The sequence below is a fragment of the Archocentrus centrarchus genome, chromosome 2, assembly GCF_007364275.1.
Source record: "Archocentrus centrarchus isolate MPI-CPG fArcCen1 chromosome 2, fArcCen1, whole genome shotgun sequence".
Lineage (NCBI taxonomy): Eukaryota > Metazoa > Chordata > Actinopteri > Cichliformes > Cichlidae > Archocentrus > Archocentrus centrarchus.
In genome coordinates this window covers 15,494,596-15,607,682 of record NC_044347.1, presented here as the reverse complement: position 1 = coordinate 15,607,682, position 113,087 = coordinate 15,494,596, and the positions used below count along the sequence as shown (strand labels likewise).

At 40.1% G+C, this 113,087-nt stretch overlaps 1 protein-coding gene across 1 annotated transcript; it reads right to left on the bottom strand.

Moving 5' to 3' along the window:
- Positions 1-27,228: 27,228 nt before the first annotated feature.
- tns1a (tensin 1a) lies at positions 27,229-95,624 on the bottom strand. The gene is made up of 33 exons (XM_030747051.1): positions 95,605-95,624; positions 83,217-83,255; positions 79,723-79,764; positions 73,139-73,188; positions 70,950-71,121; positions 70,738-70,788; positions 70,514-70,636; positions 69,463-69,527; positions 68,839-68,922; positions 59,457-59,569; positions 59,265-59,325; positions 59,079-59,154; positions 58,819-58,948; positions 58,192-58,257; positions 55,506-55,631; positions 39,976-41,637; positions 38,783-38,863; positions 38,194-38,357; positions 36,708-36,861; positions 34,428-34,502; positions 33,935-33,970; positions 33,542-33,623; positions 32,340-32,896; positions 32,164-32,250; positions 31,839-31,967; positions 31,643-31,738; positions 31,451-31,528; positions 31,256-31,327; positions 30,151-30,177; positions 29,641-29,809; positions 29,243-29,311; positions 29,123-29,152; positions 27,229-28,548 (listed from the first exon to the last, which is right to left on the bottom strand). Exons 5-33 carry the CDS (start codon positions 71,097-71,099, stop codon positions 28,419-28,421), a joined length of 4,743 nt encoding a protein of 1,580 aa, XP_030602911.1. The 5' UTR covers positions 71,100-71,121; positions 73,139-73,188; positions 79,723-79,764; positions 83,217-83,255; positions 95,605-95,624; the 3' UTR covers positions 27,229-28,418.
- Positions 95,625-113,087: the final 17,463 nt, after the last annotated feature.

Sequence of the window (113,087 nt, the reverse complement as noted above, 5' to 3'; positions counted from 1 at the left end):
TGAAACACATGAAGAAAGGAAAACTGTGATGAATCTTCATGTGCAATTACATCCAGCACATAAATAGTGCTCCTGTTTACATACAAAGAAGAAACAAGGATTTTTGGAATCTGTGCATTTGAAGAGATTAATAGAATCAGAACCATGAAGAGAAACTAGATGGAAGGACAATTAATAGTTTACAGTTGTAAAAAAATACTGAGCAGCCACAAAAATATTACTTCCCACTGTCCTGCATGAGCCAGTGAATGGTGATTTCAAACTTTTTAATTTGTGTTATAAACTGACACATGACATGATCTGTTACTGAAATATTTTAAATCAACTTGGTCATATTTGACAGAGATGGCCACATACCAATACATCAGCTGATTTTGCTCCATTTTAAAAGGTGAAAGTTCAAAGGCCTTAAGAAGCACAAAACTAAAGAGAATGATATGTTCTGGCTGCATTTAAGACAATAAAGATTTTTGTGGAGCATTCGTCACAATGTAAAATATTAAGTGCATTTATGTATATATTTGTATATATTGGAACCTGTATATATATTTTTGACCCTGTGTGAAAATCCAAATGTTTGAATGACTATCGTGCCATTGCACTCACTTCACTTGTAATGAAGTGCTTTGAGAGGATGGTCATGTCCCATATTAAAGGATCCGTTCCGGACACATTAGATCCCCTGCAATTTGTATACCATCAGAACTGTTCAACTGATGATGCTGTTAATGCAGCCATCCATACAGCCCTCTCACACCTCAAAAATAAGGACACTTATGTTCGAATGCTGTTTATAAACTACAGTTCAGCATTCAACACTGTCATCCCAAGCAGGCTGGTTGAAAAGCTCTTCACGCTTGGACTATCACCCTCCCTCTGCTGCTGGATCTTGGACTTCCTTACAGGCATTTGGCTGCAGTGCTACCTCCTTTTAGATGATTGCTTTTTATGGTATTTGTTTTAAATGTTTTTATTTATTTTATGTTATTTATTGTCTTTTAATGTTTTTATTTATTTATTTATTTTTATTTTTTGAGTATAGTCCATGGGGTTATAGATCTTGTACAGCACTTTGGTCAACATTGTTGTTTTAAATGGGCTATATAAATAAATTTGACTTGACTTGGAATGGAGGGTCCGCCTGTTAGTTGAACCTCGGATCGTGTAACACTGGACCAGCTCTTTATCCTCTCGAGGATATTTGAGTGTGCATGGGAGTTTGCCCAACCAGTCTACATGTGCTTTGTGGACTTGGAGAAGGCATTCGACCGTGTCCCCCGGGGGTATCCTGTGGGAGGTCCTGCGGGACTGTTCATATTGTCCAAAAATGAGTTTTTGTGATCAGCTTTGTTTCTTGAAGATAAAGGATGAACCCTTATTATAGAGCTTTTATAGAGAATTTACCTTTGTAGTTATTACAATTGCTGCTGTACAAATTAAATTTAATGAAATGGCACGACATAAAAAATTTTAGTAAGGAGATTCTCATTCAGGAAGGCAAAAACGCAAACATGCCATGTTTTCCACTGTGCCAGGCCTCGGAGAAAACAACTACATTTCCCGGCAAGAACCTGAGTGGTTCACGTTAATATGACCTCACTTCCAGTTCTTGCAGGTAGTGGCTCACATGAAACCATGTGATAGTTCATGCTGACAACATGATGACAAATATTTCCAATGTAGGAAGTGCTGCTAGCAGCCAATGAAAATGATAAAACACATGGATAATAATATTTTGTTGTTTGCATTTTTTACACGATTTCTGTGAACCAGTTAGAGGAAGGATAAGCAGTCTGGACATGTTGAATGCATGATATGTAAGTCTCAGTTTTTTTTATGCAAAAAGAATTATTGCTACATTGTATGTGGTTGAGGTTTTACTGGCATTTAGAAACAGTTGCACAATTGGTGGCGGTAGTGACCTCGTCCGGGATTAATGGTTAAAGATCACAGCAGCAGCATCTGTATGTTGTAGCTTAACCAAATTCAACCAATACAAACACATTACACCTACATTTCTTTTTTCTCAGAAAGTATACATCACTTTCTATAGCAGCTGCCTCTCATTTTCAAATTTGTCTTATCTGTGTTTATCTTACACTCAGCAGCAAAAGCCAGTGGGGGTTTGAAAAGGATGTGCCAGAAACCAGGCATTCTCTCCAGGTAGACTGAGCCTCGACCGCCCGCTCAGCTGACAGCTGCCTGCCGCTAGACCAGCGGGAAAGCACATCTCCAAAAATGGAGCACTTTTGCAATTAAGCAATATCTTGATAAATCAAGCAGATATTTGAGGTTTACATATGCTCATACTCATCTGAAAACATCTTAAGTTTATTTGTGTGACAGAAACAGTAATATTTCAAACTTTTTGGTTGTTCTCCTCCTCCACTGAGTTTGAGGTTTGCTGCGCAATAAATTATGGGATATGGTGGGCCACGAAGGACAAACTGGACCCATCCTTCAAATCCGAGGAAAAGGAAGCCGCATTTGGAGGAGCCTTTGATTTTGGACAGCCTTTATCAACTCACTGTGATGTAATCAGCCTACAAATGTGTCCTTCCAAGGATGCAGCCCCTGAATTTGGACACAGCCATTGTCCTGAAGGTTGATTGGATCAGGTCAGAGAGGGGAGGGACTGTGGAGCTTGAGGGTCCCTCTGAGAGTCCCGCTCCCCGCTCAGTCCGATCGTCCGGTGTCCGAGCGTCCAGTGTCCGAGCGTCCGGAGCTGGAGTGTTCCACTCAGTCCATATGTGTCTGAGGGTCCGGCTCGGTCCGAGCCTTGTCCAGTGCCGCGTCCGGAGGGTCCCACTCAGCCTGAGCGTCCGGAGCCCGAAGGTCTGGCTCAGTCCGAGCCTCATCCAGTGCCTCGTCTGGAAGGCCCAGCTCAGTCTAAGCCTTGTCCCATGCCAGAGGGGTCCACTATGTATGAGTGTCCTGAAGCTCCTGCTCAGTCCGAGCATCCCAAGCCAGAGGTGTTCCATCGCTTCCTTCTTTGGCCACTTGCCAAGCATCCTGGGGGTCAAAGGATCATGGCTGGCCTCCTGTCTCGCCTCGTGCTGCTGCTGGGATCGCAGCTGACCTCCTGTTCTGCCTCGTTGCCACTGCTGCCACTGCTGCCACTGCTGCTTCCATGGTGCTCCCCAGCCCTTAGGTCTGGTCCCTTGGCCTGGGCGGCCTCCTGACCTGTCAGGACTCTGTTGTCTGGGCCCTTGGCATGGGTGTCCCCCTGAACTGTTTGGACTTTGCTGTTTGGCCCTTAAGCACGGGAGGCCCCCTCTGAACTGTTCTGCCTCGTTCTGACTCCCAGCTTTTTTTTTTTTTTTTTGTTTTGTTTTGTTTTGGTGTTGTCTCGGGCCCTCCTTCCTGGCCCACCTCTGCCCGCCCTGGTCTGGTTGTGTTTTGTTTGGCCTGTACTCCTCCTGGGTTTTTGTTTTTTCTTTTTTTGTCTGTTTTGTTCCTGTCTCTCCTGTCTCTGTGCGCCAGTGTTTGTTCATCCCTCTGTGTCTACATTCCTTCCCTTATGTGTTTTGGTGTTCAGTTTATTCCCAGTGTTGTGTTACATCTGTGTTGTGTTATGTTTTTTGACTTCCTGATTTATTTTGACATTCTTTTTTCCCATGTGCTTTGTGTTTAGTTTTGCTTCCCCTTATCTCATCTGTGTAATTATGTTCAGCTGTTCCCCTCACCTGTTTCCCGTTCCTCATTATCCCTTTGTGTATATATTGTCTTTGTCCAGTTCTGTTCCTTGTCGCGTTGTCATCAGTGTTTCCCTGCTGTGTGTCACCCTGCCTGCAAGTTTTTGTATTGAGTTTTTGTCCAGCCCAGTATAGCTGTGTTTACTGTTTCACTTCACTTCATTAATAAATCACCTTCTAAGTTCAGTCCTGTCTCAGAGTCTGCATCTTGGGGTCCAACCTTGTCTGCCACACAGCAACACCATGACAGTGAGAATGGTTAAAGCTACAATGTTAATAAACCAAGGATAGATAAACAATGTTTAATTTAATTTGTATGACACTAGAAAATTTGTCTGAAACAAGAGATTCAGACCTAGAGTCAATTTTTATAGTGCTCAGAACAATGTAAATATGTATAGTGTGGATGTCTTTTCCATATTATGCATATGACACACAGATCCACCCACCCACATCTATGTCTCTTTCAGGAGCAGAAATTTTCCATTCAGCCCTGTATTTGCATGCTCCTTTTTGTTTGTTTCTTGTTTAGTTTATACTTCACAACACTTTGCATCTCACTGTGCTCACATGGCTACATTTATACCACTCACACATTTAACAACCTTGTTTGCTTTACTTTATCACTTTATTACTGAGGTGGCTGTAGGTAGAGCAGGTCACCAACTGATCGGAAGGTTGGCGGTTTGATTCCAGGCTGCATGCCAATGTGTTCTTGGGCAAGATACTTAACCCCAAGTTGCTCTCCGACGCAAGTGTTAGAGTGTGAATGTTAGACAATAAAAGCACTTAGCTCAGTTAGTCATAGAAGCACTTGTATGAATTGGTGTGAATAGGGTAAATGTGTTGTATAAGCGCTTTGAGTGCTCAAACAGAGTAGAAAAGCACTATATAAGATCTAGTCCATTTATCATAATAAATGGCCTACAGCTGTATCTTTTTCTTGTTACAGTTTCATGAAATATACCTCTTGGTATCTCTTTAAAAGGAAACACAAGAGTCATTGCAGTTCCTTCTTCTGACTGCAAACAGGACCATTGCTACACACTGACTGCTACGTAAACTCCATAAAAGAGAGTGAATGGAAAGTGTCCATGAAGTAAGGCATGACCCAGCCAAGAAACCCTGAATTCTCTGGGTGGGAATGTGTGCCAGTTGTCAATGCGATGTGGTGACGGAAATGGGGAATATGTCATGCATGCTTGTGAGTTTGAACACCCTCTGCAGCCATGAGAACCTCAGAGTTCCGATCATGTTTGGTCATTGGCTGCCTCCATTTCTCATGCCTCTAAGCTTTACTTATCTGAGGCTGGAACTCAAACTCAAACAAAATCACTGGCCTACTGCTGCCTTGTTCATCCTGTAGCACTCTAATCTTTAGATGGACTTTTGCGTGTTACCGTTTTGTTTTAATAGAACTTTAAGAAATTATGCCATCACACAGACATGGATACCTTAGTGCTATAATTAATGCTTATGTATCTCTTCTTTATAAAAACCAGAGTAGCTGCTCCCTGGTGACCAATAGAAAGTAGGAAAGCTTAAGGCCCTTCAGTAATATCTTTACTTTTCAGAGCAGAAGCTCTTTTTATATATTTTTTCTGAGATGAATTCCCTGCTGTGAAGTAGACAATCGAAGTATTCATGTTCTTTAGACCCCATTACTACAAGACTGACGTTTCAAAGAAGTTTTACATCTCTACTAACAGGATCTATACCACAGGCTTCAAAGATACAAATCAAACAACTTCTTAAAAAGCCTCCATGTGATCCAACTTTATTAGGTATTTATAGACGAATCTCCAACCTTCCTCTTATTTGAAAAATTCCTAAAATAGCTGTCAAACAGCTAACTGATCATTTGCAGAGGAATGGTTTATTTGAAAAGTTTCATTAGGTTTCAGCATTCATCATAGCACTGAAACAGTACTACTGATAGTGTCATGTACTGCTGTGGCAGGCAGGTTGAGGACCCCAATGCAGGAACATTTTAAGTTAAGGCTTTATTTACAGGAGTACAAAAAAGAACAGGCTGGACAGGAGCCAGCAGCACAAACTTCAGCTCCAAAATTAAATGTGGGATAACCATGGACATAAAACATGAGGTGCACAGCAGGAACAGTGGACATCAAAACAACGACCTGGCAAGGAACTAACAAGAACACGTGTTCCTGTATCCATGTCTTGTCTTTTCTTGGATCATGCTCCTTGCCTGGCTCCCAAGGGGATTTTGTATATTTGTTTTGTGACTCAATAAATACCTTTTAAGTTACGTCTGCCTGCAGAGTCCTGTATTTGGGTCCAACTCTGCCAACTCTGTAACTCTGACCATCAACACAGCCTCTGTGCACCAATACAAAGCTTTACTGTAAATACAGTACAACAAGCTGACCTGTACTAAACTGCAATATTTTCATGCAATCTTTGAATTACACAAAGTCAGCATACTTCAGTTTGTTTTGCAGTCCTTACCTTTAAATCTAGCCTCTCTTCTTCCTCTCCTGTCCTCTTTCTCCATCTCTGAGTGAACGTCTCTCTCTTTGCTCTCGCTGAAATACAGCAGCTCTTCTTTTAGCTAGCAGAAAAACTGTGTGACAAACTGCACACACTTTGTGTGTTTGCTGATATTTGTTCAGCATTTAGAAACGCTGCATTTACCTGCCACACGTTACTCCCTTCATGCTCGCTCCTCTTCAGTAGCGCTGTTTATGTCCCGCAAGCACAACTTACAGACTCAGTCTGGCCCACTGTAACCCCTGATTATAACGCTATAAATGATAAATTAATTATATGTGTTTGTGTATTTAACCCCTTTGTACCTGATAAGCCCCGGTGATGGAGGATACACCAGTACGATCGTCTCTTATATGTTATTATTCCTCCGTTTACGCTCAGATTGTTTGATGTTTGATGGAAATGCAAACTTTTCTCAGACGTGTTAAAGCTAAAGTAACGAGTCTGTTTTGAAAATGCAAGAAGTAGAAAGTACAGATACTTGTGTAAAAATGTAGGGAGTAAAAGTAAAAAGTAGTCAGAAAAATAAATACTCAGGCAAAGTACAGACACCTGAAAAATCTACTTAAATACAGTAACGAAGTATTTGTACTTCGTTACTTCCCACCTCTGGAAACAAAATATATAGAAATGAAGAATGACTCAATATTTTCATATCTGCAAAAAACATTTCATGTGAATAAGAAACTAATTTATGAAATGATGTCTTCTATTCCTCTCATATTTGTTCCCTTGACCTCTTCATTTGTTTTCAGTATGATGAAATGACTTTGCCTTCACACACAAAATGATTTGCTTGGTTGCCGACCAACACCCGTGTTTTGCCTTAAACAAATTCACAGATTTGTTTGGTGTTTCCTTTTCAAAGAACCTTGTGATTTCTGTGAGTGTATATAATGGTATATATATATATATATATATATATATATATATATATATATAAAAAAAAAATATATATATATATATATATATATATTTCTGAAGCTTTTCAATTGCATTTAATTATTTCATTCAAGCCTTCATAAATGCATAAACCTATTTTCATTTCTTAACTCTAGGGCCACTGAAAGAAAACTATTTGTGTGGTTAAATATAATTACTATGAAAAAGTTACTTCACATAAAGTCTTTTTATACAACCATAGGTAAAGGGTTCCAGGCCCTGCAAGCATCAGTTTTATAAGCAATAAAAAACAAACAAACAAACAAAAAAAACAGATGGCTAAAGCAGCTGTGCTTTCTCACTTGGTTTGTGATTACTGTGTGGTTCAGAGAGTGAAAGGGCAAGTGCATGTCTGAAGCTCATGAAAGGTGACCGTTCATAATAGATTTCTTCCAAAGCTGTTTATATCCAAGAGAGCAGTGGATCAAATCTTTTTTTTTTTTTTTTTAGACCACAAACATATTTGGTCCCTCTGTTTTTTCGCACTTTGTTCATGCCCTCACGTCAATTCCGATAGCTTCAGCAGTTTTCCTCCAGGAATTTGCTGACATTTCTATTGATGCTTTGATTATTATTCCCGATTGTTATTCTCTCACTGATAAATTTAAACAAAAAAAAACAAGAAACAAAAGAAGCCGGAATGTATGCATGTATGCTAAAATAAGGAGTGTAGGAGCCTAAATGCAGTTGTGATATTTAGTTAAAAAAGGGTTACCAATAAATACTTAGTTATGTTTTAAAGGACAGTTTAAGTTCACAGTAGTATAATTGATTAAGAAAGGATTAAGATCCTTATTTACAGGTACTTTATATTATTTGTCTGTTGTAATAAGTTCATCTCTTAAAAGGCCTTTGTAATTTAATTGATGTGGTATTTCTAATGTATGGGAGCGTGTAAGAGGTGGTGGTATTTGTTACTGCAAGCATGGAATTAAATTGATGTCAAAAGTCACGCATGAGAAACAAAATAATCTGAGCAAACAATTTCATTTCATGAGTGCAGGTAATTTTTTCTATATTCAGCAGCCTGCCAGCATACAACTCAGCAGCCACTCGCAAAAAGAGGCCAGTGGGCTGGTGTGCATGCAGGGCACGCACACCAGCCCACTGGCTTCCCATTGGAAACTCTCTGCATGTGAAACCTGCTGGCTAGGAGCCTAATGTGATAGGTCACTTTGATGGATTCAGGTTACTGTGTTAAACCGAGTTACATTGTGGCAGCAACATAAATGCTGGTTTAAACCTTATTTGTTTACAATTTGGAAAATAAAATTTGCAGAATTAACTGTCAACAGGTATTGTTTTCTGTGTAGCAGTGGAAATACTGTCGTTTATTTATTTATTTTTTTTAGACCACAAACATATTTGGTCCCTCTGGTTTTTCCCACTTTGTTCATGCCCTCATGTCAATTCCGATAGCTTCAGCAGTTTTCCTCCAGGAATTTGCTGACATTTCTATTGATGCTTTGATTATTATTCCCGATTGTTATTCTCTCACTGATAAATTTAAACAAAAAAAACAAAAAACAAAAGAAGCCAGAAATTCATGAGAGGACAAGGCAGTGCTGAACAGGCCGATCACAATCATTGTGACTGGCTGCGTGGACTTGATGTGTAGTTACATTTCTCGAGAGGTGATGGTGGTGAGGGTGGGGGTACCTACTGGCCAGCTTCACTGCCCTGTTTAGCTCATGAGTCTTGCAGTTCTTAAAGCTGCCAAACCAGGAGGTGAGGCTGTAGGTCATAATACTCTCAATTGTGGTTAAGAGGACGATGGGAGACTTTATGAGAAAGTAAAAGGTGTTTTTACATGTACAGACGAGCATTTAAAATAAAATATTGGTATACCAACTTGTTTGGCTATATGTAACGAGAGTTAAGAATCTGTTCATTTTTGCATTTGTGTATGGCTTGTGTTGTCATTATGGTTAGTATTGTGTCTCATATAGGCAAAAATCTTTCCATTTGTATTCTGTAGCTCATGCTCTTCCTCTTGTTACATACCGTACCAATTAAAAGATTCATATGAACGGCTGAGTGTGTCCATACTATACACCCCTCTTGCACACAATATAAGGATGACATATTTTTTTTCAGTCCTCTTTCACGTCTTGACTTCATTTGTTTTCCAAATATGATGACATGCTAATATGAAAAACCACTTTGCCTTAACAATGTGATTTGTTTCTCGTGTCATGTTGTTTGTTGTGAAGCCAGTGACACATCAAATTTTGCCTTAAGCACATTAAAAAAAAACTGTTTAGCTTGCTCCAGCAAACATAAGCTTTTTATCAGCTTCTGTATGTTTTCAAAATGTTTTTAAAACTATTTAACAAAATGACCCCCAGCAACCCTCATTTGTGTGATTATGTACAAATATCATGAAATAAAGTAAATAACTTGAATTTGAATTGACATTTAGCTGTCTGATAGCAACTAATTTAAACTCTAATAACGTCCTTATACTTACCTAAAGGTTCATCTTAACATATTTAATTTAATTTAAGCTGGCATAATGTTTAATAGTAACATGAGTAGAATTTTCATACTATTATAAATGTTTAGTATGTATTCAGACTTTGTGAGGAAAAATATATTTACCTCTGATTTTAGGAGCTGAAAGCTAAATTCAAAAGCAAAATGGTTTTTAGTCAGTTGGAAAAATCAATACTTTCAGTTCATTTCTTTAATCGCCTTCTATACTATTTTTTCTGCCTTTGGGACTCGTATGAAATTCTGATGATGTTTTAGGTCAACCATATGTAAACTCTTCATATTCTAAAGTGTTCATACATTTTGAGTTTTTAAGCTTCGCATCAGATAATAATTTCATTCAATTTTGATACATTTTAAAATTCTAAATTGTTCCCTGTTGAGTTTTTGGTGATTAATAAAATGACTCATCAGCTACTTGAACAAGTACAAGTGAGTATCTATTGTCTGTTCCTGCTGCTGAATACTGAAAGGTTCAGAGGATAAAGGGCCGCCCTGATATGCAAAAACTTTTTGACAGTCAAAGCTCACAGCTCCATCATATATCTTCCAGACCTCTTTGGATCCTCACTGCCCTGCAGAACCCTTTGAGAAGCAACAATGGATGAAATCTTCACCTGTATCCTGCTCCTGCTGAGCTTGTCTGGAACTTTTACAAAGTATGTTTACGTGAAGGAGGAAAAGAATTGGCCTGATGCTCAGAAGTACTGTCGGCAGACCTACACAGACCTGGCTCCTGTCAGTAACCAGAATGATCTCGACAAACTTCAGCAGCTCTCTGGCAATGTCAACAAGTATATGTGGATAGGACTGGAAAGAAATTCCTCAAACAGAACGCAATGGTTGTGGTCAGGAGGTGGAGCAGTGTCCTGGCTTTTGTGGGAACAAGGTGAACCTAATGACCTTAATAATAACGAAGATTATGGCGGTATATGGAATGAGAGAGGGTATGATTTCAGCATATGGTATGAACATACCTTCTTCTGCTACAGTGCATTTGTGGTGAGGGAGAACAGGACTTGGGAGGAAGCGTTGGAGTACTGCAGGGAGCAGCATGATGACCTGGCCAGTGTGGCATCAGAGACTGAGATACTGCTGATGCAGACAGAGCTGAAGAAATATAACACCACTGAACACGTCTGGATTGGTCTGCGTTTCTTATCTGGGGACTGGCTGTGGGTGGACGGGCAGGAACTGGACTATGAGGTTTGGGGTCAAGGGGGAAAACCATCATGTCCAGATGCCAAGATGAAGTGCGGAGCCTTACAGGTGACAGGAGGGAGTCAGGGAGTTTGGGAGGCTCGTGACTGTGAAAAGAGACTAAATTTTATTTGTTACTGAGCTGTTTGAATGACGTGTGTGAATATTTAAAAGTCTTTTGTAAAGATTTGTCAACACATCCAGTGTTTAACAAATCTGTCAATCACCTGTCATAAAAACAAGAAAACAAATATTTTAGAAATCTGTCAAAAACATGTTTAAAAAAAAATAATATTGTCATTTATTTGGAAAATAAACTGATTTAGTTTTTATCTCCAAATTTGAGCCGTCACACTGGACTTCTCTGAGAAGTCAGAAATTCATCAAGCATAAAATTCAACCACTAAAACGAATCTTTCTGTTCAGGAATGTAAGTAAATGACTTTTTGCATCTTAACCAAAAATAACAATTTCCTTTATTATTTATTTTTGTTTTGTTGTAAAACAGTGAGTTTGAAAATTCATGGATAAGAACGGTAATTATATTTTAGCATTTAAAATATACTTTCCATTGAAGATTCTGCAAATACTGGTGGATTAGCTGTTACAGAAACATAAATAGTGCTCCTGTTTACATGCAAAGAAGAAACAAGGAGTTTTGGATGTTAATGCATATTTTGAAGAGATTAACAGAATCAGAACCATGAAGTGAAACTAGATAGGAGGACAATTAATAGCTCACAGTTGTACAAACCACTGAGCCTCCACAAATATTTTGTTTTCCACTGTCCTGCATGAGCCAGTAACCAGTGAAATCAAATGTTCAGGGTTTGGGTGGACGGGCAGGAGCTGGGCTATGAGGTCTGTGGTGCGAACACCAACATGTCCAGATGGCTAGATGGACTGTGCAGGCTTACAGGTGACAGGAGGAAAAAGAGTGTTTGGAGAGCTCATGACTGTGAGGAGACATTTTAGTTGCTAATGAGCTACTTTACTTTACTTTGCAAACTTAATCTGAATAAGTCTTTATTTATTGTGGTATTGGTATTGCATTTGTTTATTGGTGTTTTGTTCTTTGATGCGTTTCGGTTTTATTTCTATCTCATCTCAATGTAAAAGTTTTCCTTTTCATTTTGAAAGCATTGTGTTTTCATCATTTTTTTTCTGTTTAAACAATGTAATAGTACAAAAATAATAAACTGTGGCTCATTAAAAATAATTATTTAAAAAAATCACTTGAATTAAACTTATACAGTTTTACCAGGTTGTTCTTGCACATATTTATTTATTTGTTTTAACAAAAAAAAAAAGTATTTCAGATTCAAATTCAGTGTTAAGTTTGAAAGTGCTGGGAATACCTCCCTCTGCAGGCAGAGTGAAGCTGCACATGTAGAAGTACGGAGGGCTTCATGTTCTCCAGACTTGATCATAATTTAGGCATGTGTCACTTTTTAGATTTGACAATAGGTATATATTTCCATGGGAAAGATTTTTGCTTTTTTTTTTTACTTTTCAGTGACAAAAATATGGCTTTATATTTATCTTTCAACCAAATATTTTGTTTGAAGAAAGCAGACCTGCTTAAACTTTCTAAAGCTGTAGCTCAGGTAAGTGTGAGGGTCCCCCTCAGTGTGGAAGCAAAGTCTGAGAAAAGCAGCAGACGGTGAAGGTGGAGAGTTTCACTAGTCGCTGTGTCAGCGTACCTGCTAATGTTTCCGATGTTCACCATTTGTTGCAAATGACTTTTCTCCCAGGTCAATCACGCCCCAAATGTCATCACCCTGCACCCCATCAGTGGGGAGCAGCCCACAGTTTGAGAACCACTGGGAAGGAAGGAACTTGTATTAGATATCCTTCAGTTCCAGTTTCTGACGGGAAATGATGAATAATATATTTCCATTGGCCTGAGCTTGGAAGTAAATATGAAGTATTGAGTAACAATAAGAGTGTGTTCTTGTCTTTATGAAAGGACTGGTGATTTGTGCCACAGCCCTCATGGCTTGGCGAAGTGTGCTAGGCTGAAATATGGGACAAGCAGAAAACAAGTCCCCTAGAGGTGTTCAAGTATGTACCATCGCCCACCTGTGGTACCATGCGCACAGAAGCAGGTTGAAAAACGAAGAAGCTAGAAGAGAGGGTAATGAGCAGCTCCAATATGAAAATATTTTACTACAAAGCAAAAGCAAAAAAAAAAAAAAAAAAAAAAGCGAGTTCCTTCATTCATGTTTTTCATTTTCAAATCATTGCCCGTTAAGGTTAACGGAATACTCGACTCCACAGAGCACCTCCTCTTTGCTCTCCACAACCAGATAAAATCTAGTTAAATTAAAAAAAAAATCACAAAAAACAATCAGGTGGTCAAGTCCCACAATTTGTACCACAAAATAAAATTTCAAAATATTTATCACCATGTGGGATGGGTGTTTGCTCAAAGCAAGTTATAGCAAATGGAAGACCTACATTTTGATAGCAAGCTTATTTTCTAGTTTTTATTTCTCCTGTGTCAATATTATTCTCTAATATGGTAATATTTAATAATCTCCAAATATTAAGTGATTCTATTTACTCAAGGAATTAATGAGACTGCTGTAGAGAAGAGTCCAAACCAGTGGCTCCATCTTGTGGAGAAACAGCATCTCTCACAAATAAGCCAGGAAGAAAGAGCAATAAATCAGGTTGGACATGGAGGCTGAGGGGAGCTGAGTGCGTCAGTAAGCTCAATACTGCACTTTTGCTCTTCCTTTAAGTGGTAGAGACTCTCTCTCTCGCTCTGTGTGTGTGTGTGTGTGTGTGTGTGTGCACTTTGTTAGGTACACCTGTACCACTGCTCATTAACACAAATTTTGGTCCCTATTGGGCTATTTGGCTCTTGTAAGACCATGAAAAGATCATAGGCAGCAATACAGGCGTGCCCTTTGAGATTGAATCAATTCATAAATTTTAAGGACATAAAGAGGGATGAGAATTAGGACCTCCAAATTTTAGGGCATGGTTTTAAGCTGGAAAAAGGTGGAGTGCCTACTTTGCATTCTGGACTAGTTGCTGACCCAAGTAGAGAAATACATGTAATTTAGGGTCTTGTACCCAAATGGGGAAAGTGTTGTGGCAGATTATCAGATGGATTGGTACAGTGTTTGCAGTGATGCAAAGAGAGCGAGTGGAACCTGAAGGTGAAATGAGAACTGAGCATGAAAGTGAAGCTGCAAATTTACTGGTTGATCTTTGTTTCCGCCCTCAGCTATGGCCACAAGCTGTGAGTAGTGACCTGCAAAATATGATCATGCATACATCTGATGGAAATGGGCTTCCTTTGTACTGAGCCCAGCCTTAAACTCGCCATTTTCTCCCTCAAGATTTTCTATCCTTCTGCGTGCAGAAGACACAAGTTTCGTGTCAGTTTTTACTCCAATTTAAATGATATCAGAGCATAAGCACGCAGATTATAGAGAGGGAGATGCTGCAACAGCAGGAAGACCGGGGTGGTGGTCCCCATCTTCAAGAAGGAAGACCGGAGGGTGTGCTCAAACTATCTGGGATCCCACTCCTCAGCATTCCCGGTAAGGTCCGTGCCAGGGTGCTGGAAAGTGACATGAACAATAAAGGAGTGGTTCTGCAGGTGGGGACCACAGACCACTTCTCAGTACCTATGCTTTCTGGCTGATGTTTTGGTCACTTTTGAATGTTGGTGGTGTTTTCACACTCGTGGTAGCATGACATGGACTCTACAACCCACACAAGTGGCTCAGGTAGTGCAGCTCATCCAGGATGGCACATCAATGTGAGCTGTGGCAAGAAGGTTTGCTGTGTCTGTCAGTGTAGTGTCCAGAGGCTGGAGGCACTACCAGGAGACAGGCCAGTACACCAGGACACATGGAGGAGGCTGTAAGAGGGCAACAATCCAGCAGCAGGGCCGCTACCTCGACCTTTGTGCAAGGAGGAACAGGAGGAGCACTGCCAGAGCCCTGCAAAATGACCTCCAGCAGGCCACAAATGTGCATGTGTCTGCACAAACGGTTAGAAACCGACTCCATGAGGATGGTATGAGGGCCTATTGTCCACAGATGGGGGTTGTGCTCAGAGCCCAACACCATGCAGGATGCTTGGCATTTGCCAGAGAACACCAGGATTGGCAAATTTGCCACTGGCACCCTGTGCTCAGATGGTGGATTTCCATGTTTGAGGAACTCTTGGTTTATGCTGCTTAAACCTCTTATTGCAAGCAGTCAAAAAAAGTATACAAGTGTGTTTCTTTCAGGTGTACTGATAGATGAACTTCCAGAAAAATATTTAGAGTGCATTAGCTGTTCATATTACTGCAGACAAGAAATAATTTCAAGGACCAAATTACTGCAAATTTTTGTATTAAATATTTCTCTAAACCTGAAAAACATCTGAAACAAAGCTCAAGATACTTAAACGTGGCAGTGGAAACTTCAAATATATTTATCATCTATATATCCATAGACATGTCTTTCTTTTGAACATATATTTATGGGAATTTCCATGTCAGTATGCAAAAAGTGGAAGTTTTGTTTGCTACCCAAGCAAATTATAATTTTACATGTTTAACATTTCTTGCTGAAGTCAGGGCACTTCAGCACTGGAGAAGTGCAGAGGCAAGCTTTCAGGGTGGCAAAGGCCTTTTCACATTCCTCCGTCCATGTTACCGGGTTTCTTTGGTCTTTATTGGTTAATGCGGTAAGCGGAGCGGTAATTTTTGCAAACTGTGGCACAAATCTTTTGTACCAGCCAACCAGTCCTAGGAAGGATCGAACCTCCTTCTTGGTGTGAGGCTGAGGTTCTGGATAGCCTCGATCTTGTCCACCTGGAGTCGGACCTCTCCTTGTCCTATTTGGTAGCCAAGGTAGCGTGCCTCCTGACGTGCCCACTCACATTTAGAGGGGTTGAGTGTCAATCCTGCTTTTTGGATCCTTCCAAGAACATCGGTCAAGTGTTGCAGGTGCTTTTCCCAGGTGTTGCTAAAGATCACCACATCATCCAGGTAGGCGGCGCTGCAATGGTCACACTCCTGCAATACACGGTCCATCAGCCTCTGGAAGGTAGCTGGTGCCCCATGTAGCCCAAAGGGCATCACTGTGAAATGGAACAGTCCAGTAAGTGTTCAGAAGGCCATGCATGGTCGAGAGGACTTCTCCAGGGGTACCTGCCAGTATCCTTTACACAAATCCAGGGTGGTGACGTACCGGGCAGCTCCAATTTTCTCCAACAGATCCTCGATTCGTGGCATGGGGTAAGCGTCAAACTCGGAAATGGAATTGAGTTTCCGGAAATCGATGCAGATGCGCAGGGAACCATCCTTCTTGAAGATGATGACCACTGGACTACACCACTCTGAGCAGGACGGCTCAATCACCCCAAGCTCCAACATCTTCTCCACTTCCTGTCGCAGCTTCCCCACCAGCTGTTGTGGAACCTGGTAAGGACGCTGGCGTATGGGTCATCCATCTTTTAGGCGTATGACGTGTTCAACAAGGGTGGTTCGGCCAGGGTTGGCTGAGAACAACGATGGAACCTCCTGGAACACAAGGAATAGCCGGGCCACCTGTTGTGGTGCCAGATGTGCCAGCACAGGGAGTAGCTGGGGTGTTTCCTGCTCTGGCTCTACTTCGGGCTTTAGGGTCACCTCCCTTACTAGTAACGCTTTCCCTACAGTCGGGCTTGGACGCTCCTTCCACTCTTTAAGCAGGTTCACATGATAGGTCTGCTTCGGTTTCTTCTTTTCGGGGTGATGGATCTCATAGGTCACTGGCCCCATCCTGCGGATAACTGTGTATGGCCCTTGCCATTTCGCCAGCAGTTTGTTGTTTGCTGAAGGGAGTAGCAACAGGACCTTCTGGCCTGGTTGCAACTCACGATGTTGAGCCTGCTGGTCATACCAGGTCTTCTGGCTTTTCTGAGCCTCACGCAGGTTAACCTCAGCCTCCCCAAGGTATTCCGCCAGCCAATCCCTCATCTCAAGAACAAACTGCACAACTCCTTGACTGTTGGGCATGGGGGAAGGAGTCTCCCAGCGTCTCCGGAGCAGATCCAAAGGACCCTGTACATCCCAGCCATAGAGCAACTCAAAAGGGGAGAAGCCAGTGGAGGCTTGAGGAACTTCTCTATAGGCAAACAGCAGGAAGGGCAGCCACCGATCCCAGTCTTTGCCTGTGTCTGCTACAAATTTCTTCAACATCCTCTTCAGAGTCTGGTTAAACCTTTCCACCAAGCCATCTGTCTGGGGGTGGTAAGGTGACGTCTTGATTGCCGAGATGCCTAGTTGGTTGTGGAAGAGCTGCATCAACTTGGAGGTAAAGTTTGTTCCTTGGTCTGTGAGAATCTCATCTGGTATTCCCACCCTGGAGAACAACTGAATCAGTGCACGCAGAACATTAGGTGCAGTGATGGTCCGCAGCGGGAAAGCTTCTGGGAAGCGAGTTGCATAATCACACACCACCAAGATGTACTGATGACCCCTGCTGCTCTTCACCAGAGGTCCCACAATGTCCATAGCTATCCGACGGAATGGAGTGGAGATGACGGGGAGTGGTTGCAGAAGGCCACGGTCTGACTTACGGGCAGGGCATGTTTTCTGATATGTTGGACAGGTACTACAATATTTTTGTATGTCTGTGTACATAGATGGCCAAAAAAAACGTGAACTAACCCGCATGTAGGTTTTTTGCTGGCTGAGGTGCCCGGCCCAGGGGAGTGTGTGAGCTACGTGTATGATGAGGTTTCTACAGCTAGTTGGGATCACGAGGCGTTGGTGGTCACCGTCAACTGCATACAACACATCTTTATGAACAATGAACTTTTCATTTCCCAGGACACCTCCCACTCCCACATCATTAACCTTAGCAAACAGGTTTTTTTTAACGTATCATCCTCCCTTTGTAACACTGCAATATTATTAGGTACCTCCCACATGGAACTTGTCCTGTCTGGTCCCGTCATCCATAGCTGCTTTTCAAAGCGGCGTTGGTGACGGGACTTTCTTGGCCACTTGGTGCCACCCTCACACAGACTACTGTCAAGATCTGGAAGGGGCTGACCACAGGCTTTTGTCTGGGCTCGAGTCATCACTGGACCAGAGACAGTCACTCCATCATTCTCCCCTTTCCCCAAATCAGTTTCTTTTTGCTGTTCCTGTTCTCGCAGCAAGCCTGGGAGTACAGGCAAGTCCATTTCCAGGATGACATCTACTGGCAAGTTCTGAACTACCCCAACTGACAAAATGTAGGGTTGTTCATCAATAGTCACTGTTAACTCAGCTTTGGGGTACACATGCTTATCACCATGAACACACAAGATGTCCTCCTGTCTACCATAGTCCACACTGCTCACTGGTACCAGACTTTGCTTGACTAAGGACATAAAGCTACTAGAGTCCAACAAAGCAGCTACTTGCTGACCATTGACAGTTACAGTTTTATAGCGCTGCCGTCCCAATCTCTGTTGCCCGGTGGGCTCCATCTCTAGTCGAGGTGCATAGCAAGCCCCGGTGACTTTAGCTTTGCATATGGGGCACACCGAAGCTTTATGGTCTATCTGCTGGCAGTAATAATAAACAATATCCTTACCAGAAGCTCGTAGGTTTGGTGCCGGTCTGGTGTTTTCTGACGAGCTCGGGTTAATCTCTCTCCTTGTCAGGCCTGGCTGAGCCATCTGGTGCGATGCTCGAGGTGTGGCCCCCATGGAACGTGCCGCTGGAACTCCTCTATGTGCGTTGAGGTACTGTAGTGCCAACTTAGCAGCCGTTAGTCCATCCGCTGGCTCATGCTCCTTCACCCAGGTCCTCAATTCTCCTGGAAGCACTCGAAGTAGTTGCTCCAAGATGATCGCCTCTCCAATCTCCTTGGTGTGCTGCTCTGGCCGCATCCAGCGTCTGTAGAGTCCCTTAAGGTGGTAGTACGTCTCCGTGGGGTTCTCACCTGGTGGGATCTGGTGGGCCCAGAATCTCTGTCGGTAGGTCTCAGGTGAAATGTCAAACTTTGTTAGCAGTGCCCCTTTTAAGTCATTATAGCAATGAGCTCCTTCTTCATCCATGGCAGTGTAGGCCTCCAGCGCCTTCCCAGAAAGCAATGGAACTAGTCGACAAGCCCACTCACTCTCTGGCCATCTCCAGGTTTTGGCCATACGTTCAAAACGTAGCACATAGTTCTCAATGTCTTCCCCTGTTTGGTAGGGGGGAATCTTTGGGCCCGCATAGTGCCTACCTTCTGATACCGGTTGGTCCAGTCGGTTGCTCAGCTCTTGGGATTGACGAGAGGGGGCCTCCTCTGCAGCACCCCGGGGTGGCCATTGGCGTGCAGGTTTAGGCAGGACCAGTTTTCCAAAAATTATTTTGAATCAGCTGTTATTTATTGTGGTATAGTATAGTATAGTTTATTATTAACCTCATTTACTTGTATTTTGTGTTTGTTTAATTTATATTATGTGGAAATAATATAAATTGTACATATATGGAATCAGAGGAGTGGCACATGAATGGGTTAGAAGTTACTTGAAGGACAGAAAACAGTTTGTAGAAGTTAATAATAGAAAATCTGCTATTTGCAATATAAGTTGTGGAGTACCACAGGGATCGGTCCTGGGACCCATACTTTTCCTTATGTATATTAATGATATTACTACGGTTTCAAAATCACTGAAGTGTATTTTATTTGCGGACGATACGACTTCATTTTATTCAGGAGAAAATATTAAACAAGTGTTGGATGTGGTTGGAAATGAATTTATAAAAATTAAAAGCTGGTTTGATAGTAATAAATTATCTTTAAATATTGATAAAACAAAGTTTATGATATTTTGTAGTAGTAAAAAAAGTATTGATGTTCAATTATATGTTGAAGGAGTAGAAATACAAATAACAAAAGAAATTAAATTTTGGGGTATTTTTATAGATGAACATTTGTCATGGAAAGCTTATATAAACTATATTAAAGTTAAAATATCCAAAACTATTGCTGTCTTAAATAAGGTAAAGGAATTATTAAATAAAAAAGCTTTGTATGTTTTGTATAACTCACTGATTGTTCCATATCTGACATATTGTGTGGAAGTGTGGGGTAGCACCTGTAAAACTCATACAGATTCGATTCTTCTTCTACAGAAGAGAGCTGTTAGAATTATAAATGGAAGTGGATATAGAGACCAAAACAATCCAATATTTATACAACTAAATTTATTGAAATTTAATGAATTGATAGAATACAATATTTTAAAAATAATGTACAAAGTGCATAAACAAATATTACCAGTCAATATTCAACATAGATTTGTTAAAAGAGAAAGTAAATATAATCTAAAAGGAACTGACATTTAAAAAAAACCAAGATTTCGAACAATGACTATGGAAAGATGTATTTCAGTTAAAGGTGTCAATTTATGGAACAACCTTGACAGTGAGATAAAGCAATCTCAGTCTCTTTCTATATTTAAAAGAAAATTGAAAATTATTATGATGAAGCGATATGGCACTGAATAAGTTGATGTTTTGTATTTTTTGTTGTGTATACTGTAACTGTATATTTGAAGTAAGCCACTAACAGTCTTCCAAGCTGAATAGCGAAAACTTATTTTTATTATGTTTTTTTTTTTTTGTTTTTTTGGTGTCTGTGTATTTGTGTGAATGAGGGGCAGATATTATAAGTTTATACTTCTTTCTGCTCCTTTTCATTCATGATTTTTTTCTCTTTGGTTATAAAAATTATTTATATGTTGATTGAATGAAATAAAAATGAAAATGAAATGAAAATGAAATAATGAGATCAGTCTTCCCTTTAATTTGAAAGCAATGTTTTATTATCCTGAATCAATGCTAAAAATAAATCAAACACTAAAAAAAATTACAAAATTTGTTAAGAATAATAAAAATAACATTTATATTGAATTAAACTTTGTTTTCTCCAGAGACCCTGTTTTATTAGCTACAGAGCTACTGTTACTTTGCAAGATTAATTTGAATAACCCCTCTATTTATTGTGATTTAATTATAGTTTGGTAGTTTATCTCAGTTGTTTGTTTAAACTTGGGTCTGTTGTATATTTGTTTCATCTTGATCTTGTCAGAGTACCGTGGCTTAAACTTTGTAAAACTATGATGGCAAACTTGTTAAAAAATAAAATGATAAAAAAACAATTTACATTTATTTTACTCACAATTCAACTTGTCTTACAGTACAGGTTGTCAGTTAGCTGTTAGCAGTGGATGCATTTACAGGAAAAATTAAAAATACTAGGATGGCAGAGATTAAACTATTAAAACCATTTCTGTTTACTGTCTGAAATCTTCTGTCTATTCTATATCCAAACATAGAATAAATGAAGCTGATGAGGCTTCAGCCCTGATGCTGATAGAGGAGTCTAAGGATACAGAGATTTTTAGCAAAGCCTTCACAGCAATGATGACAGTACAGTGAGAATATCAGCCATGCAGTAATATATACAGACTAACAGAGATGTATAGTAACGAAGTAGAACTACTTAAGTACTGTACTTAAGTACTAAAATGCAGTATCTGTACTTTATTGGAGTACATATTTTTTCCCCTACTTTCACTTTTACTCCACTATATATTTTTGATTGATTTAATACTTTTACTCCGATACATTTTTCACGTGCTGAATCGTTACTCGTTACTATTATGAAAACGTTATTAATCATCCCCAAGTCATAGAATCAATGCCAGCCTATAAAAGCCTATAAAAAAAACGCAGGCTTCGTCTCCGCTTTTTGCGCTGTTGCTTGCAAGTATTGAGGACAAAACGCGTCAGCTTACTGTCCGATATCGAGATGGATGACGTCCCAGGAACACCTTGTCCAGGTTTGTCTTTTAGCTGCTCTGTGGACTGCCCCTCTGGCCTTTTGAGATGTTTTATTTGTGTTTGTTTTTTTGTAAACACTTGTATGGCCTTTTATCATTGTACTCCAGCTTCAGCCAAATACATTGTGCCTTTCAAATGTTTGAAATAATATAAACAATGATAATCAAACTTTTGACTGCCTTTCTTTAATATACACAGTACTTGTACTTTTACTTGTACTTGTACTTTCGGTACTTGAGTAGCAATTTTTGAAATACTTCTACTTGCAATACTTAAGTACCAAAAAAATTGAGTACTTCTGTACTTCCACTTGAGTATGGTGTTGAAAGAACACTTCAACTTTTACTCAAGTCAATTTTTTTATATAGTACTTGTACTTCTACTCCACTCCTCTACTCCAGTACTTTATACATCTCTGCAGACTAATGGGAGCAATACGGTGCTACATGGAAAGCAGAAAGTGGATTGAATATATTTACCATCTGTTTATCCAAAGTCATGCTTTGTTTTTTTTTAATTTGTTTGTATGGTAATTTCAATGTCAGCATGAAATCAAATGTAAACAGATTTGCATTTACATTTGCACACAGGGAGCTGAATGAGCATCATCACATCACAAGTGTCATCATGGAAATGTTGGAGGATTCATAGCATGGACCCAGGTGAAATGTGGGTTGACTGAACCCAGCAAGTACAGACTTGTTCTATTGGCTTGCAAAGTTTGATTTACTTTCAGCTAAAGACAGAATCTTGATAAGTTATTCCTCAGCTTTATCGTGTGTTGTATAAATGCATCCATCTAGTCACGTATCCTACTTTAAATGTTAACAATGAACTGCTGGAACAGCTTTTTGGATAGCACTCACCACAGTTTATTTTTCTTTCTGTGTCTTCTTTGCATAAAGACACAGAAGCATCGTAGAGATGTCAAAAGGGAAGGAGAAGGAACAGAAGAGAATTAGTATGAATTCAAAATTAATGAGAAAAGGAAACGAAAACAGATGTTAAAAATCTGAACTCACATCACTTTCTCTTACATAGAAATGCCTCTGTGTTTTTTGACATGTTGGGTGAAAAGTACATCCTTCAGCCCTCTATGAATTTGTTCTCCTGTCATCTTCATCTGTGTTTTTTTTTCCAAGAGAGACACTGGAAACTATGTCTTCATTCACAAACATGATTTGTCTGCTGTGAAGTAAACCAACCCTTGATAAACAAATTCAACATTTGTTTAATGCATTCTGTCCCGAAAAGTCGCGCTTTACATCTGTTTCTGTTTCCAGCGTCTTTTCTTTCTTTTTTTTTTTTTTACTCTTGAACCACCTGAAACAATTCATTTAACAAAACGACTCTTCAGAGTGAACATGTGAGGGGAAATTTGTGTCATTTAAAATAACAATTTAAAATTTAATTAATTTTGAAGATGTATTTTTATTTATGTACTCCGTTTCTGTGGCAACATAGGGAAGCTGGTTGGGAGGAAATTTTCTATCCTAACTGTGCTCTTCTTTGAACCAAGTACAAATAGCTACTGCTGCCCCTCTCATTTGAGGTTGGTATTAGGGCTTGCTGGTGAAGTGGGTTACCAAAGAAGTACATCCTGCCTCCATTTTCATGTCTTTTGTCCCGTATCCCTCCCCTCACTCCTCACCCCCAACTGGTTGCAGCAGATAGCTGCCCCTCCCTGATCCTGGTTCTGCCAGAGGTTTCTTCCTGTTAAAGGGAGCTTCTCCTTCCCACTGTCGCTTACTGCTTACTCATAGGGGGTCATTTTGATTGTTGGCTTTTCTCTATATTGTTGTAGGGTCTTTACCTTACTATATAAAGCACCTTGAGAAGACTGTTTCTTGTGATTTGACACTATAGAAATAAAAGTGAGTTGAATTTAATTGAATTTTGGAAGTTGTTATATCCTCCATGTGGGACAGTGGAGTCCACAGACCTCTCTTGCATTACTACCTTGAGCTCCATAAAGCAAGTACAAATAGTATCTGCAGATTAAACCAGGGCCCAGCCAAGAGACCTGCTCCAACTCAGTGGGACTGTGTGCGTCATTCAGCTCATGATGTGCTGAGCAGTGTTAATTTTGACAGCAAATTTTGATTTAGTTTTAGTCATAGTCTTTTGACGAAAATGTAATTTAGGTTTAGTCATAATTTAGTCATCTGAATAGTTTTAGTTTTTGTCTAGTTTAGGGATGGCACGATACCACTTTTTTAGGTCCGATACCGATATTTTATCTGCCGATACCGATACAATTCCGATCTTTTTTAAAAAAAACAAAAAACAATTAATTTCAAATGCCTGGATACATTTTACATACATCAACAGTCTCACACACAACAAAATCAAAATCTTTTAGTTGTCCCACATACAAGACTAAGAACCAGGGAGGGGCAGAGCTTTTCAGACAGTAGCACCAAAGCTCTGGAACTGTTTACCACTCCAGCTCCATTTAGCTGACTCTGTGGAGTCTTGAAAAAAACAGCTGAAAACGTTTGTTTAACCAGGCTTTCTGTTGACTTTATTTGTATTCTTTTTCTTTTAATATGGCTTCCGCTAGTATTTGCAGCGCTCACTGTTTTGTTTTCTGTGGAAACCGGGTTCAAATAGCTCTTTCCGGATTACAGGTTGCCGACCCCTGCCTCAGTGCAATTAGAAGAACAAAACAGGGCAGGTCGTCAGGCAGGAGAAACAGGATCAACTCCTCAAAGGCCCTTGTTTTTTCTGATTTTCAAACTTTTGTTTTATAATTTGTATTTGGAGCGCTCTATTATATGTTGAGTATATAAAGAAACATTTGATATAGGCCTAATGTATGTTTTTAAATTAGTAATTCATTTCACACCTTTTTATAATTAAAATCTAAGGAGCCACTTGGGAGCCGAAAGAGCCGGCTCTTCTTTGGGAGCCGAGCCTAAAGAGCTGGCTCTCTGAAAAGAGCCCGAATTCCCATCACTACTGGTTTGGCCTTCCCGGGTTTAGAGCAAATTTGTGCAACTGTGCATTTGATTGGATGTTTTCCTAACTTGTCCCGCCCTTTCACAAAATTAAATCAGTTCTGATTGGATGTTTTCCTAACTTGACCCGCCCTGTCACAAAATTAAATAAGTTCTGATTGGATGTGGTCCCTGCCAAGCATTTTCGTCTCGTTTTCATTCATTGACGAAAGTGTCAGTTAATTTTGTCATCGTTTTTATCCTTTTAGGTAGTTTTTATTTAGTTATCGTCTCGTTTTCAACATCAACAAAATTAACACTGGTGCTGAGGTAAAGCAGAGAGCTCCAGCATTTATGTCTTTTTTACAGGTAGAATGTGTCAAGAAAATTTAAAGACTGACACAGGAACCTTACAGTGTGGTATTTTGATCACGTTACTTTATTATGGGTCTGTTTCTCATAGTTTAGTCTGACTCCCACAAGACAACCAAGCTCGATAGGACTAATAATTTTTGTAGGGTTGCCACCATGAAAGTCGCCAACATACTCGTATACAGCTACAGAGGTACTGAAGCATGGAGCAATAGGTCAGGGGACTGATTCCTGGTCAGGACATACATCACTAGCCCTCCCCCACCCCTTATAACTGATTCCATACCGGCTCAGATGCCACATGGATTAAAAAGGTCTACGTGAGGTGTTGAGGAACCAGGACATACTTACAGCTACAGTATACTGTCTGGAGAAATTTTCCCCTGATAGGGTCTCCTAAGGAAACTTGCTCTTGGTGAGGGGGCTACTTAAAAAAAAAAAAAAAAGCACACAGAATAAACACCCACATACCTTTAATGTAACTGATCTGTATTGCTTTAATATTTTTATTTTATTTTTCCTTAGGAACAGGTAAGCCATGACAGTATAATGTAAATGATAAGCACAAACAAAATCTGAGACCCTTTTGCACATCCATAGCAGAACATTCGTACAACACACAAGCCTCATCGGTACAAGGGGTCACAGAATCATTTTTTTTCACTGAAACAACGAGGTAACTCTTGACTCAAAGCCAACAGGTACAATGTATTTTAGGCTCTTTTTTAAAAATTGTTTTTCAACATTTTATTATTCAGTTTTTCTCTTCATGACATTGATTTAAGTGCACTGTACCTCTTTGCTTTCAATAAAGCGTCACCATACATTCCTCAAATCATTAACTCTGACTGTAAAAACTGCAATGCTGTGACAATGAAACGTGAAAATGTGTAAGGAAATAAAAGAATAAATAAGAATAAATAAATCACTGACTCTCGAGTGGGGGGGGGCACCGTTGGAGGCCTGACAAGGCTGAAACTACAGGGCTTTAGCATCAAGGTGAGACAGGTGTCTGACATTAATGACCTCCAGCACTGACACCCACATGAACTTTATATCACTCATGTTTTGGTGAGTGAATATAACTTCTTTGTATACTCACTTCCTGTTGGGCGCAGCTCAATCCCTTCCTGTCTTGCAATTATTTATACTGAACATCCGACATGAACACCAATGTTGGCCTGTCCCTGGCTGATTAAGCTCCCAAAATCGCTGCTTAAGCTGAGCTACACTGAATGAAACACGAAAATGGAAACTGAGAAGCGACATGCAGCAAGTCAGCATAGATGTATGAATCTTTGGCAAAATTATAATTGTAACTGTCATGGATGCATAAAGCTGTTTTCAAATTGCATTCGAGGTTGGCCTCCATGCTTCCCCCTTTTTTTTTTCTTTTTTTTTTTCACCCAAACCTTAAAATGTACCAGCTACTGTGTGTTTGCATTCCAAACATAAGGAAAGACACTTAGATGTTTCAGAGCCTTGGCTTCTATCCGTCTGTCTCCCTCCTTCATGTCCTGCCTCGTTCAGGAAGAAAATAAAAACACACACAAAAAAAAAAAACATGACAGCTGAAAACAAACATATACATGTACAAAGTAATGTACACCATATATTCAAACGCATTTCAAAATCACCAGACTTTGAAATCATTAGCCAAAATAAGTATATATCTTTTTTTTTTTCTCAACCCATTAGGTAATGTTCTTTATCTAGACTGTACAATATATGTATATATGAGTAATCATGAGGGAACAAAGCAACAAAAATAAATACTTTTTTCGCTATGTCACCTTTCAAAGTAGTATCTATGTACATTTATATCAATATCAATTCTTTCCTTAGCTTATTGTGAATGGTTGAGCATGTGTTCAACAAGCAGGCATTGCGCACAGTGTGGACACTTCTTGTGTTTTTTTTTCTTTTTTCTTTTTTAACACTTACCGGTAGCCGGATGTAAATTTTGACAACACTGTGGAACATAAAATTGTCCTTGATACAGTGAAAGGTAACCCTGGCTCAAATGGACCAAAACTAAAGTAAAAATATCGCATCTCACCATCGTGTGACTACTTCAACAGTGGGTTGTTCTACTTCTTTTTAGGACTCTGAGAAGAGTACAAAAAAAAAATGTTTTCTATTTCATGCAGTCTTTGACAAGCCATACGACGTCGGTGTACTTGTCTAAAGGTTTTTAGTTTTCAGCACATGGCATAGAATGTTTTCAGTGATGTTGAATGTCACTATGAGGGTGGGGGGTGGGGGGGTGCATTTTGGGACAACAACATGCATAAAGAACAGTGCATAGGTCCAGGTCATTGGGCCAGTCCCTGGTGATTTCCAGTGTGTTTCAGTGGCAGCGTCTATCAACAGATCCACTACTGCAAGCAGTTGGTGATGAGCAAGTCTGTGTGATGTTGGGAGGAAAGAGTCCCAGCCTGAATCAGTGGCTCCATCTTGTGGACAAAAAAAAGTCTCTCTCTCTCTGTCTGTCTGCCATGCAATCGAGAGCTTGCTCATGTCAGGCGGATAATCCGAGAAGCGAGGATTTTAGAGAGAAAAATCAGGCTCAGACTTGGATGCTGAGGTGATGCAAGAGTGGCTGCACTGACCCAGAGTTCGGTGGCCTTAGCGTGGCGTTGTTTTCTTTTCTTTTTTCTTTTTCTTTTTTTTTTTTTGAGTCTGGTCTGTTAAGTGCAGTTTTAATCAGTTGTTGTTTCACTGCAGAGCCCTTTCCAACACAAAACAGACCTGGAAATGACCACTCTAAGGATTTCACAATGACTTTTGTGGAAGGTAGAAGAGTCGAGCTTAAAGATCAAGCTAACATGCATAATGTCTTCAGATACTGTTTTGCTAAAAGCCACCAAGGCCAACTTTTTTTTTTTTTTTTTTTTTCCTGAAGATGAGTTCAAGAAAACTGATTTTTTTTTTTTCAATGCTTTATCTTTTGAAAAGAAATAACAATGGCTTAACGTCTACATCATTCTCGCACTTGTATTGCAGCTACCTTTGGTAAATCAATCAACAACAAAAAAACAACAGAAAACCCTGAAACGTACACTTTCTCACATCTTCCCTGACTTGACTTTGCATTTTTCTTTTAGTCTTTAGCGAGCAAATTCGCCTAGCACAGGTTACCCCGTGGATAAATCTTCTCCCTCCAATGGCTTCCATGTTTGTCACATGCATAGCTCCACACTGCACGTCCTCTAGCTCCAGTTTCGATCCACGCCAAAGCCTTCAAACAAAACCTACTTCAAAGAGACCGAGTTAAACCAGCAAGGCAGGGAGGAAAAAAAGAGAGGAGGAAAATAGAAAAGAAAACCCCAACATGAAACAGAAAAGAAAAGACTCCATCCAGCCCTGGCAAAGAGGACACCAACAATGAAGGAAGATTGCAAAACGGCCACTGCCATTTGAACATGAAGGGTTTCACCGCTTCATCGTTTTAGAGACAAAGCTGACTATGGCGGAGGCGGGCTGATCTGGGTCCAGCTCAGCAAACAGGTGGCTGACATTGTCTGTTGTGCTTCCTTGTTTCCGTGCCACAAATCCAAAAAGCCTGAAAGTAAGAAGAACATGTATGCAATTAGCATTTTGCTAATGTAATGACATCATTAGGGTCAATTCTGTCAATTTATAGTGTTGTGTTTTGTTATTCTGTATCTGCACTGTAAAATAAAGAGTGCAATGATTTGAAAATGACTTGAAACTAATATAAATAAACAAAACAAAACAAAGAAAGACAACACATCATATTATGAACCTGATATTTACTTATTTTGAACTCAACTGAAAAAACACGTGTTAACACTTTACCCCAAAGACAATATAGTCAGAAAAATTCAATGTGAAAGTGGCTTAAGCCTGCATTCTTTCTGAAGGCCAACAGATGGCGATAGTTCTGAGTGCAAAAAGCCTTTGAGTTTAATAAGTTTAAGGAAAATAGACCAAAGCTGGTATATACATGTTTGACTAAAGAATGAAACTTCTCTGTTTCACTATTAGATATGGTGACTTTTTGTTATAAATTTTCTGTTAAATGTTATGTTTAAGGTGTCCCAACTTTCTTGGAAATAGGGTTAAACACAAAATACCTCTATATCCCCATTTATCTGTAAAGTATGTAAACGTACCTCACTGAGCCACCTCCTTCTTTGCCCCATCTAAAGAAAGAAAATTGTTTTTGTTTTTTTTTAATAAGTGATTATAAATTTAGTTCGGTTTAGTTTTTGCACAATAAAATAACTTCTTACTTTCTGTCCTGGGGATCGACATCACAGTAGGTTACTGTGTTTATGGGATAATGTCTTCTGAAGAAAATCCTGCAATTAAAGAAAAAAAAAAGACCATAACATTAAAGGACCATGCTCTGAAGTGAAAAGTGTAATATGTCTTGTCTTAAAAAATAATTCTACTTCAGCGATTGTGTTCAGTAGCTCAGCGTGGTCGTTTCCAAACCAGATTCCTTCCGTGACTTCTGACAAAATTTCCACTAATCCTGAACTCACATAATAGGTTTTAATCTCAATGTGGCAACATGTCTAAATCAAGGATTTAAGAATTCATTTAATTTGAATTCAGATCAACTATAACAGACCACTGTTATAAGTTATATGTCATATTACGGATACTCCTGAATGTGCTTACTCACTTCCTCTGACTGTCAGTGAGCGTGATGCCCTGTGTGGACGCTTTGAAGTGGACGGTGGTGGCAGCGGGCAGAGGGTTGGTTGACAGCGTCTGCGTAATTGCCTTTGCAATAGCCTGAGGCCCAGTGAGCGATTCCATGTCCACAGAGTTGATGTAGAGAACATTGCACGCTAGAGGTAAACAACAGAGAGACACTGTTACATAAGAGAAGCTTCAACAGTGTGCATGCAGTTTGTTTTAAGGTGAGGGAAGCTGCAGTGAGGGGTTTTCAAAAAGCGTACAGTGAATAATGTTATGTTGTGAGTTTATCATGCATTGCACATTATTATATAATGTAGCAAGTATAATACTCAAACAAATGCTTCTACAGTCCATTGACTGCTACCTGCAATACAACGTGCATGCATTTTTCTTTTTTAACAGTGACTGCAACCCTCCTGGTAAGACCAGGAAACAGCACATTCATATGCAGTCAAAGTGATGGAGCAGAGCAGTGCAAGCCAGTATTTACCATGGGCTTCCTCGGGAACCTTCTGGACTGTAAAGTAAGGGTGACAAGGGTGTGTAAGCAGATGAACTGATGCTTCTGAAAACCACAAAAAAAACAAAAAAAAAAAAACTAGAGATGCACAAATTGACTGGCCAGGAACCATCAGCTGATTTCTAGTGTTCTTTGAGAGACCAGTCAGTTCATTTCATGCATGTGCAACACAAGTACAATGGTCCAGGCAAATAGTTACAGCACAGACATTCTTCTCTGTGAGTAAAGACACAAAGTTTGCCAAAGTAAACCATACAGGAACCACCACTAAAACCTCAGTAAGAACAAACCTATTCAGACCCTTAAATCACCCCCACCCAGCTGAACATGGGATATTTCAAGGATGCTAACAAAGGTAAAGTGGCTATCCAGAGCTCAGAGTCAGCCACAAGCCAGCAGCCTCGGTATGAGCCTCAGTACGAGCAGTCAAAGAGTAAAAGCAGATCCAAAGAAAATTATAGACATAAGTGAAAAAAGAGAAAAGGGTCTGATGAAGTTATAAAGATACAGGAAAATGACATAAGAACCTGACATTTGTTTTGTTCTATTAATCTGTTGTATTTGCTTTTGTTTGGTAAGGTAAAATATGTCAGGTGTACAACAACTTGTTTTTTAGTACTTGTAGCTTTTTCCAATAACAGAGCACTTTATTTTCAGTTGTTTCACTGAGAGAGGACGCTGTAATTTGGTGCAGTTTTGGGAAAATGTAAATGTAATCATTTCTTTTTATAATGAAATTAAGATTTTGCATTGAAGAAAATCTGATTTATTTATTTTGTATATACTGTCAGTTATAATTCTTAGAAGGAAAATCAGAATTGGAAAAAAAAAAGTCGGTACTGGCAGGTCATTGGTGCATCTCACAAACAGCTCAATGTTATAATTTGCAGAAACACAACTTATCACTCAAATCGCTACTCTAGTTTCGCCCTCATTTTTTTCCTAAACATGGGTTTATTCTCATTTTCTCAGTTTTTCTGTGAGCAAAAAGTCCATTTTATCCTTAGAAGAATGTTAAAAGGATGTTTTCCGGTAAGAAAACACATTTTTTGTGGTAAATTTCAGTGATGCTTACCTGCTCCCTGCTTAAGAAGTTCAACAACTGGATCAGTTGGTGTGGCGAGTTCTAGCGCTTCTTCATTGGGGTCTGGAGTGACACAACAGCGTAGATGTTACATTTGTATGAGAATACAGTTATCTGAGGTGGATACATTGGCTTGCAGCTGAATTCAGAGTGAAATCGATTTTGGCTACAAGATTCACGAGTTACCTTTGGTGGGGATCATCAGCTTGCAGGGCAGAGCCAGAGGAGTCATTGAGTGTTGGTACACCAAAGCAGAGAGACATCCTGCAAACACAAAGCAAAGCAGTCTCTCTGTTACTGGATCAGTCTGATATTAAACTGAATTCCAATCTGCAATCTTGATGCTGCAAACAGAAAACCCCATTGCCACAAACGCACCAAAATAGGGCTCATTGGGACAGCCCTTCAGTCGGACGCCTTTGGCGCTCGTCTCAATCAGAAAGTGCCGCACCAGCTCGTTAGTCACATCGCCAACTGAAAAAAACAAGAAACAAGACATACTAGCTGATCCAGCTGTTTGAGTTAAGCAGCATTTTTAAAAGCGAGTTAACAACAGATGGTGGGAAAGCTTTACCTTTTTTGTTCTGCTGGACAGTTGGTGGGGGGCAGGCCACTTTCATGGCCAGACCATAGGCCCCACGGAAAGAGTGGCTGTCCCTTATGATGAACGCCCCAGGCTCCCTGTCCTTCAACAAATTGATGGCTAGAAGAAGAATACCAGAGGAAAATGAAAAGAATCAGGAGGATGAGGCATCGAATAAAATGGTGGGAAAAGGGGATAGACCAATGGGGATGAAAGAAGAAGAATGAAGTGGAGAATGGTTGTCATTTTGATTTTACTCTTCTTCACCTACAAATAAATTCATAGCAGACAGGTGGTTGAAGGATCTGACTCTCACCTTGCTCTCTGGAGATGTCTGGCTTGTACCAGTACTTGGAGGTGTCCTGGACAAACTTGACATTCATCTTAATATCAGGATAACCATCTGTTTGGATGAAATTAGATGAGGGAACTCATTCATGTTAAGCCTGTAAGCTACAATAATAATAATAATAATAATTCTTTGCCTCTTACCATAAATGGACTTAGAGACATCTGGGAGTGTGTGTGTGCCAGACAGGTTAGGTGTGCTGCTCCCACTGATTGGTGTTGACGTCAGGTTTTTGTTCTCCATCCTGTCTGCGTCTCCACTGGACATGTGTCTCTTCTCAGGCAGCTGTGGGGAGACGGGGAAAGCAGGCGTGGCAGGCTGAAGGATGCCCCCCTGGCGAGAGGCAGCGCCCAACTCATCGGGTGTGCTGTGGCCACTTGCTGTCGTGCGGCGCCCCATCAGAGGGCTGGGTGGCACACCGGCGGCCGCTGTTTTAGGGTTTCGGCCAATCAGAGGACTGGAGGGGACACCGGATGGAGGCGGGTGCCTGCCCAGTGAAGGGCTGGCTTGACCAAGGCGTCTTTGCAGCGCAGGGCTCGGCGGTGTGTTGGTGGCCACTGTGCGGTGGAGGGTGTTGGGGCTGCCGGGGACAGTGTGGACGCCCATGATGTTGACCTGGGATCCGTCTGGGGAAGCAGGCCTGTGGGCGTGCATTGAAGAGGGGCTGTGCGGGGTGCCATCTGAAGAACTCGTCCTCCTCCTGGAATTAAAAATGCAAGCTATATTTCATATTTTTCTAACTGTACACTTTATGCACTTTGTACCTGATCCATATACTGAGTTTTCAAACTGTCATAAATGTGCTTAAGTTGACTTGATTTCCATAAAATACTTCTGATGACTGATATCAGCAGGTCATATCTAAGTAACAATTACCTTACTGATATGTTTTATTATAAAAGCATTATTGGGTATTTTGGTCAGTTTATCTGCCTCTGAAACTCTCCAATACATGGACATATTGTACCAATTTTTTCTACAAAGTAGTGGCATTAAAGACTTATTATTAAAGACTTCCCACTGTTACCAAGTGCTTGCTCAGTTAACCTGAACATCCATTGTGAGTCTCAAAGCCATCTACATGCCTGCGATGAAATACTTCCATTGCTGTGTGTCTCGATGTGCATAAATGTGTGAAAACTTGCTAAATGTTGCCTGCAGCTTTTATTTTAGTTTAAAATTTGAACTTTTCAAGGTCCGGTTGCAAATCACTTTATTTCAACCTCAGTCACAAAGGTTCTTCAGAAAATTGTGATTCAACTAAGGATTTGGGTAAAACTGCATCATAATCAATGAATTGTTCTGGAAAATTTTATCCAAGGAAACTAAGTGACTTAAGACTCACCCATCAGCGCTGTGGATGGGACTGCTGGAGGAGAGAGGAGGATTCAAGGGCTGCGCCCTCGGGTCCCCAAAGCCACGATTATCTGTGTGGTAAAACAGACACAAGCACAGAAGGACCCACATGTACGGTCAGATCTGTTTTGGTGCATCACACAACATGGCCTGAACAAAACAGAATGCAGTTAATAGGCATCAGAACCAAAGGAAAAGCAGGAGTGACACAAACAGGAAATTAATCAAACATAAGTCTTCATAAAACAAAGACTCAATGGAAATCTGAACGCAGAACTGAAAAGGAAAACATCTGGCTGCAAGTCAAGCTCAGACACATTATAACATAAAAACGTGTTACGGTCAGTGCTGGTGTTTGGTGGTGTCACAAAAGAGGGCTTACCTTGTTCTCCATCATTAGAATCATTAGAATGAGAGACTGACCGCAAGGAAAAGAAAAGAAAAAAAAAAAACACACCAAGGAAAGAAGAAAAGGTGTGTGGAAGAGGAGGAGAGAAGGGAGACACACTTGAGCGCAAAGCAAGAACTGCAGGGTCTCAGTAAGCAGTCAGCAGTAACAATTCTAAACACTAGAGGGCACCAGAGACCAAACGCATTAAAGCAATTCTGCTCAGTCAGCTACAACATGACATAACGCAGTGATGCTGCACACTAGAAGGATCTTAAAAATAAAATGAATTAAAAATAGAATTAAAATGATCCAATTAGAATGTGAGAGTTTCAAATTCTTCATACATGATTATTCAAACTGCAAATGGTTTACACAGTTATGATCTGCACGGGCCGAACGTCATTTTATACACATCTACTGTCAGTTCTATACTGAATAAATGAAGCTGAAGCTGATAAACTGGTGATAAACGTGGTAAACTGACCTGAAACCCCCTGCTGATAGGGCTTCAGTCCCAACGGTGACAGAGGAGTCTTGTTCAAACCCGGAGGAGAGCGAGCTGCAAACAGAAAGAAAGAGATTCAAAAGATTGTTGCAAATACTGAATCTGCAAAAACTTTTACAGTAGTGATGACAGCACAGCGAGAATATGAACCATGTAAGAATGCACACTGATGAATGTGAGGAATCAAAGGACATGGGTCTTCACACTTGTGAAAGTATGATGCAGCATGTAAATCCATCAGATTGTGGATTTGCATTTGTATAAGGAACACATGCTGAAGGCTCTCATTGCAAGCAGCTAAAGAGTACTGAAGGGTATCGCTCTTATGTATGTGCTTATACTGATATAACCCCAATCCTCCAAAAAAATCATTATTTAAAATGTTGAAAAATGCTCATGTTGAATTTGATGGCTGGAGCTAATTAAGTTCACTGGCAACAGGTCAATAACATGACTGGGTCTAAAAAGAGCATCTTAGAGAGGCAGAGCATGTAAAGACAGGCAGAGGATCACCAATCTGCAAAAAAAACAAACACTGTATCTACAAATTATGGAACAATTTCAGAATAATGTTACTCACAATGTAAAATTGTGAAGCCTGTGAATATCTCATCATCTACGGTTCATAATATCATCCAAAGATTTAGAGAATCTGGAGAGAGGACCAAAGTCAATATTGGATGCCTGTGATCACTGAGGCCTTAGGCAGCACTACAATTAAAACATGATTCTGGCATGGAAATCAGTGCATGGGTTCGGGAACACTTCCAGAAATCACTCACTGTGAACACAGTTCATCGCACCAACCACAAATGCAGGTTAAAACTAATGCAAAGAAGAAGCCGTATGCGAACATGATCCAGAAACACTGCTGTCTTCTCTGAACCAAAGCTCATTTAAAATGGACTGAGACAAAATGGAAAACTGTTCTGTGGTCAGATGAATCGAAATTAGAAATATAGCTGCTGCATCCTCTGTATTAAAGAGGAGAAGGAAAACCTGGCTTGTTACCAGCGCTTGGTTCAAAAGTCTGTATCTCTAATGGTACGCGGGTGCATTAGTGCCAATGGAACTGGCTGGTTGCACATTTGGAAAGGCTCCATCAATGCAGAAAGGTATACACAGGTGACATCCAGACGATGTCTCTTTCAGGGAAGGCCTTGCATACTTGAGCAAGATAATGCTAAACTGAATACTGCATCTATTACAGCAGCATGGTTTTAAAGAGTCCGGGTGCTGACCGGGTCCAGACCTTTCACCAACTGAAAACATTTGGGACATTATGAAACAAAAAATACCACAAAGCAGGCCCAGGACAGCTGAGCAGCTAGAATTCTATATTGGACAAGATATATATCTATCAGCAGTCCAGCAGCTGCTCTCCTCAGTTGCCAGACATTTACAGACTGCTGGTAAAAGAAGAGGGGATGCTGCACACTAGGAAACACGAACCTGTCCCCACTTTTTTGAGCTGTGCTGCTGCCATCAGATTCAGAAGGAGCTGTGAACAAAATGTGGCTTTAAGAGATTTGCAAATCATTGCATTTGTTGTTACATTTCACATTCTGCCTGATGGGGTCCAGGTTAAATTTGGACTGGACAAAGTCTGAAGATGGAGCTGTATTAATGAGATGTGGGTAGGTGTGAGACACACCTGAAAACTGAAACAGTAAAAAAAACTGTAATCTCATTGATAACAATGAATGGAGTGATGCAGACTGCAGGCCATATGAAGCTACAGTGCAGTGGTGGTGAAGGGGAACAAAACTTGGGATGACCACAATGATGTGGGCAGCGTGGCATCAGGATGATCCAGAGAGAGCTGAACAAATGTTACACCACAGAACACGTCTGGATTGGATTGCATTTCTTATCTGGGGACTGGCTGTGGGTGGACGGGCAGGAGCTGGACTACGAGGTCAGGGGTCAAGGGGAAAAGCCACTGTGTCCGCACCCCAAGAGGAAGCGTGCAGCCTTACGGGTGATTGGAGGGAGTCTGAGTGTTTGGATGGCTCATGACTGTGAGGAGAGACTCCCTTTTATATGCTACTGAACTTGTTTACTTTTTACTTTTATTTACTGTAGTTAAATTGCAGTTTATCTCAATGTTTTTTTTAATATAAATTCCACGTATATTTTACTTGTAATGTGTATTTGTAAATTTTTTAAATAAAAAAGATCATGCAGATTCATTCATACCAACAATCATAATCTAAAGTTTTGAGAACACCTTCCTATCTGCAGGAAGGGTGAACCTACACATGTTGTAGTAAGGAGACTGTGGTGTTGTATGGAAGCTGGGGGACAGGGGGGAATTCTCACCACCACCACCACCACCTCCAAAGGGGCGATTGCTGGCAAACGCGTCTGTTTCACTGTCTTGAAACGCCTCTCGGTAGCTTTGCGTGGGACCCTGGAAGAGATGATTGAGGCACACAAGCAGCAATATGAGGAAGTGTAAAAAGAAAAATATATTTAGTCTACAGAAAAATCACTTCAGTTTGACTTGAATTAAAAATACAAAATATCATAACACAGGAAAAAAGTGCCTGAGGGGCTGTATTCGCTCATAAACTGTAAGCATAACATATATATATATATACACCAGAGTAAGATCATGAAGATAATTAAAAACTAGTAAAAGAATTTAAAAGAATTTTAAAATCAGTATGGAAACTGTCAGTGCAAGGACCAGCATAGGGGCTTTAAAACCGGTGCAATGTGCTGCCCTCCCCTGCAGGAGGTCTCAGTCAGCTGTGAGTGATTTACAACAGTTTGGATTAGACCTGATACCAGAACACTGCAGCAGTCAACTCTGCCTGATAGAAAAGCATGCATCAGTTTCTCCATCTCACTCAGAGTAAGAAAAATTTGAAGTTTAGACACATTTTTTTTAATCTGGTTACAGAAACAGAACACATGTGAGCCCTCAGGATACATCTGAGGAAATGTAACTTTAAGGCCAGTTTCTATCTCTGAGCTTTAGAACCTGTGACTAAAATTTCCACTTTCTCTGAACAATAAACAGTCCAGACTTTGATTTTTTTACTGTATCTCATCTCATGCGGAAGGGGAGATTATTTAGGACTCTTTTCCATAATATAGGTTCAAAGGGGAGCGTGAAACATGATCGTTTGCTTCCTCCAGCTCCACTCATTTAACACATTCTGAAAATGCCCCTATAGGGAAAATTTTGCTTTTTGTTTTTCTAGTTAACATTTGTACATAAAATGAAACCACATTACCACTAATATGGCTAATTAGAGCCCAACCAATTTATTGGCAGACTGATATTATTGGGTAACATTATCTATTTGCCAGTCTATCAGAAGTGGCAAATAAATGACAATTTAAAACAGATGTTAAAAACATCTGTGAACCATGTTATGAGACATTGTCTGTCTGGGATTAGTAAAGCATTTCTGATTCTCAGTCTGATTGATTACAATTGTGTAATTTGTCCACCAGAGGACACTACAACAGCCTTTTGGCAAGATGCATATTTGGAACGTAAAAAATCACAACAACCAGCTAAATAAATAACTACTCATAACAAATATTAAGGAAATCTGTTTACGTTTCATGTGTCTGAAAAAAAAAAAAGGTATCTGCCAAAATATGTTTTGGAATATCGGATTTTTAAATCAGCACATACAGTATTTGGACTGGTCTTAAAAATCCTACATCACTCAGGCTCTTGAACTAATCATGATCTTCGGCTTAAGCATAAAATCAACTATGGTACCTCTCTGGGTCTTCCTCCTGGGTTTTGTGCGAGATTGTTGGTAAAGTCCGGTGAATGCACTGGCGATGTATTGTCGTGGCTGCTCTGGTACTGTCCCTCGCTTGTGGTCCGACGCCTTCCTGTCTCCTGTGTCACTTCTGGGGTCATCCCTCTGGAACGAACTCCTGAATCCCCCCCAAAAAATAGTCGCTATGAGGAACCATCAAATCAGCAGACCTATTTTTATTAAGCAACTTTTTATGTTGTCTGTGCAGCCTCAGGAAAATATTTTGCAATTCTTTGATTTATCAAAGCTATATTAGCTAAAGTGAAAGGATCCGATCACAGCATAAAAACCTCACTGCCTTCATCAAAAGCGGCAGACAGAGATAGTGAGAGAGGTGTTTGATGTCTAAAAAATGGCTGCACGTAATTAGAAAGCAGTGGTAAAGGACAAGTGGGATAGGTCGGAAATAATGTAGGACCTGATGAAAAAACAACTCTTAAAATAATTGGGAAAATGGTGGGGAAGCAGAGAAAGATTCCAGAAATGCAAAAAATAAAAAATAAAACACAGACAGGAATTAAAGGTGGGGTAAAGTGGACAAACCAGAGAAGGAATAGGAGCGGTGGCGGTCAGATTGTTGTGGTGTCATGCTTTCACTGATGCCCCGAATACGAGCGTTGTACTCTGTTTCCGGGGAGGGATGTCAAGTAGTAGAAGGGAGGCAGCAGGTGGAGGAGGAGGAGGAAGAGGAGGAAGGTGAGAGAGGTGCAGAGGAAGAAGGAGTGGTGGGTGGGGTTTCCATACAGTGGACAGATGGGTGGAATGAGAAAGAAAACGAAAAATCAGAGCAGAAATGGAAGAATAAAAGTATTTTTCAAATGAAATGACACACATCACACTAGAGACAACACAACTCAAAAAAAGAAGATAATTTTTTTTTTCTCACTGCAAAGCACCTACGAGCTTCCAAATCATTTCAAAGTGCATTATGAATGTAGACAATGCACGAAAGCTGGAACGTCTGAATGCTCGGCTATTCTTACTCTCACCCCATCTCCACTCTCACCAGCTCTGCACAGCTCAGAGAAAGCTATCTTTGTGAATAAGGTCATTCCTCTGGTATGGCATCCCGTGATGAATCTGTAACACAAACTGCGGTGCTTGCAATCTGCTTGGTTTGTAAGAATACAGAGACTTCAAGATGATGTAAATGTATGTTGGTTGTTTTGGGCATATAAGTGCTTTAGCCCACATTATTTGTTAAAATTCTGCTTTATGTCAGATTTTTTTTTACTCATTTCTTTTCAGGCAGTTCATCCATAACAGCCCATAATTCATCCATAAACTTCCCTGAATACCAAACACCAAATTGCTCCAACAGGCCATCGCCATTCCTATTAGAGGTTACAACATGTTAAAAATTTTCCACCCTGTGACCAGTCCAACAACCTGCAAGTGCTCATATCTTTATTTGTGTTTGTGCAGCTATTTAAAAAAAAAAATCACCTATTTCAGACTGCACAAGACTTACAAGCTTTGAAGGTAATCCATTATTAAGAATAGACAATGTAGCCTAAATGGACTAAGGCACATGCACACAAAAAACAAAACAAATAAGAGCACAATATCCTGCAGCAACTACTAATATGTACATTGTGGATTATTCAAAAAGACCAAAATATTTTTCTGACAAAACAAAAGCAATTAACTTAATAAGTAATAGGTGAGTCCAGTACCACTCACTCAGACACTCCCTTATTTATACACTAACTCCAGACAATATCTCAAAGCCTTACCTGCAATACGGTGTGCTACCAGGCCTTCCAAGTTTAGCGTCTCCTCCTCTGCATCTTGTTCTCTGGGTAAGGATGAAGAAGATGTGCCCTTGGGCTGCGGAGTGACAGTGGGAAGGGGTGAAGATGAGGCACTATAGCCTGGATATGGAGATGAGCCCTGCAGCTCTGGGGAGTGTGAAGCCCCACTGCTTGGGTGTGAGTTCATAGGCTTCAGCGGGGTTTGCTGATTGAAATTGGAATCAGTGGTGTAATGAAGAGATGCTTGGCGAGTGTGGAGGTAGGGCTCAGGGGTGTGTGTTGGGGTGGTGTTTTGGTGTTGGTAGCCAGTGTGGGGTCTCTGGGGAGAATGCATTGGAGAATCCATAACTGGGCTCTGACTGACTCTCCCAGATGAGTAATGAGGCTGATGAATGGCATCACCAATTGATCCAGAGCTGTTATAGCCGTGGATAGCAGAGTCTGCCTGGTATGATGGCCTGGCCAGTGTCTGGGAGAAAGGTGCCTGGGATGAACTGAGGCTGTTCTCCCCAGGGGGCGCACTGTGGGACTTGGACATGTGAGAGTTGATTGGGTCCAGGTCAAGCATCAGCATGTTTAGTGCCTCGATGGACTGCTCAATGTCACGCTGTGAAGCTGAGGTGGGAAAGTGGGGCAGGCTATGGGTTGACTGAAGAGGTGGGCCGAATGGATCATCTGGTAGGCTATGCTGGTGCCAGGCATTGAGACCTCTTTGAACGGCATCCCGACTACTGGTGCTCCTCTCAGGGGCCCTGGGCATCAGTTTTGAGGTGGTCTCAGGGCTGCTGGCCGGTGGGTTCCCAAAGGACTGTGAACGATACATCCCTCCTCCATTCTGGTAATTGTTGTATCCGCCTTGTGGCGATGCTGAGTCCACAGACCTCTCTTGCATCGCTGTAGGACTTCGTACTCCATGCACAGGCATCTCGTTTAGGTTTTCCCCAAGAGCGCTTCTATCAAGGTATGACCCGTCGTTCTGGCCACTGATGGGGGTCTGTGATTGGTAGTAGAGGTCAGCTGGTGTTGCCTGCCCCTCAAGGGATGAGATTGTGCCCAAACTGTCCACACTATTGCCCTCTTGACTATTAGGCAGCTCGTCGTCGAGAATATCTGTCTCACGCTCCTCTGTCGAAGGGGCGCCCACTAGCCTGGTGTGGCTCCCATTGACATGCACTTGCGCTGGAACTAGGTGTCGTACTCCTGCTCCTGGACAGGTAGATGAAGACAGAAAGGCTTGGCGCTGAGTTGGCACCTCAAGGCCACTCAGAAGTTGATCAAGCTCTCTTTTCTCTTGTGGACTGAGTGGTGGGTGGGTTGCTGTAGGATTGTTGTGGCTCACAGCACTCTGCACAGACTGGCTTTGCTCATCGGTACGATCAGTCTTGATGGATGCGGTAGAGTTGCCTGAGTCACTGCTCACGGAGAGAGTATGGTCAACAGCAGGGAGGGAAGTGTGCCCTGCCACAGGAAGGGTGTGGTCAGTAGTTTGCAGGGAATGGTTGGTGTGTTGCAATGGGTTCTCGTTAGTCAAGGGGTTTTCACGGACTGGGAGGCCATTGATAGTGACAACTCCCTCCAGGGAGTCTTTTTTGCGGATTTGGGCATACAGACTCCCATCAAGTGGGCCCTGGGTATGAACAACATCTGAAGAAGACAAAGAGACATACAATATACTAAAATTATGAAACTACTCTCAGTTCTAAAGGTCAAATCTAAAGGTCTCAGAACACAGAATCAGTACAAAAAAGCCTAAATTTAAATCATTTTGTTTTATGTAACAATTTTCATTAAGGTTAATGGGCTCTAAGCATCAAGCCATTTTTGTGTGGAACAGGATCACTGATACCACAAACATAGTGACCCCCCTCTGCACCCGACTCTTTTAACCCACAGATGCAGCATGCTGCCCAGCCACCAGCAACACAATCCCTTCAGCTCTATTAATAGCCAATTTGCAGGTCTTAAAGCCCCTGTCACGTTGCGTCAGTGCAGGCCCACATGGTCTGACGTGAACAAGGGTGGGCTCTGCCCAACACGCTCAAACAGCTGGTCCGTGTGAGTCAAAGAGAAAAGCAGTAGTGCCAGTTTGAAAGCCCAGAGTTGGACTGGGAAATTAACTGTCTTCTTTAAGTTAATTCCTGGCTACTGAATCAGGCTTGCAACACCAGAGTAATTGCATGCATGTTCCACAATGCTAAGAATAAAAACAGCCACTTAATGTTTTACAGGACTGTGTAAAATATATATGGGTGGACATATTTTTATTATTTATTTTGTGGTGTATTTAACCTTCAGCAAATTGGATAAGGTAATATTTCATCTGAACCAAACAAGTGAGCTAAATTCCTTTGGTTAGGCTATGTGGCTGGTCTGGTTGAGTGTTAATTCAGTATCACTGTCAGTTGACTTCCCACTTTGATGGAGTGGATCCCAAATTTTTTCATCTTACATATCCCCACAGCCTAACCCACTCAAGAACCGCTTCATCAACAATACCAACCGAGAATGCAATTCAAAAATAATCCGGTATTACTGTCACAACAAGTTGTGGGTTACTTGTTTATGCTCTGCCCGACTTTGCTTGGGTTTGTACCATATGTCCTTTACTTTTTACATTTTTAGTGATCTGCTGTTATAAATGCTTATACCAATGTACTGGCAAATAACTAATAGCAGCTGATATGTCAGTTGGACTCTACTGATATACTTTTGACAATTATATTTTTCATAGCGATTTTTAGCTAGCTATTTCAATTGTTATATTCAGCTGACTATCTCAACTACTTAGCCATAATTTTAGCCAGTGCCATCTTTTCAAGTACCCCTTGGCTAATACAGAGATATCACTTAGGAGACCTGTACCCCTGGTTGGGAATCACTACTTACACTCATATGTACCAAACACTTAGAAGTGTATGAACAAAAATGCCCCAGTATTTAGCCATTTAATAAATATGTATCCCAATTCTAGTAAAGTTACCAGCACTACGTGATTCTGTGGTAGTACCAGCATATTTACAAGAAGAAAAGTAATGCACCAGCAGTGTCTTCCAGTATCGGTATACATATGCAAAGTGATACACAACGTATACAGAAGCATGGCTTGCTCATATGTGGGGTGTTCCAAATTGAGTGACCCCTGGGGACAGATGGTGGATCACTCAGACCGCAGCTATTTCCAAACCCATGTCAACAACAGCTCACGGCCACAGCAGCAACAAGAATGAGAGGACAGGGGAGGAAGCTGTAATCACAGTTTGTTCCTGTGGTTGCTTTTAGTGTTGGCACATTATAAGAGCATAATTCCAGGTTTACAGTTACATTTTGTTTGGACTTGCGGAATTAGTGCAAAGCCTTAGACATAAAACTGTCAGCCAAAATAATGAATCTTATATATACTTTAAACATTGGATATCCAATTTCCGTGTTTCTTACATTAGGTGACTTCAAGTTAAAATGCTAAATACCATCATAATATCTTGAATCAAACTTATCCTTACCTGCTTTTTTTCCTTTGATGATTAAAAAAAGTAATGAAAGATTAAATATCTCCTTTTCAAAAACGTGATCCTTCAGAAGTCTCTCAGTGACTAAATATTCTGTCTCTGGGCTTCTCCTCTCACTCTCTCTGTCCTCTCTGATTCACATCACCCAACATGTGCTCTTCTGGAGCGAGGTGGAGCTGTACCGCTGAAACGCCCGCAAGGGGTGAGTTGGCACTCTGGGATGAGTGTTCCCGGCAGCGGGGGAAGAACTCCGCCACTGTCACCACCTCTACCTCCACCCATCTCCCTTGGTAAACATGCAGCATAAAAAAAAAAACAAAAAAAACCCTATAACTTCCACACCATTTGTCTGCCTGGTAACCTCACTAGGGGGATCCCTTTATTGTGCATCTCAGTCCCTCCCCCATATCCTAAACTTTAAACCCTTAATAAGCGAGGGTTTCAACTGTTTAAAAGAATCCCATGAATTCTTTTAATGATATTATAAGACTTTTCAGAGAACTGTGGTGCATATTTTCCACCAGCTGAGCTCTTCTGATTCAGTCTGTTCCTCATTCTGACCTTTAACTGAATAGCCTTTTCTTCTTGTTGATAAAAGATGCTCTTTTAGACTTGGCTTTGCCAGGATTGCACTTTTCCAGCTGCTAGTTAACCCTGTAATGATTTTAAATCTTGGGACCAAACACTGCCATTTGACATGTTATGACTGAGAGAGGATGTAGAACAAATGGCAAACTAAAAATGCATAGAGCAACAACTTCTGGGTAACAGTGTAGTATCAGTTTCCACTGAATCCAAAATTTAACAGACCCACAAATGTTAATTTTTAAACACTTTTCTGGGTATTGGTATTTTTTTCTTGATCACGTGGAAAAGAACAGAAGGGAAAAATAAAGCTGAGAATGGCTCTCAAACTACTATCACTGTTGTATTTGTCCCACACTCATGGTGGTATGTGCATAAACTGGGAGATGTACATCCAGTCATATGCACATCTGCTCCAGCTGTAGCATAAAGGAGTAGACTGGTGTTGAAAGAGCTTTACCTTTGGCTGGAATATCAAGGGATGGACAGGCTGCAAACAACCAGCCTACTAGAGTACCCTTTAGCCAGGCAGTGAATCATCTTTTTTGTTTCAGAAGGGACCAGTTCAGCATTGAAAATTTTAAAGGAGGATCTTTTTTTACTAGACACAGTGCATCCTGTAGAAAACGTACTGCTATATTATAAGCAACGCTACACTCAAACAACTACTAACCTGCAAAAAAAGATTAATTCACTTTTCTAAGGTTTTCAGAAATCACAATTAAACTTGTTGGGAATGCCCACTTTGACAATAAATACTGTTCTCCCAAATGGGACATGAACTGCCATCTGCTAGCCAGTATGTCAAGGCATAGGGTGGAAAGCATACAATGTGTGTACTTCCAAGATGCAAGCAACTTATAATAGAACTGAAGGATTTCAGAGCTCTGGGATGATAATACATTGATTAAAACCTGTCATGTGTCTTTGGTTGCATGCACTGTATAAACTGCCTTTTGGCAGCCAACTATCAATTGCAGGATATTAGAGCTTCCATCATCAAAATATTCCAGCAGTTATGTAATATTATAAGACTGTGGTATAATGCCTGGAAGAAGGGAATCAGTATAAGAATATATGGAAGTTTGCAAGAATTGTATTTTACAACAAGAGATACAGATAGGCAAAATTATTGGTGGCTATTTAAACATACTTCAGTGCTTTGGTGCAAGAGTAGAAGTTACAGTACTAACCACAGGGCTAAAAGGTGAAGAATTCAACAAGACATGCCCTACATTTGACTTTGCACATGAAATATGGACTCTGTGATACATTTAATGTCCAACTATGTCAACAGTCCAAAAATATATCATGTCCCAGCCCGGTGCCTATCGTAGTACCATCGATGTCAGCGAGCAGAGCTCCAGTCTGGATTTAAATCCAGTGACCATTATTATGAATGACACAAACAAGCAGCTCTCCATCTGCATAGAACAAATAGCTTTCTTATGGTGTCGATAAATAGCTGCAGTGGGCCTCAAATTAGATTGGTTGAGTCACCGAGGCTTGGCTAACACAAATAGCTTACAGCTTGCTTCTTGCTCCGGTTAACAAGTGTAACATGCCATTCTTTCTGCTTCAAAGGGACAAAGCCATGCCATCACCTATACTCATTTAAATATGTAGTAAAATCCAAAATTAAGTTCAAGGAGTATTTGTACATAGAGCACAGAGTAGGAAGGACATATTTGACTTTGCCAAATCTCTTTCGCTCTTATATACACACACACATACACACACACACTTGGACTCAAACTTATCCCTGTGCATGCTCTATATTCCCTCAAGTAACAGGTGCTTTCCTTTTTTGGGAAAGTGCCAGGGGCATTGCTCATGCTGTGTTGCACACGGACACACATGCATAGAGCCACACGTAGCACCTGTACTCTTGTAAGTGTTTACTTGAGTGTCTCATTGCTACATGACAGCCTTGGAAGCAATTAAAAAGCCATTTAAACACCTGCATCCAATATTTTATTTATTTATTTATTTATAAATAGACAATGCACTTCACAAACTGTTACTGTTGTATCAAACAGATCAGCTGGGATCGGGATTTTATTCATTGTTAGTACACTTGATTTGAGATAGCAGATCATTTGATTCTGCATGCTGTCAATATTGTATCCTATGTACAATACCTCTATTCTAAAAAATTAATTCTTGTTTTTTTTTTCTCAGCTGAACCATGGTGTTCAAAGGCTGCAACTTTAAGACAGGCTGAGCACTCCTAAAGGATTGACTATGACCTTATAAATTATGACCTTCTAAAATGTAGGGCCCATTTTTACAAAACGGACACATTTAAATATAGAAAAACATCTAACATTTACATGCAAGATTAAATAGACCCCTATGACGTGCCTCTCACCCACTTAGAAAAGAGGTGTGAAATTATAGCTTTACTGGACACAGTGTATGATTTCATATGTGCATGTGTGTTTGTAAATGCATGCATGCACATTCAAATTTAGTTTTATAGCCTTCCTAGTGATAAATACATAATCTATGGCTTGCCATTCACACATAGAAGCAAGATGGTGATGTTCTTTTTTTGTTTTGTTTTATTTTTTCACTACAACAACAGCTAGAGTTAGTAACAGAATAAACTCATACAGTGTACAGGGTTTCTGTTTTTTTATATAGGTTAATATGGAGTGATTTCATTTGTTCAGCCCACATGAAATTAGGCTATATCTGGCATATGTAGTAAAATTAATTGTAGTTTAACATCCACGGTGTGTGAGAGAGACGGCAATAAACATGGAAAGGAGGTAAGGTAAAAATGGTCATCAGGGAAAAATTGTAATAAACCATTTGTTCTCCAAAGGTCATTAAAAAAACAGCCAAAATAATTCTAAACTTAAACTTGAAAGAGATGAATTTCAAAATCAGTATAAAATTAAACATTTTTCTTTTCTGTTTAATAAAATATTGCTACAGAAAATTGTCCTTCAGTCCAGTGCTGTGTTATTTACTAACTAGAATGGCTTTTGTTCAGCTGTTTAAGGGAAGAAATTCCTCAACATACAGCGATGAGGAAAAGAAGGTTTTCACAGGACTCTATGCAGTCTTGTAAAAGTCAAGTGCAACCACTGCTCAGTCCATAGGAATTAAGAGGGTGAGTTGCAGTCAGGTGCTGCTAAACAAATGCACTTGATCATCAGCATGAAGTGAGACCTTTTGGCAGTTTGCTTGTCTGGAACTTTCAGGTGTGTGTTAACACGTTTTAAGACATCTCTACATCTCAGACTCTACAGACCTTTCAGTTCATGACTGAACAATTAGAAAAAGACAGAACAAATATGGCTTGTTTGGAAGGGTTGCCAGGAGAAAAGACAGAACATGGCAGCATGGCATTTGGAAAGGAAAAGAAAAAACACCATATCAACAACTAATACCAACTGTTAAGCATGGTGTGGAGGGGTGATGATTTGGGCTGGTTTTGCAGCCATAGGACCTGGGCACAACTATCAGCTTCACCAACTATTTATACCTAACTATATTGCTATATATATAGCTAACCTATACCTACCTGCCTAGCTACCAACCTACATATACTCTACACCAAAGTATTCTAGTTAAAGTATTCTAGTGTGAGGTCATCTGTCCAACAGCTAAAGCTTGGCCAAAACTGGGTCATGCAACAGGACAATGATCCCAAGCACAGCAGCAACTCTACAACAGAACGGCTGAAAAAGAAAAAAATCACAGTGCTGCAATCACCCAGTCATATTCTAGACCTCAACATGATTGAAATACTACAGTTGGATCTTAAGAGAGCTGTGCATGAACAAATGTCTACAAATATCAATGAAGTGAAGCAATGTTGTAAAGAAGAGTGGGCCAAAGCACCTCTACAATGATGTGAGAGACTGATAAAGTCATAAAGCAATCACTTCACTTTACTGCTGTTGAGGATGCTCCTACAAGCTACTGGATCGTGGTGTGTACTTAGTTTTCCACTTTACTGTACTGAGTGATCTAATATGCATTTTTCCCAATCAGATCACATCTGCTTTAAATGCTTAACGTGTGGCACAGATACTGTAGATACCGACATACAGAGGCAGGCCTGCACATGCACAAACATCTATATACATGCACGTGGTGATGTCAGCAAGTCATCCAGTGTCTCACAGCAGGATATGACATTCACCTTCACAGCTTTCATACCACAATGACGACGGCAAGTCTGCATGCCAGCAGGGGGTGACTGGGTTTGACTGACAAATGACTGACTTGCCTTAAAGAGCTGCGTTTGTGTGTGAGAGAGCGCACGAGCTACATTGAGAGAGGGAGAGCTAAACAGGGAAATATTGCAGATATTTTCTTAATAAGGCATTAAATTGTTCAGTTTAAGAGAGTACTTTGACAATAAGCCTTTTACACATATAGGTCTCCTTATTTCTTTTAAATTCTTGAAAGAATTGCAAATCTATTGAAACCAAGCTGAGGTGTTTTACATGCCTTAAAACACAGGTTTTAGCTACCAGGTAATTCTGTGCCCTGGACTGGAAAATCAGAGAGAAAGTGAGACACACTCATAAGTGATGATGCGACAGTCCATCACGGTTGGTGTCACGGTTGGTGTATCAGTGACTGGCACAAGGAAAGCTGTCGCTGCTGTGGTTTTATATTTGCCACGTCTGTCTCTCGGTCTATCTGTCACTGTCCGGCTGTCACAGTTTGAGGTGACGCGATGTGACTGTATCAGTGTCTGTCTCCAAGGTTGCTTTTGGGGTGATGTCATCCATCCGTCTGTCTGTCATCTGAGTAACTGTCATAAAAAGCTATCTGTCTGACTGTCTGCCAACCACATCTGATTCATGTCAACTCACTTTTTTTTTTTCCCAATGCAAGAGAACTGTCAGATCAAGCTGCAGATCGGGAGCTAGGGGATTTCTAGTTAAGCGAAACCTCAAAGAATCTTTTTTACCATCTAAATGAAGATACATGTAATGTAAGTCCTATAACAGTGACAGGAGGCCACAAAGTAACTAACTTCATGTGATTATATTTGTGAGAATAAGCTCACCGGTGACATATTTTCATCTACTGCGCTACTTTGAATAGAATTTAAAATTTGCAGCTGTACAGGTAAGGAGCTATGGAGTCTCTGATTAAGATGCTTCCTAGGTGCTTCCAAAGGAAGGCGTTCCGGGCATGTCCTAGCGGGAGGAGGCCCCGGGGCAGACCCAGGATACAGTGGAGAGATTATGTCTCTCGGCTGGCCTAGGAATACCTCAGTGTTCCCCCAGATCACCTGGAGGAGGCAGCTGGGGAGAGGGAGGTCTGGGTTTCTCTGCTTAGACTGCTGCTCCCATGACCCGACCACAGATGGATGGATGGATGGATGAATGGATGGATGCATCTTGTACATCTCATCACAAAGGTGGCATGTTCTCTGCATTTGTGTTGCAAATTCTTCAAAATGATAAATCTGGAGTTAAATGTGCATCAATAGGACTTAAACGTTGTCAAAGGGTATATTTACCCCAAGCTTTAATGTGTTCCTAGACTTCATCATCTGTCACATGCCTTTCTGAAGTAAAATGTTAGGGCCTTAAAATGTGACAAGCAAGGGGTCCTGATAAAGTGTCAGTGTGTGATGAGCAGAATATTAGAATTAGAATCACACCAGCATACTTGGCATGCCCGTCTCTGTACGTCCAGCACTCCGCTAAGTGGTGCACATGTCCATCCATCTGTCTTTCACATAGACATCGTGATCTGCATGCTGCCTACAGAGGTGCCAGTCTGTCAGCCCTTTACTCTTTGAGAGCTTTACAGGACAATATTTACTACTCAGAAACAGGAACCTTGTGAACCTGCTGTATTCCTATAACACCAGCTCTGACATGCAAAATGCACGTTAAATATCGGAGGCTAAAATTTGTCAGTGAGGCCCTGTTAATCGAAGCTACATGAAAAATGGAAGGAGGCAGAGCTGCAGACAGTGAGAATTTATATAAAGCTACATGGAGACATCCAGGCAGACAGTAGGAGAAAGGAGGCATTAAGAGATGGGGACGGACTCAGCAGGGTTTCCATTGCTGGGATTTGAACCTGCTGCCACCGCTCACCATGCTGTCAGCAAGAAGTCTAACTAGAAGCATTATGTGTTCATGTGGGGCACAACACATGCAAGCTGCTTTTAAAATACCCCACTGTGCTCCATGTGTGAGGCTTCTGAAACCTATTTTTCTCTGCCATGTTTAACATCTACAGCAGAGCTGTCACTGAAGGCTCTCAATTTGTTTATATCGTTGAACATTAAAAAAAAAAAAAAGGAAATATTTTCTTTGTAAAAATTTGTAATGGACTGTGGAAAAAGAATCACCCCTGTCAGCGGCTCAGGAGAGAATGATTAAGCCTTCTGTATATTTAGGGATCATCAGTCAATACGTATCGATGAGCAACTGAAGGTAAATGATCAAATATTGGAATATGAGTTTGGCCGGTTTTAACAGTATTAGTACTAGATATAATTAAATATAAAAATGCATGAGAGGGCTATTAATATTACTAGGTTTAATAGCAAGAGCAAGCAACATATAAATAATGTTTTATGTAATCTATGTAATGTATGATTGAGAAGATGGAATACATAAAAGTCGCAACACATTTCTACCTACACTTTGCAGTGTTTGAACTCGTGATATCTCACGTGGCAAAATCTTTACTTTACTACAAAAGTTACAATTGTTCAAAAAATTGTCAAAAAAAGAAATAAATAAATAATCCTACATGAACTGCACCACAGTCCAAGCTCTCTGCAGCTCACACAAAGTTACCAGCCAACCGAGCTCTCTAATAGCTTTGGTGCACCCAAATTGCAGCCCGCTCGTAAAATGTTCCACACACAAATTGCTCGCTCCATGAGTCATTTTATACCATATAGGTGCCAAACACACAGGATGCAAAACTGTTGACATGGAAACGCAATACACAGACAAACAGACGCTGGCGACTACAGAAAGTTGAGAGAGTTGTACTCTCATCATCTTGTCTGTGCAAAAGTGTACGGAGATGGTATTCCAAATCAAAAAAAAAAAAAAAATGAAATGAAACAATTTAGCCACAGCAAAACTAACTAACTAAATAAATAAATAATTGACAACATTTGAATTTGGCACCCACACAAATAGTCAAGTTTGACAGTGGTCTCACACTAAGAAAGTTGCTACAGTAGTTACAGCCCCAAGGCTTTATAGCACCACTCACCAGTCAGTGCTTTCCAGCTGCTCTTCTTATGTCCTTGACATTAATTCATTTCTTATTCTCTCTCAGTTGTTTTCTTTTCCCAAAGCAGTCCGGCCTCAGCACTCTAAAATCAAGCCCTCACTTGTATTACACCTAAAATGTAAAACGTCTTTGCTTCTCTCGGCCTCCCTGTGTCTCTGTCTCTCTGTCGGCCTCTATCCAGCTATTCCAGACATGTTTCAGGGCTCAGCCCCAGCCAAATATGGGAGGAGGGCGGTAAACGAAGACGACGGCCTGTCCTGTCACTGGGCTTTCTGCCCTACTGTACAGCACACATGTAGAGACACACACACACACACACACAAACACGTCCACACTTAATGAACTTTGGAATTAGAAAAGTATCTCACACAGAACGACAGCATTAATTAAACTGACTTCACAAACCATAGCAAAAGGGGTACAAAGATTATTTTCTATAAATCCTAATATTGTTCTGTATCAGTGCTTCAATACCAACAGGGACTATTTATGCTTAAATGAAGCATATTATGTTCACTACGACAGTACTGTACAAAAGTGTGGATCCACCTCTCATTTCTTTATATATTGCTTGGAAAATGTGAAATAGGTGCAATGATTTATTTAAACATGTGCAAACATACATGGACAGTGAGCATGTAAGGTAAAAACAGAGTTTGCACAATTGTAACGAGCCTGAAAGTCAATATTTGGTGTGACCACCTTTATTCTTCAGCACAGTCTGAACTCTCTGAGGCAGCTTTCTTCTCATTTCTTTTAGTAGTCTTCAGGAAAAGTTCTCCAGGCTTCTTGAAGGACATTTGTTCTGTTCTCTGTCAGGATGATCCCACACTGCTTCAGTACTGTTGAGGTTTGGGCTCTGGGGAGGCCAATCCATGACTGATAGTATTCCACTGTGTGTTTTTCTATCCAGGTATGATTTTAATGCATTGGCAGTATGTTTGGGATCATTGTCATGCTGAAAAATGAAGCCATCACCAATCAGATGCTTTGCAGATGGTATTGCACAGTGGATCAAAATCTGATGGCACTTTTCTGCATTCATAATTACATCAAAGTCGAAAAGATCTTCAACACCACTGGAGTAAATGTAGCTCCAAGGTCCAGATGCATCTCTCTCAGGTCCTGTGTCAGGTCTATGCTGGATGTTTTTCCCTGTTTCTTAAGGACATGACTTTCAGATACAGTTCATCTGCTGTAGATTGTTTTTAGGCCTGACACTTCTTTTTTTTCCCTCCACTTGTCCAGTTTCCTCAGTTTTCTTAAGGACACACTGCACACCATGCTGAGCTATGTCACATATTCAGCTAACAGCTCTTTGGGAATCACCTTATTTGTGTGAGAATCCTATTTTATACCTGTCAAACTGTGTTATCTTTGGCCTTTACTAAAGAAATGGGAAGAAATTACATAGTTTGTGACAGGCTGCTTCTAACAAAGTGCCTACAGATACAATTTAAAATTGGTACTTTGTCGTCTGTTTTGAGTAAACACCACACTGGTTTATCCCTTGAGTTAGGATCCTTTTTATACTTGAATGATTCATAGATCAGTGTTAAGTGGCTAAACTAAAAAAACAAGTTAATTCCTTAAAAAGAAAAATTATTCCTCTCAAAATGATCAGGTACAGGGACTGGACTGAAAATGAGTGAAAAAGCAGCCAACATCCAAAGAAAAAGAACCTTCAGAGAGCCTGGAGAACAATTACTCAAGACCACCTTAAAAAAATGTAAGAAAGTCTGTCTGCTTGGAAGGAAAATATAAAGAAATGAGGAGTGACTCAAGATCTTTGCACAGTCCTGTGCCTCTACCTTTGGGTCAACAGAAACTTTAAGGTGTGATGAAATCACTACATTCTGGTGCAATAAACTAGCTAGTGATGCCAAGAGCAGAACGCTGAAATCGGTGCTAGAGTTGTTGGTTGATCCCTGGAAAATTATGTCCTCATAAAGAGTTACCAGCATGAAAACCTTTTGCTAGTTGGAGTACAGAAACTCTATGGCCACCCATTGAGCCAAATTGTTGCCTTTTTACTGATTTGACCTCTGGGTCGACAGCTGCGTCCAGACCACAGGGCAGTTAGTGGAGCAAAAGGGAAGCCGACAAACACAAGGTGAACTGCATAAACACACACTCCCACATACCTCATAAAAAGCTGAAACACACCCAAAGTAACATGCAAATATTTACAGGCACACACAGACCAGTTTGCATGGTCATATAGAGCAAAAAGCGAGCTCTGTTAAAAACGGCATCAGGAAAAGTTAGCCGAGCCCCAAATGCATTCACACATCAGAACCTGAGGATGAAACATTTGTTCAACACCTAGACAAGTAAACAAGTCTGGATTATTTAAATGAGACCTGATGAGTGATTATTGTCCGCTGAGCTGCAGCAGGTAAAAATAGGCCATGCTGTCATGGAGCTTACCAGTGTTGGGTTTGCCAACTCAAATGTGTATCTTACACCAGACAACAGGGACTCTAAAGTCTCTTTTGCCACAATTTAAGGTTGTTAAGCATTTCTGCTGCAATTCTTTGAATCCTGCTTCTCATTGTCGCATCTTCCAAAACATGTAAGACACACAGCAACTCCTGTCAATCCAAACCGCATAAAAACAGACACCATATTCCTACACAAGCCTCATCTCAGTATCTACATTCCTGCATCCAAGCGTAAGAGCGAAGCCTGCAATTAGAGAGATGAATAAACTGGCAGAGAGATTTTTTTTTTTTTTTCTTCTGCTGAGTGCTGAGAACACTCCTGCCCATTCAATTAGGATCAAACTTGCAATCCTGGCGATAACCACTGACCTTCCTGCAACACAGCAATTACTGCAACGCTCCTCTGGGGATGTTCATAAAAATGAAATGGGTCTTTGCAAAGCCGTAAAAAAAAAAAAAAAAAAAAAAAATCTCATATATAAAAGTGGACGCAGCACCGCAAAGACTGCCAAGTCCTGACTCAACCGCGGGTGAATACATCCTCCTGTTTGTGCAAATTTCTTTGATTAACAACAGTAATCATGAATCTCATCATTACTGAGAGGATCCGAGGGACTGTGCCAGACAGTCAGCTATTCTAAGTAGCCACAGTACATTTTAAAAACTCCAGGGCGATGATGATGATGATGATGATGATGTGTTATGCTCTGCTGTTTAGAGATTCCATTTCTCTAGTTAGAGACGTTCAATTATTCATTTGTATGCAGTACATATACACATTTACAAAAGATACTGGCTACATAAAGAAGGTATTCATAATAAAGACAGAACATAAACTAGGAAGACAAATTCTCAGCCTGGTACTTTTTTTGCATTATGTTGCTTACAATTAGTCAAACACACAGTGCTTTTTTTTGCGTTATTACTGTTATATTTCAAAAATCCTGGCTCAGAAGTAAAAATGGTATAGATAAAAATTTTTAAAACGTTTTTATAATGGGTATTTGGCATTAGACTGAGTGCCCACATTTTAAGTTCCTAGACTCCTGACTCAGAAGCAATAGCTCAGAGTTGATGGAGATGAATGGGGGTACTTTTGGGAGTTAGGGCTGGTGGTGTTTTAAGTTTCAGCACCCTCTGGGAAGGGGGCAGCCAGTAACAGGGTGACTGACGCCCCCTATTTCTTCGGTGGCTATTTAAATGCGTAACTGACGGGCTGGGAGAGGCAGAGGAGGGTATAAGGCTTTACAGGCAACTCAAAACGAAACAGCAGAAAGACAGACATACATAATCTCTGGTAGGGTTCAGAGTGCATCAGAGGTATAGATCTTGATCTGCTTTGTAGGTCTGCACTGAGAGGATCCAAAATGCGTGATTTTGTTTTATCTTAAAATCAAAATTTCGTTTTCTTCACATTTTCCTATTACTGCATGTGTGCAAAATACACTTATTTCCTATCCAGGAAGTTCATTAAAAAATGTCAGGTTATTTATTTAGGATTCATTTACTGTCTCTTCAACATGGTCACTACACTTTAATTTTGAGTACAGCACACCAAACATAGTGAACTGTGCGCTTTAAAACTGGGCAAAGGTTGTCATCTCTTTGTTAACCTTTATTGGAGCTCAATCAGTGAGAACTGGGAGGAGAAAATCAAACCACCAAACTAATACTGTGGTTAAATGGAGACAGCTGATCCATCATACTGCCCGTGTGCATGCGTACATACCGTGGTCAGCATCTGCGGCTTCCTCACAATGCTGGCTGAAGCTCTCGTATGAGTCCCAGCGGATCAGAGGGTCCTGGGTATTGTAGTCCACTGAAACGCTCGGCCCATTCTCTAAGTGGCTCAAGCCTGAGGCATCAAAGGTAACAGGGTCATCACACAGGGTTCTGCCATATGATAACTTTTATATATAACTATAACATTTTAGGTTGGGATGACCAAATTATATATATATATATATATGAACTTCTCTCAGTTTGTAACTGGAACTTTAAAATGAGCAGATGAAAATGAGTCTTTTTGGTTAAACCTGATACTTTTACATCAGTTTATATGATGCTGTTGCATGAAGTCTGGATGTTTCCAGTGTTGGGAATATGGCAATTCAGAGCTAAAATCCCAAATAGTTCCATTTTTCTAATTATAATTTGATTAGGTCATCCACAATACATGGCAAGAGCTACACTGTGATGAGGCTGACCTTGCTTTGCAAAGTACAATAAAATAAAAAAGTCTCATTTGTCCTATTTTGTCAGCATGAGATTTCACATTTTTTTGGCAATTTTATTACTTTGCAATCCCAAAACTATGCTTTTTTTTTTCTATTACATTTGTTAGGAAGGCTGGATGGATTAGTTTGATTGCTCTTGCAAATTTACCTTCATTTACTTTCATTGCATTATTACAGCTTTTTAACTCTAGAACTCCCAAGGTGGTCATTTTGACCTTTTTTAAATTTTGCATTATAATATCTTTGTTGCTATAAACCCTGTGTAATTGTAGGACCCTGACCTTTTCTAAATATGTGTATATTGTATTCTAACATTGTAATTTTATTAACATTACAAGACACAAAAGAGTTATGAGTGTTTCTACCTAGAACTCCCACAGGTGGTCATTTTGACCACAACACATTATTTACATAAATTTATAATAAATAAACATGATATGTATAAATATAATTTGTAATCAATAAAAGATCAAAGAATACACAGATCTCTAATGTTACCAGTCAACTAAAGATGGTCGTAGCCATAGTCATAGCAGTCATATTGACCATAGGCATATACAGCATAATTCGGTGAAATTGAATGCTTTTTGATCCCTGATAGCTACCCCCTGCTGCCCACTGTTGATGGGCAAAGTGTCGTTACTGGTGTTCTCAAGAACTTGAAAAAAGGTGACTGGACTTTACTCATCACATGAGCCAAGGTGTGAAAAAAAACATGTAGGTCATGACCACAAAGGGAGACCTGTGAGATACTTCAGGTGACCTCAATAGGTCACCTGAAGTAAGGTTTCAGTGGGGTTTGAGGCACCTGGAAGGGATCTCTAGGTTGTATTGTAGGAAGCTGACAGCTGGTGTCGTAAGCCACCAGCTGTGTTCAATGATGGCCGCTCACAGTGGACGTAGATGGCCTCTTTCATTCTTCTTTCAAACCATCTTTCCTCTCGATCCAAAATATGAACAGTGGCATCCTCAAAAGTTATGTGGTTATCCCAACTTTTCCTTCAGTTAAGATGTACAGGAAAGAAAATCAGATACCAACTGACATTATCTCTAATGTAGCAGGTTTGTCAGAGAAATGCAGGAGAATTTTCTCCAAGCATGACATCCCAGCCACACTCTAAGGTAAAAACTGGTCTCAAGGACAAAACTCCCAAACATAAGCTAAGCAGCACAGTGCATGCTGTGCAGTGCCGTGAGGAGTCCTTGGGCATCTACATTGGAGAAACTAAACAGCCACTCCACAAAGGCATAGCATTATATAGAAGATCAACTTCAGCATGACAAAACTCAATTGTACTGTACTTCTGCACCTAAAGGATGAAGGACACTCTTGGAGGATGACAGTGTTCAGATTCTGGACCGGGAAGGTGGGATACTTTTAAAGAGGAGTAAAAGAAGCCATCAGTGTCCACTGTGAACGACCATCACTGAACAGAGATGGTGGCTTACAACATCAGCTGTCAGCTACCTACAGTGCAGTCTTGAGATCCCTCCCCAGGTACCTCAACCCCCCACTCACAGCTTACTTCAGGTGACCTCAATAGGTCACATGATTTGGGGGGGGATCACACAGTGGTTCCACCTGAAAATCCTGGTGGTAATGATCCACACCTTTTTTTACACCTTAGCTGATGTATAAGAGCACAAGAATAATAACGGGTCAATGACCGCCTCCAAACCAAAGGGGACAATTCCCACTAGAGTTTAAATACCTGGGGTTCTCCACCTTTTGATGGAAAAGCCTGAAGAAGCTTCTTGGATAAGAGGGGAACCGGCTTCAAAAATATTTAAAGAAGTCCGCTCATCTTTTTTCAAGCTGTTGAGAAAACCATGACCTGGATGACTGAGAACCTACACAGACATAAGTTCCTGCTGCTGATGTTCCTTGCCACAAGAATATTTAGTTGACTGGTAACATTACAGATCCATGTATTCTTCGATGTTTTTATTGATTATGAATAACATTTATATATATGATATTGATTTTTTTTATAAATTCAAGCAAATAATGTATGGTGGTCCTATGGGAGTTCTAGTGATAATTCTGAATATTCCTCCTCTTCCCCAGCTCTGGCCCCAGTGTGCATATAAAATATTGAAGAAAACTTTAATGTTAAAAATCCTTTTCTCCTTTCAGGCAGTTAAAAAGAAAAAAAAAGAAAAAGAAAAAAGGATTACCTCTGATTTTCTCTGGTCCGTATGAGAAAACAAACTCCACCTTTCCGTACTCTGGGAACCTGTCATCTGCAGAGACAAAGTACAAAAACCTTTATTTTTAAATGTGTGGGTTGCAAACACAGCAAATGTTTATTACTTTGTGTTTTTCCATGTTTTTTTCTGTATTAATTTACATAAATTACGAAATTAAAATCAATTATTCAAAAATGTTTCTAAACTTGATTTTCTTCTTCTAAAAATCTCTGGCTACTCATCACCATAATCACAGTATTACTGTGAGTGAATGCGTATCTGCCTTCACCACCAGAGGACCCTGTTTGCTATGAAATTGTGTGGAACAGCGTTCTCCTGCAGCAGGACCCATGACTTCCATACTGGAAACCAGAGATCCAAACAACAGATACAAAATCATCCTGCGCTGAATCCATTATACAACCTTCAGGTAATATTTAGATTAGTTTAGGTCAACACTGAGCAACACCAGACTTTTGTGCATAAATACAAATTTTCATAGTTTTCCAATGAAAAATAAGTCAGAAATCTTTTGCCATATTAGTACTAATCTTGTGACACATGCCCTCGATTCACAGCGCGCTGTATAAATGCTTCCAACCAGATCAAAGTTACCTTTGAAGGTCTCGTCCAGCTCGTTCTTCCCGAAAACCACCCCGAGGTCATGGATGGCACAAGTGTGGAACTGCACCCTGAACACAACGTCTCTGGTTGGGTTTCTGTATCTCTTGTGGTAACACTTCAGCTAAGTTTAACAGATAAGGGAGAGAAAGGTGATGCACTCAGGGAGAAGCTACTACACTCCACATGAGAGTCATTACAGTATTTCTGGGAAAAGAAAAAAGGTAGATGGAAGGAAACTGCTGCATAAATACCAAAATGTCTCCTTTTAGAAGCAGTCCAGGTTCAATGGTGATACAGATACTGGTGTTGCTGTCCCCTTGCACGTTGCTGTGGTTAAAAAGACAAATTAAAATTAAATAGCTTTTTCCCCTGATGGGGACAGTTTATCCCTGGACTCAAGCACACACCACACTGAACTAGAGTAGAAGTTTCCATACTAGATTCCTGACGTATAGACTGGTTGCATTGCCTGGTAGATTTTCAGGAAAGGACGGCAACCTGTGAAGTGATATAAATAAGGAATTTGAAATAATTTCAAGAAAAATAGAAGGTCGGAGTTCTTTCAAAGGTTTTTTTTTTTTTTTTTTTTTTTTCTTGTTTAGTTTTTTTTGGCAGAGGTAGATGCTCACCTCCTTTGGACTCAAAGTTAGGTATGCCGTGCATGATGACGTGATGCAGGAACAGAGGCTTGTTGTTGATTTTTATGTGTCCTGACAGAAGGCCGTTGAAGTATCGCACATACCTGTAGACAATAAAAAGCAAGCAGTCAGTCTCAAAGCCTCAAAGTCTTGGGGTTCAGCTTTAAATATCAAGCCTTGTTAGAGAAGGAAGGTTTTTCCTCTGTCCTTTCTCCTGAATTTTCTTTGGCCTCTATTTCTAACAACACCTCAAAAGGGAATAAAAAAAAGAACAAGCTGTTAATCAAGGGAACCTTTCGACCCAGTGACAACAGTCAAATGTTATTAATTTACCAGAATGACCAGGAAATGTCCTCTGGGGAGCATGAATGTCTTAACTAAATTCCATGGCAATCAGCTGAATCCTTGCTGAGCTATCTCTATATCCTACCACTGAGCACCTGCTGGCTCAAATTCACACCAAATCATTCTGTGTAGTTCACCTTTACCGTTTGTGAGCTCCAACAGCACAGCCAGAACCAAATTCCACTCATTAAACTACCTTTATCCACTGTGGGAAACGTCACACTGAATTGATGTATACAGAGGCCATTTGGGGGTCTGTTGAGTTACTGTGGTCTGGTTGTTAATGATGATAATGATGATGGTACCAAACGTGACCTTGACCGCGGGGTTGCCACATGCGCACGCCTCCCTTGCTCTGCTGTCAGTGGCCAGATGGTTTTGCCTCTGTGAAATTCAATTAGACCGAGCTGGGACGCCATGTTAGCAGCGCTGAGATGAACGGGGGTTTGTAAATATAGCACGTGTGTGTGTGATATGAGATATAATTAAATTTTGTCTTTTAACTGGACATCAACCTATAATAAAGGTTTTGGATGAGGCAATGCTTCTAATGACTTGATTTTCTTTTTTAATTCATACTGCAAGGAGTGAAGACAAAATAAAAATCAAACCTAACTCAGCATCCACTTTATTAGGTACACCTGTTCAGTCATTTGTTAACACAAATATGTAATCAGCCAATCATATGGCAGGAACCCACTGCATTTCGAGATGTAGACACAGTCCAAGACACCCTGCTGAAGTTCAAACTGAGCATCAGAATGGGGATCAAAGGTGATTTCAGTGACTTTGAATCTGGCATGGCTGTTAGTGCCAGACAGGCTGCTCTGAGCATTTCACAAACTGCTGATCTGCTGGGATTTTCCCACAGAACCATCTCTAGGGTTTACAGAAAATGTTCTGAAAAAGAGAAACTATCCAGTGAGCTGCTGTTCTCTGGGAGAAAATGCATTGCTAATGCCAGAAGTCAGAGGAGAATGCTTTGAGCTGATAGGAAGGCAACAACTTTGGTTGCAGCTGCTCATTACACCCAAGGTGTGCAGAAGAGCATCTCTGAACGCACAACACGTCGAGCCTTGAAGCAGGCACCACACCGGGTGCCACTCCTGTCAGCTAAGAACAGGAAACTGAGGCTACACTTCACACAGGCTCACTGCTTATGGTGCTGTAATGGTGTGGGGGATAGTTCCTTGGCACACTTTGGGACCCGTGGAATGAACTGAGTATCATTTAAACACCACAGTCTACCTGAGTATTGTTGTTGACCATGTCCATCCCTTTATGACCACAGTGTACCCATTTTCTGATGGCTGATTGCAGCAGGAGAGCCATCGGAAGATGGGTACACTAGTAGTTTCTTGAAGATCATAATGAGTTGGACTGTCCTAAAATTTTAAAGTTACAGGTATAAGAAAAAGTTGGCCAAAAAGTTGGATTATTGCTGTCTAACCTACTAACTAAGAAGGCTGAATCTGATATTCTGTTTGCCAGACAAAGACTGTTTGAATTTGGGAATAAACCAAATAAGCTCTTAGCCCACCTCACAAGAAACTCTCCTCAAAAAGTGTTTATTTCTGCAATATTTAATGAGGAGCAAATCCGTCAAACTAACAACAGGAAGATCAATGAATGTTTTCAGAAATTTTACGAAACGCTGTACACCTCAGAACTGTCTGAAGATACACTTATCAGTAGTAAATTTTTAGATAGATTACAGATGCCTTAGCTAACAGATGAATGGGCAAAACTGTAAGAAGGACCTGTTACAATAACAGAAATTGATAAAGCAATCTCCTCATGCCAGTCAGATAAAAGTCCAGGAGCTGACGAATTCTGTGTACAGTTTTATAAAAAGATGAAAAGCAAAATTAACAAATTACTACAACGTGTGTTCCATCCAGAACTATGTGCTTCTTATCGCCCCATTAGCCTACTTGGGGTGGATTTTAAAATACTTTCAAAAATAATGGCTAATTGACTAGAAAGAGTGGTGACTGATATAGTCACTGCAGATCAAACAGGGTTTATAAAAGGCCGTACATTATCAAATAGCACAAGACGTTTAATTAATATTATTCATTACCTTAATTTTTTATCAAATTCCAAGTGCTATAATAACGATGGATGCAGAAAAAGCATTTGATCGTGTTGAGTGAAATTACATGTTTGACGTGCTGGAAAGATTTGGCTTTCAGTCAGGTTTTGTTAGATGGGTTCAGCTTTTATATAAAATGCCTGTAGCTTCAGTCTTAACAAATCGTTTAATTTCTGCTCAGTTGCAGCTTAACAGAGGTACAGCTCAAGGATCACCATTATCACCTCTGCTGTTTTCCTTAGTAATAGAACCATTCGCAATTGCTATCCGGCAGTCCTCTACTATTCAAGGAACAGTTATAGGGACAACAACGCATAAAATTCTATTGTACGCGGATGATATTCTTTTGACATTAACAGACACATCAAACTCAATACCTGAACTAATTAACTGTGTGAAAGAATTCGGTCAAATTTCTGGATATAAGGTTAATTTTATAAAATCTGAAATTATGCCTCTTGGTTTTTCATCCAATTGTGAACCTGACTTTGTAAAACCTTTTTGCTGGGTACCAGGAGGATTTACATATCTGGGGGTTAAAATAACACCCAAAATTAACCAACATTATGTTGAAAATGTTAACCCCATGATAAAACATATTAAGGCTAGGATGGTGGGCTTGAAGATGCTTCCTATATCCTTTCTTGGCAGAATCAATCTTATCAAGATGATAATTCTTCCCAAAATTATTTATCCTTTATCTATGCTTTTCATATCTCTGAAGAGAAACAACATTAAAGACATAAACAAAGCTTTATCTGACTTTATATGGGCTGGCAGGAAACCTAAGATTAAACTCGATGTTTTACAATTACCCAAAGAACAAGGAGGACGGGGCCTACCTAACATTACAAACTATATAACCTCAATGCAAGCTAGAATTATTTCAATATGGGCAACCACTCAACCTAAACCACCATGGTTTGAGATTGAAGCAACTTTCTCCAAACCACACTCTCCTATTAACTTACTTGATAAACGCTGGAGAGACTTACCAACTATAGTGAAAGACAATGTCCTAATTACCAATGTGTGCAATACCTGGATTTCTCTATGGAAATTATTTGATACTAAACATAAACTAAATTGTTTAACAACACTGACGGATAATCCTGATTTAGCCGGAGGGGGCAGTGGATCTCATTTTCAGAACTGGTATGAAGCGGGAATTTACCATATGGATGATCTTTGGCATAGGGGAAAATTCAAAACATTCAAATCCTTACAGACCACATATAAACTACAAACGAAGGAATTTTATAAATACCTTCAGCTCAGACACTATACATATATTAAAATGTGTACTCTCAATTGCCCAGAGGACTTTAACTTATTAGAAAAGACTGTTCTTCTTTATAGTCTTAAACAAGATCACTTTGTATCCAAATTTTATGCCAAGCTGCAACAACTCAATACAGACAGACTCTCATTTTTAAGGAAATCATGGGAGATACAGCTGAAAACAACAATAGACATGGAAATATGGGAGGAAATTTTCATTTTACACTCAAAAATATCCATATGTAACAGATTCAGAGAAAGGCAATATAATATCTTACAAAATGTCTATATATCCCCGCATATGTATAGTAAATACACAACAGGAGCCTCACCAAACTGCCTAAAATGTAAGACTACTTTAGGGACAAGACTTCACTGCCTTTGGGAATGTGAAAAGGTTCAACAGTTTTGGCAAAAAATATGCGCTGAGGTCAGTGTGATAATCAAGCAGCAACTACAGCCTAATCCAATATTATGTTTATTGGGATTTATCCCTGAATCACTAAGATCACATATGGATATTGTACATTTTTTGCTTATGTTAGGCCAGAAGGCTGTTATGACTAAATGGGTGGGAGATAAACCCCCTTAAGTACATTTATGGAAATCTTTGATATCAGACTACATTTGTTTGGAAAAGCTAAGTTTCCATACTAACCATCAAAATGACCTTTATACAGAAAAGTTTGGTAGCGTGGTGGAGTACCTGAGAACTCAGAAGACATCTTCCTGAAACTTGTAAATGTATTGTACTGGACTGTTATAATTTCTATTTACTTTTATTTATTTATATATGTGTGTGTGTGTGTATGTGTGTGTGTGTGTGTGTGTGTGTGTGTGTGTGTGTGTGTGTGTGTGTGTGTGTGTGTGTGTGTATAAATGAAATTTTTTTTTTATTTATTTTTTTATTGCTACCTTTGTGTTTTGTTTGTTTATTGTATTATTATGAAAATGTTTAATAAAGAGAATTAAAAAAAAAAAAACAAATGAAAAAGTTGGCCAATGGCTTTGACTAATGCCAGCATTTATAATTTGAAAAATAATGCTGCAGCATACACTCCTGGAGAACTGTAAGTCTTATTCCTGCAATTTCTGTCCAAGTTCTTCCATCTAAGCAACTACTAAAGCACATAAAACAGGTTAAGGGAGTCTATTGTCCCATAAATCAAATCAGAACACTTCCAGTCCTGCACACAAGTGTTCACTGTGTTTACTGCAGCATACTACCATTTTCACGCTAATCATTTAATGGCACTAAAATGCCACACATAAAACCTTTAATCCAGCCTTTTACTGGCTTTTGGAAGCAGTGGCCTGAGATCCTCTCCCACTCTTGATGTTAATGTCACACATTCCAGACCATAACACTGCCAGTCTCCGGGGGCAGAGATAATTATATCCAAAGCAGGAAATAGCAGCGGGGCAGAGGGCAAGCCTATAGACCTGTTAAAGAATGACTGGCTGCCTAATTCACAAGCTCAAATGAAGTGGTATTAAGTCCCCCCGGTGTTTCCTGTGTTCCTTCGCATATCCCCCGTAACCTTTTTCCTGCTCATCTTTTCTGAGAAGCTCAGATCAAGACTCCAATCTTCTCATGTGGAAAAGGGAAACTGAGTGGGGTCAAGCCTTTTAGCAGTTCCCAGTCTAATATGCAAAGGCAGCTAATAATGTGATAGGTGCAGATTTATGACTTAAAGAACAAGAAGACAGTCTCCCTTGAGTGAAAAGCATTGAAAAAAGAAATACATTGCTCAAATACCTTTTAACCATTCTTGATTGGTTTGACTGGCTCTGGTTTGGAGCTATACAACTGTATTGCAATAAAGTGGAGATGAACTGGAGGAAAATATGTTCTGATATGCTTAAGAGGCAAGAATAAACTGTCAACAAGCCTCGCAGCCTCCCTAGAGACACCAGTGGAATCCCTCAGACAGACAGATTGCCTCTCTGGGTGTTGTTTACTCATAATTACCCCCAATTAAAACAGAATTGGCAATGAACAGAAAGAAATAAGAAAGAAAATCCTTAAAAAAAATTTTTTTTTTCTAAATCTAGATGGCAGTGAAACGCACACCTCTGACATGTAAAAGCATGGACCTGAAAACACAACCATCAAGTTTCAAGCAGTAGCTATATGCTTTTCTGCTAGAGTGCCTCCATCTTTCACTATTTGTGGAAACAGGTAATGTTAAAGTATAAGGAAAACACAAGTTTAAAACAAATATTCACCAATAATTAGTTGATTTGATTCTGTATTAATGTTTAATATATATACCATATATATATACCACATGAGAGTATACTATGGCATTAACTGAGTAATTTCCATTAACAACATTGTAATTCTGCTTTTTGATAGTGAGAAAGTAAATTGTTAAACATGCGTTGCAATTTTCAGCTGTTTAAGAGATTTTGAAATTTAAGACCTGTGAAAAGGTCTTGAGCCAGCCCTCATTTCTTTATATTTTTCTTGGAAAATGGGAAATAAGTGGAGCTAATGAGTTCAAAAGTTGATATTTGGTGTGACCACCTTTATTCTACAGCCTGAACTCTCCGAGGCAACTTTCTCGTCATTCCTTTAAGTAGTCTTCAGGAATTGTTCTCCAGGCTTCTTGAAGGACACTCAAAGCTCTTCTTTGGATGTTTCTGCCTTTTGTTCCATTCTCTGTCAAGATGATCCCACACTGCTTCAATAATGTTGAGATCCAAGTTCTGGAGAGGCCAATCCATGCATCCCAGATGGTATTGCATGGTGGATCAAAATCTGATGATGCTTTTCTGCATTCATAATTCCATCAGTTTTGACTAGATCCTCAACAGCACTGGCTGAAATGCAGCCCCAAACCATGACAGAGCCATTTGTTTTACAAATGGCTGTAGACACTCACTGTTGTACCTCTCTTCTGACATGCGTCATACAGTACCAGTCAAAAGTTTGGACATATTCCTTAAGAATGGCTTCTTGACAGCCACTCTTCAGCTGAGAACATTTCTGATGAGGCTTCAGTGAACAGTAGATGGATCAGCTGAAGGTCCAGATGCATCTCTCAGGTCCTGTGTTAGGACTTTGCTGGATTTTTCCAATTTCTTGAGAACATCACTTTCAGATGCTCTTCATCTGATGTGGATATTTACTGAGGCCTGCCCTTTCTTCTTTTGTCCTCCACTTGTCCAGTTTCTTCAAATCTTTTAAGGATACACTGCACACAATGCTGTGATATGCCAAGTTTTAGGCTAAGAGGGATTTAACAACCATCTTGTTGGTCCAAAAATACTATTTATGCCTGTTGAACTGTGTTATCTTTGGTATTTACCCTAGACTCAACTAAAGAAATTGGAATAAATGATTGTGACAGGCTGTTAGTAACAAAGTGCCTAAAGATATAATTTCTAAGTTGTCATCTTTGAGTTAGGAGCCTTTTTGTTTTTGCTTGAATGATTCATATCTCAGTGTGAAGCGACTCAACAAATTAAAAAAAAAATATTCCTCTGAAAATGGTCAGGTACAAGAACTGGACTGAACATGAGTGAAAAAGCAGCCAATGTCCAAAGAAAAACTTTGAAAGACCTTCAAAAAGCCTGGAAAACTACTGCCTGGAGCCTGGAGACTTTTGCACAATATGCATGTTTTATTATCACACCGAACATGCATGGGTTAAAAGGGTTCAACCTACTACAGCCACCCTTCAACTGAGTATATTTAAAAATCCCTTTTAAGTGAGAATTATTAATGTAATGCTGAAACCTCACAAGGCTCAGAAATAGATAAGCAATATATAGTCCCAGTCAAAAGTTTGGACTTGGTCAATAGCCCTTACATAGCCTGGAGGTGTGTTTGGGGTCATTGTCCTGTTGAAAAACAAATGATGGTCCCACTAAGCGCAGACCAGATGGGATGGCATGTCACTGTAGAATTCTGTGGTAGCCATGCTGGTTAAGTGTGCCTTGGATTTTGTATAAATTACAGTGTCACCAGCAAAGCACCCCCATACATCACACTTCCTCCTCCATACTTCATAAACATTTATAAACTACACATGTACTTCAACTACATATGTAGTGGGAACTACAAATGTAGGAACCATCCGCTCACCTTTTCTGCATCTTACAAATGTTTGGAACCAAAAATCTCAAATTGGGACCCATCAGACCAAAGGACAGATTTCCACTGGTCCATTCCTTGTGTTCCTTGGCCCAAGCCATTCTCTTCCTCTTGTTGTTCTTCCTTAGAAGTGGCTTCTTTAAAGCGATTCGACCATAAAATCCAGATTCACACAGTCTTCTCTGAATAGTTGACATTGAAATGTGTGTGCTACTTGAACTCTGGTAAGCATTTAGGTGGGCTCTTATCTGGGGTGCTGTTAACTTGTTGTTTGTGAGGCTGGTAACTCTGATGAACTTATCCTGTGCAATAGAGGGAACTCTTGGTCTTCCTTTCCTGGGGCGGTCCTGATGAGAGCCAGTTACATCAGAACATTTGATGGTCTTTGTGACTGCACTTGAGGATACTTTCAAAGTTCTTGAAATTTTTCGGATTGACTGACTTTCACTTCTTAAAGTAACGATGGACAGTTGTTTTTCTTTACTTAGTTGAGTAGTTCTTGCCATAATAGGGATTAGAACGTTAGGGCTGTTAACTGTATACGAGCTACCTCTTCACAACACAACTGATGGTCTCAAACACATTAAGAGAGCAAGAAATTCAAGAAATTAACTCTTGACAGGCACAACTGTTAACTGAAAGCCATTCCAGGTGACTACCTCATAAAGCTGACATCTAAGTAAGAGGTGCCTACTTTGAAGAATCTAAAATATAAAACATATTCTGGTTTGTTTAGCATGTTTTTGTTTACTAAATAATTCCATATTCCATATTCATAGTTTGGATGACTTTAGTATTAATTTACAATGCAGACACTTTTTAAATGAAAAAAGTTCTCATTTATTTGGTTCTCATTTCATGTATGATTTTTTTTTTTACATCTTATCAATAAGTATTAACTTTAGCATCATTAGGTTAAAAGAGCCGACATACACTCATAACCATGTTAAAATGCAACTAAATATCCTGATCTTCTGGCTTTAGGGAACTTTTCATTCTAGCATATAAACCAACTACAAAGATAAGAAAGCAATGTTCAAGGTAACATTTTTACCTCCACAATATCCCTTTACATTAGCTTTAGCCTCAGGCTTTCAGCCCAACAACACGTGTTGAACAAGCGCATTTTTAAAACCAGCTGATAAGACTCTCATTTTAAAATGACACAGTTTGAAGTCCTGGAAAGCTGACTGTAGAATTTTAACACATGAATCTCACATTAGATTAATTAGCTAGAGTCCTGTGGCTGATAAAATCTTGCTTGTGACAGCCTTCATTTTAGATTAAAAACAGAAATTGTATAAATGAGGCCTGCCTTTGTAAACTGTGTAAAATTAATAAATTAAGAAAAAGTGTGAAATCTGTCTTCAGAGGCACAGCATCAGTCATCCAGGTGGGCTGCAAGAGACTACGAAGAGCTGCTCCTTAATGTTTCATTACTTACTATTTTTACAGTCGTTCAAAAAAAATTTGTAGCAGATAAACTGCTTTAGTGCTCAGACTAGTTCACCTTACAGCAGATGTCAACAGGAAGTGAAGTAATAACTAACCTCATCTGTGATGGCTGACCCACAGAAAGTGCTTTGTCTTCATAGAAGCGCCTCATTGCGAATCTGTCCAATGCCTGATCAGCACTGTGAGACACAAAAATTGGATAAGTGGTGTTATCATTTATCATACCAGAGACCATTTGAAGATTACAAAACATCAAGGAGAACAGCCTTTATTTTGGAAAACCTGCTGACTTTTTCCAAGTGTGTGATTTAGAAATAACCCCCAGCTTTATAAAGCAGCTTTAATTCCCCCTGGAACCTTCCCACCTAATAACATCTGGTTGTGTTAAAGAACGATGACATTTTCAGAGCTTTTCTTCTCCCAGAGCCAGAAAAATAAGCTGGCCAGAACCGAGGGTTTAGCTGTTATAATCACATCGTTGTTTAATTTTCAAGGTTGCTCAAGTACCAGACTTCAAGGTCTAACTGTGATGGATTGTTGCTCCTGTCCTTACATAACCCTTTGAGGAGAAGATTTAGAGGATCAAAGCACTCAGATCAAACTTTTTTCAGTACTGACAGCCTAAAATCTTCACGTCTGTTTAAACTCAACCACCAACGCAATTTAATGCTAAATTTTATTCTATTTTTAGATGTGTCTGATCATGATATGTTTGCTACCTTGCAGATATGTTGCTGTAATGCATGTACGCAGCCACCACTACTCCTGTTCGACCTCTGTTCCCCTGTGAAAGAAACAAAAAACAAGTCTTGTTTAAATGGTTTAAAAATTCAAGAAGCATAACTGGAAAATTGATGGGAAATAGGAATCATATTAGGAATCATTCCAAAAGGATCGTTATAATAATGATAAAGAAGCAGAGCAGAAAAATCCCCCATCAAACATTATACACTGGTCAACAAGCATTTGCATGTGTAATTGAAACCCAAAAGTTGGAGCTATATATAAATAATAATGTTTAATTTCTCTGTTTGTTTAAAGTGGTTGGTCAGCTCCATTCAAGCATCAACTTTTTTGCTTGTCCTACTTTATCTGGATATCATGTGCAAACAATGTAATGTACGCTTAAACAATAGAGAATTTATTACATAACTATGAGAGCTGCAACCTCCACGGCTGAAAAATGAAGTGGGAAAAAAAAAAATAGTTCCTCAAATGGCCACTTATGGCAGGTTTCACAAGCAAACCAATCCCCACACACTCCCATGGTTAGCCTAGTATAGTTAGCCTAGTATATACTTAGTGTATACTTGGTTGATATCTGTTTTCTAGGCTTGTCCTCTGAATTAGAGTGAGTAAACTAGACCTCTTAACTGTGTTTTTGGAGTATTTTTAATATAACTGGCCGGTATCTTTGTCTGTCTCTACAATCTAATAATCCAGCTTGCTAACCAAGTTAGCAGTTAGCAGTTTGATTAAATCCTGATCAATATTATAGTAGGTTTAGCGATTCTTGCGGATTGTGGGCAGACTGATGTCTCACCATAGCATAAGTGTATCAGTCCTTTGGCCAAATGAGCTTAAAACAGTAGTCCATATCTCAATGGGTGAATTCACTGTGACTATGTTCATGTTTAACTAAAAATTATCAGCAGTAAAACAATAATCACATTTCCATATTTAAAAAAAATAACTCTACAATCTCTACACCCGACCAGCACATCACAGATGTATTACAACATGTTTTTACTTTGTGTTTTTCTGCTTTACCTTATTGTGTAGTACCACCACATTGCGCGGGTCTCCATTGAGCCATGTGTCAATGGCCTTGCACATGCTGCAGATCTTGTCGAGTGCTGGCGCGTGGTGGTCTGGCCAGCCAAACTCAAGAACCTGAGAATGATTATTCAGTAAATGAGGTTTCATTTTCCAAATTCATTTTTCTTAAGCGTGAATTTAACATAAGATATTTACAACTGATTTGGTGTTTGTACCTTGTGGTTTAACTTTGTTAAGTCATTCTTTCTTTCGCTCAGGTTGAGCACCTGAAATCAGGAAGAGAGTATATCAAAATGTGATCTAAGACTATGACTTACAATAATGATTTTCTGAAAACCTGCAGAACACAGGGTGCTCTGTGTCCAACAGCAAGCATAAAGTGGCAATAGAGTCTTGTGCTCTAGTTTCAGCTTGGGGTATTTCTCACCAGATAGTGCTCGCCATGCTTTGACCGCAGCATCGTCGCCACCTCTTTGAGGTTGGTGTTGTAGCTGCGCTCCTCAGCCCCGGCGGGGAAAGAGACAGAGATGATTCTCTCTGTGATGTAGACCAGGTCGACCTCATAGCTCTCCTCCATGGCTTGAACCACACTCTGACTCCTGCAGAGACAGAAGGTGCAGAAGGTCTTGAAACCCATCCCAGTGGCAAACTGTACATTGCAGTGCCATTTCACATTTGTTGATTGTTGATTGGCAACAAGCTTTTTTTGAAGCAACATAAGCTCTGATTTCAAAGAAAAGGGTCAATGCTATTGTTTGTATATATATATATATATATATATATATATATATATATATATATATATATATATATATATATATATATATATATATATATATATATATATAAAAGAAATGCTATTATTTTAAAGTAAAGGTGTAGAATGAAATTAAAGCATAAAGATATATCTGAGAAGTATTTAGGATACATTTTGCCCCTACTTCTTGGGCAATGAGTATCACTCATCCACTGATTGATGACCAACACACAGTGTCATTAAAATGAGTTTGAACATTTAGAATAACTGCTAACATTTCAGCACTCAGCAGAGTTCAGTCAACGGAGTCCATGGAGTCCAAGCTCAGCCAGCAAAACACTTTTGCAAATCCTACTGGCAATCTAAGTTATATAGTGTCATACAGGACTAGAGCCCGACCAATATAGATTTTTAAGACTGATGGCGATATTTGATAATTTAGAAATCCAATATATCAGTCTTTTTCAGACACATGAAACATAATCCATTTGTTATGTGTAGTTGTCCACAATAAGATAACATTGCAGTTTAAGAATAATGTTGTTTTAATGTCACAAGTCATTGATTACTCATTTACACTCTGCCTGACTCTGATTGTGGCATTCCAAAAGCATGTTGCCAACAGGGAAGTTGCAAAGTGCCCTCTGGTGGTCGAACTATGCAAAACTCATAACATGGTTGAAGGGTGTTTCTCCTGTCTCTTTTTTGCTTTTTAAAATTCCATTTATTGGTAATTATAAATGCATACATTGGGAAATAGCTAATATCAATCGAGCTCTATATAGTATTTAACATGCTTTAGTCTATCTACAGTTTTAGGTGCCTGTGCAAGCCACTTTGCAGGCCATCTCCACCCCAGCTTCTCATTTCCATGCTGTTTCTAACTTAAACAATCTCATGTCTGTTGTTACTGATGTTTACTTTGCTACCCATCTAATGTCTCTTCACAGAGTACTGCAAAATGACATTTTCTTGTTTGGATAAAAGACCATCTTTATTCCAAAGGTAACTGATCAACTCATTGCAATAAATATAGATACAAAATAATAAAAAATATACTAGTACTTGTGACTATAGTTACATCATAGTTGTCAGAAACTGTTAGGGGACACATCTAAAAAAAACCAAAAAACTTGTATAAAGAACATTTTAGGAGTAGACATCTTTGGAAAGGATGTTTTTACCTTTTAACCTTCTAAACAAAAGCAGGTGCCACACCATTATCTGGATAGTTATAATCATCAGTTTTGTTCACTGCAGCTGAATTTCAGTTTGTAGTTACATTGTATCATCTAGTAGAGGACTGCAGCTACTGTGAGAACATTTCTTGAACTCTCTGATTTCTCTCCGGGACCAACCAACAGAGTTTATCACAAACATCCACTTCATCAAATGTAAACTCCTGCAGCTCACTCTTATATTTCTTGGAAAAGAAAAGATTTACAGTCCTCCCCTGACTGTTGACATGACCTCTGCCGATATTACACAACCTATTTCACCAGCCAAATAGCAATCTTTTTTTGTTTTTGTTTTTTTGCTTTTGGTTAGCGGGCACACAGTAAAACCCAGAAACAGCCGTGCTTCATGAATGACGAACAGCGGAGACCATGAAGTGAAATTTTACATTCCTGCACGTCCAGCACAACCAATGAGTTTCTAATGTTCATTAATAATAATCAAGGACTGCAATGATTTAAAGAGCTTATTAAAGATTAAACAATAATTTGGTAACCTTAGAAGCTGTGCTGTTTAGAGAGCAGGAAAAATAAGAATTGATTCCATATTTTTAACCATTTTTTTTTTTTCACGAAAGGAGCATGAACAACATATAACATGACCGTATGAGGATGCCGTCTTACCGTGACTGCTTTTGCCTTATCTCCACACTCTTGCAGGACCTCGTAGATCCCTGTTGAGCACATACACAGACACACGCAGCCAGATGGCGTGAGACAGAGGGAGAAAAATGATTCATATGCAAACTCCATCTGGTAGTCATGATGATTTTATTGAATTACAGTCTGACATAACCTATTAGGGAAAAGTCAGATCACAGGCACAAAACTGAAACTGCTCTGAAAAGAGGAGAGAGAAGAGTCAGCAGAAACAGAATGACAAAAAGTGGAAGGACCAAGGCGATGAAGAACAGGACACTTGAGGAAGGAAAAAGAGCAACAGTAAAAAGTCAAAGAAGGCGAAGAAAACAGGAAAAGGAGGCGAATGAGAACAGGTGTAAAAAAAAGAAAAGAAAAAAAAGAACAAGTATGAGAAATGGGTGCGTTTCAAGAGAAAACCATCCTGAATTGGATCTTGTCAGGACTTCAACACACATTTTATTTATCCTGTCCTTTACCCAGATATTTACAGAGGGGGAGAGTTTCACTGTGACAGGGCCGCAGATGGAAAATGTTACTAAATATGCTATACTGTTGAGGAACTGCTGCATAATAGATGTTAGAGTTGGCTTTTCCTCTTACTGCCTGTTGGCCGAGGGGAGGACTCTGTATGAGTCAGCTGCCGTCAGAAAGATGAAGCCATCCAAAAAAATGACTGCTGAATTTATCTCCACGGACATCATCTGTGACACGCTTTACTTTTCCCCCACAACGACATAAAGAGTGTGCTCAGCTTGATTGCTGAAGAAGTTAAACAAGTGAGGTTGGCAGGAAGGGTCTCAAGGTTAAACACGCCCCCCCCCCACCCCCCATGGCTCTTCATATTGCTGATGAGTGGCTTCTCACAGAAAAAGCTAATGCAATCCCCCACCCCAGCGAGCCAGAATGGGAACATCATTCTAAATGATCTGACAGGAACCAAATGCTAGGCGCGCCACGGACGATGGTGTTTGCAAAATGAAACAGCCTGTTGACACGAGGCTTCACGGGTGTTTCGATGTTATATGTCACATCGCAGGAAAAATCTGTTGGCTTGTAGCCACATAGGTGCTTAAATGAAAGTCAATCTGCATGTGAAACGGGGTAAACATGTCTCAAATTTTATAGGCGCTTTTCACTTGATAACATCAGGTTTCGCCTTTAGCTCACATTTACATTTGTACCATAGATCTCTATTGACCTCCGCTATTAAAAATACAAGCCACAATGTGCACTGGTGACACGCTAACCTATAACCATTGGTGGCTGTGGCTCAGGAGGTAGAGCAGGTCACCTACTAATTGGAAGGTTGGCGGGTTGATTCCTGGCTGCTCTGGGCTGCATGCAAAAGTATCCTTGGGCAAGATACTGAACCCCAAGTTGCTCTCTGATGCACGTGTTGGAGTGTGAATGTTAGACAGTAAAAGCACTTAGCTTAGTTTTATATGGAAGTGCTTGTATGAAGGGGTGTGAATGCAAACGTGTTGTATAAGCACTTTGAATGCTCAGAGTAGAAAAGTGCTTTATAAGAGCTAGTCCATTTACCATTTAACCATTATATGATCAAATATATGGTCAAATATGTATTTGGATTCAATCCCACTTCTAGTTTAGATATGAAGTAGTGAGTGGTTCCCAACTTTTATCATCAGAGTGCCTCCTAAGCCCCTAAAAGGTGTTTAGGGGAAAAATTTTCCTAAACAATACCTATTATATTTAATTTTGTTCAGTCAATTTTATTCAACGGTTTTAACATTCAGTAACTTAATATATTCACTATTCACCCACTACTTTTAGACACTCCTCCATTTAGCAGCTATTCATTTCTTTCAGCTTGGTTACTGAGGCTAATTTTAGCATTAGTTTACAAGTTTGTCTTCACAATATTAAATAGCTACTGTATTTCAAGTGTATCCATTATGGTTAGCTATCACATTTGTTTCTACCATAATCTAAGCAAATGTTTAGCCATACTTTTATTGTACTATTTCAACTCTTAATATATACTGTTAGCTAAAAATTTAGCCTCTAGGCAGAGCGTAATTTTAGCACTAGTTTAAAATTTTGGCTTATATTAAGCTACTGTATTTCAAATTTCAAGTTTTTACATTATGTTTATGTAACAAAATTTGTTTTTATATTTAGCTTAGCAATATTAAGTGTTCATCTATAGTTTTACTTACTATTTCTTTTTCTTTTTTTTTCTTTTTTTAATGCCTGTCATGTTTGGCAGTTTTTGCAATCAAAACAATGAGCCGAATGCACTGATGTACCAAACATATTTGCTTTTACAAGAACAGCTCTATAAGTTTTCTATAGGCTATTCTTTTTAATGTTTGTATTTTTATTTTTTGTTGAGTTATTTATGCAAGGCCTGACAGGCATTAAGGAAGGGGATAGAAAAGAGGGATAAATAAACAAAAGAACGAGAGGAAAAAAGAAAAAGGGGGGGGGGGGGCAAAGGGGAGAAAGGAAAAAAAAATATTTCAACTGCTAATTTGTACTGTTAGCTAGCAGTTTAGGAATAGGAATAGCCTAATTTTAGCTACAATCATGTTTTCATAGTTTTAAGTCTTTAAATCTTCTAATCTTTTAATCTATAAGTCTCTACAATAAGCTTCAGTTTCATTTGGATTTAAAATTTCTATTTTAAATGTATCCATTATGTTAAGCTAATAAATTTGTTTTTACTCAAATTAATTCATTATGTTTGTCTGTGATGACGTTAAGCTTTAGAGTTTTGGTTCCACTTCTTGTTTTGTTTTGAAAATATTTAATACACTATTTCTCAGGTGTTTTTGCTTCTGGCATTTGTCTGGTTTCCCACCTGTTGTAGGTTAATTGTCTAGTCACACTTGTGTCTCATTCCATTCTATTACATATTTAAATATATAGTCACTAATGCATTTTTTCCATATTATCTTTAGTTAAATGTTAACATTTCAGCTAAAACTTTGTTAATTCCACTCTACTCTTTAACTAATTTGAATAGTTGAGCCTTTCTTGTCATTTTACCCAGGGGTCTACTTGTGCTTCTGGTTAGGAGGAACCGCATTAGCACACAAAATGTTTATTTATTTGTAGGTATAAATAATCTATAACAAATGAATTATTTTCCTCTCGGTTTACAAATATCTGTACCCAGCTAAATTTTTGAACAATGAATTTCTATATTACCATTTACATATCTCATAAAATACTGTGCTAAGAGCAAATGCAGTATAAATCAGTCACAAAATACTAAGAAAGTTAAGTTTAAATGTTTTCATATAAGTTTTAAACATAAACAAAACAAAACAAAAAGATTGACAGCCTTTTTGCATGGGAGTGGCCTACCTTACAGAATTGGCACGCAGTGCTACACCTCCGGCGTGAAAGCAGGTGGGCAAAAGGCATTCGAATGGCATTGCCCAAAGGCATGGCTAGGAACCACTTTTCTCTGTTTCAGGCTTTAAAATTGAAAGAATCCAGTCAAAATTTAGCGTTGTACATCTCATTCTTTTTTGGGTTTTCAGAGCATTATCCAGGTGATCAACGCTTAATTGTTCAGTCTCTACGATGTCGAGCTCCAGATCATCCTCGTGATCAAGATGTTAGAGTCCTTGCAGTTTGTGCTGAGCCCGATCAGTGATTATGTAATATCCCATTTTTTCCTTCTCAGCTGTCCTCTCCCTACTTTCTCTCAGGCTCTCCCCCCTGCCCACTTTGTATTGTACTCCTCCCTTCGTCTTATTATCTCTCATTATTTCTGACTTCTCCCTCCACCCCCCCCTGCTTCTCTTGACTCAGCTCTCTTCCCATCCCATGTACTTGTGTGGTATGCGGTTCGTGTATGTATGTTTGATCTTAACTACCTTTAAGAGTATGGTTAGCAGCATGGAATAACAGATTGCATAAAGTGGGGAATAAAAACAATATTTTCTGTCTGCTAGAATTATGTTTGATTTACTAGAGCTTACATCCATACTCTACTCTTCCATGAGCCAACACTGATTTAAAAAACCCCCATAATACCCTTGGATGACCCTCTGTAGGCCCCACGCCGACTCCGTTATGGTCACATTGGTGCAGTTTGAGTCAAAACCACCATGCATGTATCCTGCATGGACTAACCAAATAAATATCCCATCTGCACTTCGGTCCACACACTACATAAACGGATACAGTACACGCACACATATCTGGAAAACCTCATGAATGATGACTCCTGGATTTAAGTACGGAAAGCAGAGGGTGCCATGACATCTCACTGAGGGAAATCGAGTCAGAAAGCATAAATATTAACCAGCAAGCACAACAATATATGTGTGAAACAGGTAACAGACAACTTGATATGATGGGAAGACACCGGGAATGCTATAAAAATATGTGATAACCACAACAGAGATCGTACTGGTTAAACAAAAAAGGTATGAATGATGGATGAAGATCACAAATTCAGCTGATGATACAGCAAAATTTTTATTGGAAATGTCTGGATGAAGGGACTGTGTCTATTTAATGCCAAATACCAATATGTCACAGTCAAACTTTCCATAATTACAGTAAAAAAAAAACAAATTAAAAAATAGTCAAGACAATTAGTAGCCTCTGTGTTGTTTGTGCTGATGTTTCTCATGAGTATGCCCACATGCCTTTAACATCTTGTTGACTGATGTCACAAAAAAAGATGGTGTTTGTATGAACGCACAATACATGGTTTGCATTTAACTGAATGGGATGAACATAATATTTTGATGGAATGATGCTAAATAAATATTTTTTTTTAAATCCTTGAACATTTAAGAGGTGGTTTTCACATGTTTGCAGTTTGTTTTATTGTGTTTGACAAGCTGTAGTTAGCTGCGATTCACAGCTGCTGGAATATTTTCCAACACCAACCGAATTTCACAATAATAATAATTTTTAAAAAGAGCCCTCCAAAAACATCCATAAACGCTTCTCAAAGCACGCAGGCATAATCCGCTTTTTCCTCAGTATGTTCAATTTCTGCCAAAGTATGCAGTTAAACGCTTGTGGCGAAATATGTACTTTTATTTGTTGCTAGCTAACATAATTTGCTGTTTACTTTGGACTCATGTTTGCTTAGATTGGTAGCTAACAACAAATGCAAAAAGCTAACTAAAGAATGTTTGTGATAAACTAAAACCGGGTGCTTCCGGACATGTTTGAGTCATACAGCAAAAACCACTTTAACTGGGTTGTGTAAGTTTTAAAATATAACACATACATTAAATTAAATCATATTCCTCTCTGTCAGGGCACAAACTGTTGATTAATCAGTATATAAGCAGGCCGATCAGTGTTTATAATCCCACTCATCTCCTTACTTTTGCTTCTGAGCTGAACATTCGAGTGACACCTGACGCAGACACTGACTCATTGTGACACACAAAAAAAAAAAGAGAGGTGATGCAGGGATGCAAGAAATCACTGCTGCTTTTATCTTTTGCAATATTAAAATGTAAAAATCTTCTGGCTTCATGAAAAACAAAACAAACATTGGTGGTTCTCTCCTCTGTTATTTTTTTATTTTTGAGATTTTGCTTTCCTGGATGCCCACCACCTACAGTATGCCTACACCCTCCACAGTTAGCAGTGTCAGGCAAAACAAGCATGCCTCGTGTCTCTGGCCAGGCCTTGGCATTGATTTCTGGCACAAATAAGACAAAATTTGCAGTGGACTCGCAGAAACATATGTCTCTACAGCTTGCTGTTTTTTGTTTTGTTTTTTTTTCTTTCTCAGGTATGCACCAAATATTCATTTACAATGGCGCAGAACAGAGAGCAGCTGAAAGCGTTTAGCTCAGCCCACCTGAACATAATGTAGCCTGAAAAGATCCTTTAGAATAATATGCACCATTCTTTAAGGATCTGTGAACTGAGCTCTAATTGGTTACCTGTTCTGTACTGGATGGTGCTGAACTGTGTTTGAGATCGAGGCTTAACAGCATTAATCACTGATTAAATTATTGATTACTTCCAAATAATTTGTTGTATATTAAAAGCTAATAATTATATAGCAGGTTGAACAGTCTCCTTGTTGCCTACTGTGGTTTAATTTAATATAAAGTCTTTTTTTTTTTGCATGCCAAATGATGTAAACATCATAGCTCATGTATGCAGTTTGCACTTTATACTGTCTGTAGATGGCATTTAGGTTTCTATAATAGGTTGCTACTCATGTCTCCCTATTTCAAATCAGCTGAGGTTAGCTTGTGATAACTTACAGTAAGGTTAGATGGAGTTGTGAAAGGCACTAAATTGGGGGAAACCATTTTTTTTTATAGAGCTCAGCTTGTATGTGGGGCATTATCATGCATGTGGTGCCACGTACATGGAAATGCATTATTCCTGCAGGAACTGAAGGGTCCTGTCCAAACTGCGAGAAACAACCAAAAGCATATAGCAGGATCTAAACAGGTGTCTGTGTATTTTTTGCTACACAGTGTACATAAGGATTGTTATTCCAGCATCTTGTTGCAATAACAACTACAGCATTTATGAATGGGCATCTTTTAAAGCATGTTTTCTTGGTATTACACTTACACAGAAGAAGTGTTACTTACCGGTGTATCTACATGCTTTAATGGCAGCTGAGGAGTGGGAGGCTGGAGAGAGAAGTGAGACAGAGTCAGCGGGTTAATCATTGTTTCTTTCACAGGAAGAAGGAAGAAACAACACGGTGAGAAAATAAGGATGAGAAGGAGATGTGAGAACCAGATTTTCTTTCTGGATGATCCTCTTGCCTGGGTGACAGTCACCTACCAGACTCAGTGTGTATATGTGTGTGTGTGTGTGTGTGTATAGGTTTAACATGTCGGGTGTAACACATTCCAATGTAATGCGTTACTGTACTAAATTCAGCCCAGCAGCCAGAGATGGATTTTGAACAGGTAACAAAGGTAATGATGAGCAGTCAGGCTTGTAGCGCTGCAGCCTCCATTTCTCCCTGTTCATGTTTCTACAGCGGCGATTACATTCAAGTCTCTTCAGGCTGGTTTTAAACTACTTTGTGTTGTTCGGTTTTGTGTTCATATGTAAACACACACAAAAAAGATCAAATGTGTGTCCTCATTAGGAGCAGGATATGTGTCGGTGTTCAGCTCATTTTGTGGAGTAACGTGAAAGTAACAGAAAGTGTAGAGTAACAAATTACTGCACTTTTAAGAAAAGTAACAAGTAATGTTTAATACATAAATTATTACATTATTTTTTTAAATAATGTATTAACTTATATATATATATATATATATATATATATATATATATATATTTGGAACAAAAGGAGGTAATTGAGAGATGCTTCATATGATTATTTCACTTGAAGCTGGCAACCTCTGCAAAGCATTGAATCCACTCTGTGACATGTGGCCTTCCACTTTGTGGCTGAGTTGTTGTCATTCCCAATTGCTTCCACTTTGTTATAATTCCACTAACAGTTGACTGCGGAATATTTAGTAGTGAGGAAATTTCACGACTGGACTTGTTGCACAGGGGGGATCCTATCACGGTACCATGCTGGAATTCACTGAGCTCCTGAGAGCGACCCACTCTTTCACAAATGTTTGTAGAAGAAGTCTGCATGCCTAGGTGCTTGATTTATACACCTGTGGAAGTGACTGGAACACCTGAATTCAATGATTTGGATGGGTGAGTGAACACTTCTGGCAGTATAGTGTATGTCTGTCCCCATTACAGTTTTCAACGAAATCCTGTTGTATGAAGTCTCTGACTAATTCTGTGGCATTTTGTGAGTTTTTACATAGCAATCACATTTAAAGCTGTGTAGAGTTAACATTTTGAAATCAGTTTCTTAAATTGTGCGTGTCTGTTTGTGAAAGAGGCAGCAATGGAGAAAGAAAGAAAAAGAAAGTATGTAATTAGAGGCAGAGAGATGCAGAGCCTGATCCATGTTTTAAGGAAAATCTCTTAACAGAGTTAAGTACAGGGTCTTCGGCTGCTGTGAGCTCCGTAAACAAATCCGACTGTTTAACGAGCTGCAGCAGTGATTTAAAAAAGGCCAAAGCCCAAAGTAAATAAGTAAAACGTAGTTACTGTAGCCTGGAATCTTCCTAATTTGGTCAAATCATCGGTGGTTTAATCATAAAAATATAAAACAGGACAGGCTGATCCATTTTATATTTGATTTCATTGAATGCTCACCACCAATCGGGGGAAACGATCAAATTCTCTTCCCGGTTTTCTAATCATGACCTAACATTTGCTGAGCAGACGTTCTTCGTGGAAGTGAATGAAAACTCCAATTTTAAGCTCATTAAAATGAAAATGGCTCAAGTCTCGGTGTCGCAGTGCATAAATTTCATTTTATCCTCTAAAGCAGAAACCCTTACAGGAAAACGGGAATAATCACTTTCGCTGAACCTCAGTATCTTTCCACTTCTGCTCGGTGCAGAATTTAAGCAGCATCCTCACAGCTCAAAGACCAAATCGCTGACAGCACCTTTGGATCTGTGGATGCTTTTGGCCAAGTTGATGTACATGCGTAAACATGCGGGTTAGGAGATTGATGTTGGATTTCGCAGACTCCCACTCATCCACAGGTACTGATAAGCTATCACTAAGCTGGCATGTTGTCATGGATTGCAGAAAAGAGGCAGTGAAGAAGAAAACTGATGACATGAGATAAACATTTTGGGCGGTCCAGCTTTACAAATATCTTGAAAAGAATGCATCGAGCACATTTGTGCTTGTTTAATTTTACTTTTCCAGTGTTTTTTTTGTGCCCCTCTCATGGGTACCTGAATAAACAGGCAGATTGAAAGATTCCAACTCCATTCATTTTTTAGGCTGATGTCATGATTGGTGTAACAGCTCCAGACTAGTCATAAAGTCTTCTGGCAGAAAAATCCTCATGAGAGCAAAACACTGGGACTGACCGAAGCTGAGTTTTTAAAAGTATCCTCCAACTATTGGTGCACCTGCAAAAACTGACTGGGAGAAAACCAATCACAGCACAAACAGCACATGTAAGGTTTATGCCACAGCTGCCCTAGATTAACAGTATTGTTAATTACCAAAATGGATTTTTTTTAATGTTTCTGTAATGGTTAATCCATCAGTACGCACGAGCTCTTTAATCGAAATCATATTTTAATGCTAAAATATAGATATTGTTATCTACGAATTGTCAAATTCACCATTTTACAAAAAAGCAGAAGAAAAAAAATTTTTTTTATTAAGTTGCCAAATTACATTTATTTACTTGCATTCCTGAACAGAAAAAAAAATTGTTTTAGTGGTTGAACGTTATGCTTGATTAACTTGTGAACTCCAGTGTTTTAAATATAAATATAGGCATAGAAACATTTGCCTAAAAAATAACACATTTTTTTGTTTGTTTTAAAATACTTTAGTTTTATTGTTCTTATGACAGGAGACCTAATAGATTTGATAAGCATTGGACAGATGTGCAGATTTCACTGAAAGTGTTTGTTTGTTTGTGTGTTTCATCCTTTCTATCCCATGCATTTTGGTGGGCAGTCTGTGTCAAACTCATCTGGGCAGAAACTCGTACATTCTGTCGGTAGCCGTGGTCAGCGTGCGAGTGTTGGGCCTGACATGTGGATCAGGATGCATCTATCAACCCATCTCTGCTTGCTACAGTGCAATGGCAGGTCAGACTGTCCATGGCAGAAGAAAACATTCAGGCCACCAAGAAATGCCCCAGTGCCTCTGACAGGCAGGCTGATGCTGCCTGAATAGTTTCATATGATGGTATATTCATTTTCTACATTTGATTAAATTTCGTCTGCCAGTCACAAGGTCATTGTGACCATTTGCTTTCTTTGCATGTATTATCACCTCTACAGGATGCATTTTGAGTTGCTCGGACTTGCACAAACAGCATTTATGAGATGAGAGGAAGCTTTCATCGTTATAGCCTCTGCCCCCTGACCTCCAGCAACAACCTCACAGACCTCGCCGTGTGTGGTCCTGACAATTCTAGGAAGCGGCATCACTTAGGAGGTTTAAATGTTTCTTCGATGGTCTTGTTTTAACACACATTGGTGAAATGCGTGCATGCTCATGCTGTACTCACCGGTTCATAGCTGGCATTTGTTTGACACGATGTGGTGACCTGCAAATGAAGGAAAAGAGAAATCAGCTAAAGCAGTAATCTGACATTTAAGTAGAACATGTAAGAAATGGAAATGAAGGAGGAGAGAGAAAGAAAAAAAGTCAACTAGTGTCCTCAGTTCTCTGAAGTACTTGTGTTTTAAAAACACTACTATAAGAATTGCATTTATTTTTGTAGAGACAGCGGGGGAGAGACATCTCTGAATATTTCCTCTTGAATGCCTGAGTGTTTCCCAACAGAACAGAAATAACCACGGCCCATAAAAAAAACAAAAAAAGCACCCTCGACTGTTCCTGTGTGTGGGAAACATCTATTCCAGGCAAAAATCACATTTCACAGTCAGCTCACACTGAGAGAAAGCTTCCACCGAACATCACAAAACTAATGAACACTGCATTACACTCCGCTCCCACATGTATAACAACATTACACTATAGTGTGACTCTATCATTTATCTTGCATAAAGCTTTTCTTGGTCAGCCTCTATAAGAGAATCCACGCCAAAAAAAAAACTCAGCACATAGTGACTCATCAAATACGTCTAAAGCATTTTCGCTCAGACATCATGGCAGAAATCCAGTGTACACACTAATTCATGCGGAGGATGGCATTCAGACCATCACTAGCCTTAGCGATGGTCTTAATGTACGTACTCTACACACATGTCAGAACAAAGAACAGAAACGGTGTGCAAGCATCTGACCGGCCAATAATTTTGCCTCTAAAAAACAGAAAACGATGGATAATATGTCATATACTACAGTAATGTGCACAAGTTTTAAGTCACCCTTTATTTCTTTAAGTTTTACTTCCAAGTACCTTCTTGTAATTTTCTGAGCACTTTATTACCAGCAGCCTGTCACAAAAACACATAATTTCTTTGATTCCATTTCTTTAGATGAATCTATAAAAAATGCCAAAGATAACACAGTTTGACAGGCATAAGATAGTATTTTTGCACCAGCAAGGTGATTTCCAAGGAGCCATTAGCCAAAAACTTGGCATCCTTGGCATTCTTATTGGCAGTGGCTTCATTTTTTAGCGTGACAATGATCCCAAACACACTGTCGATGCATTAAAATCATACCCGAATATAAAAACACACAGTGTAACACTATCAGTCATGGATTGGCCTCCCCAGAGCATGGACCTCAACATTATTGAAGCAGTGTGGGATCATGCTGACAGAGAACAGAACAAAAAGGCAGAAACATCCAAAGAAGAGGTTTGAATGTCCTTCAAGAAGCCTGGAGAACTATTCCTGAAGACTAAGGAAATGAGAAGAAAGCTGCCTCAGAGAGTTCAGACTGTGCTGAAAAATAAAGGTGGTCACACCAAATATTGAATTTCAAGTTCATTAGAATTGTGTAAATACCGTTTTTGCCTTATATAATACATTTCAATGTATGTTTGCCATTTCCCTTGCAAAATTTAAAGAACTGTGGGATGCACTTTTGCACAGTACTGCATACGGACATATGAAATAGCAACCACTTTTCATTTACAACACAACAACGCAGCTATTTCTGCTCAAAATAATCCTGACATTAATGTGTTCTCTTTTCATTAATGTGGCTGTAGCTCAGTAGGTAGAGCAGGTCACCTACTGATCGGCAGGTCAGCGGTTCGATTCCCGGCTACTCCAGGCTACATGCCGATGTATACTTGGGCAAGATACTTAACCCCAAGTTACTCTCTGATGCAACTGTTGGAGTGTGAATGTGTGTGAATGTTAAAAGCACTTAGTTTAATTAATCATGGAAGTGCTTGTATGCATGGGTAAATGTAATGCGCTTTGAGTGCTCAGACTGAGTAGAAAAGCGCTATAGAAGAACTAGTCCACTAGTCTCAACATAAAACTGTCATTCAGCTTCCATCTGAAACAAGCCATCGTAGCTCCTCTCCCCTTGAGGCCACCCACCCAGTCTTCTGATTGGCTGCCCCTCTTAAAAATGAGGTTTAAACAGCAGGTGGCGGAGCTGAACAGTAAAGGTGCTGGACTGGAAAATACCTTGCAATTTCTTGCCATTACTGCATGAGACCTGCTCTCAGCTGGTACTGTCGGAGATGTTTTCATAACTCTTTTTTCCCTCCTAGCTGAAAATTATTCTACCATGCAGCTACTTCTCTTCAAAAGCAGCAGGCGGTTTCAGCTCCTTTTGTGTCAGCATATGTCCCCCGCTTAGTGCTGTACATCATGTTTTGGTTTTTTTTTTAGTAAACAACAGCAGGTCTCACAACAAATGTGTCTGGGTGCTGTAGTACTATGAAAGGGCCAGTACCTGTTGCCAGATCTCCCAGCAACAGTATCGCTTGAAGCCTAATTATAATATCACCTCAAAATTAGAGCGGTGTTGCTTTCCCGATGTTGCGGTATCACATGGAGCAACTTTAAATAGCAGTTGGGGCATCCCAGGCTAAACTGAGCCTCAAAACATTTTGTTCATGGTGTTCATGGCAAGCAAGTATGACCCCTTTTAGTCTGTTTTACCCTCTGCGCCACAAATCACTGATTACGATGCATAAACAGGCACCTCTCCAGCAAGCTGTGTGACGTCCATCTGACTGTATTTACTTTAGTGTGTACAGATACACGCATGGTTAATTGACTGCGTGCAGCAGCCAGTATCCCAGCGTGCTGCGAGTTGACGGATGTTTACGAGGGCTTAGATGAGAGCACGCTATCAGCACACAGCAGACAGGGGCAGGAAGGAAACTGCCATAATTAGTTTGCTCTGGGAAAACAAAAGACTCATTGACTTTGTAATGCTATCATCAAGCGTATCAGAATACAGTAGCGGGATAACATCGCAGCAGAGCAGATCCCACCCAGATCACACTGTGTGCAATGTGAAGGCATCAATCCACCAGTCACTGTTACAAAAAAAGAAAAAAAATAAAGCAGGTCAGCTCCAGAACAAGCTGACCAAATCACATCGGAGAGAGACTGATTCCAGCTGTTTTATACTAACTGTTATGTTGCCTTACAGAAGCCTTTGCATGTCAGGCAAGCTACATAGTTAAACTCAGCCCACAATCCTGGCAGATCAGCTGATCTCATTGGCAAATCTCACTAATCTTATTTAACCGCCTACAGCTGCTGCAAAAGTGCAACCTGCTTTGGAACCCGCCTTCATTATTTCATGTTGCGTCTGGCTTAATCACTTTCGTGCATGCTTTTACTGACACCTGCTCTGTTCTGTGCTGCATCTTGCTGCTGCTCTACCTGCCCCAGGCTTTCTATATTTGAGAGTGAAAGGTTCTAGGTCAAACCTCAAAATGAAATTAAAAAATGGCTGCAGATGGAAAGAAAAATGTTCTTGGACTGTAGTGGTCTTGATTGAAGACTTTTATTTAAAATCCCTTAAAATAATAAATTCTAGATTTTGCAGACTGTTTTTTATTTACGTCAAGCCACCAAGATGAACGCTATCTACTACTACCAAGTCCAAGATTAGCCCTACCATATCCTTGTTAATTGTGTACATCATGTATGATTGTGCATGGGTATACTGCACGAGTCATAAATTACAACTACAGAAATTTAAGGTTGTATCTTTTTAAGGATGGATGTTAGTAGTGTTTTACTGATACCAGTGTCATTAATAACCAGTATATAGGCCATATTCTTTGAACATTTCCCTTAGTGATTCTTTGGCCTACACTGTGTAGCCCGGTTAAAAAATGGGAAACTGTAATAAATAAGCTGTTCATAATAAATTTGTGATATTTGGTTAAAAACAGTTAAAAATATATTTTGTTGTGTTAAGTTCATGGCTGAAATATTAAGAATGTTAAAAACCATTTGTTTTAATTATTGTATATTTCTTTTGGTTTTAAAAACTGTATTTCTTTGAAAGAACTGTTTTTTCCGAGTGGAAGTGAAGGAGACACAGGTGGAATGGCGGAGTGAGAACGAGAGGAGACGAGAGGAGCTACCGCAGAGAAGTGGATTCCCGCGGAGATCGGAGGCAAAAGTTTATGGCTACAGACATTTTGGATTGTCGGTTAGATAAGTCAGAGACTGTGGGCCATTCTGAGAACAGCAAAAGTCGACCTGAAGTTTGCTGTGTGGAAGTTTGCTGCTCGTTGGTGAAGTGAGTAGCTAATGACTGAGCGATCGGACTGTAAGCGGCTAGTAGCTAACCCAGCTTCAAGACAGCTGCCCGGTCTGGACATTTTGTGGGCCAGGAAAAGAGATAGCATCCAAGCAACAATTAGAGTGGCCCGGGGACGCCCGTGGTTCCTCTAGTGGAGGTGAAGTCCATCTTGTTCTGCAGTGATTCCTGAGAGCTTCTGTTCTGCTCCGGAGATGAGGCCTGCTGGCTAGCTTCTTCCTGCGGGACGCGTGTCTTTCAAAAAGGTACCACCATTTTATTTTGTTGCTCCAGGTGGAGTGAAACGACCACTGAGTTTTAGGTCACTACGATCTCCAGCCACGATTCAGGCCTGCAACATTTATTTTCTTTTATATTGTTTTGCCGGCATAGTGTTAAAGGATAAGGATGATTTGAAATTTAAGTTGAATAACAGAAGGCACTTTAATTTTGTATTTCTCTTTTATTTTCATTGAACTATTAGTAAATTGACTCTTTTAATTTCAAATACTGTTGTGTTTATTGTGTTATAGTAAAGCTCATTCTCTTTAAGGTTTCAAGGTGGTAGTAGTAAATGTACATTCTCTGTTGCTAATCCTATTGTGTGTTAGTGTATGTTAGTTTCTGGGGGTAATTTGAGTTGAATAATCTTTAATTGTTAACAGTTACAGTAGATAGAGAAAAGAACCTAGGGCCCCATCTACATCGTTATTTACATATATGGTAGACGGGCTACAACTGTTTTTCCAGCATCATTCCAGGAGTTTCATTATCTTTGAGTCTGAACACAGTGTAGAAACAAAGTGAAAAAACAGCCTGCATGTAACTCTTTACAATGGAAAGACTTCCCAAATAGCTGCTTTTCAAAATGAACTTGAGCATTTCCTGGAGGCTAACAGAAGTTCTCAGTGTTCACCAGTAGCTAATAGAATCTGGACATATGCTTGCTTTTTACTGTCCTAATAATCTCTGAAGGCCATTGCTGCTATTGGTAAATTGGTGTTGCAAGAGTGTCTGCCTTTACGTACAGCTCATAGTTGCTGCTCATTGTGCTGTAGTGTAGCAAGCACCTGTAAAGGTCCTGGCAATGACTCGTTACAGCATCAATCTAAAGGTTGGAGCGAATTGGACATTGAGTCACAGCCGTTACGATATGCTCGCATCCAGACACCAAACAGGAGGGTCTATACTGCTGAATACAGGCAATTACCACTCATCTCACATTCCTTCAAATACTGTGTACTCACTGAGAGTGAAAATCCTCACCACATCACCATGCAAGAAAGTGAAAGAATAGCTACCTCAACCATATATGGCAGCTGCAGCTGGATGGTTTCACTTTTTTTTTTTTTTTTTTTACCAGCTCAGACAGATAAAGCATAGGAATCTCAAAGAGGCCCCACCGCATGCTTCAGCATCAGGCCAGACTAACACCTGAACTCCATCCGTCAGTGACTGTTTGTGCAGCTCCTCAAAATCTGTGAAATTATCCAGCTCATCCAGTTGTTTATGTGATGACTGAGAAATGAAGCATGTTTATCTGATCGTTTGTCTTTATCAGTGCATGTTTTGCTAAGCATCACCTTCAATGGTAAATTCCTTGCAACTTGAAGATTTGAACAGATCCATGCTATCTTGCAGTCTTTATCACCCCCCCCCCCCCCCCCCCCCCCGAATTTACACAATCTTAAAAATACCTTAATTTATTGTCCATTGTTGTGCTCATATTCAAGCAAAGAATATTCTTTGTGCTTTTGCACAAGTTTCTCCAATCACCTTCAAGCAACTGGGTGGTTAGAGAACAGCAGGCCGCAAAGAACTTTCCGCCAGCAAGATAAAGCCAGTCAAAGTGGGTTTAGTTTTCTTAAAACAGGGAGCTTATAATCACACATCAAGTCACGAGGGGTGTCTGGGAAGTTATTGAACTAGAACAAGAAGTCAACTGAGAAACTGAGGGCCCCTCTGCAATCCCAGCATGGCCAAGAGGCCTCACAAGGGGGCAAATAGAGGTGAGCTAAGGTGGGCTTTTGGATTACAAAAGTCAAACATCTCAGGTGAGATTTGACAGCTTCAGTGTGCTGCCATTTTCTTTCTAGATCTCCTTTTGATAAGGAGATAAAACTGAGGCTATTGTACTCAGCCCTAAAAATCTTAGAAACATAGTGTCTAACCAGATAATTTGGATGGCATTACTTTGACCTCCAATAACACTGTCAGGAAACTTGGAGTCATTTTTGACCAGGATATGTCCTTCAATGCACATATTAAACAAATATGTAGTTTATTCATTCATTCATTACTTCTAGGCTGGACTATTGTAATTCATTATTATCAGGCTGTCCTAAAAGCTCCCTGAAAAGCCTTCAGCTGATCCAAAATGCTGCAGCTAGAGTACTGACAGGGACTAGAAAGAGAGAGCAGATTTCTCCCTTATTGGCTTCCCTTCACTGGCTCCCTGTTAAATCCAGAATAGAATTTAAAATCCTTCTCCTCACATACAAGGTCTTGAATAATCAGGCCCATCTTATCTTAAAGACCTCATAGTACCATATCACCCCAATAGAGCACTTCGCTCTCAGACTGCTGGCTTACTTGTGGTTCCTAGGATACTTAAAACTAGAATGGGAGGCAGAGCCTTCAGCTTTCAGGCCCCTCTTCTGTGGAACCAGCTCCCAGTTTGGATTCAGGAGACAGACACCCTCTCTATTTTTAAGATTAGGCTTAAAACTTTCCTTTTTGATCAAGCTTATAGTTAGGGCAGGATCAGGTGAACGCGAGCCCTCCCTTAGTTATGTTGCAATAGGCCTAGGCCGTTGGGAGCTTCCCATGATGCACTGAGTGTTTCTTCTTCACTCTCCTCTTTTCACTCTGTATTTGCATTAAATAGTTATTTAATCATTGGCTCTCTTCCACAGTGTGTCTTTTGTCCTGTCTCCCTCCCCTCAGCTCCAACCGGTCATGGCAGATGGCTGCCCCTCCCTGAGCCTGGTTCTGCCAAAGTTTTTTCTTGTTAAAAGGGAGTTTTTCCTTTCTACTATCACCAAGTGTTTGCTGGGGTTGTCTAATTGTTGAGATTTTCTCTCTATTATTGTAGGGTCTTTACCTTACAATATAAAGCACCTTGATGCAACTGTTATTATGATTTGGCGTTATATAAATTAAACTGAACTGAAATTTTGCCTCGTACTAATAGAGTGGCTCTGAAAATGCTGTAATGATTTCAGCAAAGTGCTGCTCAAGGAGAATTTATATGGAAATTGGAGAGCCTATCAAAGAATGACTCTCAAACCTGGTCCAAGCAGGAAAGTGATGAGCTATTTTTTATTCACTTTGACAAACCTCAAACAGGCTGGAACAAGCATCCTCTGATAAGAGAGGAAGAATAAGGGCGGGATTACACTTGCTTACAATGGGCCCACAGACAGCTGTACATGAGCACTTATTACACCAGCTTTATATTTTTCTCATCTGCCACCACTGGTTAAACAATAGGATCTTTGGACATCCAATTGCACTGCATTTTGTTGTGACCACATGGACTTGTCTTTACAAACTACACTACAAGGGCAAATACTACTCATTACAGATGTGCACAACCAGTCAGGCAGATGATTAAATGTTGCTGTGCTGTCTAGTCGGCACCAGAAAATAGTAGTCAGTAAAATTACCTGTTCATGTTTTCTTAATGAACAACGCCAGTTAAAAGCTAAACTGCCAGGTGTCCCTAGCTGGGGCTGTAGGCCTGACAGTTGCTGCACCCTGTCTTGCTCTCCATTGTTCCTGGAAGGTGGAAAGTAAGGCAAATGACAGCCCTGCAAATGAGTGCAGTTCTTCAGTACTTTGATCTTGGAAATCAACAGTTCTGTGTTGGCTCTGTCAGATTTAACATGCTGATCTCTTGACTTTAGCGGTGTTAAAGTGCATACTGCATGGACATGTGGACATTGATCTGCAAGGAAAGAATGCTAACTGCAAATGCCGCTAACATTCACCACAATAAACTATTATGACATCCTGCGCCCAGTGATGTGGACGGTGCACATGTTTCAGCAGCATTTCAAATATGTTTTGGTTATAAAAGAATGTGATTAAAGATTTAAAATATTTCTTAATTACACAAGCAGTATTTTTTCAGGCAGTGTTTAATCACACCCCTTAGACTCTGCTCAGTTTTTAATGTTTTTTAGTGTTTTCATTTAAGTGTTTTCACAAACTAGTCAACTAGTCAGATTTTTGTTTCTACCATGTAACTAGACAACTAAGAACTTCTCTACTGTACATGCATCCTCCAAATGGACTCCAGGAAATAGTCTAAGGTAAGTTTTGTAATCGTTGTTGACACCCTGGATGAGCAGTCAACACAGAGACAACCAATGGGAAGGCACACATGTATTCGTATAGAGCCGCCTCCTGGACATAAATGAAGTATAACACTGCCATTGCATTCTATGTTTCATTGTATTTTTAGTTATTCATATTACCTTACTTTTAGTTTTTAATACTCTCAACTTGGAGCTGCTGTATATTGCCATTTTTTTTTTTTTTTGTCCTTTTTCCTCACCGATTTACGGATAATGACTGTGATCCTAGTTCATCTACTTCATCCTAAGTGATGGCAGAAAGCATGCTTTTGCCACTGTGAATAAATCATCTCACTGGCTCCAATAAATCAGCCTGCCATGGGTCCGACCACATTCAAAATTCCTCAAGCACTCGTCCTGCCCACACAAGAGCCACTGCCGCATTGATGGCAGTTTGCCTGAGAAAGTAAATTCTTCACTTTCCAAACGGGGGCCAAATAAGGACTGGAGCTCAAACAGGCCCTTTGGAGGGATTTATACTTCGGCTGGGTTTCTGTTTTACTTGGAGGCCTAATAAATCCGCCGAACTCTGTGATGCTGGAGAGCATGTTCCTGCTTTCTCACTCTGACATTTTGACATAATGTCAAGTGCGAAATGTGCCATGTTCGACTGGGTGGCACTGTGTTACTGGCAGCAGTCTGCTGGCAGTGCTGAATGCCGTCAGTGGTTAAATAATATCTGAAAAGAGAGTTAAATCAAGCTGTAGTAAAAAAAAAAAAAAAAAAGACAAAATAAAAGACTAACTGCTGCCAAAAGAGAATTTTGCATGGGAACAATTTACCACTAAAATGCTCTCCGTCATTTATAAGAGTCATAGCATCAAAATCATGATTTTATCATTGGAAAATCCACTCTGTAAAGATGTTATTTTGACTGATCGGTGGATATCTAAATTTGGAAAGGGACATTGTGAAAACCTTCAGTCTGGGGTGAACAATCTCAGAGAGAACCCAAACAGGATGGAAAAGGGTGGTGTGTACATAGAAAGTCTAAATAATTGTTTTTGCAAAGTAAAACACGCTGTGCACCAGCTGTTTTCCATTTCATCAATGCCTGATAGTATCACACAAACATGGCCTTCCATTAAAACCATCCTGTGATGGTTGAACAAACGATCAGACCGTGACAAGATGAAAACACGAAATCCACCAAGCGACAACTTCCCAGTCGTTTTATGCTGAATCCACTGCTTAAATCTCGTGAATAACACGAGGAGATATTTTTTTTTTCATGAGAACAAAATCACTACCACATGGTTAACACACCATAAGTAAGTGTAAAACTTGTCCAACAAGCACAAGTGTTAGCATCTACCCTAAATGGTTCAGACAAAGTATACCACAATGTGCAGGAGGTTATTTACGAGATCCAGCTCACTGGATTGCCTTCGCCAGTGCAGGCACTTACATTATTTCACCTCGAAACCAAGACGCTGATGTTATGTTTGAGGCCTGAGCGGACGTGCAAGAGGCCAAAGACCATGGATCATCGAGGAAGCAGCTATTTGATCACGGTCAAGCCACAGTGAGTGGCTTGGCCGCATCACCCCCTAGTATGGTTACGATCCAATCACTGTGAGCTACAGACAACAAAATACCCCATTAAACATAGCAGTGATGAATATCAGATGTGCAATTGTGGCTCACTTTGGACACAGGTCGAAAACCTTGAAATTTCAAAGCCCGCCTTGGAACTTTATGCAAAACAGGGGTATGATCACACATCATAAAGGTCAGGTCATTCAATCACAGATTCAGTTGTGTGAGAGGTTTCACATTTGGCACAGATTTAATGCAGTAACACTTCAAAGACTGAGTTTCCTTGGAAGTGGAAAACAATCGTGTTTTCATTATTAGCGAATGAGCCAGCTTTGGACTGTGCAAATGGGTCTGTTCTGTACGCTGTTTGCCTATCACGTCCTGTTTAATTAGGGGCGGCTGCAGGATGCCATTTTACCACTAATAGCACAGTGAAGCAAGACTGACGACACAACGCCAAGCCCAAATCAATGATATACATGCAGAAAAGTACTAGAAGAATTGTGAACACTCCATTGCTGCAATTAGGCCTCATTTTATGTGTCTGTCTGCACTTTTTCTAACAGTGTAAATCTCAAAGCAGATTGTTTGTGTTCACTGGTAGTGACATTTCCTTTTAATCTGAACTCGCTTTTGGGTTTTCCTCACCTGCCTCCCACTTACTGACAGAAATAAGTGAGTGAGTAGGCCGCTACTTCAGTCACGTCCTCTTGTGTGATTGCATGTTAAATGCAATGCTCCCTGGTCACTACTGCTTTTAGAATATTCCCCAGCACATACTCGAGGGCTGATGCAGCTTGTAGTTTTCAGTTCATACCAGCCACTCTTACTTTCTCTTCTGATGCTCTTCTTATAAAGCCTACAGCAGAGTATCTATAATCTAGAAACCAACTGTGATGCATGACATAGGAAAATAAACCTGCACAAATATGTGAGAGGAATTCTTATTTGGCAATTAAAGCTTGATGGTTTCCATTTTCTTTTTTTTAACCCTTTTGAGAATGCTGTTTTGCCATTTCACTTCTCTAATGTGTCAAAATATGAACTTAGGGATAAGCCTACAGGGAAAACAGGTTTTCCAAAAACATGTCTAATAGAACACACTAAACAAGAGTTAGGTGGCTTACGGCGCAGTAAAGCAAGTGGAAGCATATTTTCTTTTGAGACTTATGACCACTTTAAAGGGACAGTTAACTCTAGATCAAACTGACTATGGACTAACCCACTGTTTTAGTATGAGTTGCCTAGTTCTGGTTATATCAACTATAGAGATGCCTGCCTCCCCACAAATGAGAAGCTTAATGGCACTTGTCTTGTGGTGCTGAAGGTTTCCATATGCTAATACCTAGTTACTCCACAAACCTTGCTTAGAGAGTGCTGTCATGGGTAGATGCATGCTTATTATGTATTAAATTAGTTGCTTTAGGCACCACAAGGCAAGTGCCTTTAAGGTTTCATTATCTTGAAGAGAAGGCAAACATCTCTTCAGTCAATGTCTCCAAAAATGTGCGACTCACACCAAAATAATCTGATTTTTGGGTGAACTTTCCTTTTATAAGAACACAAGGTGCAATGTGATGTAATATTTTGAAAAAAATTTCAATAACTGGGTTATAGTCTAAAAAAGTGTTTCCTTTTTGGACCATTTATCTCTTTTGTTAGGCTCTTTAAGCCTCAGCAACATCCTGACTATTCATGTTTAACTGCTATCAAGGTCAGAGGTGAACGACTATCATTGCCACTCTGCGTCCTCACTCAAAGAAAAATAAATAAATGAAGGGAAAGCAAAAAGAAGAAAATGAAAGAAAAAAGGAAGGTGTTATTTTTCTGAAAATGTTCTGCCTAAAAACTGCTCTGTTTTATTCTAGCAGTGCCAAAACAGATGCAGGTCATGCTGAGAGAGAAAACACGTGTTTGCCCTCCCATGTTGCTCCTCTGACTTTGCTGCCACAAATTTCTACTTGTCAGGTCGTGAAAGGCTCACGCACCCCAAAACAGCAACTCATACAATCTCTGCCTGTCCCATTTCCCATGGAAGCAACTTTCCCATGAGCATGTGGGAGCCTAGCCTACATCCAAACCATGCAGAGAAAAGCAGTTTCAGCTGGAATGACAGCCAACAACATCCCTCTTGGTTGCAGCTACATAACCTGGAAACTGCAGAAGCCTGTTTACGAGTTAAAAAAAAAAAAATTCTAACTACAACTAGAAATCCTCATCTGACGAACCTTTAAGCCACAAAAGACGGAATTTTATGGCATAAACAAACTTGCTAAACACACCAACTATATCAACTGCAGACGGAGAACATTGCAAATGAATCACTCTGTGTATCTAAAAGTCTGCGCTTACCTGCACACTGGTGCCACTTTTTCTCACGCTCTCTCTTCTCTCCCCCTCTGCCTTGTTTCTACCTCTGCATTCTCCCTGTCTTCAGACCCCCCTCTAGGAGAGAGAGAGGGCAAGAGAGGGAGCACCAAATACAGACACCTTCCTCCTCCAAACGCGTGCCAGAACTGCTACTGAACTCGGCTCTGTGTATATGAGTGCTCACATGTGGATGTCTATGCAGCCTGGACTGGACCAGGATACACTCTTTATACTGCTGGCTTTGATTCCTTCTTGCAACTGCCAAGAAATTTTGAAACACGCTATATAAGGCCAAGAGAGTGGCTTGGGGCTTCTTATGATTCCGGTACCCAAAACGAGAGAGCAAAAGACGTCTGGGGGCAGACAGTAACTGTATCCCTCCCTCTGCTAACCCACTCTTGCAGCCTATCTCTCTCTTTCCTCCTCCCTCCTTTTCCTCATAGCCCCTCTGTAGCTGTTGACACGTGCTTGACAGAGAGAGTGAGAGGAAGAGTGGGAAGGAGAGAGAGAATAACTTTCATGATCTTCTTTCTGTGCTGCAGAAAATTCACATTGATTCATATTTATCACTTACTGGTTATTAAAACCTTTAAAAAGATCATTGATTTTAACTTTTAATGTTCCTTTATGTTTAATTATCTTCCTCTTGCCCAATTCATGGTTTGGTGGTGGGCGGAGGGGTCTATCCCAGCTCTCATAGGCTGCATGCTGGACAGGTCAATTGCCAGTCTATCACAGGGCTAACACAGAGACACACTTACTTTCACAGCTATAGCCAATTTAGGATTACACATTACCCTGACCCGTGCATGTCTTTGGACTGCAGGAGGAAGCTGGAGTACCTGAAAAGAACCCACGCAAGTGCTTAACCACTGCAGCACCATGCTGCCTGAAAATGCATCCTCTTAATTTTTGCAAATAGAATGCAAACATAAAATTTGGGGCTTTGACTTGAAGAAAAGTTGCAGTTGTACTTTCACCTATAAAAATGCACAGACATGCGCATTCACTCCAGAGCAAAAATGTAAGGTCAACAAACGGCCACCTCAAGATCCTTCTATTCTGAAATACTTGTAGAAAAATATTTGCCTGGCTCCGTCCTGGTTTCAAGCTCATGAGGTGAACTTAGCTCTTGACCTCCACACAAGGAATGGTAAATTGGGCCATCAGTCATCTGCTAGCGCCCGGTTATTAGACTGTCCGTACCATTTGTCTGCCAGTGCTATCTCCCAACTACTGTGCTGCATCTATACCGCTGAAGGGTGTTGCTATGGAGACATGCTGTGATGGCTCTTTGATGTGACGTGATTGCACCAGGGAAACAGAGTAGCTTCTGTGAAGGGCTGCTGAGGAATGAGGAAGCTTGGCTCCGGCAACTTTGTGCATGTGTGTGTCTCATCACTTTCTCTCTGCCTCACCTCCACTACCTCTCTCTCTCTCTCTCTCTCTCTCTCTCTCTCTCTCTCTCGTTCTACCTTTTTCACTTTCATGCTTGGCTGGTTACTCTCTTTTCCATACCAACATTCTTGTACGCTCCTCATCCCTGCTTCTATGCACGTCTTACTGTGTTTTTGGTCTTGCTCCACTTTCTCCCTTTTGGGAGATCAAACAGATAAAAAAAGGAGAACCTTAGAAGGAAAAAAGCCTGTGTAACAACACCACTAAAAGGAGCCATCAAAGGCTGTTCTGGTGCTAAATTTAAAAAAGTGAATCCGAGGTCAATTATTGCCGGTGCGAGTGCAGCTGATACCGTTTTCACCTTGTACGTCTATGTGTGAGTGTTTCTGTCATCAAGGCAAAATGTGATCTAGTTCAAAAAGCTGCTTTTGAATACTTTGGAAATCTCTTTCTTTGGAATGTTTCCGTCTACACGATCTCGTGACAACTTCGCAAGATGAAGTAATGTAAATTGTATATACAGCGATGTAGTTAAGATCAAAGTAAAGGTTGTTTGGAGATGGGCATGAGCAATCATTAAATAATGTAGCACTAACAAGTACTGAGTGCTCATGGGCTGGAACATTAACATGTGTTGCGGCTGCTCTAATCCTGTCAGACAACCTTACATATTAATTGTTAAATGCATTTTTAGTTCTTTATCAAACCTCACTCTGTATTTCACAATGGGAAGTGCCCGCTAGCATGACCAACTGCCTCGCTCAGTTTTCAGAGAACCGGGGTTACCCTGGTAACCAAATGGTTTCTATGTGTTAAACTGGACCGAATTCATAATTCAACTCAGGGTGGCAGGCGGGCTGGTGCCTAGCTTTCAGCAAAGTTAAAACAAAAGCAAAAAGAGAGGACAAAACACGGTTAAGCATATTGACCAACACTGGATACTCCAAACAAGTGCAATAAAAGGCTGTCAATTTTCAATTTGTGATAATCTGCAAACATTTACATCCCCTGTCAAACTGAAAGTTTTAGACACTTGCTATCCATATACAGAATCTGACATTCATTACAGAGAATGATATTCAAACTCCTCCGTGTGCCACTTTTACAAAGCTTAAATATATATTAAAGTGATATACTGCCTACAAAGACACAGACAGCATTATGTATTTTTCTCTGGAGAGGCCAACAATCTGTGGGTTGTCTCAGGGTCCTTCCAGGCACAGTTTTAATGCAGTAATGACAATCTAATATTTTAGTAAGGATAACCTGATATTGTACAAATCTAAAATCTGATTTCTAGTGTCAGGTAAACAAAAACGCCCATATTTAAATGGCACATGAGCTAGCAGGGGTACAAGATCCAGTGTAAACATTTACATATAATGGCAACCTATAGCATCGCTGTGGTTTAGAATAGAAAGAATAGAAAGCTTTTATTGTTATCAAACATGGAGCATGATGAAAATGTATCGGCTGTCACAGATCAGTGCCTTTCCCTATAAAACTTTAACAAGAAAATGAGGAAAAAAATACTGTAAAACCAGTATGTATATGTATATCAAAAAAACATAAGCACTTACAGGGGAATGAGGGTTGGGAATAAGGGTTGGAATGCCACCATCTATTGCAACATCACTATTTTTAATCTGAGCTGAGGCATCTGTCAAAGTACTCTTTCATTATTACTTATGTATTTCTATTAAACAAAGACATAAAATACTCTGAAAATAATAAGATTTGCAAACACACACTCCTTACAGACCCAGAAAAGATAGTGTTTGTTAGCAGTGGCACTCAGGGATACTTCTCAGGAGTATGGAAACAACATTTAGCATGTAGTTGACCACTATTGACTTTTAGAGATGCTTTTTTAAATCATTTGAAAGTTTCAACTAGCCTACATTTTGACTGGTTGTGTGCTTCACAGATTTTGTAATCTGGTGTATGGAGCACAGCTGGGGGCATATACAAATTGGATGAGAGGTTCCATCTCTGAGTATTTCTTCAAACAGTTAATAAAGATGCAAAGGAAGTAAGCTAAAACAATCGGAAAAGGTGTGACATCCTGTGGAAAATATGCATTTGTATTTGAAGGACTGTTTCCTATGCTCCCCTCACCTTCTGCTGCTCTTCCAGTGGTGCACATTTGTTAGCGTTTATTTATGAGAAGCCTGCAGGGATATATGGGCCCCTGAAGTGCGAATATTATGGTTATGGCTCTGTGTTGTGTCACACTTTGCATGCGCAAACATAATCGGTCTTGGAGATGTTTCCATGTTTGTGGATAATATTAATATTTACATTACCAAGAAAGCTACCACATGGCTCTTTAATGCCTGGCTGCTGGCTGGCTGTTAGTCAGAATAATAACGGTGACAGGGTTGGTACTACCTTATGCAAATGTGGCTAACATGAAATGGTTTTAGTGGTTTTTTGCAAAGGAATTCAAAGTTGACCGAGAAGTAAGAGTGTTTCCACAAGTCAGTCTAAATATCTGATCTGCAGACAAACACACAATTTCGAAGTTACATAAATAGCACCAAGTATTACAGGAGGTGATAAAATGGGGTTCTAAGCATGCATTTCATGACATTAAAGAGCTTCTGTGTTGCATTTTATAGAGCATGTCATTTGCCAGAGTCCTAATTACAGGGCTCTTCTAGTTTTCACACATCCACACATGCTGGGATGTGGATTAAAATTTTAGGATGCCAGGATTAAAAGCTGAGACCTCAGAACTGTTGACCTCAAAATTCTTCACTGGAGGAGACCCAGCTTAACTTTTGTTGGGCCTAACTGAAGGAGGACTGCGCATGAATGGACTCGGAGACAAAAACAATGTGCTTTAAACACAGTCGGTAAAAGTAAAAACAGCATTCTGTTGCGGATAAAGATCCAGAGAGCTTCCTGATATCAGTTTAAAGTCTTGCTCTGAAATGCTGTTCCTCCATATTAGTGCTTGTGTTATGTAAGCTCAGGCTGACTGACATGGATTTCAGGCCAGTGGAGATAAAATTGGACTGTCGGATTCTCCTCACAGTGATAAAATCCCCCAGATTTTCTTTGGAGTGACAAAGGAACGATTAGATTTCCTAAAAATAGAGATTAGATTGCCTGATCTGCTTCCAGGTTTTACAGGACATTTTACAGGAGATGACAAAGGTGCTCTTTTCAAAGCTTGGGTCTATTAACCAAAAAACCAAGTGTCATCTTCTCACCCTATTGAGACAGGATGAAAGATAATTATAAACAGGGCATATGTGGCTGAGAAACTAGCTGTGAAACATAAATACGTCAACCGGAATACGCTGCTTTTGTTTTAAAATGGTCTCAGTATTTTATTCTTTGAGTGCAACCATGACTCGCTTCCTTGTCATTAAGTTTCACCCTTGGAGCAACTCCAGAATCTGCAAAGATCTACGACTACAGGAAGTGGGAAAGCCGGAATACTACAGCACATTGTTCAGCTTCAGCTGACAGCAGCGATAAGGAAACAACAAAAACTTGCTATTGCCTAGCATGGCTAGGCTGGATAGTTTCAGTTGGAGGTGAGCTATATATGTAAGAGTAACTGTGTTAAGCATCAATTCCACCAACATTTATTGTCAATTAGAAAAGAAGAAAAATTGTCAGCACAATTGTAGCCCTATAATATTTGTTATTTTAGTTTTGCTCTTATAGAATATCCTCAAAAGCAACCTAACTTTAGGTGGACTGGACAACTAAAAGTTTTTTGGGTTTTTTTTTTTTTTTAGTCTGAAATGATTTCCTTCCACATCTGACTGGATTATCACATAATTCTCTGGTCTCTGCTACAAATCTTCAAACTGGATAACCATTTTCTTTTGTATTATGGCCCAGATTCTGTAAATTTAAGACAAATTAGCAGTCCATCCATCCATCTATCTTCTTCTACTTATCACACTCAGGGTTGCAGTGGGGCTGGAGCCTGTCACAGCTGTCATAAGGCAAGAGATGAGGTAGGTTGCCAGTCTATTGCAGAGCTAACACATAGATAAAGACAACAATTCATGCTCCACATTCACAAATACAGCCAATCTAGAATTACCAGTTAACCTAAAGTGTCCCTGGAGAGAATCCATGCAGGCAGAAAGACAACATGCTGGTGAATTCAAACCCAGCACCTTCTTGCTGTGAGGCAACACTGCTAACCACAGCACTATTGTACAACTGCACTTAATGTCAACATCAACTTATGACACTTTCTCAAGACTTTTGGGGAAATCAGAAATATGAGCCATGTTTTGGTGTTGACACTACAGCTCTACTGTACCTGCAGTTTGTTGCTTAGTGAGCCAAACTCAGCGTAATTCCCTTTCTGTCAATCTAGGAGCCCATTGGCTGGTCTAATGAGTCAGTGTCTACTATTTTTCAGGGCTTTTGGTGTACTCAGCAGCAATCTGGGCCAAGACTTCAGTTCTCATTTTCTGGTCACTGTTTACAGCTAATTGAAATAAAGTTAATAAAAAATTTGGATTGCCATCAGGCAATAGTGCATTTAAGCAAATGCAATCTGTTTACTCTTTATATTGACCTAAACCTAGACTGGCTCTATTACAATTGGTCAAACAAACTCAGACTTTAAGCAGAGTGAAGAAAACCAGAAAGTGTCTGGTGCTATAAAGTTTGTCCCTTGCCAAATTAAGATATGTGTTCATAGAGATTATCTTTCTGTCAATAATTTGAATGCTTTAAAGCTTGACAAAGCAGAAGTTTCAGTACTTCAAGGTTTTTCAAACAAATTTGTCTTGAGGTAGAACTGCAGCAATAAATATGTCAGACAGGACCACATGAATTTAGTACAAAAAAAAACACAAACGGGTAAACGGCATTTCAGAAAACGAAGCCAGGTCAAGACTGAAGCACTCTCCAGCATTGCTGTTTACACGAGAAATATTCAAACGTCTTGTACTCTCCTTGTCCAACCCCTTTCCCATCATTCCTCTCTGCCCCTACCTTTCCCTGCCAAACCTCGCCCTGTGTCTTCCAACCCGCCAGCCCATCGAACAGCGCAAACCACTGCAACAGCATTCCAGGAGACTCCTCCAAGACATAGCAGGGATAAATCATAAGGAATAATGAGGGTTTGTTTCCATGGAGGGTGAGCAAGAACAGAGAGCTTACAGATGCTGTCCTGTCCGGTCATCATAACAAGACAAACATGCATGCACTCAAGCAGACAAACGATACGCTACTGAGTGGATCTGTTTGCATAATTCTGTTGCACTGATGCCAAACTGAACTGAGACGGAGTGATTTGCATCCTAAAAGAATGAAGCCAGCTGGGAAAAAAATACTTTGGAAAATGCAATATTAGCAAGCCAGCATGACCACAACACATAGGTACGCGTAGGTTCCATACATGTATCATTAGTGCAGAGATAATTAAGGCTATACATTCACTGGACACTTTATTAGGTACACCTGTTAAACTGCATGGTATATCAAATATCTAATTAGCCAATCACATTGCAACAACATATTGCATTTAGGCATAGTCAAGACCACCTGCTGAAGTTCAAACTGAGCATAGGAATGGAGAAGAAAGGTGATTTAAGTGATTTTGGATGTGGCATGGTTGTTGGTGCCAGACGGGCTGGTTTGAGTATTTCAGCAGCTGCTGATCTACTGGGACTTTCCCGCACAACCATCTCTCTGGTTTACAGAGGATGGTCTGAAAAAGAGAAAATATTTAGAGAGCAGCAGTTGATACCAGAAATCAGAGAAAAATGGCAAGACGGCTTCAAGCTCATGGGAAGGCAACAGTAACCACTCGTTAGAAACAAAGGATGCAGAAGACCATGAATGCACAACACATTAAACCTAGAAGTACAGTAGATGAGCTAGAGCAGCAGAAGACCACGCCGGGCAGTTCACACAGGTTCACTAAATTCGGACAATGGTCCGATGAGTCCCTGTTTTTGCTGTGACATTCAGACGGTTGGGTCAGAATCAGGTGTAAACATGAAAAAAGGGATCCATCCTCCCTTGTATCAACAGTTCAAGCGGCTGCTGCTGGTGTAATGATGTCTAAAGAACAGTTGGTGGAGACCAAATCAGAGCAGCAAACATTTTCAGAGGCAGAGCACACTACCAAGAATGAAAAAGTGCTGGGTAAACAAAACAAAACAAGCAAATCTTTGGAGCCTATCCCAGCTGCAATAGGGTGAGAGGTGGGGTACACCCTGGAAAGGCCAACAGTCTGTCGCAGGGCTAATGCAGAGAGACAGACTGCCATTCACACCTTTGGGCAATTTAGAATCACCAGTTAACCTAACCCCACTAACTGCATATCTTTGGACTGGTGGGAGGAAGCCGGAGTCCCCGGTCCAGATGTTAGATTCATACCTTCATACATTCAGACCTTCATGCTGTTCATCAAAGTGCCACAGTGCATTACAATTAGTAGTATTATTACTGAAAGTACAATTTTAACCTCATAAGAATCATTTCTCTGCAAACATTAATCTAAACAAATACTTTATTAACAATTCTGAAACAGTGTTTATCTAACTTTTTACATCAAAGTTTCCAAACTGAACCACAGCTTGAGAGTTAGCTATGAGGAACCAACACAGGAGACTTCTGTCTAACAGAGAGCCTCTGTTGCCAACACCCAGCCTAGGTGTCCTGACAGATTTTGGGCAGTATGCCAGCCACTGTCCAAACAAATCTCCATGTCAACATAGGTGCCATACTAGCAGATAGAGGCTTTCAGACTCTGTCGTCTGTGTGCCGTTGAGCATCCTCAAGGCTCTAATAACAGGCATCCACATAGAGATGGTTGCGGGCAAACAGAAAGAAAAACAGAACATGAAGAAGAGCCAGAAATTATTAGCTGCCCTTCATCAAGGCCCATTAGTGGACATTTGTCTTTTGCATGTTTGCACTGACATTTTCATAAGCTTTAAAAGTTAATGACTGGACTGCATGTGGTTACTGGTTTTTCGGCATTTAGCAGAATGGGGCTAATTGTTTCACTGACAACAAGATTACAGGGCTGTTTGCAAGCTAGTTTATGGGCTTTATGGAAGAAACCAATGACAAAACATTTACAGCACTGTGCACTTTATATGTTGCAAGGAAATGGGATATTGGAGTAGGGATTTATTGAAACGTGCAAACATACATGGAAATACAGCATATAAGGCAAAAACACAGTTTTTTTTTTTTTTTTACCATTTACCATATGAGCTTGAAATCAATATTTGGTGTGACCACCTTTATTCTTCAGCACAGCCTGAACTCTCTGAGGCAGCTTTCTTCTCATTTCTTTAAGTAGTCTTCAGGGAAAGTTCTCCAGGCTTCTTGAAGGACATTTAAAGCTCTTCTTTGGATGATGGCTGCTTTCTCTGTCAAGATGATCGCACACTGCTTCAATAATGTTGAGGTCCAAGTTCTGGGGAGGCCAATCCATGCATCCCAGATGGTACTGCATGGTTGATCAAAATCAGATGGTACTTTTCTGCATTCATAATTCAATCAATTTTGACAAGATCTCCAACACCACTGGCTGAAATGCAGCTTCAAACCATTACAGAGCTGCCACCATGTTTTACAGATGGCTGTAGACACTCGCTGTTGTACCTCTCTGCTGACATGCTCCACACATAGTGATGATTTTTAAAATTTAAACTTTGGATTCATCCCTCCAATCAGACCTGTTGCCACTGATTTTCAGTCCAGTTCTTGTGTAATGTGGCATACCTCAGTCTTTCCTCCCTGTTTCCCATCATTAAGAATGGCTTCTTGACAGCCACCCTTCCACTGAGACCATTTCTGATGAGGCTTCAGTGAACAGTAGATGGATCAGCTGAAGGTCTAGATGCATCTCTCAGGTCCTGTGTCAGGTATTTGCTGGATTTTTTCCCCCATTTCTTAAGGACAGGTCCTGTTCCTCTGCTGTAGATAGTTACTTAGGCCTGCCACTTTTTCTTTCATCCTCTACTGGTCCAGTTTCCTCAAATTTTTAAGGACACACCACACTGCGTGCCAAGCTTTTGTCTATCTTCTGCATTTTTTTTTGTTTTGCTCTTTTTTTGTGGTTTGGTTCTTTGCTAAGTTGTCTTTTATATGTAAACAGTGTATTTTTTTAATATTTGAATGATTTGTAGGTCAGTGTTTAGTAGCTTAAAAAAATAAACCTTAGTCTGAAAATGGTCAGGTACAAGAACTGGACGAAAAATAAGTAAAACAGCAGCCAATGTCCAAAGAATAGAAAGACCTTCAGAAAGACTGCAGAACTATTGCTTATGACTGCTTAAGACCACTTTAAAAACTGCATGTCTGGCTTGTAGGGAGCAAAATATAAAGAAATTGTGGGTAGCTCAAGACTTTTTTATAGTACTGTAAATAATTTTTGTGATTATATAATCACACTCTTGTCCTTCTTGAATAGAAGTGCTTCATTACATATGAAAATTAAATTCATGGTGCAGGCACTAAAATAAACTATGCACATATTGCCTCATAGCATATGTTAAACATTTACCATCATCACACCCTCATAAAAATCAGTAGAGGTGCCATTAAAATACCATAAAAACACAGAAATGCTGCATAAAACCCCAAAGAAAAACCCTTAAAAGATTCAAACAACTGTCTTATAAAGCCCTGGCTAGCGCATTGCATAAAAATGGGAAGTTGTGGTGGCTTGAAATAATAAACACATAAAATGAAATCAGTGCAGTGCTGCAGTTATCTTTATGTCTGGTGAACTGGAAAACTGCTGGCAACAACCTCATTGTGCTTCATGACAAATTTACTGCTCAAGGTCAGTGAAGAGGCAGCCCAAAATGCTGCCCAAGTCCACATTCGTATGTGCACACAGAGTTTTCTTTTCCTCACTTTTACAACCTGAAACAATGAGCATGATGCTGCCATATTTGTGTCCTGTTTATTTTAATTCAAGGGTCATTTCCCTGGTTAAAGCCAGCATAAATGTTTGCTCCCAAGTAAATCAGTATTGGCATTAGCGCATTAACACAACTCTAATTTCCATCCAGATTCACAATTTTTCCTCCCATCTACAGTCCCTTCCCTTCTGACACGCAAGCCTCCTCTTCTCAAAAACATTTCCTGTCGGCTGTCTGTCACCACCAGAACGAATGACTCATGACGCTATCCTGATTATTCCCCAAATTGCCACCGCAAATGACTTTGCCCGGTTTTAGAGGTATTTGGCAAATTTCTCCGTGGATGTTTTGGGAACACACAGCTTTTGTTCCTATAGTAATATTTGGGTAGACGAATGCCTTGAGGGAAGGTTTTTGGGGAGAGGGAGAGGAGTTATGAACTGGAGAGGAGAATAAAGGAGAGGGGAGACATTTCGACATTTCTCCCCACTAGTCACAACTAAAACCACTAAGTATACAGCCTTGTTACACTCTTCCCCTCCTCCCTTTGCATCTCATTCATTCATTCCTCCACTCTTTTCTTTTCATTTGCCCCCCCCCCCCCCCCATTCTTTTTTTAAATGGTGACTGGGATCAAATGTGGTGAATGCGACTGTGAAGAAGTAGAAATAAGTCAGTCGAGAGGCAGAAATGATGCCCTACGTGGCTTAATTGCCCCCATGTAGCGCTTATTTTTTGGAACTCTTTCTTTTATTTGTATTCACTGATTCACCACAATATTAAAAACCACTGACAAGTCAAGCGAATAAAACCGATCATCTTGTTACAAAACAATGTTCTTCTGGGAAACCTTGGGTTTTGGCATTCGTGTGGACGTCACGATGATATATGCCACCAAGTAAGACAATACGCCTCACCACACTTCAAAAATATGCTCAGTGACAGCTCGAGGAACACAACAAAAAGCCCAAAACTATGAGCTAGCCCCCAGACTTCCAAGATCCCAATCCAATAGCAATGAAAAAGCCCGATAGGCCCAGTAGGGCCCCACCACTAATCCAAAGGAGCTAAAGAATGTCATGTCAAAGTCCTGGTAAACGATACCCCGAGCGGTCCCATCTCCATGCCCCAAATGGTCAGAACTGTTTTGATAGCAGTAAGGGGGAACTACACAAAATAAGACAGGTGGTTTTAGAGGTATGGCTGATTAGTGTATAGGATAAAGCCACTCAAGCTGAACAACAAGGTGTAATTTAAGTGAAATGGTGGGTCGGTCTTAGTAGGCATTCATTTACACTGAAGAATAATTGTAAGATAAAAGATTTTTTTTTAAAGAATGAAGCTATTTGTATAAGGACGCGTCACATGCTACTCAAAAGTCATCACAATAATGATTTGTTTTATTCTCTAGTAAGACGAGCTCTATGGAAGATCACACTGCCAAAATCTTAAATAAATATGTAACTGAGCCATTAAATGCAAAAATAATGTAAACATGAATGTAAGCATTAATTAAAAACTGGTATTTCTATTTGTTTGTTTCTATATTTACCCCCTTTTTTTTTACCTACTTTGCCTTTTATTTGATTTAGTATTTTATTTATTAAATGGTTCATTTAATTAAATGGTGCTTATGGTTTTAGCAGATTTGGTCCTCCATAGGTCACCATACAAACTCTACATCACACACCATTCACATTACAGAGAAGAGTAATGTGTGCTTGCATGTAGTTCATTAGCCGGTGCGGTGCTTTGGATGACATCACACTGCAGTATGATGCAGGTTAAACGTTTTTGCCAGACGGTGCATTTTTTTTTTTTTTCCCATGCAGTGCTGAAATTGATTTCAACAGCCTGAAAAAGCTCATGAAGGGGGTTTAGCTTAACATTTGCAATAATGCTTCTAGAGCACAAAAATTTATTGTACAGAAAAGCAACTTTTAAATTCCTGCGATCACTAATGCAGTGATCGTGGTCTCCTTTTCTCTGCAGCATGTGTGTCGCATGTGCTTGTACAGTAGGAACAGTAGTAGTGACTGTGCGTGCATGCATGTGTACGTCAGTGCAGGAATGTGGATAATGCATGATGGTCACATCCTGGCGTGCACAATAAAGACATCATTCTTAGCAGTAAAAAAAAAAAAAAAAAGAAGCTGGAGATGATCAGAGTCTTACCTTCACTTCACATTTCTTATGGCAGGACAACCGGCACGCTGAAATAAAAGAGGCGGCATTTAGTACAACTGCTGATTATTTACACCTACAAAAGCAAAAATCATTAACAATTCATGAGTATTTACGAAAATGAATAAATGGATGTTTCCTTTTACGTCTATCATAAACTGAAGCTGAAAGCAGCAACACTGAAGGAGTGCTCAGTATTGGAAAACAATTAAAGTGCTTATGAGGTGTGGAGAATTTAGAATTGCAGCGCTTGCTGCTGAATGTACTGAAACTGGAATGAGATGAGCTCCATCCCTGATGCCAACATGCTGCGGTGCTGCCCTCAAGTGGCCACATAAAGCAAACATACATCCATCGGTTTGTATTTCACGACTTTCAGACAGAGGGTAAAAACTTAATGTAAATCATAGGTATGATAAACAGTAATCAAAAAAAAAAATAGGACTGGATGGTTATGAAACAGGGATTTTGATAAAGAATTAGATTAGTAAAACATTTATGCCTTCAAGAGTAACAGAAACTGAAAATGTATGTTAACTTGCACCCATGAAACAGCTGCATTTTGATATCTGAGTGGCAGCTACAACCCTAGTTTCTCGATCAGATCCACCCTTTGTGTCTGCTTTAAAAAAATAAGCTACAATTTCAAAGTTAAGGCCTTTCTACATTAACTTGTGCTTTGTTTGGGCCACAAAAATTGGGTTTTAATATTTACTTTAATACCATTTTTATGTGTTGTGTGCACCAGTGTCTTATTCTTTTATATTTGCACTGCCTTCCTAGCAGTTTTTCAGTTGCTCAAACAGCATTGATGGTAGTAGTTCTGTATGAAAGGTACAACACAAGTAAAGTTTGTACCGGCACGTATCTGGAAGACTGCACAGCACATTGTCTTATTGTCGCTTCTAATCTCTTGGCTACAATAACCTCTAGCAATGTGCTGCACAGCAACCCTTCCCGGTAACTGTAAAGGACAGCAAGGACGCTTAGATAAACACAATTGTCCAGGTGCTTGTGAGCACACAGTACACTATAGGCCAGGGATCCTCAAATCCAGGCCTCGAGGGCCGGCGTCCTGCAGGATTTAGATGTGTCCCTGATCCAACACACCTGAATCAAATGGCTGAATTACCTCCTCAGTATGCAGTCAAGTTCTCCAGAGTCCTGCTAATGACTTCTATATCTGACTCAGGTGTGTTGGATCAGGGACACATCTAAAACCTGCAGGACACCGGCCCTCGAGGCCTGGATTTGAGGATCCCTGCCATAGGCTGTAGTTTAAGAGTATATAAAGTACAATGAATAAAAGTATACAAGAGAAGTAAATTCTCCTGTGCTCACTTTGCACCTTCCTACATCTATCATCCAGTGCCCTCCCTACCAAATTTTCTCACTCTTCTGACTGGCTCTGCCCCCCTCCCCTACTCCTCATCCCCTTTTCCCTCTTTCCCCTCTTATCTAGGCTAATGCAGCAGCAGCAGCCATGCTAATTTTAACACCAAATCCTCAGCCAAAGCCCTATACAAGCCTGCTCCCCTACTGCTGGGCTTTTCTCTCCGTTTGTCATCTCGCCTCTGCTAAAGACACTGTGTTTGTACTGTGGTTCAAAAATGAGAAGGGGAGAGCAAGTGAAAGAGTGCAAAGAGAGACCAGAGGAACAAATAACAGAGGAAATGTGAGGCTGCCTGGGAGTCTTCCACTGTTAATTTCCCCTGGACTTTTCTTGGAGTGACAATAAAACCTTTAATACTTCTAAAATTAGAATCAAAAACATGTGACTGGATTGGGGGGGCAGGAAGAGGCGAGGGCTCAAAGGCAAAAAGGAGAGAAACTGAAGCTAAAACAGTAGACCCATGCATGCATAAATACATACTGTATGCACAGCACAGTGCAAACAGTAAGGAAGTGTATGTCTAAAACAGACTTGGAAAGAAAACAAATACAAATAAATAAAAGTTCCATCCATCCATTTTTCAGGGTTGGGGGAAGGGGGCTGGAACCTACTCCAGCTGCCATAGGACACTCTGGACTGTGCGAGGAAGCCAGAGAGAGGCCATGCAGTTGTGGGGACAACATGCAAACTTTGGTTGATTCAAACCCGTGCCGATCACTGCACCACTGTGCTGCACTGTGCAGCTGTTCTCTGGGTCCAGATGCCTTTTTGATTTCAGAGGAGACTGACCAAACTGCTTTGAGCCAGGGGAAGTCAACAGTAACTCAAATAACTACTCGTTACAACCAAAGTATGCAGAAGAGCATCTTGTTTTGCAAGGAAAAGGGTTGAAAACAAGTACTGATAGTCCAAGGTCCTCAGGTCCTACATTAAAAGCTGAGTGGGCAAAGAAACACCCCTCAAACCATTTTCAGGGAACACAGTTCATCGCTGAATCGACAAATGTAAGTTAAAAGGCAACCATGCATGACCCAGAAATGCTGCAACCTTCTCTGAGCCCGAGCCCAGTGACTGAGCTGAAGTGAAACTGGACGGGAACAACTGTCCCATCATGTGACCAATCAAATTATGAATCGCTTTCTGCAAAATTAAGGACACTGCACCCTCCAGGCTAAAGATAAGAGGGGCCATCAGTGACTGTTGGTGCACAGTTCAAAAGCCAGTATTTGGTGGTCTTCAAACACATAGAGTGGCAAATGTAACCTGCACATTTGTAAAGGCACCATTTATGCTAAATGATATTCAGGTTTTGGAGAAACATACGCAGTCATCCATTTATGTCTTTTTCAGGGAAGGACTTGCTTACTTCTGATAAAGGCAATGCCAAAATACAGGAAGCATGTCCTGTCCTGTTCTGGCATCTATTTGAAAAGTAGCAAATATTAAAATTAACATTTTATGGTATCCTAACTTTTAAAAAACAAGGCTGTAAAACCCTGAAGGTCATACACTTTCGGCCACTTATCCGGTCCAGGTTGCAGGGGCGGCAGTCAAAGCTGACATGCCCAGGCCTCCCTCTCCACAGCCACATCCTCCAGCTCTGCTGGAGGGACACAGGTTTTCCCAAGGCAGCTCAGAGCTGTGTCCTGGGTCTGCCTTGGGTATCCCCCTTGTAGGAGAGGCCTCATCTAGGAGGCATCCTGGTTAGATCTCTGAAACATTTCACCTTCTTTTTCTCTGTCTTTTTGTTTCCTTCTCCCGTTTATCTTTTTCTTCTTCTTTTTTTTTTTATCACTTCTCTCTAATCTGCCCCTCCCCTCCTGTCAGCTCTGGAATAATAAAACTACATCATATGAATGTGAATAATTAAATAAATAAAGAGAGAGAGAGGAGTAGCAGCTCAAGCTCCCCACTCTGTCTCTAAGACTGCACCCAGACAAGCTCATTTCCACTGCTTGTATCCGTGATCTTGTTATTTCGGTCAGCGCCCACAGCTCGTGGGCGAGGGCAGGAATGGAGATCCAGTTGTTATAAACTGGTCAGCTTTTAATTTAAAATTTTCTCTGTAATTTAAAGACCTTGTCCTGTGTTATTAGAAACTTAATGTACATTATTTTATTGACTAAATATGAGTTCTTACAGCAGTAGGTCATAGTCACTAAAAATGTTGTGCTTCACTGATATCTAAGCCCAAGCCCAGAGCATGCTGGGATAAACTTCTGCTCCACCAGTCAATCACCAGTGTAATCCTTTAAAGTCAACATGCTAGACACCCACCTTTGCAGATGAGACCCTCCTTGGTGATGGCCTGCTTGCATATATCACAACTCTTGGCCTTCTTGAATGGCTTCAGCTTGAAGGTGTGTGTGTGGACGCCCTCCAGCTCATCGGGCTGTGGGAAGAAGAGGAAGTAAGATCAGGAGAGCTTCGTCTAAACCGATGCATGCAAATGATGCGTTTGTCAGTTGCTGCACATGTGAGTTTCATCTCAACTTTTGATGATTTTTGGTTTCAGCTGACCTGTTCGCGTCTGTCTTTGTCGTACTGAATGGGGGTTTATTAATGTCCGAAACAGCGATGCAATTTACACAAAAAGTTATTTTGCTACCTTAAAGGCCAAAAAGACTGTTGCATGCAAATCCATGCTCTCACACAGAGAGGCACAGCGTGCCCAAGAGCATAGGATGTTTTCACTTTGAAGTTCTCTAATTAAATGACTAATTAATGATGGGGGGGGCAGGCCTTACAGCAGCCAACAACCTAAAAAACTCTAGGAATGACGCTCGCCTGCGTGTGTCCATGAGTGAGTGTGTGTGTGTGTGTGCGCACAGTATTGTTTGCATGTGTGTGTTCAGGGCTTCACTTCAGAGCAGCCCGAGGATACAGCAGCTCTAGAAACTACACCCAAACCTGTGCACAGTAGTGAAGAAGAAGAAAAAGAATTTATTTTTTTTTTTACCTAAAATCTAAAACATTGAAATATACATGTTGATGATGATGAAGAAGAAGAAGGTGGGGTTGCAGCTGCTGTAAGCATGTTGCCGATGACCAGGATAGCAACTTGGAGGCTCCCGAAAGACCCCCTCACAAAATTAAATCCATGACTTGTGTAATTTATTCCTGACATGCAAGGACATCTCAAAGACTGTGTGAAAACGTGAGTTTCTCTCCAAACAGCTGCACATTACTCAGAGTTGATCTGATTAGTCTGACCTGCAGCTTGGAAAATGCAGTGAACGCACAAGTTTTTCCTTTGAAGGAAACTCCAGAGCAGCTAAACCAGACGACTGCTTCAAAATGTGTTCAGAATTTAAGAGATTTACGTTCTGATGGTTTCGGTTTCTGCGTGTCTATGGCCTGCATTTTCCTTCTGGTGGGCTGACGTGGTTTAATCTGGTTTTATTTTATCATACAAGAGTCTGTGGGTTCCTTTGATACAGTTTCCCCAATCTGCAGGGCAAAAAAAATAAAGAAAGACAACAAGCAAATCTCAGATCTGCTCTTTTCTCATTTCATCACCTGACATTATCACTCAAAGTCACACTTACAACAAACACCATCCTAGATCTCCCTTTTCCCCCTCTGCTCTGTCCTAACAGCCTCTTCTGTGAGTC

Excerpts from the sequence above, each read along its gene's own strand:
- tns1a (XM_030747051.1), bottom strand. The coding sequence starts at position 71,099 with ATGGAGGAGAGCTATGAGGTCGACCTGGTCTACATCACAGAGAGAATC. Across the intron at positions 33,971-34,427 it reads CTATCAGCAGGGGGTTTCAG|TCTCTCATTCTAATGATTCT; the intron begins GTCAGTTTACCA and ends CCTTGCGGTCAG. Across the intron at positions 29,312-29,640 it reads CTCACTGACAGTCAGAGGAA|GATTTTCTTCAGAAGACATT; the intron begins GTGAGTAAGCAC and ends CTTTAATTGCAG.